Genomic DNA, 105,921 nt, shown 5'->3' on the forward strand with positions numbered 1-105,921 from the left:
AGAATGGGGATGGGGTATGCAGCTGTCTAAACAGAGGCTCAGAAAGTTCTCCCTGAAAGCTGTGTGTGTGTGTCCCACTTGCCTACAGCCAACTGGAGGTGGGAGTGATACAGTCTTTACGTTTTGGGTGTGGGGGAAGGAGAGAAGGGGTGGGGGGAGGGACAGGGATGGGGAGAGAGGCAGAGCCCAACTCAGGGCTTGATCTCACAACCCTGAGATCATGACCTGAACCAAAATCAAGAGCCAGACATCAAACCAACTGAGCCACCAGTCACCTCCAAAGGTTAATAGATCAGGCCAGAGTTTTCCAAAATGAAGACAGGACCAACTGCTTCAAAACCTTCCAAAGGGGGGCGCCTGGGTGGCTCAGTGGGTTAAGCCTCTGCTTTCGGCTCAGGTCATGATCCCAGGGTCCTGGGATCGAGTCCCGCATCAGCCTCTCTGCTCACAGGGAGCCTGCTTTCCCCCTTCTCTCTCTGCCTGCCTCTCTGTCTACTTGTGATCTCTGTCAACTAAATAAATAAAATCTTTAAACAAACAAACAAACAAACAAAACCTTCCAAAGGCACTTAATAAAAATTCCAACCCTGGGCCCTTCCCCTCCAGCCTGCTAAATTTTAACCTCTCCAGCAGGCCCAAGAAATCTGGATCTGGAACATGGAGTGGCAGCGAGTTTGGGGGCGGGGGGGAGCTCCGTTTTCTACCTGGAGATGGAAGTGCCCATGGGGTTTCCAGGCAGTGAGTGGATGTGAGTTCAAGTTCACTGGTGGGTGTTTATCAGATTCATCATCAAGCTCCCATCGCAGAAGCACAGCAACTTGTGCACAGTAGGGACTAAATGTTTATTGAGGGAATTACAATTTCAGTTTAAAAGTCCCCTTGCCGAATCCCAAATTCTAACTCGTGACCATCTTCCTAACTCTCTTCTAGTTGCCCAGGGTGTGGACAACTTAAAAAAAAAAAAAAAAAAAAAAAAGATTTAAATTCTGGCTATCAGCCTAGAAATGTGAGAAAAGCTTAGGTTTCAGATTCAGACAGACTTGGATCCGGATCTAACCCTTCTTCTCCCCAGTTTGGTGGATGCAAGCAGCTCTCCTCTCAGAGCCCTGATTTTCTCACGCACAAATTATATATCCTCTCACGCATTCATTCATTCACTCACTCATAAGGGCTCTTCTGCCCTCCTGGAACTTACTTACATCCTACGTGCAAGTGGGTGTAAACAATTAGTATAGTAGATAGGTCAATTATACCATATGTGAGAAAGTAAGAAGTGCTATGGGGAAGAGAAGAGGAGCAGAGAAAGGGCTGGGACTGGCTTGTAGTGGTGGCGGTTGGGCAGGGGAAACATCACTACTAACTAGGGTTATCAGGCAGTAGAGGAGGGAGAATTGTGGGAAGGCTCCACGGATGTGGGGCAGGGGAGATGAGAGGATATCTGGGGAAGAGTGTTCCAGGAGGAAGGAAGAGAGAAATGCTTAAGGTAGAAGTGTCTGGGAAAGAGCACAGAGACCAAGTATGGTTGGAATTGACTAAGTATGGTCAAGTGAAGGGGAAATTGGAAAAAAGAGCTTTGCAGGGCAGTGATACTACAACAAAGGAGAGAAAGAAATGAACAGTTAATTGTGTGCTAACTATGTGCCAGGAATTGGGATTGACATACACCAGCCATTTGCTCCTTCAAATAACCTTACCAGGCAGGTGCAGGTTGACCTCATTTTGTGATGTTTTACAGATGTTGCATTTGTACAAATTGAAGGTTTGTGGCAGTCTGGCACTGAGCAAATTTACTGGCGCCATTTTCCCAATAGCATTTGCTCGCTTCTTGTCTCTGTGCCATATTTTTTTAAGGATTTTATTTATTTATTTGAAAGAGAGAGCGAGCATAAGCGGGGGTGAGGAGCAAGGGGAGAGGGAGAGGGAGAAGCAGACTCCCTGCTGAGCAGGGAGCCTGATGCAGGGCTCTATCATAAGACCCTGAGATCACGATCTGAGCTGAAGGCAGATGCTTAACCGACAGCCACCCAGACGCCCCTCTGTGCCACACTTTGGTAATTCTCACATTTCAAACTTTTCATTATTCTTGCATTTTTTGTCTTTTATTTTATTTATTATCTTTTATTAATAACAATTTTTTATTGGTGATTATTGATAATTATTGTAATTATTTAACCATCACATGATATTTATAATATATTATATGATATTTAATAATTTATTGTTAAAATTATTAATAATTCATCAATTTATTGCTATTTTATTATTTTATTTTATTTAACATTATTTTTTAAATTTTAAATTTTATTTATTTATTTGACAGAGAGAGACCCAGTGAGAGAAGAAACACAAGCGGGGGAGTGGGAGAAGGAGAAAAAGCAAGCTTCCCACTGAGCAGGATGACCGATGTGGGGCTTGATTGCCCGACCTTTGGTTCATGACCTCAGCCGAAGGCAGACACCCAACAACTGAGCCACCCAGGTGCCCCATTCTTGTATTTGTTACAGTGGTCTGTGATCAGTGATCTTTGATGTTACTATTGTAATTGTTTTGGGGTGACATGAACTGCACCCACATAAGACAACAAACTTAATCAGTGTATGAGTGTTCTGACTGGTCCACCGACCAGTTGTCCTCCCATCTCCCTCCCTCTCCTCAGACGCCCTAGTCCCTAAGATACAACAATATTGAAATCAGGCCAATTAATAACCCTACAATGTCCTCTAAGTGTTAAAATGAAAGGGAGTCGCACTTCTTTCACCTTAAATAAAAAGCTAGAAATGATTAAGCTTAATGAAGAAGTCACATCGAAAGCCAAGCTAGGCCTCTCGTGTCAGTTAGCCAGATTGTGAACACAAAGGAAAAGTTCTAGAAGGAAATTAAAAGTGTATTCCAGTGGGGATACCTGGGTGGCTCAGCTGCCTTCAGCTCAGGTCATGATCCCAGGGTCCTGGGATTGAGTCCCGCATGGGGCTCCCTGCTCATCAAGGAGCCTGCCTCTCCCTCTTCTTCTGCCTGCTGCTCCCCCTCCTCGTGTTCTCTCTCTCTCTCTCTCTCTGGCAAATAAATAAATAAAATCTTAAAAAAAAAAAGTGTATTCCTGTGAGCACACAAATGATAAGAAAGTGAAACAACCTTATTGCTGATGTAGAGAAAGTTTGAGTGATCTGGGTAAGCAATCAAACCAGCGGCAAATCTACTCCTGGTGAAGGCAAAACCTAATTCAGAGCAAGGCCCTCACTCTCTTCAATTCTGTGAAGGCTGAGAGAGGGGAGGAAGCTGCAGAAGGAAAGTCTGAAGCTAGCAGAGGCTGGTTCATGAGGTTTAAGGAAAGAAGCCATCTCCATAAAATAAAAATGTGAGGGGAAGCTGAAGCAGCAGGTGCTGATGTAGAAACTGCAGAAATTTCTCTAGAAGATCTGGCTCAGATCAGTGATCAGTGATCAGGTGACTACACTAAACAACAGATTTTCAACATAGATGAAATAGCTTTCTACTGGAAGAAGATGCCATCCAGGACTTCCATAGCTGGAGAGGAGAAGTCAATGCCTGGCTTCAAAACTTTAAAGGACAGACTGACTCTCTCATTAGGGGCTAGAGCAGCTGGTGATTTTAAGTTAAAACCAATGCTCATTTCCATTCCCAAACTCCTTTAAAACAATGCCAAATCTATTCTGCCTGTGCCCTATCAATGGAACCACAAAGCCTGGATGTCGGCACATCTCTTTACAACCTGGTTTACTGAATATTTTAAGTCCACTGTTGAGACCTACCGCTCAGAAAAAACATTCATTTCAAAAACATTACCACTCACTGACAATGCACTGGTCACCCGTAAGCCCTGATGGAGATGTATATCAGGATTAATGTTGTTCTCATGCCTGCTAATACAACATCCATTCTACAGCCAATGAATCTGGGGACGATTTGACTTTCAAGCCTTATTATTTAAGAAATACATTTAAAAATTAGATTTCATATGGCTATAGTTGCTTTAGATAGTAATTCCTCTGATGGACCAGGCAAAGTAAACCTCTAGAAAGTATTGAAAACCCTCTAGAAAGTATTCATCATTCTAAATGTCATTAAGAACATTCACGATCCATGGGAGGGGGTCCAAATATCAACATTAATGGGAATTTGGAAGAAGTTGATTCACACCCTCATGTATGACTGTGAGGCTTCAAGACTTTAGTGGGGGAAGTAGCTGCAGATGTGGTGTTAACAGCAAGAGAACTAGAAGTGGAGCCTGAAGACAGGATGGAATGCTGTGAGCTCATGAGAAAACTTTAATGGATGAGGAGCTGCTTCTTATGGATGAGTAAAAAAGTGGTTTCTTGGGATGGAATCTACTGGTGAAGATGCTGTGAAGACTGTCAAAATGACAACAAATGATGTAGAATACTACTTAAACTGAGTTGATGAAGCAGTGGCAGAGTTTGAAAAGACTGACTCCAAATTTAGAAGAAGTTCTACTGTGGGTAACATGCTATCAAACAGCCTTGTATGCTCCAGAGAAGTCATCATGAAAGGAAGAGTCAACCAATGCAGCAAACTTCATGGTTGTCTTATTTTGAGAAATTGCCCCAGCCACCGCAGCCTTCAGCACCCACCACTCGGATCAGTCAATAGCTATTAACATGGAAGCAAGACCCTCTACCAACAAAAAGAGTATAACTTGCTGAAAACTCAGAGCATGGTTAGCATAAAGGTTTTTTCCTGCGGGGGAGGGTGGAGTTGTCAAGTGATCCTCTTTAAAAAAATATATGTTATTAAACTTACTTAAAAAAAACAAACAAACCATGAAGTTTGCTGCATTAATTGATTCTTCCTTTCATGATGATTTCTCTGGAACCAACCTGGGGCTCAAACTCACAACCCTGAGATCAAGAGTCACATGTTCTACTGATTGAGCCAGCCAGGTGCCCCAAATGATCCTTTATTAAAATATTTTCCTCTGTAGTTCTTAACTAGCTGGGCATTCCACTGTACCTCTATTGATTTCATCTATGATGTCATGAGGGTGGTGGCCATGAACATTGCAACCCACAGACTGGGCTGTCCCAGGATCTCTTTAATGGTTCTGGAGAGCTCTGTGGCTAAAGATCCATGCAGCATCTGTTGAGCAATTTTGACAATCTCATCAAAAGTGATATTTCCAGGGGCGCCTGAGTGGCTCAGTGGGTTGAGTCTCTGCCTTCGGCTCGGGTCATGATCTCAGGGTCCTGGGTTCGAGCCCCACATTGGGCTCTCTGCTCATCGGGGAGCCTGCTTCCCTCTCTCTTTCTGCCTGCCTCTCTGCCTCTTGTGATCTCTCTCTGTCAAATAAATAAATAAAATCTTAAAAAAAAAAGTGATATTTCCATTGTGCTTAATGTTTTTCTTCTTTCTGTCTCTTGACAATTCCTTGAGGGCTTTGATAATTAGGGCCAAGGCTGAAGGTATCTTTTCAGTCTGGGTCTGTCTGTTTTGAGTGGTCAGTATCCCTGTAATTCTCAGACCTTTCCAGTCACAGGTTGCCTTAGTGATGTCATCAGCAACATTTTCTGGATATAGACCCGGGGAAGATGGATCAGGGCCAGGACAGATGTGGCATTGATTTCCCCAGCGGTGGACCTCAGGTATACAACTTTGATCTCGTTGGGGTCAAACTGACATGGCATTGGCAGGGGGTGGGTGGTTGGTGTCAGGTTCGGGACCGTGGAAGACAACTGCACCTTCACCTCCTCTAAGCTGAAAGCCAAAAAAGCCATAAAGTATTTTTTTTAATTAAGACATTTATTTATTTGAGAGAGAGCATATGCATGAGCAGAGGGAAGGGAAGAGGGAGGGGGAGAGGGACAGAAGCAGACTCCCTGTTCTGGGACCATGGAGCCCAACACGGGGCTCAATCTCAGAACCCTGAGATCATGACCTAAGAGAAATCAATCAGATGCTTAACTGACTGAGCCAACCAGGCATCCCCACAAAGTGTTTTTTAATAAAGGTATGCACAGGGGGGCCTGGCTGGTTCAGTTGGTAGAGCATGTGACTCTTGATCTCAGGGTTGTGAGTTCAAGCCCTACATTGGGCATAGAGCTTACTTAAAAAAAAAAAAAAAGGTATGGACAGTGTTTTGTTTTTATTGAACAATGTTTTTTTAGACATCATGCTATTGCACACTTAACAGACTACACTCTAGTATAAACATAAATTTTACATGCACTGGGAAATAAAAAAATTGATCTAATTTGGTTTATTGTGATATTCACTTCATTGCAGTGGTCTAGAACTGAATCCGCAATATTTCTCAGGCATGTCTATATTATGACCCTACTCACTTTCTCTTTTTTTTTTTTAATAAAATTTTTTGTTTATTTGACAGAACACAGCAAGAGAGGGAACACAAGCAGGGGGAGTGGGAAAGGGAGAAGCAGGCTCTCCACCGCTGAACGGGGGGCCTGATGTGGGGCTCGATCCCAGGACCCTGGGATCATGACCTGAGCCGAAGGCAGAAGCTTAATGACTGAGCCACCCAGACACCCCTCTTTTTTTTTTTTTTTTTTTAATGTAAACTCTATGCCCAGTGTGGGGCTTGAACTCACAAACAGAGTGACAAAAACAAAATGTGACTTGGTTATGACATACAACTAGTAAGTGGCCCAGCATATTCTTTCCTAGTACCATACATTATTTGCCACAGATATCTATTGATATCATAACTATAGCAATTTCATAAAATTCCCATTACTTTTAGTGAAAGGATTCAATGAGGGGACAGGGGAGCAGACATGGCCTACGCAGGGGGAGATGCCACCCAGGATCCAAGCATCCCGAGACGGCCCTAGATCTGAGGGGGAAGGGTCTGCCTAAACATGGCTTCTCTGAGTCAAGAAATAAAGGCCTGGAATGGTTAAAAAATGAGGACTTGCTAAAATAGGCTGACGAATATTGCAGTATGTTTTTACTGATTCCTTTTCATAAGATCATACTTTTAACATGAACAATACACAGTGATAGAGTTTACCTGAAATTATTAAATTCATAGCATACTCTAGGTGGTGTGGTCTCACGATGGAACCAATTTCACAGATGTGAGGGCATCCTTCTAGTCTGTCAGTGGGCCCCTGTGACTGAATGTGTAACTTCATGTAGTTCTAACACTAAAAGTCTACATTTGAGGCCCTTAAGACATATAAATGATGATAATAATATATATCATGGTGTTTTCTGAGTGCTGCTCCAAGCTTCCCAATGATTCCTGTTTGAATCTTCCAATTCCGACAAACATGATAATTCAAATCTCAGTTCCACCTCTGCTGTGGGTTAAATTGTACCTTCCCAAAAGATGTTGCAGTTCTAACTCCCAGGACTGTGAATGCAGCCTTATTTGGAAATTGGGTTATTGAAGGTAATCAAGTTAAGGTAAGATCATGAAGGTAGGCCCCCACCCATCTGACTGGTGATCTTGTAAAAAGGGGAAATTTTGACCCAGAGACAGAGACCCAGGGAGATCACCAGGTGAAGACTGGTTATATTGCCATGATCAAGCAACACCAAACATTGTAGGCAAACCACCAGAAACTAGGAGAGAAGCATGGAAGGGATTCTCTCTCACAGCCCTCAGAAGGACCCAGTTCTGCTCACACCTTGATTTTGGACCTCTAACCTCGAGTGTGAGACAAAAACGTCTTGGTCTTTTTTTTTTTTTTTTTAAGATTTTATTTATTTATTTGACAGACAGAGATCACAAGTTAGGCAGAGAGGCAGTCGGGGGCGGGGGCGGGGAGCAGGCTCCCTGCTGAGCAGAGAACCCGATGCGGGGCTTGATTCCAGGACCCTGGGATCATGACCCGAGCCGAAGGCAGAGGCTTTAACTCACTGAGCCACCCAGGTGCCCCTGTCTTGTTCTTTAAACCACCCAGTTCGTGGTATTTTGTTATGGCAGCTCTAGCAAACTAATATAACTATACACTAGTTAAGAAATTCTCCTATTTTCTTATCTGCAAAACTGGAACCATAATAATGGTTTTATTGGCCAGGCTCTATTCTAAACCCTTTAGGTAGATTATCTCATTTGGTCATCATAGCATCGCTCCGAAATAGGTACAGCTACTATGTCCCCTGTTCAGATAAGAAAACTAGGGAACAGAGAAGTTAAGTAACTCGCTCAAGGTCATATAGTAACTAAATACATAAGATAAAATACATCCTTCACAAGACAGTTGAGAGCTCTTCATGAGACTGCTGGTGTCTAGTGGAAGCGCTTTGTAAATAGTAAAGCATTCCATCCCTGTTAGTTCGAATCTCTGGGGATTCAATCCTCCTCCCCGCCCCCCGCCCCGCCTTTTTTTTTTTTTTTTTTTTTTTTTGGGTCAACTTCTGACTCGTCCTCTTCCTACCCGTAGTTCCTTCCCTTGGAGACAGTGGTCGCTGCGGTGCGCGGGCGCTGAGAGGTCCCTCTAGCCCGCTGCGCTGGCTGCTCGCTGGTGTCTATAAATAGCAGTGCCGGGCTCAAGCCAGGCATCAGTCCGCCGCCGCTGCCGGTTTAGGGCTTAGGGCTGGGGCTGCAGTTGTCGCTGGAGCTGGACGCGGCGGAGCTGAAGCTGGGCCGGGGCGGAGCGCAGCGCCGCGCCGGGGCCGCAAGGAGGGGTGTGTTGCTGCCGGCCCACCGCGAGCCGCCCCTAGCCCGCGCCGAGGCACCCTCCCGCCAGGCCGCCTACCTCCGCCTTCCGCCTCCCTCCATTTCCCCGGAATTTAAGCCCGGCGCGCCTGCACCCCGGCCCTTCTCTGGGTGGGGAAACTCCCGGCCCCTTTCCGGCTTCACTCCTTCCTCGCAGGCTGGGCTCCCAGCCCCCTCTCTTCTTTTCCTGGACTGGCTCCTACCCCCCACCCCTCCTTTGGTCCCCTTCCTTTAGGTCAGGCTCCCTGCCGCTTCCCTTAGCTGAGTCCTGGCTCCTCAGTTACTTTCCTCAGCCAAGGGTCCCAGCCTTCCCCTTCCCTTTTCTTTGCCTGGGGTCCAACCTCTTCTGTCCCTTCCTCTGTCCCTAGGGTGCAGTCCCTCTCTTCCCCCCTCACCCCCCACGCATACCCCCAGGCCTGGAGTTCCAGACCTATTGGACTCCTGTGGTCCTTTCTGGGTCCTTGGCCCCTTTCCCCAGTTTGGAGTTCTCCATTGCAAACCCAGCCTCCTTCTACCCCCCAGAGATCTGCTTCTACACAAACACCTCTCTAAAACATGAACTTTTTCTAGAGACGGCCCTAGTCTGTCTTCCACCTGCTGACCCCTTGCTACCTATGTCTCAGGTCTTACTCTCACTTTGCTAAGGGTCAAGGCCTGCTGAACCAGGGGATCAGCATGATGCTTCTGTGGTCTGGCATCTGCGGCCGCGCTCCCCCGCGAATCTTCCCTTCGTTGCTGGTTGTAGTAGCCTTGGTGGGGCTGCTGCCTGTTCTCAGGAGCCATGGCCTCCAGCCCAGCCCTACGGCCAGCACCATCCGAGGCTCAGAGCCCCCACGGGAACGCTCTATTGGGGATGTCACCACCGCCCCACCGGAGATCGCCCCCGAGAGCCGCCCTGTTAACCATTCCGTCACTGAACACGGCATGAAGACTCGAAAGGCCTTTCCGGTCCTGGGCATCGACTACACCCATGTGCGCACACCCTTTGAGATCTCCCTCTGGATCCTGCTGGCCTGCCTCATGAAGATAGGTAAGTCCAGTTACCTGGACACTTCTGCGGCCCAAACTGGTGAGCTTCTTGCCCCATCCTTACCACTTGAGACTACCCAGGAATAAAGGGCTGGACCACTCCAGTAAAGTAGGCAGCCTCTGTCCTGCCATCTTGGTCTTTCTCAAACTTGGGCTCTGTGGTCTGAGGGCTCCCAAGATTGGAGCCAGCTTATGTGCAAGGGGGAAAGCAAGATTAGAGCATGGGATGCTTCTTATACGAGGTACGTCCGGCAAGGGTTCCAGGCCTGCAGGTCTCCTCTGGCTGAGCCAGACCCCAAGGGGAGCCAGGCACCCAACTGTGTACGAGACAGACAAGTGTCTTCCAGCAAGTGGCACGGTCGACTCTGTGAGCAGCAGCCGGGGCAATTACATGCTTCATGGGAGGGCATTCCAGAATGGAGTGTTTATCTACTTGGCCTGTCTGAGGAGTTTAAGTATAGCAGGGGACCTGTGTGCTGGAACCTGCGGGATCCCCACAGTATCACCTTCCTTTATTCCCAGAATGTTATCTGTCAGCTTTGCCTGCCCAGGCTGGCCGGGAGCCCCTGAGTCAGTTTCCGGCCCGGGAATGCCGTCCTTTACACAGTGTATGGGACTGGGGCCCTGGAAGTTTCTGAAGTCTGTTTTGGAGGTTGGGGGGGGAGTGGAGGAGGTTGAAGCTTGGTCTGGCCCCCCCAACCACCTGCACATTGGCACCTTGCTGTGTCTCAAGGTGCTGCATGGGCTGTCCAGTCACGTTGGCTGGCCACTCAACCAAGTGGGAGAGGGACAGGTGGATGGGTTCAGGATATTCTGGTCCAAAGAGACTTTGAAATGTTTTTGGGGAGAAGGAACCAGAAAAGTTGTTCCCTCCCCTCCCTGGTCTTCCTCCATGCTAGGCATGGACACTCTGTCCTGCTGGGTGATTGATGGAGTTCCCCGGAGCCTGCATAGCCCAGAAGTCCCTGGAAGTGTGTCCGGGGGGGGGGGGGAGCTTTGAAAGCTGCCTTTGCTTTGTTAGCCTCACCTATCTGTGGAAGACATGAGGATCTGGGATTCTTCTGGTTTGGGTTTGGGGAGTTTGTGACTCTTGGTAGGAAGCCTTGCAGCTTTCCCAAGGACATGCAGGAGCTGAGTGGTGATGCTGGGCTGGTGTGAGGCAGGCTCTGGGACATGCCGCAGCAGGACACTCTGTTTTGACAGATCCAGTTGCTGGCGTGGAGCTTTGGTGCTGTGACAGTAGGAGGGCCTGTGCATGGAGCTGGACCACCAGCTCCACGTACCTGTACCCTGATGGCAGCCAGCTTCCTGGTAAAAATCAAGGACTGGGCGAGGGGAGCTCTGTGTACGGATTTGGACAGCAACATGACCTTGAACCAGCTGGGCCTTTTTCTGCAGGTCTTGCCCAGCTGTGAGACTGGCAAGAATCTCTAAATTGACCATTATCAATTGAATCATGAAAACTGTGTCTTGTTTTTGTTTTGTTTTTGTAAGAAACGAGTGACCGTGATGTGTCATTTGCCTGTATGAGACCTGGAAGAGACCTCACAATCACTGTCTAGAAATTGCCCTTCTCTCTGCAACTCCCTCACCTTCCAGCGATACCCGGCATTGTGTTAGGGCACTGGGGGCTAGTACACACACAGCATGCCTCAGTGTCTTCTCTTGGTGTGACCACAGAGATCCTACTCCAGGGAGAAAGGAGTTTGTCCCTGAAGGCCTGATATCTGTGTCTAATGGGGTCAGGCTTGGCCTGCTTTGTCCCCATCAGAACCCGTACCAGGGACCCTGAGCAGCTGGAGAACAGAGAGGGTGGCATGTCCAGGCCATCAGTCTAGAAGTTAGGAAACTTGGCTTCTCATCCCACCTCCCTCTGTGACCTTGGCCCAGTCACGCCTCCCCACCTGTCAGCTGATCTTCGGCCCCTTCCAGGTCTGACATTTCTGCCATTCGTTCCACTGACTCCGGTAACCCTGGCAAGTCACTCAGCCTTGGGCCTTAGTTTTCCCATTGTAAAATAAGGAGACTGGGTATGATGTCTGAGAACGTTTGCAGTTCCAAAAGCTGGTGTCTCTGGCTTGGAAGGGCATTCGGAAAACAGAGGAGCCCTAGCATCTGGCTCTTCTGGGGAAGAGAATTACGACCAAAAGATCCCAAGGTCCCTGTTCAGGTGGCAAAAGTGAATGACCATTTCTTCCTTTCCCTTTGCAGTGGAGAACTGAGGTTAGATGCAGGCACCTCTGCTCTGCCACTGAGCCTTTCTGAGCCTCTGCTTCATCAGGTATAAAATGGGGGGAATAATAGTACTTAGAGAGTGGTGACCCCAGTTAACACATATGAAGCTGCTTTTATACCTACAGGAAGTACTCAGTGAGTGACAGCTGCCTCTGTTGGGATTTATTTCATTTAATAGAGAGCGCCTGCACGCATGTAGGCTCCCCACTGAGCAGGGAGCCTGATGCGGGGGCTCATCCCAGCACCCTGTGATAATGACCTTAGCCGAAGGCTTAACCGACTGAGCCTCCCCGGCATCCGCACCTGTTGGGATTTGAAACACCAAAGGCAAATGCATATCCCGTCTTAGGTCTTAGCCTCCCACAGACAGTCTTCCTCTGAAGCTGGAAGATTACGAATCTCTCAACCCTAGGCTGCCACAGGGCGTCCTTCCTTAAGGTTTCGGTGTGTTGGGTGTGTCCTACCGATTTTGTTCTTTCACTTTAGCTGCCTCCAGGGCAGGTTCTGAAGTGGGGTGGGGAGAGAGCACCAACTGACTTTGGGGACAGGTGTTGGGGCTGAGGCCATGCTCCCTGTGCACGCTCAGATATCCAGGAATCTAGGAGTTCATTCTGGGGTCTTGCCTACTCCCTCAGCGCCTCAGTGTGGGTAGGAACCAAGTTGGAGCCCTCATTCTGTCACGTCTGGCAGCTGCTTCCCTTGCAAGGTGCCCCTCTGTTAAGAATAGAAAGTGCTGTGTGCAGTTTGCCTTCCTGTCCTGTCAGTGAGCGGAGCCTTAGGTTGGCCCCGTCAGAGATGGCTGTGGGAGGGTGGGGTTGGTTAGAGCTGAAGTTCTAGAGGAATGCTTCTGGGTTCTCTCCTGACTGGCTCCATGGGTGACATGAGGCCCTGCTGTGGGCCTTTTTGCTTGCTCTGATGGTCAGGGGTTCTTGCCTTATCTTTGATGGGGAGGGGCTGGTGGGAGGAGGGGGGTTTAGGCTGTTGGGAGACCTGTGAGCGTGACCCCAAGCCTTAGGTTAGGTTCGCTTCCCCGCCCCCCCACCTTGTGATTTGGGCCCTGTATGAATTCCGCTTTGTCCCCAGTTCACCCGACTGCCAGTCTAGTGCTTGTTCCAAGGGAGAGCCCAGCTGTAACCTGGCTTTCCACTGGCACCCCCTGTGTTTGTTTGCCCATATCCCTGATCTGGAACTCCTGGCAGAGGCTCTAGAGCCCATAAAGCAGGTATTCTTCTTGTCTCCTGACCAGAGACAAAAAAGCCTTCCTTTGTCTCTTCACGTCTTATAGCTTTTGTTTTGTTTTGTTTTGGTCTTTGCAAAGGCATATCCTGTCATTTCCTCCTTAAACAGGTCTGTGAGTAGGGGAGGTAGGGGTGGGGGTCACTGCTGCCCACTTCACATGCATGGCTATCAGCCCCAGCAACTGGCTTCCTGTAAAATAAGACAAGAACTCACCTCTTCCACTTCTGAGGAGAGAGGAACAACTTCAAAGGTCCTGTTGAAATTATCTCAAGAAGCCCAGATGGCCTTCTCTAAAAAGAAAGGAGTGCCTTTTTCCTCTTTGGGCAGATAGCTGACTGACTGCAGGACGGTGGGAAGAGAGGGTCAGCCAGGGGCTGGGAGGAGCCCTTTAGGTAGGACATGTGTCTCCAGAAGCATCCGGGCACTTGGAGGGCTCCTGACTGGTCACGTTGCTGGACTTCATTCCGCGGAGCTCCCACGAGGCATGCCTCTCTTCTCATTCCTACCCTGCTCCTCCAGCTCTGGGAAAGCAAAGACATGGTCAGAACTCCTGGGCTTCTGCCCCTGCCCTGCAGTACCAGTGTCTGTGCCAGGTGCCTTGTTTCTCTGGACCCGATTTGCCTCATTGGTAGTGATGATGCCATCTCTACCTTCCTTCTAAGACGGGTGTAGAGGACACACTTGGGAGTGCCCAGCACTGTGCCCCACTGTTCAGGCCGCTTCTAGGGCCTATTCAGACTCCACCCCTCTGGGCCGTCTTCCCAGCCCACTCCAGCCCACAGCAGTTGCTCTGGCTTCTCCCCCTGAACCCGTTTCCCTTATTGTTTATCCACAACTTTGGCACGAGGCCTAGCCTGCCCTGTGACATCTCTTCTGTTGGGTGTGTTTGTGTTTTAATCGGAATTACCATTTATTGAGTATCTACAGAGTAGTGTCAGGCACTTTATAAAAGTGATCTCATTTAATTCCTACTAAAATCATATGAAATAAAGGCTATCTCTGTTTTTCAGATGAGGAAACAGCTCATAGAAGTTATCCTCCATGATTCTGAATTGCTGTTTCTTTTCTGTTTGAGTCTTGGCATAACGTCCTAGAGGAGTGCGCCTGTCTCTCCTGCCCCTCACAGACCCAGGGGCAGAGGCACACATGGCCTTCCGCGGAGTTCAAGCCCAGCCTCCTGCACTTGGACTCCCTCTTGGGATGTGGCGGATGTCAATGGTGGGAGCCCTCTTTTTGTCCTGAGAAAGGGGTTCAGTGCCTAGCTTTGGGCCTATCCCCTGTCTCCATGAGTTGCATAGATACAAGGCTGGGCCTGTGCCTGGTCCTCTGGTAGTGACCTCCCTGTCCTCTCTTTGGAGGTGCCCTCTCTGTGGTCTGACTAGAGCTCCTTGGGCAGGGGAGTGCCAGTGAAAGGGGGGTTAGTCAGGAGGGGCTCTTCTGCCTCTTGGCAGAGAGGGTGCTCAGGGCTCAGCAGGATCCCCTGAGAGGCATCCTCTGTGTTGGGAGCAGATGGCACAAATTTCTTCAGCCCTCGAAGGCAGGCAGAATCTAGTAGTAACTATCATTACTACTGTAACTTGTTTCCAAAGCACTTCCGTATGTAGTAGTTAATTCTGATCGTCTCAGTGGGTTAGCAGGTGGTTGGTGTGCCCATTGTACATCTAAGGAACCCAAGGTCATGTAGCAAGTAAGTGCCAAAGGACGCATCTCTGGACTTCTAACCCAGGACCCCATCTTCTTTCCTTCCTGGCTGACATGCTATGTCCTTATAAAGATCAAGGGAGACCAGAGGTCCAAAGGGGTTTTGATGAGAATAAGTGACTAGGCACATCCACATTGGTAACTCGAGTGGGTGTCAGAAGGGACACCAGCTCCCCCAGTAGGAAGGGAGAGCTGAAGGAGCAGGGCAGTCTGGGGTGGTCTGGAGCCCAGGCCAGATCAGCTCCTAGAGCTAACTGAAGAGTGTGAGGGCTGAATTCAGCTGTGGGGCCTGTCATTCTCAGGGCCTGTCATTCGCTTAATGGAACAGCAAACCTTTGCAATAGAGGGCTTTTCCTTTTCCTTAAAGTGTTGTAGGCCCTCCCGGAGGAGAAAGGAGAGGCAGAGAAGTGAACTACAACCAAAAACATGCTGAATGGGCAGGAATGAGGAAGTCAAGCAACTTGAGATCTGGTCTTAGTTCTTTGCTGAGCTGTGTGCCCTTAGGAAAGGCACAACCTCTCTGAGCTCCTGTTAGGAATTACCTGTAGTAGTTTTGTCCAATTTTGCGAATTACCTTAGCTGCTACTTATTGAGCTCCTATTTCAGAAGCTTTGTCAGGTACTTGCACAGCTAGATTGGGATTTAAGCCCAGATCTTTCTGACTCCAGAGCCTCTGTTCCTCATTATGCCCCAGCTCCCTTTCAATTCAGAAGTTTTATTTTTCCCATAATCATTTTGAATAAGAAAGTTTTACGGTTTTAGTATTTCAAGTCTTAATGGCTCTGTATGGATCATTTCTTGGGTTTAGGAAAAAACTGTGACCTCCCCCCCGCCCCGCCAAGTCCCACTGTGAATTAAATCATCCTTCTCTGAGGTGTTGGCATTGAGAAACACAGGAGAGGCCGGGAACTGGAGTGGAGGGACCCCGGACTCCCTTTGGGAATGCCAGCCTGGACGGAGCTGGCTGGCCTGCCTCCTTCCGTCCTCTCCTCCCCTGCCCCCTTTCTTTCTTTCAGTGGTGGAGAGAGAAGGCTCACTCAGCAAACCCAGGACCTGGATTATTCCTGAGTCATTCATCGCCTGTGTGGGCCTCATTTTGCAGCATTCACACCCCCTGCAAACATCTGAGTCAGACATGTCTCCCCAAGGTTGTCTGCACACACCGCCCTGGGCCAGGCCATGTCTTTAGATGTCGATAAACATCAACTCATACTTTTAGGCAGCCGGTGATTATGTGTGGTTGTTTTTAATCTTATAGGCTAATCTAATTTTAACTGAACTAAGTTTTGAGTCGGGCCCGGAGCAGTGGGCTCTCTCCCTTCTTTGGGATTCTGCTGACTTCATTTTCTTCCCCCAAAGCTCGTCATACTTATGGGGCCAGTTTGGGGCTCTGTTAGGGCCGACCTGACACCTGACTTCTAATACTGATTTGCTGAGAATTTGGAGTTCCCCACATCACCCCCAGCAAGTTATTTTCTGAAAAGATATGTCCTTAAGCAGCTTGGAGCGAGGTTCAGGATGAGAAATTCTGTTCCTCCCCAGGCCCCCTTTCCAGTCCCTTGGGGGGACACTTAACTCAGTCTGGCCCTTCCTCAGTACTCAGACTGTTGGTGACCAGGCCACTGCAGGCAGAGAGGTGACATCACAGCTGTGTGTCCACAATCTCACCAAAATAAATAGCTAACAACACTTAACACACTCGCCGTGTGGCAGGCAAAGCTTACAAGCGCTGTCTCTGTATTGGTCAGCCAGGACTGAGAGCAGCTAATTAATTTGTCTCATCAACTGGGATCCAAGAGGCAAGTCAGTCGAAATCAGCCACCAGGCATTTAGCTTGTGGCCCATCAGGGAACCAAGAAGAGTGAAACCCCTAGCCCTGCTGGTTAGGAGCTTGGAGTGTGCTTTGGAGAAAATGGTGTGTTCGCACGGAAGGGATGGGCAGACTCCCGGCAGGCAGAGTTCAGGGAACGGCAGTCCCTGAGGGCAGGGGTGAGTAGGGGAGGCTTCTCAGGGGAAGTGGAACTTGAGCCAGTCTTGAAGGATGGAGAGGAATGAGATAAGCATGCAGGACCGAGAGAGTTATTCTTAGCACACAATTCCCACAAGCATGTCAGCCCTTGAGGACAGGGCCTTTGTTTGCTTCCTTCTGTGTGCCTGGTGCAGAGTAAGGTCTCCTGAGTATCCAGGGACTGAAGGAGTGCGGGACTGCCTTCCATGTGGAGATGGGGTCCATGTGAAGGTCCTGGGGGCAGATAGGAAATGAGTTTGACGGCTCTGAGAGGGAGGAGAGCAAGCGTTGGAGAGGCTAGTCACCAGACCGAAGGCCCGGCCAGGAGTTTAGGTGAGCTCCAAAAGTCAACACTCAGAGCGCTGGGATCAGCCGGTATATGAGCCGTGCTCCCCAGGCCACCTCCCTCTCTGGCCACCTCCCTGGGCGTGGCTCTAAAGGGCATCCTCTCTGGGCTGGGTGGGATCTCCCTGGGAAAGTCTGGGTCTGTTTGGTCTGCCCTCAATTTGTGTAAGTAAAAGCAAGATACCAGCGCTTCCTCTGGGAGCTGCCAAGAGCCCTAATTGAATTAAACTTTCCCCGGGAAGATTCTTCAAGCCATCACTGCACCGTGACTGTGAATGAATGAGACTAGTGGCCATAAACCACACCAAGAAGGCAGCCTCACTAATTTATGGTTGTGCCCGGACAGGTTGACGTGTGGCTTCTCTTTGTTTTTATGTGTGTTGGGAGTGGGCCGGGGCCAGAATCTCCTTTCTGTGGCAGATTTATTTGAAAATATGGATAAATAAAACGTGTTTCTGGTCCAAACAAAACAAAAAGAAATAAAACAGTACGGAAGGGTATTAAGGTAAACAGTAAAAGTTCCCCTTCTCACTTCTCTGATAACCCAGCTGGTCATACTCCCCAGAGTTAACGCTCTCAGTGCTGCTTTTCATAAATTCTCTCTGTGTATATGAGCGTGGGAGTAGGAGGAAAGATTTGGTTTTCATAAAACCATTTGTGTAAAGGAAAAGAGATCTAGGCTGGGACCTGGGTTCTAATCCAAGCTCTGCCTCTTTCTTGCATATCGACCTAGAGTAAGTCATTTTGCCTCTCTGGGCCTTAATTTTCCTATCGGTCGATTTCAGTTGGTGAAGGGCCTCTCTGGGACTTTCCAGCAGGAAAGGCAGTCATCCCAGAGGAGCCCCTACTCTGCTGAGGCCCAGGGCTGACTGAGGCCCTTTGGTAGATGGGCCACTCCTGTCGTTAGCCCTGGCTTCAGAGCACAGAATTTTCAAACACAGGATCATGGTCCACTCCAGCTCCAGCTCAGGGTTATGGGATTAAACGAACAGGTTCGCAGAGGGCCAGCTCTGTCAAAGGGGAAGTAAGACAACGGACAGAAAGGAGGAAGCACAGGTGGGAAAGTGTGTGGCTCGGGCTGGGATGATGGGCGTTGGATTGGAGCAGGAGAGATGAGGGAAGGTTTCCTAAAGGAGTAGTCCTGAGGAGTGGGCCAGGTGGAGAAGAGGAAGATTGTCTGATAAGACTTTTTTTTTTTTTTAAAGAGTTTATTTATTTGTCAGAGAGAGAAAGGGAGAGAGGGAGAGAACACACAAGCAGGGAGAGGCAGGCAGAGGGAGAAGCAGCCTCCTAGCTGAGGAAGGATATGGATGTGGGATTCAATCCCAGGACCTTGGGATTCATGACCTGGGCCAAAGGCAGATGCTTAATGGACTGAGCCGCCCACCAGTAAGGCTTGCTTTTGGAAGGGAATCTGGCTTGGGTGGGAGACGGGACTGGATGACCTGCTTTTCTTCTAGGATCTAGAGTCTTTTTATTTTTTTTTTTATTTTATTTTTTTAAAGTGAGCTCTACACCCAGTGTGGGGCTCGAACTCACAACAAGAGTCGCAGGCTTCACCAGCTGAGCCAGCTAGGTGCCCCTCAGGGTCTTTCTGAGTCCATGATGGAGTTCAGGGGGCTTGCGGACCCCCCAAAATAGTCTGCAGACGTTGTATGTGTGTGTTTTTATCAGAGAGAGCAATGTTAGCCACAGATTTTCTGAGGGGTCTGTGGCCCCAAAGAGTTGAAGAGCTTTGGCACTTTGTGCTATGAAAATCTGAAGGAAGGTAAAGGACTCGAAGTGGTGAAGTATAATACTGAAGCCTGGGATGAGTGGGTTTTGCCTATGGGACTGCAGAACTCATTCTGGGTGAGGAAAACGAACCCAGTCAGAATGAGTAAGCTGTGTCCTGGGAAAAGGAAAAGGAGATTGACCCTGTAGAGTAGAGAAAAGCTTTTCTGGATTGGGAATCAAAGTAGACGCAGCCGACTCCTCCTGCCGTGCCCTCCTTTCAGGCAGGGAAGGTGCTGGGCTCTTTCTGCCCCCAGGGTCTGCTGGGTTTCTGTGGTGAGTCCACACCCCAGAAGGTAATTCAGGCCTCTCCCCCTTTTTCCTAAAGTGGATAGGGCCCGGACACACCTCTGAGTCTCTGCTATGGGAGGCAGCTATCTTTGAGGCAGCAGAAACAAGGGATTGCCTCTGGAGGGGACAGGCTTTGAGGGCACAGTGCTGGGCAGCCCTGATTGGCCTCTGCTGTTCTCTGGACTGAGGATGCTTTGCTCTCACCCTGTTTTGGGGTGTGAGAGTAAAGAATATTTTTCTACCTGCAGAATACTAGTGGTAGAAAGAACCTTATGGTAACTTGGGGCCCCAGGGCCCAGAGGGGAGATGGAGATGTTTTGATCCCATCCCCTCATTTCCCATCTGAGGCCCGGAGCAGATGTCCCCAGAGCCACACAGGAGTTTAGTGGCAGAGGAAGGGGTTCCCTTGCTCTCGTAACTAATAACCCAGGGGTCTCTGGGCAGTAAGAGCTGGATCAATAGGAGGAGGGGTTGTGGCCTTTGTCCTGGATGCTGGTTTCTAAGCATTGGTAACTCTGATGGGCCCTTGAAGCCTAAGAAGGGCAGCCTCCTGCTGGAGTATCTGTCTGAGAACTGTTCCTGGCAGGGAAGCCATTTGGCCTTTGGCTGTACAGCCCCTTGTGGAGGAACCAAGTGCAAGGCTTTGGACTCTGTCACAAGCCAGTGTTGAGCCTGGGTGCTGTGCTTTTTATAGCATCTTTGCCATCAAATTAGGCAGGGCATCGAGATCTTATCTGTTGGGTCCTGGGCCAGGGCCTGTGGGACTCTGGATGCTGTACCAAGCAGGCGGGATGCCTGCTTGAGGCGAAGCCAGATCACCTCACCGAGCACAGCCCCAAGACTCCTGTTACAACTCCTGGGAGGAGGGGGACCGGCGGTCCAGTGGGCGGACCAAGCAAAGGTGCACTGAGAACCACATCTTTTGAGGAACTCAGGGGCCGGGTCTGAGGAATGCCAGATGGACGAAGCCCCGTTAGGCTGTAGCAGGTGGGAGTGATTTGAGGTGCAGGTGGATTTCTACGAGGGTTTAGAAGAGGCAGAAAGACCTCACCACCTGTGATGGTCGGGGGAGGGGGTTTGTGGGAGTGACCATTGGACTAACCTACTTGAAGAATAAGTAGGAATTAGATGAGACGCTTGAGTGAAACGGGTCTCACTGGGCACAGTCAGAAGGTTCTACTTGGGGCAGGATCTTTGAATTACAGAGGAGTGTCCCAGAGCAGCTCCCTTTGGAAATGTGGTGGTTAGGAACACAGGCCGGGCCACAGACTTGGGTTCAAATCTCTGCTCTACCACCCTGTGGCACTGTGACTTTGGGCAAGTCACTTTCCCTCTTTTCGAGTCTCAGTTTGATCCCCTGCAACATGGAGTAACACCTGGCAGCGATGTCGGAAGGATTTGGGGAGAGTACCCTCCTAAGAGGTTTGTCACAGAATTTGACATGTTCCAGACGCATGATAAATGGAGGCACTCAGGAGTCCCTCTAGGATCGGGGGGAGAGAAATACTGGCTTGTTATCTCCGACTCCTGAATCTCCCAGCAACTGAATAATCACTTAGCAAGACTTACTGATGCCCTGCTGTGTGTCTAGCTCTGCGCTCAGCACAGGGGTGAGATGGCTCTGGGTAAATCATATTTATACTTTTTTAATGAGGACGCTCCTAAAGTGGCTAGAGCAAGCACTTTCCAGCATGCGTCAGGAAACCTTCTGGGGAGTTGCTGTTCTCCTTTTTACAGGTGCGGAAACTGAGGTCCCCAGAGGTCAGGCGACTCCACCTAGGAGCCTAAAGCCCGACTGTGACACAGCTGGAGCCCGACCCAGGGCTTCTCATTCCGAGTCCGTGTGGTTTCTCCTATATGACAGTCATTTCACCATCTAGCTGTAGTAGCAAGACTTATCACTTGAAACATTTAATGAGCAAAGCACGATTCTGTATGACAACTTGATGTGTAGCTCTAAAAGCACGAAATTTTGCAGAGCAGATGACGGTGTTTAAAATAGGCTCCGCTGTGATGCCAGGTGAACTGTGCCAGTATGAAGGACAGAAGGTTTTGCCGCTTTGTAACTCCACCACCCTGTCTGAGCCTCAGTTTCTCCACTGCAGCGGGGAACGTGTGTTAAGCTCCAGGCGCATCATAAGCACTCGGAAATGGGAGTTGCCGCTGTGCCTGTAGCCTCAAAGGAAGAGGAAACACAAATGACTGGAAGACGGTTTTAGGCATGAGAGCCAGAGGCCATTGGTGACTGTCACCAAGACTGGCATGGGCACGCAGACGAGGCCCTGCACTGAGTGTCTGAGTGTGGTCTCAGCTGGGACGGGGAGACACATCCAACAAATACCGATCTGTGCCTCGTGAGTGCTGTGCTGGAGATGGGAAGGCGGATGAAGATAATCCCTGCCTCCCAGGAGAGACTGACACGTAAAGAGGCACGTGTGACATGCTGTGAGAAACCGCCTCAGGGCCCTGCAGGCTATGGGTGCACAGGAGGGGATGGGTGTGGGTGGCTCAGATGGCTTCCCAGTGCTTGCTGCTGAGCCATAAAAGTTAAGCAGGAGTTGGCTGGCAGGGTGGGTGGGGCACAGACGGGATTAACGCAGAACCATAGGTAATGCAGAGCCATTGACCTTTGCTTGTAAAACCCACTGGGGCATTTTTCACCGCTTAACCCGCAGCCCCAGACATAGTCACCCACCTGTGTGGCGGGGCAGAGAAGCCAAGCCTCCCTGCAGGGCTGTGGGCACCAGGTGCTGGAGGTTGCAGGGGCTGGGTGTGGCTGGTGTGGCTGGGTGTGGTGGCAACGAGGGAGCTGTGTTGTCTGGGAACTCCCCAGTGCCTGGCCTTGTGCTCAGGGCTTTGCGGGGTACATTGCTGTCCGAGTGTCATGGCTGCCCTCAAGAGTACGAGTCCTGGGATGTGCCTTTAGCTGGCTTTAGAGCCACCTCAGGGAATAAAAGTGCCCAGCGATTGCTGTGCCACTGCCTCAAAGCCTGGAAGGACTTCAGGGAGAGGAGGGATGTGTCCGGAATGAGGACAGAGCAAAGGCCTTTGTCCAGGTGTCTTCACAAGACCTAGACAAGGGTTGGGCGGGGGAGGGTGAATCAGGTGACAGTCGCAACACCAGCTGAAGCTCTGAGCAGTGGGTGCAAGTGGGTGGGCGGCCAAAGGAGGCGGAGATGAGAGTCTAGCCAGTGTCTGAGCTGGGGGGTTAGTGAGAAAGAAGTCTGGGTAGGTGGGCTAGGACTCCAGCCAGAGAGCTCCTCAGGCTGCTGGAGAGCATGGCCGCTCAGATCCCAGCCTTGCCCTTCACTCCATTTCCCCGTCTGCTCCTCCTGTCCAAGCACTGAGGTCTCTAACCAGGTGACTCCAGTGGCCTCCTGGGTGGGCTTCTGGCTGCAACTCCCCCCTACCTGTATTAGGCTCTCCAGGAAACAGCCAGAAGGGTTGTTTAGAAGTGTAAACCGGAGCTCAGCCTTCCCCTGCTTCAAACCTTTCAAGTGCTTCCTGATGATTTGGGGATGAAATAAAATCCCAGAGAGGCGTGGCTACACCTGTCTCGACTTTACTGCCTGCTGTCCCTCCCCTTCCTCGATCACACCAGCCAGCCTGGGTTTCTCAGGTACACAGGGCTTGCTAGGCCTGTCCCCCACTCAGGACCCCTGCACTTGCTCTCCCCTTCCTGGAACACTGCTGCAGCCCTGCTCCCTGTCCAGGCCCTGGATCAGAGGTTATCTCTTGAGAGAGGCCTCCTGGGGCACGGAGTCTGATGTGTAGTGCCCCCCTCCTCCCACATCAGACACTCTTCTGGGTGCTGAGGACACAGCCGGGAGCAAGACAAGAAGGCTCCTGGAGTCAGGGGGCTCGCAGGCCAGTGTGAGGTGTTGGGCAGTGGACACAACAGTGTCAGGCAGTGATAAGTATCCTGAAGAAAATAAATATGAGAGAGATGTGCTCCTTTGGATAGTCAGCGTAGGCCTCTGTAAGGAGGAGTCTTCTGAGCTGAGCAAATGACAAGAAGGAGCTTGTCTTTTAAAGACTGGGGGCCCTGGGAAGGGCATGTTTGAGGAACCTGGAGTAGAGAGAGAGGGAGGGGGAGGAAGGGAGGTGTGGTGTGAGAGTGGAAAGGAGGGCAGGGGTCAGATATGCTTGGGTTGGCCTTGGGTTGGATTCTAGGTGCTATGTGGTGCCATTGAAGGCTTTTGATTAGGGTGATGTGGTCTGACCCGGGGAGGGATGTGCAGAGGAGCCTGGGAGTCAGAGATGGGGAGTTGGCTCTGGCTTGGCACTGGCTTCAGTGAGCTGAGCAGAGCTGGTCCCTGGCCCACAGCCACTCGGCCCAGGTCTGTGAGAGCAACAGGTGCAAAGCTTCCAAGCAGGCACCTGTGGCTGGGCCGGCAGTGGGACAGAAGCTCCAGCCTGGGAGAGCTGTTCCCACGGAGGGGTACCAGGGAGCAGGGCAGGAGGGGATGAGGGCATAGGTGGAAGGGAGGGGCTGAGTGGACGCCAGGCTCTGCTGGGACTCCTGCCTCCCCCTCCCCCGCCCCACCCTAGTGCCTGCGGCCGGCCGTCACCAGACCTGTCTTGTGCACGCCTTGCTGTGGCCAAGTACCAGGGCTCTGACATGCCTGTTCCCTGCTGAATCTTGGGCTCCCACGTGACCTGGGGGGCTGCCAGGCCTCGAATCAGAGAATCAGACTTTATTATTGGGAAGGATGCTAGGGACCAAGGAAGGGATCCAGGTGGTTAAGATGGAGAAGGGAGAAGGGTTTTGGGGATCAAGAGGCTTGGCTCTTACAGCAGTGGGGTCTGGCGTGCTGACCTGGGGAGGGTCACAGACAGTGCCATGGAGAGCACCCAGCAGTAAGGCTGGCCAGGGCTTGCTGAGCGGTGATAGAGCCGGCCCAACCCCCTCATCGCACAGAGGAGGAAGCAAAAGGCCAGAGAGGAAATGACTTGTCCACAGGCCACGTGGCGACAGAGCTGGGGTTGGTTCAGGGACCAGCCCCCCGTCATTCCCTCTGCAGGTGAGGGCTGCCCATGGGCACCCGACTTACCTTCAGCTAGTCTCTGAGCACCTGCTGTGTGCCAGCACAGCTGTGCTGGCAGGAGCTCCCCCACCCCTCCAGCCCCATGGTGCAGACAGTTGTGTGCCAGAGATAGACGTGTGAACAGCCACAGTGCAGGCTGAAGTGGCTCAGGGAGGCGGCACAGTGTGGCGTGGGCCCTGGTGGCAGACGGGTCTTGGTTCTGGCACTGCCACTTAAACTGTAGTGGTGACGAGCCCTGAACCTAAATTGGGAAAGATCAGGAAGGCCTGTGACTCAACGTAGAGTGTGGACTCTGTCTTGTAGTGACAGGAGCCGGAGAGGTTTTGTGGTGGGGCCTGGTCACAGCTGGCCTGTGTTGAGGGTGCAGGCTCTCCTAGCAGGTGGCAAATGGACTAGATGAAGTTTCTCCCAGTGTTCTTGGCTCTGGGAATTTTCCGCCTCCTCCCTCCATAGATAATTATCCTTCCTAAGAAACTGATCAGATGGGAAACTGCAGGAAATGGTTTGGGACAGGGATTGTGTAGGAGTCGGGGGTGGGGGAATGAAAAGGATGTAGCAGGAGGGGGAACTGAGCCTAGCAGCAGGAGATGGCTGCCTTGGGAGGAGGAGGGAGGGAGCCTGGGCAGACGAGGAATTTAAAGCAGAGTGGGTGGCTCCGGAGAAGCCAAGTTCCTCAAAGTTCCTCTGCTTGCCTGGTGAGGAAGAGCGGGGAGACTGACTGGCAGGCTCAGCTCTGCTGCTCAGCGGTCCTTCCACATTAGAAATTCATCGCCGCAGGCTGGGGCTGATGATGGCACGTGGGCACACACCGGGGTACCCCCTCTTGGCACAGAGCGCACCTCCTGTCTCTGTTCCAGGCAGGCCCAAAGCTTTAGTGGTGGGTCCGGCCTCTGCTCCCCATGGGCCTTACTGGTGAAACAGCAGCTCTCGATGTGCTGAGGCTTCCATGGAGCAAGGCTGCTGTCCATGTGAGCAGGTGACAGAACCACAGCCACCGTGATCGGCAGGAGGAGAAGCAGAGGCAGGGCTGCCTGGGCAGGGCCTAGATGGGATAGAGGGCATCCTTTCGTACAGTCCGTACAGGGTCAGGAGAGCCTGGGGGCTTAAGGTCGTCACGGTCCAGCAGACCTGGCTTTGAACTCCAGCTGCACCACCTTGCGAGCTCTCGGACGTAGGCTGAGACATGAACATCATTCGTCTGGACGTGATCCTCCCTTGCATGTTTTCTTTTTTACTTTTTTTTTTTTTTTAAGATTTTATTTGACAGAGAGAGATCACAAGTGGGCAGAGAGGCAAGCAGAGAGAGAGAGAGAGGAGGAAGCAGGCTCCCCGTGGAGCAGAGAGCCCAATGCGGGACTCGATCCCAGGACCCTGAGATCATGACCTGAGCCGAAGGCAGAGGCTTAACCCACTGAGCCACCCAGGTGCCCCCCTTGCATGTTTTCTTGAACCCTTACCCCCTCTAACTGAGGGATAACATGCGTAAGTACATACAATAGACCATGCTTATCTTAAAGTGAACAACTCAGTGATTATGTACAAATGTTTGCGACCATGTTAACAAATTGGTCAAGATAGAGGATATCTATGTACCCCCACCCCGGGATCCCTTCTTGCCCTTCCTGGTCTGTACCCCCGCATGCCTCTGAGGTAACCAGGATTCTGAGTTCTGTTGGCATCAGTTGGTTGAACCTGTTCTTAACCTTGGCACAACTGGAGTTCAGACCACGGGTACTCTGTTGCGTCTGGCGTCTTTGGCTTGGCTTATCCAGGAGGCTCCTCTCTGTCGTCAGATGCCCAAGAACATGTCCCTTCCATTGCTGTGCAGCATTGCCTGGTATGAAGAAGCCACAGCGGCTCCCTCCCCTGCCATTCGGCATCCGGGTTCGTTCCCATTGTTGACAGTTAATGAATGAAGCTGCTCTGGTCATTCTTAGACTCCACAGGGTTTTGTGAAAAATTGAATGAAATAATCTGTTACAGTAAAGTGTTTAATACTGAGTTTAGACTTAGAGCAGGTGCTCAAAAAATTTTTCTCCCAGGTTTTTGTTGTTGTTGATGTTCATAAAAAGGAAACAAAAATTCAAACACTACCTAAGTGTGTAAAGAAAACATACAAGCCCTATCCCTCATACTCACCAGCTTGTTAGAGCCTATCACCTCACAGTTCAGTGTGTTTGCCTGGACTTTGCTGTTGTGTGAAGTTCTTCTTTTTCTTTTCCTTTTTTTTTTTTTTCTTTAAAGATTTTATTTATTTATTTGACACAGAGAGAGAGAGAGATCACAAGTAGGCAGAGCAGCAGGCAGAGAGAGAGGGGTAAGCAGGCTCCCAGCTGAGCAGAGAGCCCAATGTGGGGCTCGATCCCAGGACCCTGAGATCATGACCTGAGCCGAAGGCAGAGGCTTAACCCACTGAGCCACTCAGGCTCCCCTTCTTTTTTTTTTTTTTTTTTTTAAGATTTATTCATTTATTTTTAGAGAGAGTGTGTGTTCATGGTGGGGGGCAGGGTGCGGAGGGAAAGAGAAACTTAAGCAGACTCAGAGCTGAGTGTGGAGCCTGATGTGGGGCTTGAGCTCACCACTGTAAATCATGACCTGAGCCAAAACCAAGAATCGGACGCTTGACCAGCTGAGCCACCCAGGCGCCCCTGAAGTTCTTTTTAATAAGAATAGTTTCATAGTAGTAATGATGCTGTTCCTACTCTTTTGCAACTTACTTTCTTTTATTAAGTCTGACTTTTTAAGCGTCTCTTTATCTGCACTGAAGGAGCAGCTTCAAAAGGAACAGGCTGGGATGAGCTCCCGAACCAGTCCATCGGGGGCCTTCCACTCTGGCCTGGCAGGGCTGCTTTCAGGCTTTCCTGCATGTGGAACCCTGGGTGCAAGTTCCTGGCTCTCTTGTGCCTGTTTGGGTGTGTTCTTGGGCTTCAGTGCGCTGAGCTTTGGTTTTCTCATCTTTAATGCAGGAGAACCCACACTTGGCCCGGTACGGATGCCGTGAAGTCCAAATCTAAATGCGATAACGTACAGGAAAGATCAATGTTAGGGTAGGAGATAATATATAGCAAAGTACAAAGTGGAAAGTTACAAGGTGGAAAGTGACGCATGTGTGCTGCTTAGTATGTAAAATCATGGGCTGTCAGACCTAGAGGTCTCTGAGAGGCGAGCCCAGCCTGCCCTCTTACCTGGGAGGGAACCACAGCCCAGGGAAGACTGCAAAGCCAGCAGACATCAGCCTCACAGCTTCCAAGCAGCACCCCCACCCTCCCAGTGGAGGAGGTGCCCACCATCCTCTGGTCCTAGAGGGTGGGGAAGCAGGAAGGTAGGGCAGAGGCACGGGAGCTTGGGTGGGGAAGGAGATGCTGCCCCCATCTGGGCTACAGCACCTTCTCCATCCTAACTGTGCCCCCAAACCCAGACTTCTGTCCATTCCTCGGCCCCACAGAGTTCACTTCCTCCCCCTAAGGAGCCAAACCAGCACCCCGGCTCCCTGCCCACCTCCTGCAGGTAACAGCCCGGAGTGCTGTAGTCTCTGAGGCTTTTTACAGCTCGGTGTTCGGATCTCCTGAGCCTTCACCCCCCACCCCCCAGCTTTTATAAGGATAGAGCGGGCTCCCCCAGGCCTGTGAGCTGATGGCCTAGACTGAGGTCAGGAATCCAGAAGCAAAACCCTGACCAGCCTGGGCTAGGGCCTGTGCCTCATTCACCCTACACCTCCCCAGGAAGAATAGGCACGATAAGATTTGCACAGAACCGGCCCAGGCGGGCTCCCCCTCCCCTGTATTTGGCCAGCGCACTCAGTACCAGGCGCACGGAGGCAGAAGCGGCTCCTTGTGCCTGGGCTCCCCCCTCCTTGGGAGCTGTCGCTCATTAGAAAAGCACCCGTGGTGGCGATATCAGGTTGCTGGGCAGGGCTGCCGGGAGTGTTCTGTTGGTCCAGGGTGGGGTGGGAGACCTCGGGTCCCCTTTCAGGGCGAGGCTATGCAGTGACGCCTGTTCTAGTGGCAGAGAATGGTGACGTCGCAGGAGTCCCACACAAAGACTAGAAGGTCCTGCCCCCTCATGCTGGAGCTCTCACCTTGTGTGGCCCTGCTTTGGGCTCTCTGCCTTCAGCATCTTGGTTGAGAGGTGCCCCGAGGATAAGCCCCGGCAGCTCAGGAGTCTGCTTCCTGGGCTTGAACCCTGCTTTGCCCTTCCCCCTGCCAGCAACACGGCCTTGGGCAGGTGGCCTAGCCCCTCTGAGCTGCGGGTTCCTCGTTGGTGATGTGAGTGTGCTAGTGCCCCCCTCACCGGATGGCTTAAGGGTTAAGGAGTCCTCAGTGAGTGCCGTGATCACCCACGTCCCCATCTCAGGGAGACAGAGCTCATCTCATGACTGAGCTGATCGGAACCAGGGCTCCAGCCTGAGTTCCGGGCCTTCTTGTTGCTTCCTGGTTCCTACCGCCACAGGCGTCCCCACCTCTGCACCGTGTGCACAATCGTCCAATGGGGCCTGCTCAGGTGGAAGCAGATGCTGCTGGTAGTTTTCTTCGCTTCTTCCCAGGCGTGGGACTGTGACTTCTGTGGGGCACACTAGCAGCAGGCAGGTAGGCAGGCCGGCAGCCTCTCTCCTTGCCTGGGACCTTGCCCCATGTGCTCGGCTCATCACAGATGGGCTCCCAGCCTCCAGCCGGGCCCTCACTGCACAGCCCTGTGTGGGCTGGACTCTAGAACCTGTGGCCTACAGAAGAGAGCAACGGCAGGAAGCAGTGACAGGTCATTTCCTATTGAGCAGCCTGGCATGAGGGCAGAGCTCAGCCTCTGGGGTCAGGCGGTCCTGGGATCAAGTATCCGCTTTGTTGCTTCCTGTCTGGGTGCCACGTGGGCAAGTTCTTTAAGCCGTAAGCCTCAGTTTCTCCTCTGGAAAACGGAAATAGCGCCTAGCTTATGGTGTTGCTGAGGCCAAACGAGTAAACAGAGGGCTTGGTGACAATTCTCCCTTCTCATGTTGCCAGCCAGGCTCGGCCTGGAACAAATGATAACAGGGACAGGATAGCAAGCCCTGTTTCGGAGAGGCCACGCTGTGTCCCCCAAGGCAGTGCCTGCAGGTGGTATGCAGGGGCCTTGCGGGCAGCCCTCCCGCAGGGGTACCGGATAGCTCGTGGTCTCCCCGGCAGATCACACACGGAACCAGGCCCTGTTGGTCCTGCTGGGGATCTTAGAGGGACACAGGAGTTTAGAGTGGGTGGGTGTCTCACTTGCAAGGTCACACGGCAAGCAAGTGACAGCCTGAAGTGAGCCGGGCCTCCTGTTCCCAGCCCAGCAGGATAGAAAGCCAGGGCTCAGGGCCGGAGGAAGCATGCTGGGCTGTGGCTCTGGAGTCAGAAAGACCCAACTGCACAGCCTTGGTTAAGTCTCTTCACTGCTTCCTGCCTCAGTTTCCCCAGCTGGAGAAAGATACTGAGGTTGGAGAACCTTTAGGGGTCTCACGCACTGAAGGTATACGGCACATCCAGCAACGTGCTCAGTAAAAGGTAGTTGTAAGAAGAAAAGGTGGGAGTAATGAGGGGTGCAGTGTCCATGTGAGGACTGGCTTTGGAGTATGAGGCCTCACCTTGCTGTGTGACCTTGGCTGAGGCCCTGCCCTCTCTGGGCTTTATTCTTGCATCTGTGGAATGGAGGGGTTTGACTGGAATGGCCTCAGGAGGCCCTGTCTCCTCGGACCTCCTATGGCTTCTTACTGAGGTTCTTTCTGAACCCTAGTAGAGGCCTGACCTCCCTTTGCTGTTCCCATAGCCCTGGGCCCTCCTGGCACCAGGACCAAGGCCTGCAGCCAGCCGTGTCCTCCTCTTTTCTCTGCAGTGTCCTCTGAAGGGCACCCTCCTCTGAGCATGCTCAGCTCCCCCATCTACTCAGTATGTCTCCTGGCTCGTAGAGGCCTGAGGTGACAGACTGTCCCAGTGGGCAGGGATAGCCCCTCCAAGCGTGCCCTCACTGTCTCCCTCCTCATGATGCTCAGCCAGCTGGGCTGTTGTCAAAGTGTGTAGGAGACTTTCAGGGCATCCCCAGGAGATGGTTGCCTTGGGCACCTGCTTGGGGGAAGCTCTGGCCTCCCACCCTGCCATAATGCCCTGGAATCTGGCACCAAAGTTTCAGGGACCCTGCCTCTGCCCAGCCCGGCTCCATCCACAGCTCCTGTGACCTGTCCTCGGGTACCCTAGAAGGCAGTTTCACAGATTTCAAAGGGGACAAGAAACAGATTCCATGGGGATCCAGAAGACTTCTGCCTCCTCTCAGCCTCCCTCCACCCTCCCTTTCTGTCTCTCCTCTGCCTGGACCCAACCTCCCCCTGGCCTCTGCTCAGCCTCACCCCAGCTTCCCCCTCCACCTCTCCTCCTGCCTCCCCCTCCACCTCTCCTCCTGCCTCCCCCTCCACCTCTCCTCCTGCCTCCCCTCTCCTCCTTTACCCTTCCCCTCAGCCTCCTTGAGCACCTTTGTCGGCTTCTGCCAGCCAGGCTCGGCCTGGAACGAATGATAACAGGGACAGGATAGCAAGCCCTGTTTCGGAGAGGCTGCCTTGGAGGGTGGGCCCATCTCCTGACTGTGGCTGCTTCCCGGGCATCTGTGCCCTGGTGCCAGCAGACCCTCTGTGGGCCTGGGGACGTGGGGTACAGAGGTGAGACTGTGCCCTTTGCTGAGCATTTGCTCTGGCGGTTCTTTGCTCCAGATACATAATCTCATTGGATCCTCGGAACAGCCCTTGAGATAGAAATTATTATGAGCCCGCTTTTCAGATGAAGAAACTGAGAGTCACCTGAGACTCAGAGCTCCTGCCAAGGAGGGACTCAGCTCCTAGGTCGCAGAACCAGGAGACCACCATCAGTTCTCAGGACCGTGCTTGCTCTTAACCACAGGGCTCCCTGATGGCTGAGTTTGGGTTGAAACCTTGGACAGATCCCCAAGGCAACTGGAGCCCTGCTTGCTTTTCCGGAGGTCGCCTTTCCCAGCGGTGTCACTGTGGATCTTCCAGCCTGCACGTGGGACGGCCTCCCCTGGCTCAGGCCCCATTGCTCTGCCTCAGACCTCCAGAGCTCTAGATGGGTCCTCCTCTTGCTACAACCTGGCTCCAGTGGAGGGCCCAGCCCCTCTGATGGTGTGATCTTCCCACTGCGCTCCTGCGGGACCCCCGTCAGGGGCAGCCATGCTGGGCTGCAGAGTAGGCCAATCCTGGAGAGCAGACACGCTCTGCTCCCCGGGAACAGGGGGGCCCCTTGCCGTCCTACCCCTCCATCTAAGACTAGCCTTACTCTTTGCCACGGCCACCTGGCATCATGAACTTTGCTTATCGCCATGCTGGAGGGGGAAGGAAATGGGGCTCAGGGCAGTCCTGTGATTTGCCAGAGATCCCAGCAAAGTTCAGGTTCAGAGCTGGGACAGCAGCCAGCTCCTGGGTTGGCAGACCAGAGCTCTTGACACCAGCCCGTGCTTCGGGCTATCTTACTCCGCATGAAGACTGTCCTGGGCCCCGATACTGTGCTTGTTGGCGTAGACGGGGTTGGTGAGTGTGGAGTACTTTGTACAGCAACAGAGCTCATTGGTTGGATGTCAGAGCTGGAAAGGCTCTCAACATGCCGCTGAGAATGGGGAAGGCCACGGAAAGGCATGGGCTGGTTCAAAGCACCTAGTAAGGTGGTAGCAAGGTCTCGATTGGAACCCAGGTCTACAGATCCCCAGTCTGGGCTTGGCTTGGCCTCTTCCTCTCCCCGGATATAGCTTCCTGGTCTCCCAAGGCATGTGGCGGTGGACCAGGGGTGGGCTTGCCCATCCTGCTGGAAGCTGCAGGAGGCAGTGCGGGCTGTCCCCAGAGCCTAGACTTAACAACTCTGTGGCTGGACCACTCTGCCCACTCCAGCCTTCACAGTCAGCTGTGCCCAGGAGAAACCCACTACCTACACCATGCTTATTCCGCACACCTCCTACCTTTTCACATGCTGCTGCTTTGCCCAGAAGCCCTCCCAGTGCCCTCCTAACCCCAGCTCTGCCTGCACGTTCGTGGCAGATCATCTAGTGCACTGAGCCTATTGCCACATGCTGGAGACGAGGTTCAATCAGACTGGAATTCTGCCTTTGGATAGTCATGCAGGCTCAACAAAGAAGTCTTGGTCTTTGCCACATCCCAGGCTCTGTGCCAAGTGCCCGAGCGTCAAAGAGGACTAGGACAGGGTCCCTGCCCTTGAGAGCCGTCTGGAAGGGGGAGACAGCCCGCCAGCCACACAGTGTGAGCAGACTCTCAGTGCAGGGCTGCAGGATTCCACACACAAGTGTGACAAGTTTCTGCTCTGGAGGCCATTGAGGGAAGGCTGCTGGAGTGACTAGAGTGCTTTGCTTCTCCAGTAACCCACCAAACAAAGCCTCTGGTTTGCTCAGTGCTCTCCTGTCTGTGGTCCCATGTGGTCCTCACAGCAGCCTTGCTAGGTCTTCAAGACAGAAGACGATCAGATGAGCAAGTAGTGGTAGTGAGCCTGCTGTGTGGGCACAGCTCTGGGTGCTGGGAGTACAGTGGCAGTGGCGACAGTCCGCCCTCAGGTGGAGGATGGGGGACCCGTCCACAAACACATACCTCAGGTAGTGCTGAGCGCTTCAGAGAAAGATAAAGCAGGGTGAGTGGATAGAGGCTGGGGGAAGACCTCCCTGAGGAGGTGGCATTTGAGCAGGGACCTGAAAGATGGAGGAAATCTGTCGTTCAGCTCTGTGGTACAGAGTGTTTCAGGTAGAAGGAAGAGTAAATGCAAAGGCCCTGGGGTGGAATTGTTCTGTTCAAGGAAAAGCAAGGAGGCCGTAGAGTCAGAGGGAAGTTTGCTATTCAGTTTGGGGACCGGGGAGGTATAAGAGAAAGGATGATTACAGGGCTTGGGATCTGAGCAACTGAATGATACTGGGGCAGCGGGGACCACTGTAGGAGGAACGGTCCAGTGGTGGGGAAATGAGAGTTTTCAGCTCCTGTGCCCTTGCACTGTGAGTTCACCCCATGCGCACTCAGACACACCAGCCTACGGGTCAGCCCTGCCCACCCCTCTGGGCAGCCTCATCTTCTCAGGCCTTATTCCAATCATCGATGTCTTTCTGGCCCTTCTGAGAGGTCACCAAAAAGCCCAAGTTGAGGTGTAGCTGACACCTCTTCTCTTTTGCTGCCCCCAGATGCTGTGAAGCGCTGATGGAGCTGGGAGGGGCAGAAGGGGCTCCCCCGATGCTTCCCTAGGCGCTATCCTCTCTCTCCCACCCAGCCAGCACCTCTGAAGTCTTACCTTGTTCTCCCTTCGAAGCGTGCCCCCTCCCTCCCCTGGAGCAGCTGAAAATGGGACGCTGGGCCTCGCTTTCCACAGGGCTGTTGTCCTGGAAATGGTAGAATTTCTCTTTGTGTTGCTTTGATGGTATTGTGAGCAAGTTCAAGTTATATATAATGGATCTAATTCATTGTTAAGCTTCAAAGCTAAGTGACTTTCCCCTGGAAGGGACACTAAGGACTACAGGTATTTGGTATACTGGATTTCAGTTTTCTCCCAAATTTGCATTTTGCAAACTCTACCCCACCCCCACTAAAGAAAAAGAAAAGAGAAATCCAGCTTTCCCAAGGTCTAAAGTTTCTGGAAATGGAACATCTTTTACGGAGCATCTGGTTTCTTCCCTTACCCTGGTGTGAGCAGCTGTGCTAGGAGCTCCTGCTGCAGCCTGCAGGTCCGGAGACCACTCTGGCAGGAGGAGGGCTCCGGACAGGGATGGAAGGGAGAGGGGAAAGCCTTGCACCTGGGGAGCGACCCACAGGGCACTTGGAGAGGAAGGGGGATGGCTTGAATCCAGACTAAGTCCAGGTTCTTTTCCACCTCAAGCCAGCTGCAGGGGCAGGGACTGCCTGGGGCTCTTCATGGAGGATCTCAGTATGAGAAACCAGCCTTCATCCTGATGCCGTCCTGGAGGGACTGTTAAGTATACTATGGCCTGGGCAAGGCAGGGATAGGGTGAGGGCGCTCCACGGGGCGCTGGGGAGGCTGTGGGAGGGGAGGTAATCTTGGGTCTGAAATGCTGCCCTGGACCTTGGGGCACGTAGGTGGTCATCCCTCCGATGCTCTCTTTCCTTATCTTAAAATGGGGGTTAATAATGATACCTGTTGCATTTGAGTTGTTGAGAAAATTAAATGAGATGCTTCAGTAAAGGGTTTGGGGCAACCTCTGCCCCAGAGAGCATAGCCCAGGATGTAGAATACGCCCCTTATCCCAAATTTTAAAACTATAGATACAGAAAAGTTTGGAATTTTCTATACCAGACTGGTCACGGTGTGGATTTGAGGGCCGGAGGGTGTCTTATGTAGCGGGTAACGGGAAAGGAGGAGAATCATGAGGAGAGCCCCCTCCTCCTCTGTCTGTACTTAGATCCTGTTGGGAAAAGTTTTAAAGGACCATGCATTCTGTTTACAGTCATCAAAGCACTGTGTTTCCATTTTGAAAACAATCAAAAGAAACCAGTATGTATATCAAGAAAACCTGCCAGGGACCCAAACCAGCCGTGATTGGAACCTGAGGTCCTCCCCGCCCCCCTGAGCTGCCATCCTTACTGGCTGCCTAGAAACCTCTGGCTTGCCAAGCCCTACTGTGGCCTCCTGGAGCTCTGTATCTTGTCAACACACGCGGGCTGTTTACTGCCAGTCCCTGGTCCCTGTCCCTACCCGCCCTCCCTCGTGTGACTCATCCTCCACCTCCCAACACAGGGAGCCTTTCCTGTGGGGGGTGGGGAGAATCTGCTAGAGTGAAGTTCTTCCAGCCAATGTTTGTGGGGCGCTTAGGTGATCAGGGGGCTGGGCTGGGTACCAAGAAGAGCCGCCCCAGTGGGGTGAGATGGGGTCGGGGCTGCTGAGATGCGTCCTTGAGACCCAGGGAAAAGACTAGTGAGAGTGGAAGGCAGGGTGGGAGTAGAGCCTGGCTCAAGGCCGGGTCAGGGGCTTTGGGGGTCAGATCTCAAGGTCAGGGGACCCTCCAAGGCCTGCAGCACCAGCTGGGGCCCTGACTCGGTTCCTTGCATGGCCTGCCAGCTCCAGCTGTGAGCCAGGCTCTCCCTCCCCGTACGGTCTCACTCCCACACTGGCTGGAGGTTTCAGGGTCCTCAGAAGACTACAGAGATCCCCTCTCGGCTCATTTGTTCACACTCTTCCCCTTCCAGTCTCCTGCTCATATGGCCCAGCTTCAACCCCACATCCTTAAAGAAGCTTCCATCATTCCCCAAACCTGCTTTTCCTGAGCATCACCCGTGGGCCCCAAGGCCGTGTGCTGGGATGCCAAGCGGACTAGAAGACCCAACTACAGAGCTCCTGGGTCCATGGTTAGGAGCAGCACCTGACTCAGCTTGGGGAGCTCGGGAAAGACTTCTCAGAGGAGGTGACACCGCCACCGTTAGAGCAATTAGGTTTCAAAAGGTGGGTGGAAGTTCAAGGTGAAAAATAGTTTTCCTCTGTGTGCACAGAGTTGGGATTTGAGGACTTCAGGCAAGTGGAATTCAGGGATTGGGGATGGTAGGTTAAGTGCTGAAGCTTAACCCTGAACTCAGCCAGCTCCCCAACCCTGGAAACCTGATCGCAGCACCCCCTCTGGTGCACCTCTCTTGTGAGGTCCCTGAGAGGGCGCAGCTGTCGCTGTGTCACTCTGCTGATTGCTTTCAAGTCTCCGCGGCTACCAGGTCCCTTCCAGCCCAGGTGGCATCTCTAGTCTTCCCTCTTCTTCATCTCTGATGTTAGGCTATTGCTTCACAAAGTATGTGTTGCTTTTGTGTCCAAGCCCTTGATTATCACTTGTCTACACACGAGGCATCCGAGGCTGGTCTGTGGGGCGATGAATTGCCCAGAGCATGGTGGTTACTAGAGGGCAGAGCTGGGCCTCGAATCCAGGTGTCGGCCTCCTGGCCCCGTCTTCTTTTCTCCACGCCTCAGGCAGCCTAATACATGCTGTTTGTGTTCTCAGAGAGCTTTTTTAGCTCATTTTCTACCCACACTTGATGTTCCCGGGGGGTGGGGGGGGCCCTGTCGCCCTGCGATATGGAGCAAAACAAGCAAGAAATAGAGGTGCCGTGTGGGAGACGAGAGGGGGAGGCACGGAGAGCCCGACCCCCCCGGCCTGGGGGGCGATTCCTGCCCAGGTACTTGGAACAGACTTCTTTATGGCTGCATCCACGGCGGAGGCATATTGCAAACCGGAATGCTCTCCCCCTCGATCCCAACAGGCTTTGCTTCCATCGACACAGCGCAGCGCAAAAGGCCGGCAATCCGGAGGCCCGGGTTCTGATTCTGGCTCTGCCACTTGCCGGCTAGGTAGCCTTGGGCAAGTCACTTCACCTCTCTGTGCCTCAGTCCCTTCATCTGTCAAACGAGGGTCTGGATACAAGAGAGGAAATGAGAGGAGCCGCATAGACGCCCCCGCACAGGACCTCATATCAGGCCCTCGGGAGTGTCTAGTATGTGCTTTCTTCTCCGTGCTGGACAGTGTATGTTCAAGTGTGTCATGATCAAATACAGTATCACTGAGTGGCCACTATCAGTTTACATGTTTAAAAATTGTCCTTCACTGGGTGACTCCCAGAGGCCAGGAGCTCTAAGTTATCTCCATGACATTTACACAGCTCCCCTGGGGGTGGCGGCGTCACCCCAGGTGCAGAGTAAGGACCAAGATTCAAAGACACATGCGACGTCTGTCATGTAACATCTCCCGTGCTCTTCACAACAGCACTCATATTTGGATATTGGCAAAGGATTGGTGAAGACCGCCTCCTTTCCTCTTTCTCTTTCTTTTTCCTTGTTTTTCACTTATTCATTACCCTTAACATCTTTCTCTATGTGCAAGATTTTTTTTTTCTTTTTTTTAATTTTTGACAGAGAGAGAGAGAGAGAGATCACAAGTAGGCAGAGAGGCAGGCAGAGAGAGGAGGAAGCAGGCTCCCTGCTGAGCAGAGAGCCCGATGCGGGGCTCGATCCCAGAACCCTGAGATCATGACCTGAGCCGAAGGCAGAGGCTTAACCCACTGAGCCACCCAGGTGCCCCTATGTGCAAGATTCTTGTCCTGGGCGGTTCAGAGTATACAGACCCTAGAATGGCTCTCCTTCTGCTTCTCTCTTTCTCTCTCTCTCTCTGGCAAACTTCTACTGATCCCTCAAAGCCCAGTCCAAATGGTCCCAGCCCTGGGAGCATCACCTGCTCTTGAAATTTAGCCATCCCCACCTCCTTCCTCTTTCCTACACTTGACATCTAAAAGGCAGCTTTATCTCAGTTCACAGAGAGTTAATAATGCCTACTCTGTGCTGGAAGCTGGAGACCCAGAAGACTCTGGAAAATTTCCACCCTTAGGGAGCTTAATGCCCAGTGATGGACACGTTTACACCAACAGGTCTTTATAATGTAGAGTGATTCGTGTTAAACTTCAGTTTTGGAGAAAATTATACTAATAGTGGTCACCACTTTTTGGTGACATTGAGCGCCAGCGTTGTTTGGCATGCTTTGCCCCGATTACTTCCTCTCGTGCTCCAGACACCCTCTGAAATGGGCTTCTACATAGATGGGGAGACTGAGAGTAGAAGAAAAAACTTAAATGCCCAAGGCGGCCCACCCCAGAACCCTGACTGGAACCCTGGGAGGTCTGGCTCTCCTGTCTTTTTCTCTGCTGGTCTGTTCGTCAACCTGCTGGGACCCTAGCTAAGTGTGTTGTGAGTGTGTCCTTTATCCTTGGTTCTCAGTAGCTCACGTTGATGGTGGAAAGACTCAGACTAAAGAAGAATCAGAGCTCCTCCTACTCCAGAGGAGCCTCCAGCCCCAGCGGAGATCAGAGCCGAATACAGATCCAGCAGAGGGGGGCTGAGCAGTCTGATTGTTTCCAACTGCTGCCTTAGAAATCTAGCTGATAAGACTGAGTACTTCTGGCTGAGTTAACTTGGGAGGGCTTCCTGGAGGGGGCAGACCTGAAAGATAGGAAGGATTTCCCAAGGTTTTTACTAGCCACTGGACTGGAAGGGGAATAGTGGTGAGACTTCCCTGGAGGAAAGCTCATGGGAAAGAATGCCATCTCTGGGGCTCCTGGGTGGCTCAGTGAGTTAAGCCTCTGCCTTCGTTCAGCTCAGGTCATGATCTTGGGGTCCTGGGATTGAGTCCCACATCAGGCTCTCTTGCTCAGCAGGGAGCCTGCTTCCTCCTCTCTCTCTGCCTGCCTCTCTACCTACTTGTGATCTCTGTCAAATAAATAAATACAATCTTTAAAAAAAAAAAGAAAAAGAATGCCATCTCTGGCCCTCTCAGAGCCTCTTCGGGCCTGAGCACTGATGCTCCCCATAGAAGCAAAATTAAAAGCAAGAGATAATGCTATGAGTGGCTAAGAACACGAACTCTGGAGTCAGACTGCCTGGGTTTGAGGCAGATATCAGCTACCTGACTTAGAGCAAGTTGCTTAACCTTTCTGTCCCTCAGTTTCCTCATCTGTGAAACGGGGGGACGGCCGTTGTGACCTCCCCGAGGTGTGGTGAGGTGCAAATGAGATAAAAAGCGTCTGAGCACACTGCTGTGAACTGTGGAGTGCCAGGCTCTCGTTGCGAGGTATTACCTTTCAGGCCTGTAGTTGAGACTGGTTGCTGGGGCAGTTGAAGAGGGAGTTAGAGAAATGGAATCGTGTGCAACCAGGAATCCCTTGGGACCCGGCCGAGTTGCAGCCCCAGAGCAGTCCTCAGACCTGGAACTACGGCGGCAGAGCCCCTCACACACCCTGGAGTCTCTGGTGACTGGCACAGGTGGGCCAAGGAGGCCCCCTCTTCCCGGCACTCCCCTCTGACTGCCCAGGCCAGGGGAGAGACAGCGGGAAGTGGGATCGGGGTGTCCGGTCACCCCGGCAACCGAGGGTGGTGTGGAAAAGCTTTGTCTGCCGCTCCGCTGCCTGAGCCTCAGCAGATGGGGACCATCCCAGGAGACGGAAGTAAAACATTCTCATGGTGGAGCGCCGAGAAGCTCCAGAGGCGCTGGGAGCCCCTTGCCAGTTTGATGTTAGCTCAAGGGTCTGTTCAGTGTGCCTGTATGTGTGTGTGAGAAAGTGTATGTGTAAGAAAGGGTGAGAATGAGTGTAAGAGTGTTATAAGCTAGAGTGTGGATGAGTGTAAGAGGGAGTGTGTGTGTGTAAGAGTGTGAGAAGTGTGTAAGAGATAATGAGGGTATGTGTATAAGGGAGTGTGTAAGTGGGAGCACACGTGAGAGTGGTGTGTGGGAGAGAATGTGTGTGGTGAGTGTGTAAGAGGGAGTTGGTGAGCATGTAAGACAGCGAGACTCTGGGTGAGCGTGTGTGTCCCTCCGTCCCTGCAGTTGCCCACCAGCCCCCATCCCGGACATGCAGAACTGCCTCTACCTTGCGGTGGTGGGGAATGTGGGGGGTGGGTCGCTGGGTGGCCCCGAGATGAGGAATTCCACACCTTCTCACGTCCCTGCACCAGGAGGACTGGACGCCCTCCCAGGAGGCCATGTGGTTTGAGTGATGGCTGAGCCTTGAGCTTCCTGCCTTCTCACGGCGGAAGGGTCAAGTGACGCTGGCAGGTCACTGGTTGTCTTTGAGTCTCAGTTTCCCTGTCCGAGGAGCAGAGGGCTTGGGTGATCTCCAGGCTCTGTTCCAGCTCTGGCTTTGACTCTTACTGCCTCTGCCTCACCCCAGATTCCATCCTGGTGACATCACTGTGGCCACAAAGCTTGGACCTTGGAAGTTTTGCCTTAGTTCTTGGCATCTTGGGATTTCGCCTTAAGGCTGGGCTTTTGTCAGAGGACTCGGGAACCCAACCGCTCCCCTTTCACCACACCTGGTGTCAGCAACCTTCCTGGATTTTAAGGAGACTCTTCAGGGCTGGGGGTTGGGAACAACTGGTGGAGTCAGGCCTTGGAAGAGGGACAAGCCAGAACAGTCCCATGGGGCCCCCCTTCCCTACACCGCTGTGCCCTCCCCACTGGAAGCTTGCTTTTCAGTAATGGCCCGCCTACCCGAGGTAAGGAGCCAAGAGTGGATCCCAGACCTTCCTCTTCTGCCTGGGCCCCTCCCTCCCTTGCCCTTACCTGTCAGGGCCTGCCCACCAAGAGGCAGGGCCAACACAGGAAGACCCCGGGGAACCAGCTCTGGGAACATGGCTCCAGCCCCAGGTTCTGTGGGAGCCAGCTTCTGTGGAAGGAGGTGCTCTGCACCCAGGTCAGGAGGCCTGGGACCTTGCCGTCCTGGGTGGCCTAGGCCTGTCCTGCCTCCTCTGAGCTCCAGGTTTTCCTCTGTCACACAGGAATGCCAGCTGTCTCTTAACCTAGTGAGGGAGGCCTGATGACCCAAAAGTCCTGAGACTGGGAAAAGCCATTCCTGTGAGTTCGTCATGGATGTTCTGATTCTGCATCACCTCCGTGTCCCCAGTGCACAGCACAGCCTGGCTTACAGAAAATGTCCACGTTGGAGTGTAGGATTGAGTCGCTCCCTCTGCTACAGATATGCTAAGCTAGGGTAGAAGGCCTCCCTTAGACTCTGGGGAAGCCACTGAATCTTGCCAAGCCCAAGCTTTCTCTGCTACAAAGTGGGGACAATACGAACCCCACAGGGCAATTGCGAGGGCCAAAGAGATGCTATGTTTCAGGCTCCCAGCACAGTGCCTGGCTCGCGTGCACCTTCAGGAATAATGAGCGTTCTTCATGTTACCACTCTTGGCTTGCGTCACTTGTTCTCTTACCCCATCCCTCCGTGTGGTCCCCGACTCTGGGTCTGCAGCACACGGTGTGGCACTTTCAGGGGCCAGGCAAGCTTTGTGGATTGGACTGATGGCAGAGAAGGGTGGGGAGGCATTTGTAAAGTTTAGTGTGCTGGTGGAGGTGGGGGCTGTCATCTGCCTGCCCTGGGCTGTCTCTTCAGCCTGCGCCTTCTCCTCTTAGTGCTCAATTCCAGGGGAGGGTGTCGAGGTCAGCTGGCTGGGCCTGGAGCTGGACTCCTGGCCTCAAGAAGCTGGTTCCTGATGGCTGTAGGAGCTCTACTCCCCGCCACCCCTTTGCCATCCTATCTTCCCTCCAGGGCAGTGCAGGTCTCTGGGTGTGCCACCATTGTCCTGTCTCCCCTGCTCCTGTCTGGGTTGTCTGACCTCACTGGGTGCCAGGGAGAGAGAGGAATTGGGGCAAGCGACTGTGGATTGAAGGTTCGAGAAGGAGAGGCACCAGAGGACTTCTGCCCTACCATGAGCAGACAGAGGTGGTCAGGGAATGCTTCCTGGAACAGGAGGCAAGTAGAAGCATGTGACATCAGCCACACGCAGTAGGGATAGAGGTACAGGAATAGTGTTCTGGAGAGACAGACTAGACCAGGCAGATATCTGCAGGCAAAAGAGGATGTGGCTCGTTTGGGGGAAAATGCCCCTTCCAGTTGACCAGCCTGTTGAACACTGGGGCTTACTGGTAGACACTCCAAAGACTGGGGAATTTCCAGCAAGAGTTGAGGTTGGTCAGGTCCATTTTGAAGCCAGGAGAATGCACGTGGTGGCTCTGGGGTTCTCTCTTGGCCTGGGATGGAGATGTGTTTTTTTCCACCACGTTTTGAGTGTCTCCTGGGAGCCTGGCACTGTGCCAGTGTTCTGGGCCTAGCTAGTGTTTCGAGTGTGAGTCTTTTTTTTTTTTTTTTTTTTTTTTTTTAAATTTATTTGACAGACAGAAATCACAAGTAGGCAGAGAGGCAGGCAGAGAGAGAGGAGGAAGCAGTCTCCCCACTGAGCAGAGAGTCCGATGCGGGGCTCGATCCCAGAACCCTGGGATCATGACCTGAGCCGAAGGCAGAGGCTTAACCCACTGAGCCACCCAGGTGCCCCTCGAGTGTGAGTCTTGACTTGTAGCTCTGCTGGCACTACCCAGATCAGTACTCGAGAGTGGGAGGGGCTTTGGGCCTGGGGAACGAAGTTTCTTCTCCTTCCCAAGGATCTCAGGGGTAATGAGAGCCAAAGCCTGGCCAGATGGGTTATCAGGAATTATGTGAGTAATGGCCTAGCCCTGTGCATTTCCAAATCAGTAGATACTTACTGGGTACCAACTGTGTCCCTAGCCCTGGGCATCTGATCATAAACAGGGAATCTGCCTGCACAGAGCGCATGGGCTAGGGAGGGAAGAAGAAAGCGAGAGCTTTTTCACTTGAATAAAGTATCATACTTTTTTTTTTTAAGATTTTATTTATTTATTTGAGGGAGAGAGAGAGAGTGAGAGAAAGCATGAGAGGGGAGAAGGTCAGAGGGAAAAGCAGACTCCCTGTGGAGCTGGGAGCCTGATGTGGGACTCAATCCGGGGACTCTAGGATCATGACCTGAGCCGAAGGCATCGCTTCACCAACTGAGCCACCCAGGCACCCAAGTATCATACTTTCTTAACCAATCTGACCCTGGGGTTTTTGGTGCCTAAAATGCAGATAGGTGCTGGGGTCTTCCTACCCCAAACAAAACCAAAACCCATTAGGGAGCTTGGGGCCAAACCTGGCATTGAGAGAATACCTCCCAGAAGGGAGTTTTTGCTACTTCCCAGCTCTGGATTTGGGGGCCCCAGGGTGGGCCAGTACTGCTGGCTCAGGGAGGGGGTTGGCAGGTCTCAGGCGGGGGTGAGGGGAGAACGTTCATGCCTTGATGAGGAGGGAGAGCAGGGGTCGACTTACAGAACTTCGGTTTGATGGGAGCTGGGGGGTCAGATCTGGGTCCCCTCCCGGTTCTGCTAATTTGCTATGTGTCCTTGGGCAAGTCCTTTCCCCTTTGGGAGCCTTATTTGCTCCATCTCTAAAGTGGAGGCAGGGGTTGAGCTAAAAACAGATGGCAGCTAGGTTTTGTCTCACATGCAAAACTGCTCGTTGTTTGGCTTCTGGAACAGCTCTGTGGGCTCGGCAGGAAAGTGCATAAGTCTGAGTGGAGATGTAGGTGATGCCTTTGGACACCTGGAGCCTCGGTAATCAGTGGCTCCTCTCTGCCTTCTGGAGGCACAGAGAGCTGCTTCTTTCTACTGCTCTACGACCGAGGCAGAGATAATCTCTACAGCCTTTGAAAAAACCCTTCAAAAACATTGTCACTTCGTGTATACAGCAAACCCTGGGAAGCTGGTATTATCATTTGCGTGTCACGGGTGAGGAAGCCGAGGCTCAGAGAGCTACCAGAGTGGCCCGCTGAGGCCGAGCCCCTGTCACCAGCTGCTTCTCTCTCCGGCCCCGTCCCCAGCCTGACATCCCGGCTCGCCGCAAGCCCACGGCATCCCGTTCTCTCGCCCTCCGCAGGCTTCCACGTGATCCCCACTATCTCGAGCATCGTCCCGGAGAGCTGTCTGCTGATCGTAGTGGGGCTGCTGGTCGGGGGCCTGATCAAGGGCGTGGGCGAGACGCCCCCCTTCCTGCAGTCCGACGTCTTCTTCCTCTTCCTGCTGCCACCCATCATCCTGGATGCCGGCTACTTCCTGCCACTGCGGCAGTTTACGGAGAACCTGGGCACCATTCTGATCTTCGCCGTGGTGGGCACGCTGTGGAACGCCTTCTTCCTGGGCGGTCTCATGTACGCCGTGTGCCTGGTGGGCGGCGAGCAGATCAACAACATCGGGCTCCTGGACAACCTGCTCTTCGGCAGCATCATCTCCGCCGTGGACCCCGTGGCTGTGCTGGCCGTCTTCGAGGAGATCCACATCAATGAGCTGCTGCACATCCTTGTCTTCGGGGAGTCCCTGCTCAACGACGCCGTCACTGTGGTGAGGGGCCCAGACCCGAATCCAGGTCCAGACTGGATCCCACCTCTACCCGCTCGTTGGAGTTGCGAAACTGCAAATCTCCCTTCCCGCTAGCTATGTGCCAGGCATCGTGCTCAGCACGCGGCATGCGCTACCTCTTCCAGTTCCCGGTGTGCCCTTGGGAGGTGTTTCCCACTCTCGCTCTACAGAGGAGGCAGCAGGGCCCCCGAAGTCAGACGACTTGCTACATGTGGTCCTACATGTGGTAGGACCAAGGTTAGAAGCCAGGTCTGTCAGATGTCAGGGCCTGAGCTCCTGGCCTTTACAGGCCAGACCCTCTCTGTCCCTGACTCGGACTGTGATGTGAACTTGGTGAAATTCTGTATCACCTTTAGACTTCAGTTTACCCTTCATAGGCCGTTGAGTCTTGGGGGGCCAGTTCAGCCGTCCTGTTGGCTGAGTCCTGAGTTACAGTTCGTTTGTGTAGAGTTCAGGGGCAGCCGTGGTAGAAAGGACCCTGCCCTTCAAACCTCTAGGAAGGGCGCCTGGCCAGCTCAGTCAGTAGAGCATGTGATTCTCGACCTCACGAATCACAAGTTCCAGCCCCATGTTCAGCATGGAGCCTACTTAAAAAAAAATAAAGTTTATTGTAAAAACAAAAAACAAACAAACAAAACCATCCAGAAAGTGGTTAATAAAATGGATTGGCCTGAGGTTGGCCACTATTATTATTATATTAATATATTAATTAATATATTTATTATTGTTGTTGTTACTGTTATTATGTGGTCTTAGGCAAGTGACTATACCGCTCTGGGCCTCAGCTTTGCTAGCTGCAAAGTGGCTGAGTGGGCCATGCTTTCCTCTCAGGGGCTAGGAAGGACAGATGCCCCCAGCGCAGTGCACACACGGCCACGCCGTATGTGCTAACACAAGCCCTTCCTCCCGGCTGGTTTCCTCAGGAAACGCCTACGTGTATGTGCACACTCATGTCGTGTTGTGAAAACACCCCCGTGCTCCTAGTCAGACCCCTCAGAGAGCAGCTGTTTACGTAAGGAAACACAAGGACATGTGTGCATGCCAGGGCACGCTTACACACACATTCCCTCTTCAGCCACCCCGAGTCCCTCAGGAAGCCACACTTCCAAGAGACACAGTGGTGGTTGGCTTGCCGCAGGCAGCCTCAGCTTCCTCCCCTCTCCTCTTCCTCTTCCTCCCCTGCTGCCTTTCTTGGGTCCTTATAGGGCTGAGAGAGCAGCAGCCTGATCTAAGCAAGCAGGCCCCAGTGCTGGTTCTTCTGGCACCAGCTCTTGCCTCAGTTTCTCCATCTGTAACAAGGATTGCAGTACCCAGCCCAACATCCTCCCAGGGTTCCTACTGGAGTCACACCAGTGGGTACCACAGACAAAGCCCTCCCCAGTTGGGTCTGGGTGTTGGGGTTCAGGTTGGCCCTCCTGGGGAGCAGTGGGATGTGGTTATGTCAAGGGGGTATCGCAGTCTTGGCCAACTTAGGTCTATGGCCACGCCTCCCTGGGTGGCGGCAGTGCTGGTAGTCCTTGCTCGTGCTCACTTCCTGTCTGAGCACTTCCTGTCTATGAGCACGTATTGCCTCATCTAATCCACGGAGAAACTCCACGAGGTTGGCACTGTGATTATCCTGTTTTTCCAAGCGAGGAAACTAAGCTACTGGTCTAGGTTAGGGAACTCGTCCAGGGTCACATTAGCTGGTAAGCGATTGCAAGTGACCTACACAGTGGGAGTCCACAGCCTGCACACTTACCACTCTGCTGCGCTGCCTCCCTGATCCCTTTGACAGTACACCCAGGTGGGAAAGGAGGACCTTGCCCCGTCCACCTGCCCCATTGGTCCATGTGGTGGACCCTGGGGACCCATGAATCTCCTCAGGCCAGGAGTAAGTGTAGGTAGCCCAGGGCTGAGAACGCACCTGTTACCCGCCACTAGAGCCCTGCCCTGTCTGCCAGACAGCTATGGCCCAGGCAGCATCAGGGACAGCCAGTGCTTGGCATCTCCCCTTCTTGCTTGGCCCATATCAGGCCCTCTCTAGAGCTCTGGGCATGAAGGCAAGTGCCCTGTTTCCTGACATTTAAAGCTGAAGGCAGCCCCTGAGCCTCCTGGTCTCAGGTGCCCTCCCCTCTCTCCCAGCACCCCAGCCTGGAAAGCCCTCAGCTGGCTTCCTGGCAAGCTGTGTGTGAGGAGGCCCAGTAGCCAGAGAACTGACACTGAAGCTGCCCCCGTCCAGGAGGGCCCATCCACTGCTCCAGGGAGCAAGTTCTGGGCCTGACGCTCCTGCCGGAGCCTGGGACCCTTTGTCAAGTCACTCCACCTCCCTGAGCTTATGTTTGGGAAAGCGGCGGGCATCTTTGGCTCCCTGCCTACCTCATGAGGCAACACACGTGATGTGTGCCAAGCAGGACAACCACTGTCCACAGGCTTTATCATGTGTGGCATGCCCCTGAAACATCTGACCATCTGGTGACAGCACTACACTGACAGTTCCCAGCCCAGGAGGTGGGGAAGCCTCAACGCCTTTGCTGGTTCCACTGCCTCTGAACTTGGCTGTTGGTGGTAACCACCTGGAGAGCTTGTTGATCAGAGATTTCTGGGCCCCACCTCCCGAGAAAGAACCCAAGTGAGGGTATGGCCCAGCTTTGTGTATTTTCAGAAATTTCCAGAAGCTAAGAAGTCTTGTTCTGGTTTGTTGTCTGAACTTTCTCTGCTTTGTGCTGAAGGAGAGACTGAAAGCCAGACAGGGACATGATGTGCCCAAGTCAAATGGTGAGAGGGGCCACTGGGTAGCGCCAGTGGTAGCTGACACTGTGATAGGCCTGGTTCTGAGCACTTGGCCTTGATGAACTAGTTTCATCCTCACAGTGGCCCTATAAGGTTGGTACCGTTATCCCATTTTATGGCGAGGAAAAGTGAAGCGCAGGGAGACGGAGTAATTTGTCCCGCATAGACAGCCAGGAGCAGCAGGGCCACAGTTCCGGCCCAACTCGTTTGGCTTCAGAGTATGTGCTCTTACCCAGCACAGCGCGCTGCAGCCCTGACACAGGACCCTCCAGGCCCTTGGCCACTGGTTTTGACCACCTCCTTGGCACTGCGGTTCTCTGCTATCATGTGGCCTTCTCCTGTGGCCGTGGTTCAGTGGAGGGCATGAGATAGCCCTAGTGGACTCCAGGGAGCTGGGGTGGGGGGCGGAGCCAGGGCCCTGCCCTCCTGCCGACCAGCCTACACCCCTCCCCAGGTCCTGTATCACCTCTTTGAGGAGTTTGCCAACTATGACCGAGTGGGCATTGTGGACATCGTCCTTGGCTTCCTGAGCTTCTTCGTGGTGTCCCTGGGCGGGGTGTTTGTGGGTGTGGTCTACGGGGTCATCGCAGCCTTCACCTCCAGATTCACGGCCCACATCCGCGTCATCGAGCCGCTGTTCGTCTTCCTCTACAGCTACATGGCCTACCTGTCAGCTGAGCTCTTCCACCTGTCAGGCATCATGGCGTGAGTCTGGGTGCAGCCTGGGGGGAGGGGTGCCAACCTGGATTCCCTGGGCTTGCGGGGGGTCACAAGGGAGTTCCCCAGGCCCAGCTTCCAGCCCTGAGATGAGACTCATGCACCAAGCAACTGCCCCTGGAACCACTGAGTTTAAAGTTCTGGAAAGGTTCAGCGCTGCTACGTTTTGCTTCGAAGGGAGTTCCTTGGTTGTAGCTAGACACAGGCTCTCACATTCACTGTGCCCTTCCGCAGCCCCAGCAAGGAGGCCTGGCATCTCCATTGCCATGAGGATTCCTGAAGGTCCTGGGGCCTCAGCCAGGTCTTGAAATCTAGGGACTGTGGAGAGGCAGTGAGATGCAAAGGTTTGCCCAGTAGGGGAACACATTGGAAATACAAGTCAGGCCAGATTGGGGGATATGGGGGTAATCTTTTAAAAAATTTTTAAATTTTTAAATTTTAATTTTTTTCATTCCAACTTTTCCTTTTCTTTTTATTTACTTCTTTTTATTAACATGTAGTGTATTATTGCCCCAGGGGTACAGGTCTGTGAACCATTAGATTTATTTACACATTTCACAGCACTCACCATAGCACATACCCTCCCCAATGTCCGTCACCCAGCCACCCTCCCTACTCCCCCACCCTCAGCAACCCTCAGTTTGTTTTGTGAGATTAAGAGTTTCTTATGGTCTGTCTCCCTCCCGATCCCATCGGATTCGGGGTAACCTTGAGGAGGCCGGGCCAGCAGGAGCAGAGCCAGGTATGGACGCCATGCAGGGAGGGCTGGGTTAGGTGCCTGGGACAGAGCTGCCTAGGGGGACCTCCATGCAGGAGAGACACTGTGCTCAGGGGGAATAAAGCAAGGCCATGGACATGTGTAACTGACTTCTGTTAGACGGCAGCATGGCTGGGGCGGGGCAGCAGTGGGGGAGGCACAGGCTTTAGAGTTGGGCAGACCTTAGTTTGCATCTTAGCTCACTGGCAGGGTGACAGTGGACGGGCAACAATCTCTCTGCCTCCCACATCCTTCATCTGCCCACGTCTGGAGGATTGAGTGTGAGGATGGAGATAAAAAAGTTATGTAGAACCCGCAGCAGGTTCTGACCTGTCAGGGGCACCTGTCCGCCTCCCCAGCCATGGAGGGGCTCTGGGAAGGTGCAGATCCACTGAGCCCTGAACTCTGCTCTTCCCTGACCTCAGGCTCATCGCCTCAGGAGTGGTGATGCGCCCCTACGTGGAGGCCAACATCTCCCACAAGTCCCACACGACCATCAAGTATTTCCTGAAGATGTGGAGCAGCGTCAGTGAGACCCTCATTTTCATCTTCCTTGGCGTCTCCACTGTGGCCGGGTCCCACCACTGGAACTGGACCTTTGTCATCAGCACCCTGCTCTTCTGCCTCATCGCCCGAGTGCTGGGTGAGGTCCCGGGCTGGAGCAGGGAGGAGGTGTGTGCGTGCGTGCGCGTCCGTGTGCGCATGCGTGTACCTGTGTGCGCGTGCTGTGGAGGCAGGAACTGGGCTGGGGCAGGAGACCTCCTATGAAGGGCCCAGCTGGGTCAGCTGCTGGCGGCTCCCCTCACAGCTGCACAGCTGGGGCTTCCCTGCCCCTCTCTGCCATGCTGAGGCTTTGGTGGGCCGCATGATGGCTCACGGGGAGTCTGTGATCTCTGGGAAGATGGTTGTGTGTGAGAACGGAGGGGCCTCAGGGACCCCAGGTCTGTGAATGTTCTCTGCATTGTCTCGGGGCGCAGGTGAGTTGAGCGCTTGCAGACCCGTCTATGCCGCCAGCCCCCGGCCACATACAGGGAACAGGCCTCTGGTCTTTGGGTTCTGCTTGTGCTTTCCAGACACACCTCCCCTCAGGGACTGTGTCACTTCCCCTTCCTGATCTCACTCTCCTCCTCTCTCAGTCCCTGCCCCTGACTGGCTATCGCATCTGCTTGGTAGACTGAAAACCCATTCAGTCCTCAGCCTCATCCTCCAGAGATTCTGGCTCCGTGGGTTGAGGTTGAATCCAGATCTCTGCATTTATTTATTTATTTGTTTGTTTTTAAAGATTTTTTATTTATTTGACAGAGATCACAAGCAGGCAGAGAGACAAGCAGGGGGCGGCGGGGGGGAGCAGGCTCCCTGCTGAGCAGAGAGCCCGATGTAGGGCTCGATCCCAGGACCCTGGGATCGTGACCTGAGCTGAAGGCAGAGGTTTTAACCCACTGAGCCACCCAGGCGCCCCAAGATCTCTGCATTTTTTTTTTTTTAAAAAAAAAGCTTTCTATTATGGAAAATTTGAGGCCTGTGGAAAAGTAGATCCCATGAACCCATCAAAATGACTAGATACCAACTTGGGGCCAGTCTTGTTTCAGCTCTTTTCCCAGCCCCCTGCTGACTTCCAGTCTCTGGAGGCGGCTATGACGCTCTCTAGAGCGCACCCACGTTGGGAGAGCCCCTTGAGAATCCAGCTCTTGGCTGAGGGACCAGGAAGGGAGTGCACTGAGTGGGCGTGCTTGTGGGGGCTTGTGGGGGCTGCTTCAGGCAGAGCAGCTCTGGGTGCAGCAGCCAGGAGGGCCTGGGGACAGGCTGACGCTCTCCTTCCCCTTCCTGCCAGGGGTGCTGGGCCTGACCTGGTTCATCAACAAGTTCCGAATCGTGAAGTTGACCCCCAAGGACCAGTTCATCATCGCGTATGGGGGCCTGCGTGGAGCCATTGCCTTCTCCCTGGGCTACCTCCTGGACAAGAAGCACTTCCCCATGTGTGACCTGTTCCTCACTGCCATCATCACGGTCATCTTCTTCACCGTCTTTGTGCAGGTGCTGGACAAGGCAGAGCAGCCCCGCCTGGGGACCCTGACTCTGCCAGTGGAAGGAAGAGGCGCCCAACCTGACAGGGGACCACGGGTTCTAGTCCGCCGAGAACTTGCTACGCAGTTTTGGGCAAGGCACTCCCCCTTCAGGTCCTCACTTCCCTTAATTGTGAAGGGGGAGTTGGGATAATGAGCAACCAGTCAGAACACTGTCTAACTTAGAAATCCAGACAGTGCTGAGAGAAGTAGGCAGAGTCAGCAGGCCCATAGTGCCCAGTGCAGGGCTTTAGGGAAGTGATTTACTATTTTAGGATCTCAGTTTCTGTGCCTGTAAAATGGAAATAATAGCACAAAATGTGGGGGTGGAGCGAGATAGGTTGCTGAGCTGGGCAGTAGGTCTGGAGTCAGTCCAGGTTCTGCTGGGAAAGACCTTCCTCCCATTTCTGGGTCTTGGTTCCCCACCTGCGAAGTGAGAGGGTTGGCCTAGATGATCCTGGAGTCCTTCCAGCCTCTGGCCGGTGATCTCCATGCATTTAAATGACCCTGGCTTAGCAGAGAGTCCCCTACCCCCTTCAGAATCCCCAGGGATACCCAGCCTGGATGGCGTCAGTGCTCCATCTTACCTGACCTGTGACTTTGGGCAAATGAGAAACAAGTCTGTCCAGGCCTCTGTTTCTCTACCCCTTCTGTCTTTCCTAGATGCAAATCTTGGCAAAGCTTTATTTATTTATTTTTTAAGATTTTATTTCTTTATTTGACAGAGAGAGATCACAAGTAGGCAGAGAGGCAAGCAGAGAGAGATAGGGGGGAAGCAGGCTCCCCGCTGAGCAGAGAGCTCAATGCGGGACTCGATCCCAGGACCCCGAGACCATGACCTGAGCTGAAAGCAGTGGCTTAACCCACTGAGCCACCCAGGTGCCCCTTGGCAAAGCTTTAGATGGGAAACAGCATTGCCCAGGCATCCTCCTGGGGCCAGACTCCCCTTCTGTTCCTTCTAAGGATAGGGGACTGCCTCTTTTGCCCTCTTGCACTGTTTCCATTGTCAAAAATATTTTATCACCTTGACTTGGCAGTTGTATACGCTGATGGCTTACCAAGTCCATTTTCAATGAAGTCTGCATTGAGAGAGGGGCCTCCCTGCCTGGGTGTGAATCCAGCTTTACTACTAGTTCTGTAAGCTCTGAGAAAGTTACTTAATCTCTCACCTGTAAGATAGAGACAGTGGAAGAACCTACTTCTCAGGGTCCATGTGGACATGCCAGAGCTTACTTAGTAAGTCACCCCTGGCTCTGGCAGAGGGCACACACACGATGAGATTAGCTGCTCCCGCTGCTGTTCTGGACTGGGCAGCTACAGTCCTGTGAAGTGGTTTTCCCTATCAGCCGGGCCCTGACTTCTCTGGGGTTGCAACGCATGTTTGTGGTGGAGCCCACATTTGAACCCACGCCCTCTGACCCCTCACCCGGGCTAGATGACCTGTGTGTGAGTCATTTAGCTGGAAGGGGCTGTGTCCTCGGGAGGAAGCAGATCTTAAGGACCTGCCTTTGTGCCATGGCTGACATGCAGGTTGGGAAAGTGGGGACCTCAGAGCAGAGGGCATCCCGGCTTCAGGGGCTCTAGGGGTGAGGGAGGGGGGATGCCCTGTGGTCTCCCTGCCAGGGTAGCAGACCAGGAGTGCCTAATGCCCACCTGCCCCCCAGGGCATGACCATTCGACCCCTGGTAGACCTGTTGGCTGTGAAGAAAAAGCAAGAGACAAAGCGCTCTATCAACGAGGAGATCCACACACAGGTACTGGAAACTGGGCCTTGGCCCTTGGTTGTAGGAGAAGGCTCAGGGAGCTGGGGGGCAGCTAGGCCTCACGTCAGTTTCCTCACTTGGCCCCCTCCTCCCTCATTCCAGTTCCAGGTGGTCCTTTAGCTGCTTGAGGTTGCTAGATCGAGCCATAGGCAGCTGCGGTGTGGGCAACCAGGAGCCCTAGGAGGGGGTGTCATGCCATCTCTACCTCTAGTAGGAACCTATCCCAAGCATTGGGCTCATGTGGATTCAGGGAAGGGGGCTCAGCTGGGGAATGGTAGGGAGGGGTTTGAGGTGCTGCGATTTCAGGATGAGTGAAGTGTTGGTGCCACCTCCTGGCTGCTCCTGGAACTGCAAGGCTGGGCTGAGCAGAGCTGCACTAGGGTGGAAAATGGGGGCCCATTCAGAAGCCTTGGTAGGGAAGCAGCCCAGTAGTGAGGCTTGACCTGGCCCTGGGCCCATTTCAGTTCCTGGACCACCTTCTGACAGGCATCGAGGACATCTGTGGCCATTACGGCCACCACCACTGGAAGGACAAGTAGGTGGTAGGCCTGGTGGGCAGGTGGGTGGGGAGGGGCAGGGGAGGGTCTCCCTGGGCCTGGGTGTCTCCCCACCCTGAGGAGCTGGCTCCACACCTCTCCTCCCTGCCCGCACCAGGCTCAACCGGTTTAACAAGAAGTACGTGAAGAAGTGTCTGATAGCCGGGGAGCGCTCCAAGGAGCCACAGCTCATTGCCTTCTACCACAAGATGGAGATGAAGCAGGCCATCGAGCTGGTGGAGAGTGGTGGCATGGGCAAGATCCCTTCTGCTGTCTCCACTGTCTCCATGCAGTGAGTGTCAAGGACGACGCTGGCAGCTTTTGCACCCACACACTGACCCCTGCCCAGAAACCTGGCAGGCCACCCACCAGGGGAGGGGGTCCTGGGAGGGGTGGTGGCAGGCCAGGTGTTGTCCAGGCAGAGTGGGTGAGAGAGCCACAGGACCACAAAGGACACCTTCCCCACCCCCACCCAGGCCAGCCTGACTTCCTGGCCCAGCCCAGCAGGCTCCAGGGTCACAGGAGTTTCTTGGGGACCTAACCTGTGCCTTGTCGTCCAGGAACATCCACCCCAAGTCCCTGCCTGCAGAGCGCATCCTGCCGGCACTGTCCAAGGACAAGGAGGAGGAGATCCGCAAAATCCTGAGGAACAACTTGCAGAAGACCAGGCAGCGGGTGAGGGGTTGCTCCCCGCCCGGCGCCCCTACAGCAGGGGAGGCCCTCTGCTCCAGCCCTGGCCCCCACCGGGCCCGGCTTCTGGGGCCTGAAAGCTGTCCCCCCCACAGCTGCGGTCCTACAACAGACACACATTGGTGGCAGATCCCTACGAGGAGGCCTGGAACCAGATGCTGCTCCGCAGACAGAAGGCCCGGCAGCTAGAGCAGAAGGTGGGTCAGGGCCTGGAGCTGGCTCCCGCCTTTCACGGGGAGTCTGGGTTCTTCCTCCCACATCCCTGCCTGTGTTTTCTGGCCTCCTCTGCTTGTCTGGAAGACGGAGCCCCAGGACAGGTTCCAGAAAGCTGCCTCCTCCTCTACCTCCCCACTCAGGGCAGCAAAGAGACCCACTCACTGCACCCGTGGGCCTCTGAGTCTATCCGTGTGCTCAAACCGCGCATTTCTTGGCAAAAAAAAAAACTAAGGCCCGGGTAAAGATCACAAAGCAAAGCATATGTGCGCTCGATCGTTTGCTCAGGAACAGGTTTTGAGTGGTTCCCAAGTGCTGTGCAGCAGAGCAGCCTCTGTGGGCACAGCGGTGCATCAGCCCAGACCGTGCCTTGCTAAGCTTCTCATGCAGTGGCCCAGGCAGGACAGGAAGTGCAAGGGGCCGTGAGCACTCCAGACAGGGGGTAGGCTGGGGAAGCTCAGGAACAGGGCCACGAGGAAGGCAGTGTGGGCAGAGGAAGGCCCAGGCTGTGTGTCTCAGTTCCCAGTCACAGAACATGGCCCACTGTAGCAACTGAGAGGGTTCCACTTTCTAGAAAGCTTGTTAACAGTGTCAGGCTTTGGGCTTTATGCCAAGGGCATGGAGAGCCGTGAAGGGGTCTGAGCAAAGGGCTAACTTGGGAAGGGGGGGTGGCCTGGATTAGTGAGGTGTCGGGGAATGGGGCTGGAAAGGAATGGGTACACCCAAGGGACATTGAGGAGGTGGACCTAGCGAGACTTGGTCACCCGTTTGAGGTGGGCTACGGGAAGAGGAAAGAGGAGTTCTCTCCAGCCTTCTGTCCTGGGGTGTTGGGAGCGGTGGGGTTTCAGTAGGGGGTGCCGAGAATGGCATCAACAAGGTCTTGAGGGAAGAGAAGAATCCGAGTTTAGTTCCAGCCTATTGCACTGAGATACCTGGCGGCCACTTGGGGTGGCCACAGGGGGCCGACTCCTGAGCTGACTTTACGGGTCTGGACCTCTGGGGCGAGTGTGGACAGGAATAGAGACGGGTGGGGATGCTGTGGGAGAGGCAGGGCTGTTTAAGGCTGCTCCGGAGATCATCAGCTTGACAGAGGCTGGGCCAAGCCTTCAGGAACCCCTGGAGGGCCAGCATGGCTTCTGTGCTGGCGGAGACAGACGTTGAGCCCGATGAGGAACCGCCAGAGAGGCCGCGGGCCCCAAACACGCCAAAGGAGGGGGTGACCATCAGCCTTGGGCGCCATCCCGAGGGGCTGCCTGTGCTTACCCCTGTCTTGCCCTTTCTCTGTCAGATCAACAACTACCTGACGGTGCCAGCCCACAAGCTGGACTCCCCCACCATGTCGAGGGCCCGCATTGGCTCAGGTGAGCTGGGACACAGGGAGCCTGGAGAGGGGTCTGGAGGGCACACACTCAGTGCCACTGTCCCCTGAGGGTGAGACTTCAGCAGGAATGAGCCTCAGAGAGCCACTGGGGAGGACAGGCTTCTCTCTCTGACCTCCTCCCACGCCATGAGCTTCTTCTACATCAGGTAGACCTGGGGGTTCCTCCAGCTGTCCTCCCCAGGGACAGAGGTGCTCCATGTGGGGCTTATGGGGAGAACTGTGAAGGGGTTTGATGGCTGGCAAGGAGGCAGGAGGAGTCTGCACCACTGGGATGTTCAGCACGTGGGCGAGACAGCGACAGGCCTTCTTCCAGGCCTGGGCCCTGGGGGCACATGGTGACTCAGGAGAGGGCTCTAATGGACTGGACGGGGTCACCTAGGGAGCCCCTGGTGTGTGGAGAGGGATGCAGTCCTACCTTCAGGGGCCTAGTGTAAGGGGAGGAGAAACTGCTCATCAGGCCTCATCCAGGTCCACGTGGAGTGATCCTGAAACATAGCAGCATGGCCGCCCTCACAGGAAGGTTCTGTGGGAGTTGCTGGCACATGCCAAGGAGGGGGCACATGCTGGGCAGGGCTTGGGGCAGAAGTCAGCTTGGGTCTTGCTCTTGGTCCCCAGATCCACTGGCTTACGAGCCGAAGGCCGACTTGCCAGTTATCACCATCGACCCAGCCTCCCCGCAGTCGCCCGAGTCCGTGGACCTGGTGAATGAGGAACTGAAGGGGAAGGTCTTGGGGCTGAACCGGGATCCAGCCAGGGTGGCGGAGGAGGATGAGGATGATGATGGGGGCATTGTGATGCGGACCAAGGAGCCCTCTTCCCCTGGCACGGATGATGTCTTCACCCCTGCGCCAAGCGACAGCCCCAGCTCCCAGAGGATACAGCGCTGCCTCAGTGACCCAGGTCCCCACCCTGAGCCTGGGGAGGGAGAGCCTTTCATCCCCAAGGGGCAGTAGCACTGGGGTCCGTGGGCAGTGCCCATCCCAACACAGACTCTCCCACCAGAGCAGGGGCTGCTGGGGGAGCTGGGGGCTCCCTTCATTCTTCCTGACTTGGATTGGCCCTGCCCCTCCCCCAACCGCATGGCAGCTGAGCCCACAGCCCCCACCGCAGCACGGCTTCCCCCTGCCTCCTGGGAAGCACCCTCCCTCCCACCAGAACTGCCTTCCCAATCCATTTGGCAGAACTGTCGGGCTGTGAGGCAGATCCTGCCCCTTCCCAATTCAGGCTCTCTCCCAGACCTGGCCTAGGGCCTCGAGAGTCCCAGCCCTCGGAGGCCTGCCGCCCACTCCATCCACTTCCTCATTCAGACCAATCTTAGTTCCTAACCAAAGAGCCTCTGGCTCAGCCTTGGTCCTACCTAGAAAGGGAAGGAGCCAAGACCTCTCCTGGCCTAGGCCAGGCCCTGCTTTAACAGCGGAAAGACTGGGGGACCAGGAATCCGACTGGCGTAGGGGTCGGTGACACCCGGCAGGCCTGCCCTCCTCCTGCCAGCTCTGTCACCCTGGCCAGCCCCCAACCCGTCCAACTCAGAGCTGCAGGCTAATGGCATCTCTGAGCTTCTCTGACTAGAGCTGGGGCGCTTTGGACAGTCTGGACTACCCCAGTGGGGACCACCGGACCCTCCAGGGGTGACTGTCAGGAGGACGACTGTTGGCTCCAGAAAGTGCTGCCTTTTTATCTGTTCTGTTTGTTCACACTCCATGTATGATTCAATTTGCACAGAGGGCATTCCTGTTTTTAAAACATTTTGAAAACCCCTGGCTTACCAGAGCTCTAGCTCTCCTACTCCAGAGAATTACCCCTCCTCGTCTGTGCCTATCCTGCCCAACACTCCCCCAAGTCGGTCCTCTGCCTCCTGGGCTCTTAACTGTGGCCCCAAGGCTATAATTTTAGAAGTGACCTCCTCCACTCCAGTTCCCGATTCTAACTCACTGATGCTGGGCCTTCTAGCACCTTCTGTGCTCTTGGGCCTGACCCTCAGTTCCTGCTGGCCTGTTCTTTTCTCTCATCCCTCTCCACACCCTGGGCCCCCGGACCTCTTCTGTGCACCGCACCCAGCCTGCTGTGGAGCCCAGTCCTTAGGGGAGAAGGCCTCCCCAAGCCTCTCCCACCCCACCAGGACTGGTGGGTGGGCAGAGTCCTGGGCCCCCAGAGGCCCTTGCTCACAGGCACACACTCCCACCCCCACAGCCACCATGGCCAGGCCTGGGCCTGGTGGTGTCTGTCCTTCCCCAGGATTGTGCAATAGTCAGAGTGTCCCTCTCCCGGACTGGGCAGTGGGTGCTCCTCTGTCCCCCCCCCCCTTCTCTCCATGCAAGTGCTGTTTGGGGCAGGAGTCCCCACACAAGGGTGACGTTGACAACCGTGTTCCAAGCCACCACAGCTGCTGCTGCTCTGCCTCCCGTAGGGAAGAAACCGGATCTTTTTCATATTCTAATAAATCGGTGTGAGTTTTTTACAGAGTTGAGGGCTGCTTCCTAGGGACGGGGACATTGGGACATCGGGACGGAGGATGGCCTGGGGGCTTGAAGGACTTAGCTCCTTGGGGCCCTGAAGGTCTTAGCTCAGTGTCTGGCATGGCAGCTGGTGGTGTGGTTATTACTGTGTGCCCAGAGAGAGAGAAAATATGAATAGAGCACAGCAGGGCGCTCCCTGCCCTCAGGCACCTTTAGCCTCTGCGGCATGGAAAACCCAGTGTGTTTGTGAATGACAGTGAATCGGGGGTGGGGGGCAAGGGGGACTGTCCTGAGTCAACTTAAGGAAGGACTAGAAAATGAGCTGAGGTTAATCAGGTGAAAAAGGTTTCAGAGAGTTCCTGAATATTCTAATTGGGAGCTGCACAAAGACCTAGGATCTGAGAAAAGGCTGGTGTGGCTGAGTCAGAGGGTGACAGGAAGGGAGGCAAAGATAGGACCCAGTGGTCCTCTGTTACAGATTTTGATTTATACGAAGGGCAACGGGAAGGTTCTGTCACCTGTGAAGTGGGGACAATATGCAAAGTGCTCGGGTGGGTAAGGGTCAGCACAGTGCGGGGTCCTGGGGTCTCAGTTCGGTGGAGGTTGGATCCCCGAGGTGCATTTCCAGGAGCTGGCCGCCAGAGGGCAGTGGGGCCTTGGCACATACCCCAGGCACCCCTGGCAGCTGGGCTGCCCAGGGAAAGCGGCTCATTTGCTCAGACCGGAAGTCCAGAGTGGTCAGTAGCAAAAGGACTGTAGGGAAGGACCAAAGCACCCATTCCTGTATCAGCCGCTGCCCCGAAAAGAAAAACAGATGGTACATTCCAAGGGGTAGCAGAGAGCCTTCAATTAAAAGTTTCTTGACAGAGGTGTGGGTAGGGTGAAGGGAACCTTGCAGACATGGGGCCCCGGGGGCTCACACTACAGCGAAGCTGTTATAACCCCTTGACCCAAAGAGCGAGAGGAGGGAGTAACATAGCTGTTACTATAGGAGGGGGCTTCCTTGCCCATCTGAAAGCCAGAAGGGAAGGCCCCCGAGTGACTTCACTGGGTTCAGCCCACAGAGGTCAGCCTTGCAATAAATGGAGCAAGGGGAGAGTGGGTTTGGGGGACAGGATTCCTGAGCAGAGCCATTCCCCTTGCCCCTCCACCACTCACCTACCCTTCAGATGAAAAACTCATGTCCCTATTGCTTAGTGATTACTCTGTTTGGGGTTATGAAAAGTTTGGGAAGTAGCTTGTGGTGATGGCTGCACAGCATTGTGAAGGTATGAAATGCCCAGGATCGTTCACTTTAAAGTGGCTCATATCTTAAGTTATGTGCATTTCAGTTCCATTTAAAGCTCATCATCCCCAACAGGAGAACCAGTCTCGTCAGCCCCTACCTCCCTGTCAAACACCATATTCTTGTCCTTCAGTCATACCCTTTGACTTAGAATGTCAGTCATCACTGGGCTCTTTCAGTAAGATGGGGGGGTGGTTTTGCAGAAAACAACAGAAACCCACCACAGCACCCCGTTCTGCAGCTGCTCCCAAGGCTTAGTTTAGCTCTCGATAGCATCCGCCTACTCCCTTCTATACCCCTTTTACCAGCTGCCAGCTCTCTGGCCACTTGGGCTCTTTACCTGGTGGGGTGGCCTAAATAAGCCTTTATTCCTATGCAGCTCAGGTTCTTCTTGGTCTTAGGTTTGTTGGGTTGCCAAGTTTCCCGTTGACGGCCATTATGGGACACAGGAGATCCAAGAGGGACCCAGCAGATCCTCTGGATTCCAGATGTAGCTTTCCTGCCCATCCCCCATTTTCCTTCCGGGAATCTAGATTAATCACACTATCTGGTACAGTTGCCCCCCGTGCCTTTAGATTAAGTAACATACAGAGCTCAAAATGACCCAAGGGAAGACTACTTCCAGTTTAAAGGAAGGACATATGTGTTCCCTGGGGGATGCGTTCCTCCTTTGGGCACTAAGGTCTCCAGGCCCACTGAGCACAAAGTTGAGGGGATGGAAAGCAAAAACTCCCCCAGGAGTTTATTTGGAATAATATTGAGAGGAGTCACTCCTATTCCCTACCCCTCGGTCCTTGGGCCTCTGCATTCTGGCTACGAGCACTGCGGCCAGATACTGGGCACCAATTGAAAGCATGGACGTCCTACTGCCCACCCACCTGACCTTGCGCAGTGGTGTCTCCCAGCTGGGGCTGTAACGCTGTTCTATCCATTCGCCGGCTTCTGAGTGTCAGGCCACGTTGTAAGTCTGATGCATTAAGACCATTGCTGTATGCCCCTCACCACAGAATGAAGCTGGGCAATGTGTGGGATAGCATAGCTATGAATAAGGTGTTCTGGAAAGTCCAGAGATGACCGTGCTAGCTGAAGTCTTGCAGGCAGGGAAGGGAAGTTCATATCAGAAATACATATTTAGGGACGCCTGGGTGGCTCAGTTGGTTAAGCGGCTGCCTTCGGCTCAGGTCATGATCCCAGCGTCCTGGGATCGAGTCCCACATCGGGCTCCTTGCTCAGCGGGGAGCCTGCTTCTCCCTCTGCCTCTGCCTACCACTCTGTCTGCCTGTGCTCATGCTCTCTCTCTAACAAATAAAAATAAATAAAATCTTTAAAAAAAAAAAAAAAAAAAAAGAAATACATATTTACTGCCATGAGCTGATAAGCAATTGTTCCCTCTGTAAAAGAAGGGGTTAGTGCCAATAGGTAGCTGGATGGTCCCCCTAGAACAGTGGTTCTTAAGGTTTTGGTGTCAGAAATACTTTACATTCTTAAAAATTATTGAAATAGTATACTTTTAAAAATTATAAAGGGCTTTTGTAGGGGCTGTATTTATTTTGCTGGATGAGTTAAGCTTTAAAGATTTTATTTATTTGTCAGAGAGAGAGTGCAAGCTGAGGGAGCAGCAGGCAGAGGGGAAGCAGGCTCTCTGGCGATCGAGGAGCCTGATGCAGGAGTTGGCATCATGACCTGAGCCGAAGGCAGATGTTTAACTGACTGAGCCACCCAGGTATCCTCAAGAAATTAAGCTTGAAAATATTTATTTAGTTATTTTAAAGATTTTATTTCTTTATTTGACAGACAGTGAAAGAGGGAACACAAGCAGGGGGACAGGGAGAGGGAGAAGCAGGCTTCCTGCTGAGCAGGGAGTCCAACGTGGGGCTCAAACCCAGGACACTGGGATCATGACCTGAGCCAAAGGCTGAGGCTTAATGACTGAGCCACCCAGGTGCTCCTAAAATAGTTATTTAAAATGAATAAATCTAGGGGCGCCTGGGTGGCTCAGTGGGTTAAGCCGCTGCCTTCGGCTCAGGTCATGATCCCAGGTCCTGGGTTCGAGCCCCACATCGGGCTTTCTGCTCAGCAGGGAGCCTGCTTCCTCCTCTCTCTCTGCCTGCCTCTCTGCTTACTTGTGATTTCTCTCTGTCAAATAAATAAATAAAATCTTTAAAAAAAATAAAATAAAATGAATAAATCTATTATATGTTAATATAAATACGAAGTTTTGAATGAAGAACAAGTTTCAAAACAAAAACTGTAAGGAGAGCGGCATTACTCAACATTTTTGCAAATCTCTAAAGAGATTTAGCTTAATGCGAGACAGCTAGATCCTCAGATCTGCTTCAGCATTTAGTCTGTTGTACATATGTCAGCCCTCTGGAAAATTCCACTATACACTCACGAAAGAATGACAATGGAATAGGCAAAGAATGCCTTAGTATTAATATGAAGGTAGATGTGACCTCACAGAACTCCTGAAAGAATCTTGGGGACCCCTCAGGGGTTCCTCATTCACACTTTGAGAACCATTGCGCCAGGGACTGGTGCCACGTAGGAAGTTCAGCTTGGTCTTTGCTGCTGGCAATTGGGTCACTCAGCAGGGCCAGTTGCCCATCAGAATCAGTGAGGGAAATATGTGGAGCCTATATGTATTAGCTTTCTATGGCTGCTGTAATAAATTCCCACACATTTAGTGGTTTCAAACAATACAAATTTATTACCTTGCAGTTCTGGAGGTCAGAAGCTTGACATAGCCTTACTGGGCTGAAACTAAGGTGTGAGCAAGGCTACACCCCTTCCTAAGTCTCAAGAGGAGAATCTTTTTCTTGCTTCTAAAGGCTATCTGCATTCCTTAGCATGTTGCCCTCCTTCCATCTTCAGGACTGGTATGGCCAACCCCCTCCCACATCACACCGCTCTGACATGGACTACCTCCTGCTTCCACCTTTAAAGACCCTTGTGATCACATTGGGCCCATCCAGATAATGCAGGAGACTTGCCAAGTTTTACAGTCCGCTGTTTAGAACCTTATTTCCACCTGCTACCTTAATTCACCTTTGCCATATAAGATGTATTCACAGATCCATAGAATTGGAACATCTCTGGGACGTCATTTGTTCTGCTTCCTTTACTATGAACGGCCCCCATCCCTGCCACCATGGCTGCTTCGTATGTGGGCCCGTAGAGCAAGAACCAAGGTAGCCGGGGAGGTAGCGGGGAAAAGAAGCTCACGTCCACAGAATGGGCCTCATCCACCTGCTTACTGACAGCCTTCTTCATAACAGGTGCTCTCCCAGGGCATCTGTGTGGGTCAGAAATAGCTTCACCACCCGTGCCCATTTCGAGAAGCTCTTCCATATATTTCCGCCCTAGACCTCACCGCCAATCTCCCAGTCTTGTCATTTTCGGGTTTCTGACCAGCCAGCGAACTTGCTTGCCACTGCTCATGTATCGGTGTCGATCTGTACCTCTCCTTCCGTGCAGAATGGACAGCCGACATACCCAGAAGATCTACCCTGATGCTCTGAGAGGTTACGCCTTCATCGCTTTTAGAGACACCCCGAGTGTGGCTGTAACGCAGTGCTTGTCCATTTGTGGCTGGTGCTTCCCTACCGCGCAGACTCACTTGGAAGTCATGTCTGTGTTTTCTCCCCCAGGCTAACTGCTCATGGCAGCTTCCCCAACTTGAGGGAGAAGCAGTGAAGCAGTAAGAGAGAAGGTACCATGGGAATTTGAACCACCTGCTCGTGCAATTTCCCTGTGCCTTCTGGGCTTGCTCAGACCCGATATCATATATACTATTTAATAATAGAATGCTACCATGCACGTCCAATTTCATGATTAGTGGGATCAGATAATATCCAGTTCTGGAGGCACGGGTCATTCAGTGTCCACGGTCCAGTCGTGAGCCAGGAGCTGTTTTCAAATGGAGAATAGTTACTGGCAGAAGAGAGCATGAATTAACCTAAAACCCTAAGGGTCTGTAACTGTCCTGCGCCTTTTCTGTTGGAGCTTGTCTGCACAGCAGCTTTTCTGCTATCGTCACTTCCAAATCATAAAGCTCGCAGGACAGGGAAGCTTGCTCTGCAGTCTGGACCGGCTGCGGTCTTATGTTGCTATAGGCTTCCCTCGATATGTGCAGTCCTCCAGGTGTCTTGGTAAACACATAGAACAGCACAGCCCAGTGGAATATATGTTGCTCTGAAAACCCAGAACCCCATCAAACACTTTGCCTCTTTCTTTGCAGGGGGCAGTAAAATGTTCAGCAACTTGTCTTTCATTTTACAGGCGATATCTTGACATGCCCCAGACCACCAGATACACTAGAAAATTCACAGACATGACGTGCCTCTGAAATTTTTGTGCAATTTATCACCCTTTGGCATACACATGTTCTACCAAGAATCTCAGGTGCTCCCGATTTCCCACTCAGTAGGCGCAAATACCACAATCTCATCAATATGATGAACCAGCATAGTGTTCTGAACTATATATCAAGGTGATGATTACCACTTTGGACTGTATTATGACAGAAACCCGCAGAACAGACAAAACCCTGAGGTAGTAGAGGGAAGGTGTAGTGCTGTCTTTATGAGACAAAGGCAGGTGATTTTGGATTATCTTTACTGAGTGGAATAGAAAAGAAAGCATCAGGGCGCCTGGGTAGCTCAGTCGGTTAAGTGTCTCAGGTCCTGATCCTGGGGTCCTGGGATCAAGCCCCACATTGGGCTCCCTGCTTAGAGGGATCCCTCTTTTCCTCTCCTACTCCCTCTGCTTATATTCCTGTTCTGTCTCTGTCAAATAAAATTTTAAAAATCTCTAAAAAAAGAGAAAAGAAAAAACATCTTGGGTCAAAGATATACATCAGACCAGGTGATGCACTGATTTGTTCCAGTAAAAATTTCACGTGTAGAACCACAGCCACAGTTGGTATGATAGCTCATTTAGAGTCCTTCCCCAAGACCCAGTGGGTTTTGGCACCAGCCAAAAAAAGTGCCATAAACTGAGTCTTGAGAGGAATGACAATCTGCGTAGTTCAGATCTTTGATGGCGGCACTAATTTCTGAAATTCCCTGAGGGATACAGTATTGCCTTTGGTGGGGTCCTTTGATGGTGGTGACATTGCCGAGGGCTTCCATTTGGCCCTTTTACCCCTGAGAGCCTCCTTGAGTCAGGAAGTTAGCGGGGCGGGGGGAGGGTGTAGGGATTCCTCCAGTCAATTTACAGACACTGGATCTGCAGTCCCTTGGATCCACCAGGGCTAAGAACAGATTGAAAGCCTTGAACTCATGACTCCATGCAAGAGAGGAAATTCAGAAAGGCCCCAGAGTGACTCTGAAGGAATCTTCACTCTCCGGTGGTGACAGCACAGATATGGCAGAGAACCAAGCCCAAGCCCTCTCTGTCAAAATCCCAGGGTTGCAGAGTCAATGAAATGTGCCACCCCCAGGTATCTTATGCTAAGGGAAGAGTACTAGTTCAGAAGGCCTGGGACACTTGGGCGTGGGATGGGGATATCTGGGTAGAACTTTGAGCCCTCAACACACCCTGAATCTTCCCTGTTGGTGAGGGCAGAAGGCCCCACCCTCAGTCTGAGGAAACCAGCCTTTCCTAGCATAAAAGCCATTCATGACTTCATGAGGGGAAGTTGTTGCCTCACAAGCGATGCTGATTTTCCTCAGAAGGCAACTATCACCTCTCATCGGCCTCAAGGCAAATACTGAGAACTTTTCCCCCCAGTGTAGCCCAGTTTAAGGCTTTCAGTCTGGTTTTTTTCCTTTGTGGACGTCTCCTAGGGCAATCAGATGGAAAGTCAGAAGGCCACTCCAGTCTGTAATCACGACTGTCACCATGGTGACTAAGTGCCAGAGATACTTGATCTCTCAGTCTTCCCCGTCCACCTCTTGCCACCACCGGCCCTGACGTCAGTGGCTGTGATGCCGCCGAGTGCTGCAGATGGCCAACGTCCGTCACCGCCTGTGGAGGAGGCTGCTCAAGGCTAATCAAGATGTGTGAGCAGCCCAATTGCGGATGTCAGCTTCGCATCCGAGGATCTGTTTCCCGGGGCTATTCTGGTGTCAGTTCTTGGAGCCATCAGGGCCCCGGATGGAAACAGATGGCACATTTAAAGAGGGTCAGGGAAAAGGGTTTGAGGAAGGGACTTTTACAAAGTGGTGGGCAGAGATGAAGAAGCCAAGAAAGGCTGGTTCACTCAGGGCTAGCAGCAGCAAGAAGCCTTTACCACCTGGGGAAAAAGGGAAGGTTCCAGAACCTGATGAGAGCTGCGGCCTTGGGAAAGATCGGCCTCCACTGACCAGAGCAGAATGGAGAAAGATGAAGAGTGAGCCTGCAGAGTGAGCAGCTGACATGATGCCCCGTTTTACAGACAAAGATACCAAGACTTGGCTGTCCCCATGCAATTCACAGATAGGCCCGAAATGTGCAGGCGTGTGTGTGCGCGTGTGCGCCTGTGTATAAAGGGAGGGAAGCACCCCTGTCCTGGGGCAGACACCCACCCTCAGCTTCATTTCCTCATCTGTGACAGTCTTCTTAATTTCTACCCACATTGTAAGCTCAATAAAAGGATCAGGTGAGAACCAGGAAAGCAATTTTCCATTAAGGAATATTTTTTGAGGACCCACTACAGTCTACACTATGTGCTCAGGGGAAGGATGGAGGGTAGAGGGGGGCACTTGTGGAAAGTTGAGATACCCCCTGTTCTTAGTTCCCAGGATGTCCCAGAGGGGGGACTTCAGGAAGGGGAACCACAAGAATTGAACCCAGGAGCAGGAATTACTGTATTCCTGGAAGGTGGAAAGTCTGGGGACCGCAGAGAGAGAGAAACGGGTAGCCTTGGTCATGCATCAGTGGGGCTGTTTCTCCTTTCGCATCCCAGAGAAGCCCCTGCTTTGACCCTGCGTCGGGAAATGGGAAAGGTCAGGTCGGAGGGGGCTCTAAAGTGAGGTAGGTGGCAGGTGGTCAGAGAAGATTTTGCACAAATGTGGTCTATGTCTGCTGGACTGGCCATGTGGCCCACAGGACGGCAGCCAGACTCTCCGCTTCTGCAGACCACCCGTCCGGGGGCCACTGGCTGGCCTCCCAGGTCCACAAGCCACCATACCAAGATCCCTGGTGCCTCGCCTGTTCCACTGGTCCTACTCTGCTGGAGCATCTGAATTTGAGCACAAACCATATGATGTTAGATGTGTCTTAGTTTAAGCTCAACTGCAGGAGAGACAGTTGCTCTGACGGAATCCACACTGAGGGGTGAGGGTGGAGGTTTCCGGCCCCATTGCTCATCAGGGTAGTTCTCTGACCCCGGCCACGACAAGAACCGAGCTTCTTTCATTTCCCATCAACCCCAGCGGCTGTGCCAGTTAGCACACTGGTATTAGAAATGGGCTTCACTGCTGTAAATAATGGTGTCAAGACATGGGGACTGGCAGGGATGTTATAAAAACACTCCACCAACTTTGCCCGGACAGCGTATAAAAATCCAGCCACCAGGGGGCGCCTGGCTGGCTCAGTGGGTGGAGCGTGAGACTCTCTATCTCAAAGTTGTGAGTTCAAGTCCCACAATGGATGTAGAGATTACTAAAAAATATATATTTTTTTAATTAAAAAAGAAAATCCAGCTACCAACAGTAGTTTCTGTGAGTTCAGGGATTGACTGAAAGGGGACCAGAGGAAATTTCTGGGGTGAGAGAAATATTCTTTATCTTCACCAGAGTGTTGTCACTTGGGATCTGTGCTTATTACTACCTATACACACTATGTTCATGTTTTAGAAATGATACTAGGGGTGCCTGGGTGGCTCAGTGGGTTGAGCCTCTGTCTACGGCTCAGGTCATGATCTCAGGGTCCTGGGATCGAGCCCCACATTGGGCTCTCTGCTCAGCAGGGAGTCTGCTTCCCCCTCTCTCTCTACCTGCCTCTCTGCCTACTTGTGATCTCTGTCTGTCAAACAAATAAATAAAATCTTTAAAAAAAGATTAAAAAATAAAAGTGATATTAAAAAATCTAGCCACCAGCCCTGGAGTTGACATTCGGCACAATTTCTGCAGCACCCAGCGTTCTGCTGCTGCCGGGGAAGGTTCTAGGAGCCTGGCTGGGTAGCTGTCAGCCCAGTCATAAACGTACAGCTGGAGCAGGGGATCCATTCTCTACAGGCTCACCACTCTTGCAGAGGTGAGACAGACCGTGGTCTGGTGGAGCAGATGGACACTGGACACAGGCACACATCAATGTCTGTGTGCTCAGTGCGCTGAAAGAGACAGAATAATAGGAGGGAGCCCTTCGGATCCAGGGGGATCTGCGTAAGCTGCAGCTGAAAGGAAAGAAGGCACCAGCTGTGCTGAGTCGTACAGAGAATGTTCGTCTGGAGAGATGGGCAGGACTCTGACATTTCTCAGGACCCAAGAGAAGACCTTTTGCAGCTGGAGAGCAGGGGGAGAAGCACAGAAGCATAGGAGAGTGGGGAGTGATTCTATTTCAAATGCCCTGGAGACACAGTCCCATGATTTAGGCAGGGCAGTTACATTACCTGGTGTGTGCTTTGAAAGGATGACTTTGAGCCATTTGGAGAATTGATTGAAGCCGATCTGGAATGGAAGCAGAAAGTAAGGAGACTGGGCCAGTGTCCCAGGTCAAGGTGACAGTAGCCAGGACTAAGGTGCAGACAGTGTTGATGTGAACGTGTGTCATTTAGAGACTAATGACAGACCCTGATGGGCTGCAGAGAAGACGTGAGAGAAAGGCAGGAATCAAGGAAAACTCCAGCATCCAGGCTCCAGTGGCTGGGTGGGGGCTGCTGCTGTTCACTCGGAGGGAGAGCCAGTCTGGAAAGCCAGAAATTCAGAGTTGCCTTTAGCATGGTTTGAGTTTGAGATGCTGGTGGGAGAGCTGAGTGGACCAATCAAGTAAGTCTTCATAGAAATGATCTGGAACGCAGAAGAGAGTTGGGCTAGAGGAGAAAGGGTGTGAGTTTTACTGTATCTACATGGCGTTAAAAGCCGCAGAACCAGATGAACTAACCTAGGGACAGCGGGTGGGTAGAGAGGGACGGAGGGCCCAGCCAGGGCCCCAAGGAACCACTAGTGTTTCCAGTTTGGGTGGAAGAGGATCAAACTGCAAGACTGAAGAGGACTGGCCAGAGACCCGGAAGGAAGGTCAAGAGCATGTGGTATTCTCAAAAGGAGACTATCTCAAGGAGGAGAAAATGGGCAGCAGCACTGAAGGTGGCTGGGACGGGGAGTCTGATGATAACAGAAAAGGGCCTGTTGGGCAGAGGAACCTGTGATAACAACATAGGGGTTCAAGCAGCCAAAGCCAGAAGGTGGGGAATTCTGAAACAATGGCCACATGTCTTCAAAAAATAAGTGGCAAGACCAAAAACTCAAAAGTAAAGAAGAGGATTATTGTAGATTAAGTGAACTATAAGGACTCTATCAACCAAATACAATGAATGGCTCTTGTTTTGATCTTGATTCAAACCAACCTGCTGCAAAAAACATTTATGGAGCAGTCAGGGAAATGTGATGATGTATTAGGTAACACTGAGAAACTACTGTTATTTTCGTATTGACAATGCTACTGTGCTCATATTTTAAATCTTTTTTTTTTAAGATTTTATTTATTCACTTGACAGAGATCACAAGTAGGCAGAGAGGCAGGCAGAGAGAGAGAGAGGTGGAAGCAGGCTCCCCGCGGAGCAGAGAGCCAGATGCAGGGCTCGATCCCAGGACCCTGAGACCATGACCTGAGCCGAAGGCAGAGGCTTAACCCACTGAGACACCCAGGTACCCCAATGTGCTCATATTTTAAAAGTCATTGTTGGGTCACCTGGGTGGCTCAGTTGGTTAAGTCTCTGACTCTTGATTTTGGCTCAGATCATGATCTCAGGGTCATGCGATTGAGCCCTGCATTGGGTTCTGTGCTGGGCTTGGAGCCTGCTTGGGATCCTCTCTCTCCCTCTCCCTCTGCCCCTCCACTGGGTCTCTCTCTCTTTATCTAAATAAATAAATAAATGAATAAATAAATAAATTAATTAATTAAATTAAAGTCATTCTCTTAGGAGCATTTGGCTGGCTCAGTCAGCGGAGCATGCAAGCCTTGATCTCAGGATTGTGAGTTCAAGCCCCAGGCTGGGTTTAGAAATTACTTAAAAATCAAATATTTTTTTAAAAAAGTCATTGTCTTAGAAATCCATACTGAAGTCCTGATTTATTTACTAATGGTATAAATAACTTAGATTTTCTTTAAAATGGCTAGAAGATTAGAGGAAAGAGAAGTGCTTGGGCAGAGATAGAATATTAACCACACATTGATGTCTGTTGGAGCCAAGTGTTTGAGTTCATGGACATTCATTGTATTATTCTATTTTACTTATGTTTGAAATTTTCCATAATAAAAAAAGTAAAAGAAAAAAAATTCAAAAAGGAAAATGCCTGTTGGATTTGGCAAGATGGATACCAGTAACTTGATGAGGGAAATCTCAACAAATGGAAACCAGATTGGAGAGGGTTGAGGAGTGGATGGGACTTGTTGAGTCTAGACTGCACTTATAAGTTTGCTGTGTTAGGGAGGGGGTAACTGCAGGAGGTAAGAGTCAAGGGCTGCTGTGATAGGCAGAATTCTAAGATGGCCCCTGAGATTCCTGCTTCCTGGTGTTCATGCCTTGTATAATCCCTGCCCCCCCCAAGTGTGGGCAGAAATTATCATGGGACATCACACCTGTGATTAGGTTACATTATACAGCAAAGGTGAAGGATCTTCTAAATATAATTAAAGTCCCTAATTGGTTGACTTGAAGTTAATCATAAGGTAGAGTATCCTGGTGGGCCTGACCTAATCAGGTGAGCCAGTAAAAGAAAGAGATTCTACTCCTGGCCTTGAAAAAGCAAACTGCCATGCTGTGAAGAGGGCCACATGGCCACATGGCAGAGAACAACCGGTGGCCTCTAGGAGCTGAGAATGGCTCCCAGGTGACAGAAGAAAGTGGGCACCCCACAACTGCAAGGAGCTAAATTTGGCCACCAGCTAGTGAGCCTGGAAGAGGAGCCTGACCATCAGAAGAGACCCACAACCTTGCCCAACAGCTTGTTTTCAGCCTGGTGAGACCCTAGGCAGAGAGCCCAGCGAAACTGTGCTGGACTTATGACCCACAGAACCTGTGGTGCGATCTGGGTTGTTCTAAGCCACTGAGTCTGGGGATGTGGGTGAGATAGAACAGGAAACCAGTACAGACGTTTGTTTTGCTTTATTGGGGAAGATGGGAGGTGTTAGAGACGGTCATACACTGTTGGGAAATGACCCAGTAGGGAAGGAAACACTTTGAGAAAGTCAAAGGTGTAAAGATTCAGAGTCACATGCCCCGGGGAAAAGCAGGGACAGCTTGTCCAGAGTCGGTACAAGCAGATGGGTTTGCAGACTTGGTTGGCAGAAGCTGAAACTGTGTCGGTGTGAGAGGGCTAAAGTTGTCTGAGTAAAGAGAGAGGCAAAGTCACCCAATGAGAATCTATCTAGGAAAGGAGGTAGGGAATCTGAGGAACAAGGAAAAGGAATACAATAATCATCTCAAGAGAGTGGAGAAGAAGGAATTCGTTCTTATTAAAAAGAAAGGGCTTCCTGGGTGGCTCAGTGGGTTAAGCCTCTACCTTCAGCTCAGGTCATGATCTCAGGGTCCTGGGATCAAGCCCTGCATCTGGCTCTCTGCTCCGCGGGGAGCCTGCTTCCACCTCTCTCTGCCTGACTCTCTGCCTACTTGTGATCTCTGTCTGTCAAATAAATAAATAAAATCTTTAAAAAAAAAAAAAAAGAAAAGACAGTAAAATTTCCCATGTTGGGTCTGTTGGATGTTTGAGAATAAGAAACGGGTCAGCCTTGGTGCACCTGGGTGGCTCAGTGGGTTAAAGCCTCTGCCTTCGGCTCAGGTCATGGTCCTGGGATCGAGCCCGGCATCGGGCTCTCTGCTCTGCGGGGAGCCTGCTTCCTCCTCTCTCTCTGCCTTCTTCTCTGCCTACTTGTGATCTCTGTCTGTCAAATAAATAAATAAAATCTTAAAAAAAAAAAAAGAAAAGAAAAAAAGGAAACCGGTCAGCCTCATTGTATGATGTTCTCAGTGATCTTCAGAGACTTGAGCGCAGGTACCAAAATGGCTTTTACCAAGTAAGCAAGACGAAACGAAGGCAAGGCTGAGGAGTTCATATTTACAGGGACACAATTATAATAATAAACCATAGAATCTAGAAGAGATCCAAAGAGAAGCAAATTTTGAAGGAAGCTGATGGGAACTGAGGTGCAGGGCCTGGACATCTCCGTGTGATGCAAACATTATTAAGCGGGCATGTATGGTTAAGGAGAAGGCTAACGTGCTGTAACAAAGATTTCCCCAGGTACATGGACTTAACGGGATTTTTTTTTCCACGTAACAATCCTGAGATAAGTGGTCCAGATTGTCGGGCCACTGTGCTCCCTGCAGACATTCAGCAACCAGGTCCCTTCTGTCTTTTTTTTTTTTTTTTTAAGATTTTTAAAATTTATTTGACAGACAGAGATCACAAGTAGGCAGAGAGGCAGGCAGAGAGAGAGGAAGGGAAGCAGGCTCCCTGCTGAGCAGAGAGCCCTATTCGGGGCTCAATCCCAGGACACTGGGATCATGACCTGAGCCGAAGGCAGAGGCTCAACCCACTGAGCCACCCAGGTGCCCCCATCCCTTCTGTCTTATTGCTCTGACATCCCCCAAGGTGTTGTCTTCATGTTCATTGTCAAAACAGGGTCCATGCTCAGCCTCTCCGGAGGGAAATGGACATGAAAGAGAATGCGGATAAAATTTCAAGGTGTGTGTTAGGAGGTGCCCACATCACTTCTGTTCACGTATATTGACAGTAGCCCATGATAAATCCTTACCCAGGCACAAGGGAGTCTGGGAAATACAGCTGCTACCTGGGCAGCTACATAGCTGTTCTCAATGCCAAAGGAGAGAAGAGGTTTTGGTAGCCATCCAGCAGTCTTTGCCAGATATTATGACAAGCGGGTATTTGAGAAAACAAGCATGGTAATTGCCATAGGGGAGATCATAATTTATTATTATTTTTTAAAAGATTTTATTTATTTATTTGACAGACAGAGATCACAAGTAGGCGGAGAGGCAGGCAGAGAGAGAGAGGAGGAGGCAGGCTCCCTGCCGAGCAGAGAGCCCGACGCGGGGCTCGATCCCAGGACACTGGGACCATGACCTGAGCCGAAGGCAGAGGCTTTAACCCACTGAGCCACCCAGGCGCCCCGGGAGATCATAATTTAATAATTCCCCTTACTTGAATTCCCCTTACCTGTTCTACCCAATTTTTACGTACTATAATTAGTTTACCAATTTAACATCTCAGTACGTAAGTCTTTGGGAGTGAAGTTTCTGGTAAGCACCTTCTTCAAAACACCTTCCTGAGAAGAGCTGACAAGCTAATAATGAATAACCAGGAAAAATCCAAGTGGAGTGAGAGATGGAAACCAAGCTCTGGAGGTCACGTGCCCACTAGATACACAGGGACTTCAGATTTGTTTGGTCTCACAAAAACAAGGACCTAACCAAGAACGAGAATCTTATAAGAGACCCCAAAGGACTGCGCTCTCAGTGCAAGGGTGAACCAGAAGAAAGCGTTTCTGTACCCCCAGGGGACAGCAGGGAAACCGCCACTGTCACAAAGAGCAGGAGAGGAACATACTATCCCGGAAGAGCTGCATCCTGGAGCTGCCTTATGCAAAACTGCGTGCCGAATTCACATCTACCGCAGTCTGCAAATTTTTAGATCATAAATTTACTTTAAAATGATCCTGGGCTTCTAAAGCCCCTAACACCTGCTAGAAGCAAATGCAAATGCTACCTGAAGGAATGTGCCATCACCCTAAGCCTCAAGAATCTCAACAAATTATGTTTTTAAAACATGAACTGTTGGGGTGCTTAGATGGCTTAGTTAAGCGTCTGACTTCCGCTCAGATGATGATCTCAGGGTCCTGGGATTGAGCCTTGCATGTTGCCCAGAGTCATGGTCAGGTTCCGTATTCAGTGAGGAGTCTGCTTGTCCCTCTCTCTGCCCCTCCCCCTACTCATTCTCCACCCCCATAAATAAACAAACAAACAAACAAATAAATAAACTTTTTAAAAATTGTGCACTGTTAACCATGAAAGCAAGGGAACAAGCTACTGTGAGTGACCGTAAAGGGAAAGATAGATACATTTAATTATGTAAAAATTCAGAAATTCCATAAAGAGAATAAAAAGACAAGCCATGCAATGGAGTAATACTGGAAACTATAGAACAGCTAATGGAGTCCTATCCGGAATATGTAAAGAACTCCAGAAATCAACAAGAAGACGAACCCACCCTATAGAAACATGGACAGAGAAATTCCATACACACTTCAGCAAAAAAAGGAAATCCAAATGTCCAATAAACATACAGAAAAGTCCTTAACTGTACAAAAAATCAGGAAAGTGCAAAAATTGTAATGAGATGTCATTCCATGCAAGTCTGTGGGGTAAAATTAAAAAATCTGACAAGACCGAGAGTGACAAGGATATGGCGCAACAGGAGCTCTCACAGACAGCTCAGTGAATATCAGCCTCACGGTTTTGGGGAAAGTGTGGCATTTTTCAGTGAGAGTGGTATAAACGTACCCTGTGACTTCCGGAAAAATGCCCTAAAGAGTGCACGTGCTATATTCCAGGACACGTGCACAAAAATGTTCGGGGAAGAATGATGTATGTAGTCCCAAACTGAAAACAATCAAAATGCCTGTCACTAGTAAAGTGGATGAACAAATGTTGTTACAATCCCAGCATGGAATACTAAACAGCAATGAAAATAAACCAGAATCTCACAACAGCACACACTAATGTTATCAACTAATGCTGAGCAAAGGAGCAAAACAGAAAAGATACATGGGGAATTATGCCATCTTTTGATCTTTTGGAAAATCAAAAAAAGAAAAAAGTCCAGGGGCGCCTGGGTGGCTCAGTGGGTTAAGCCTCTGCCTTCGGCTCAGGTCATGATCTCAGGTCATTGCTGCTCAGCGGGGAGCCTGCTTCCCCCTCTCTCTCTGCCTGCCTCTCCGCTTGCTTGTGATCTCTCTCTATCTCTGTCAAAAAATTAAATAAAATCTTTTTTTTAAAAAAGAAAGAAAAAAGTCCAAACTGTATCCCATATGGATGGACAAACTATAAAGAATGATAAAACTATAACACTGGCCAGAGATTACCATAAAGATGCAAAAACGATTACCCCAAAGAGGAAGGGAGAGGATGTGATTGAAAATGGGTGCATGTGGATTCTAGTGGGGCTGGCAATACTTGATTTCTTAGCTTGGGTGGTGATTACATGGGTGTTTGCTTTATAACTATATGTTATATCATGCATTTATATTTTATGCACCTTTCTGTATGTTAGGTGTTATATTTCACAATCAAGTTTTTTTTTTAAACAGAAAGCAGATATTATGACAAACTTTAAGACAACATATTTGAAAATTTAGTCAATATGGACAAATTTCTAGAAAACTTTCCAAAACTGAATCCCCCCCAAAAAAAGATATCTGAATAGTTCCATAACTAGTACTTTATTGCTATGTGACAATTACGACCAACTTAGCCACTTAAGTTTATACAAGTCATACCAGACCCAAACTCCGACATACCGCTATGGACTCTATGAACCACTTCTGAAAGGTGTTGTAGGGGAGGGAGAAACCCAGACCAAACTGTTCTCGAGGGCCAGTGTCCTCTGTCCTTCCCCACAGAAGAGAGCTGGCACCAGGGGCTGAGGAAAGGCTGGAAGGACTCGGGGTCAGGGGTTGCTCTAACTGTCCCAGTCTAGCCGCTACCACCCTCCAGAGGACCCACCAGCAGGCTTCTGATTCTATTGGTCCTCTAAGGGCCGTGTTTCTCTCTGGCTCTACCTCCTTCACGTTCCTTTCGCCCACAGCCAGCACAGCAGTGGTGGATCCATTCATAACTCACCCAAGTAGGGTGATAATCCTCCACTCACTTTACCGCTGGGTCTGGAGGAAGGCGGTGCCCCAGATGGCCCCACCCCACCTCCCCGTTCTCTCCAGATTCTTCCCTATCTGTTTAATAGCCGCCTCTGTCTCTTTCATAGCCAAGGTCAACCCCCTAGCCAACACCAAAACCCACTTTATGATCTTTTTCTCAGTGGCCAGTGACAGTCTCAGCTTCCACTTCAAAGGAATCAATTTTGCATCTCTCTCTTTCTTTTTTTTAAAGATTTTATTTATTTATATGACAGAGATTACAAGTTGGCAGAGAGGCAGGCAGAGAGAGCAGAGGAAGCAGGCTCCCTGCTGAGCAGAGAGCCCGATGCGGGGCTTGATCCCAGGATCCTGAGATCATGACCTGAGTCGAAGGCAGAGGCTTAACCCACTGAGCCACCCAGGCACCCGTTTTTTTGTTTTGTTTGTTTGTTTTTAAGATTTATTTATTTAGGAACACCTGGATAGCTCAGTCGGTTAAGCACCTGCCTTCGGCTCAGGTCATGATCCCAGAGTCTTGGGATCGAGCTCTGTATGGGGCTCCCTGCTCAGTGGGGAGCCTGTTCTCCCTCTCCCTCTGCCTCTTCCCCCGGCTTGTGCTCTCTCTCTCAAATAAATAAATAAAATCTTAAGATTTTATCTTTATAAGATTCATTTATTTATTTGAGAGAGCGTGCACGTGTACACTCCTGAGCAGAGGGAGGGGCAGAGGGAGAGAGAGAGAGAAATCCCCAAGCAGATTCCCCCCTGAGCGCAGAGACCCAGGCCCTACATAGGGCTGATCCCAGGACCCTGAGATCATGACCTGAGCCGAAACCAAGAGCCTGCTGCTTAACAGACTGAGCCACAAGGCGTCCCCACTTGAGCATCTCTTGATAGACCAGGTTCATCCCCTGGGTGCTAGGTACCGAGCACTCCCACAGGAGACCCAGCATCACCCCGAGTTGTTACCAGCTCAGCACACACTCCACAACCTGCAGACCAGTGGGCCCCACGAGGTGCTGGCTCTCAGCGCACTCCACAGCTGAGCCCACTGTAGGCCCTTCCGCCATGCTTTAAGGCCACCTCGTCCCAGGTGAGGGGCACAAGGACAGACCCCACTGCCTCCCCTGGGCACTGGCCTATTGGTGCACGTCTTTGATCTTCATGGAAACATGAACTTCTTGGTGAGACACATGCTGTGTTAGATAGTCCCACGAGGGCCATTCAGGACATTTATGAATGGAGGTGCAGAGAGAGCAGAGGGTGGGACAGCAAAGGCAGTCCTACAGTGAGACCTGCTGCCAGTGGGCAAACTGTGGGGCTTCCATCAACTAGGGTCTTGACCAGCTGTGGCTTATGGCAGACACAGAACTCACGCCATCGCCATGGAACAGTTTGTCCGCCTCTTGGGAAGCAGATGGAATTAACAAACTGTGACTTTAAGCAAGTTATAGCAGAAGATAAATTATACATATTGCATCAAGGGGAAAGAGAACATGTGATGTTTGCAAAATTCTTACGGGAATTTGTCCTTGTCCTGGGGAAAAAAAAAAAATGCTGGCTTGCTGTTTAACATTTCTATTAGAAAGCTGAAGCTCTTTGTGCCTCAAATAAGGCAAGAAAGTCATGCTGGGATGTCACCTCTGAAGCTGCCTCAAATGAGGAGGAGTCACGACCCAGCTCTGCCCAGCTCTGTCCCCAGGGGTAATGGGCAAACGTGGCTCGGCGTTATCTTAGATCAGAGTAATGGGACAGGAGAAAGCCCATGAATGGTCTGTATCTCTTGTCCTAAAATGTAAGTCTCATTGCAATTAGCGGTATCAGAGGGAAGGCCTAGCTGAGGTTGAAAGATCTTGAATTTCATCCAAGTCCCAAAAACAGAGAAGGGAAGGTAGGATTAAGAGCTTCCTTTCAAGGGTGTTCTTTGGAGGACAGTCACTCTGGACAAGCGCTCTCTTGCCACCTGGGCCCATTCGGACCTTCTAATCCCAGGGGACCTCCTCGTCACCCATCCTCCAATGTCTCTCCTTCCAAGGCCCTGTCCCCTGGGCACGACCACAGGCCACCACCCAGAGCTGATATAGAGCCTGACATCAGGCCACTTCTCCGTCCATGCCAAATGGACAATAAACTAGTACTGGGAGTTCTGGAAGGGCTTCCTGTCACTGGCGCTGCCGGAAATGGGCCACAGCAATCGATTTCTGGCTGGGGCTGGTTGCTTGTGGAACCATCTGTTAACAGGCTGTGGAGAGAGCTCAGAATTGTCTGAGAAATGACCTCGAAGGCTCATCCTGGGTTGCCTGGCAACTAGCAAGCCAGGACCGCTGGCTCCCTGTCCCTGAAGGAGGGGCTGGGCCCGAGCTCATTCTCATGGGGGATGAGGGTGAGGCAGGGCCCAGGGACCCCACTGAACTCCCCAACCCCATCCCCCGGCTTTCAGGCCATCGTTTTCCCAAATAACTGACCCTTAAGAGCCCACTGCTTAGCGTTCATTCCCCTCACTCCAACGGCCCCAAGGTCATTCTCATACTTGCCTTTGGAAATGGACAACATGGCAGGGGAGAAGGTTCCCTCTGTCCCACGGTGCCTTCAGCCTCAGACAGGGACCCGTGCCTGCTGGCACTCTGCCTGTGAGCCCGGCCTTCACTGACTGTTGCTGCCCGTGTCCCCTGAGCTCTCTGCTTGGCCAGGGCTCGAGTGAGCGTTCAGTCTTTGGGCAACTGGTCATGGGACCTGCGGCTGAGGTGTGAGGGAAGGGAGGGGTGGCTGGGAGCCCGGGAAGGGACTCTGGGGAGTGAGATGGCTGCTCGGCGGCTTGCCCAGACTTTAGGACGTGCCTGGGCCCAGCCCTTCTCCCATGTATGCCTCCTCCCCTTGATGACAGATGCCACTGGGCTCACCTGACTTTGTGGCAAGGTCAGACAGCATTCAGCTGTCATCACCGGGTCCCCAGGTGCCTCGTGTCAGGCTTTCAGTCTCCCCAGGGCCCAACAGCTTATGAAAGGCCTGAGCTGTGTCTCAAAAGGAGAATAGCGGCTTGCAGAAGAGGGCACGGCTTTGCATTAAAATCCTGGCTCCTGAGCTGAGATTGGGCTCCTGGGGCTGGTCCCGGACTCCATGAGAGCATCTCGATATGCCATAGACGCTCGGGCTTCAGAGCACTTGGGCTTGGGAGCAACTGCCACGTGAAAACACAGGGCTGAGGAAGCAGCTGGTCCCTCCACCATCCAAGACCCTAGGGGACACAGCTGCCTCCAGAGAGATGCCTGCCCAGCATCTGCCACGGGGAGGGGGTGGGTGCAGATTCCTTGAAGGCTGGACTCTTGACCCCTCCCCTTAAGCCCCCTCCTCCCCAGAAGCCCCTTGTGTCAGGCCCCTGAGTTCTACCTGTCTTTACTTCCACCCAAAGGATCTGAATGGTCTCCTGCTTTTTCTTAAGACTTGCAAGAAGAAGGAGAATGACAGGCTGTGTTCCCACTTGAGTGTACATCAGAACCCTCTGGGGGAGCAGCTTGCTTAAAATAGGATTTGCCCAAGCCCCAACTGTAGAGAGTCTAAATCAGCAGAGCGGAAGTGGGACACGGAACCTTGCATTTGACCCAAGCTCCCCACCCTGTGATTCTGGTTCAGGTAGTCTGCCACCTCTGTACTGGTGGAGTGTCTCAGGGTCAGGCAAGCCTGGGTCCAAACCCCAGTTCTGGTCCTGTATGAGTCTGGAATCATTTCACTTAGGAGTGGTGGATATCCAAATAACAGGGGTCTTGAGGAACTTGGCTGGTGTGACCCTTGATTTCAGGGTCATAAGTTCAAGCCCCACAATGGGTATAGATTTTACTTAAAAAAATAAATTAAATTTTTAAAAAAAAATTTTAAAAGCACGTCTAAACAAGACAGAAGTTTACTTCTGTCATGTAATGTCTGGAAATATAAGTCCAGGCTGGTATGGTAGTACCACAATCATTAAGGACCTAGATTTTTTTCTCCCAAATCCTCCACATGTGGCTTTTGCCTGATGGTCCAAAATGGCTGCTCCAGCTCCGGCCATCACAGCTATTTTCATCTAGCTGAAAAGAAAAAGGAGGAGAAAGTCACAATCCCTCCACCTGAGGGCGGTTCCTGAAAGTTGTGCGTACCACTTCTACTTACATTCCATTGGTCACAGGGCAAGATGTGTTAGAAGGGAGGGGAGAAAATGTAGATATTTATTTGAGTCTTGGAAAATGGTGATTTAAAACACAGACTGTCCAAAGGAGCTGAAACAGAGGAAGAAGGTGGTGGAAGGGAAAAATAAAATTAGCTAACATCAATTGTATACTTACTGAATGCCTGTCAGTGTTCTAAGCACTTTACACGTAACCTTGAATTGAATTCTTCCAACAATCCTGTGAGGTAGGTTCTACTATTATTCCTTGTTTGTCACACATGCACCCCCAAACCACATGGATTGAGAGATTAGCCTTGCCTGCTTACTCCTTGAGTGACTCTGAGCAAGTTCAAGGTTGGCCAAAGGGAACAGAACCATACATACTTAGCTGAGACCAGACACAATTTACACACCTCCCTCACTCCCCAGACTGGGGTACATTGCCCCCAAAACCTTGAAAAGTCAGACCTCTGCCAGCCAGGAAGAAATTTTACTTGCCATTCTGACGTCTCTAAACCACGTGTCGGCCGGGGTGCCATATAAGACTAAGGTTTTACTCAAGCCCCACCTTATGCTTTGTGGACATGCTAGGGGGTTTCTAGCTCTGGCTTCTTCTTTCTGCTGAAGTGTTTTGTCTGTGGGTATTTGGAACCTGGAGTATTTGCTGGGCTCCAGCACCTCTAGGGAAAATTGTTGTGGACACAATCCTGGGCACGAAGTAGATGCTCAGTAAATCCTTGTTGAAAAATAATAACCATCATTTGAGTAAGTGTTCGCCATGTGCCAGGTGCTGGGCTAAGAACTTTACTAATATCAGGCCTTTTGTGGCAAACAACGGCCAAGATGTTCCTTTTACCAAAGAAAGAACTGAGCTTCACAAAGGTAAGGTACTGGCCAAGGTCTCACACCTGGTATGGATGTGGCTGGCAGAGCTGGGATTTGAAGTCACAAATTTTTCATGATAATGCTCACATGTCTACAACCTCAAAGAGCCACCCCTGCACTAACCACACTTATCATGGATGTCCCAGGAGCCTGGGGTCAAGGCTGTTGGTTCTGTGAACAGACTCCTGCAAGAAGAATGAGTTCTGTGTGTGTTTCTGAGGATTCGAACCACTGCCAGATACTCCTGACCATCTTTTCTATCTCCTCCCCCAGCTCCCCAGGCCCCCCACCCGAGGGAACCTGCACAGCACAAAATGGAAGGCATTTGCACTGTGGAGTGAGGGAGGGAGGGAGGGAGGCCTTTCATCCACAGGGCACTTGGCAACAATTTCTAGAAAAGCAACATAGTACAGAGTTGAGAGGCTGGACTCCAGCCTGACACTCCTCTGCTTCGTGACCTTGGCCAGGCTAGTGAGGATTAAGTGAGTTGATACATGTCACATAAAACTCCGAGAAAGGTTGCCAGCATGCAACCAACAGTCTCCCAGTGTCCACCCATCATTATGACTATTTCGGCTAATATCGGTACCAGCCGAAGCCAGCCAGCCAGAGAGGACTGAGTTCTGGCCCCTCTTCCTTCTTTTTATACATAATAAAATTGTCTTTTATTTATTTTTTTTTAAAGATTTTATTTATTTATTTGACAGAGAGAAATCACAAGTAGGCAGAGAGGCAGGCAGAGAGAGAGGAGGAAGCAGGCTCCCTGCTGAGCAGAAAGCCCGATGTGGGGCTCGAACCCAGGACCTGGGATCGTGACCTGAGCTGAAGGCAGCGGCCTAACCCACTGAGCCACCCAGGCGCCCCAATAAAATTGTCTTTTAAATAAGAAGTGATATATTATCAACGGTAGAAAGTGTAAAACTTCAGATTATAAAAAAAAAACACCCATAATCCCACTCTCCAAAGATCATCTTTCCATTCTTCTATTTAACGAGTATCACGGTGCTGACCTGGTTCTGTTTGTTTTCTTCCCCAGAGGGTGACTGGGATCTGTGGTCCTCCCCGCCCCATTAGCCTCCGAGTCACTCTGGTCCCAAACAGTCACTCCAGCCTCCGGCTTTCCTCATGGCAGGGGGCGATGTCGCAGAGACAAGAGAAAGAGGCCGAGGGGGCAGGCGGACAAGTGCCTCCAGCTCGTTCCTCAGCCACCTGGAGCATTTTATGAACAAAGTGTTTCTGTGTTTGTTTGTTTTCTTTCCATGATTTTTAAATGGCCCATCAGAGCTATCACTCCTGCTTACAATCTTTCAAAACTTTCTGTTGCACTTACCCAAAGGCCAAGATCTCCAGTGCCAGGACCCAATGGCCTGAGTCTGAATCCTGAATCCAAGTTACTTAAAGCTCTCTGTGCCTCTGTTTCCTCATCTATAAAATGGGCACAATGGAACCTATGCCCTAGAACTGTTACGAGGTGAAACGTGCTTCGTGCTTAGGGCAGCACCTGGGCTGTGGAAAGCTCTTGGGTAACTAGCAGCAACTATTACTTGTATAATTCCCTCCTTTCTTCCCTTTGCCATCTACCCAAGGACACACACATCGACAGCCTGACTGCACAGCCCCCACTTTTAAGCCCTCTGCTGCATGGCCTCGGGCAGCATCCAAAAGCAAAAGGATAGGGACGCCTGGGTGGTTCAGTCAGTTAAGCGTCGGCCTTCAGCTCAGGTCTTGATTCCAGTGTCCTGGGATGGAGCCCTGCGGTCTGTGGGGAGCCTGCTTCTCCCTCTACTTGAAGATTCCCCCTGCTTGTGCTCTTTCCCTCACTCTGTGAGAAGTAAGTAAAATAGTAAAAAAAAAAAAAAAAAAAAAGTCCTGAGCAAGCTTTCTCCTCAGGTGTCTTTCTTGTTTTATGAATGATGGGGATTTTTCCGGAACCCTCTTCTGTCTCTTTGAGCAAAACAGGGTCCCACACCTGTCCCTCAAAGACTAACAACATCCTAGTTACAGAACACCTGCGCGAAATCAGGCTGCCATTAGCTTTGACCGTGCTTCTCAAACTCCAGGTGCATCAGAATCCTCCAGAGGGTTAGGAAAAAACTCAGATTTCTAGGCCCCGCCCCCCTAGGTTAGATGAAGTGGGCCTGAGGTGGGGTCAGGAATTTGCACCCTCAGGAGTTTCCAGATGCTGCTGGTTCTGGGACCAGATTTTGAGAATTTTGAGAATCTTGAGACCAAGATTTTGAGAATCTTGACACAGAGAAGGATCAGGGTCTGCCCCCAGGATGTAACCCAGTGTCCAGCTGTGGTCTTGGCCCCTGGAGACTGAGACAGGTGTGTGCAAACTCTGTGATCATGGCTGTGGCCATGCAAAGACCTCCCGGAGATCTCTGCTGGTCATCAGGGCTGATGGTCTCATGGCCACTGTCCTGCTTCTGCTGATTTCTTGCAGCCGTTGCCTTTATTTGTACCCTGGAATTGACCCAAATGAGGGACAAGGGATGAGAATACTTTTCCTGTCTCCCGGAGCAGTCCTCGGGACAGGCTGTTGTGTGACTTACTGAAGACAAGCACACCATACAAAGAGGCTCAAGAGACATTGTGTTCCTAAAAGCCCTGCGGCCACCTGACCCTGGGGTTCCTAGTTCTCACAGGTCCTTCACTCCAGGCAGGGCCAGCCAGCTCTGGTCCCTTGCTCCTATCCTACTTTCCCCTCCCACCTAGTTGCCCTTGGGGCAATCAGAACCGGGCTGCTCCCTCCAACCCCCTTCTGCTCAGTCAGGCCTGTGGCCAACCCCCAAACCCCACCCCTGCACCGAGGGCCCAGGGCAGAAGAGTGGAGTAAGCGCCTGTGGGATACTGTGAGTTGTGAGTGACGACAATGAGGCTGAGCCCCAGCCCCTGGGAAGGGGGTGCTTCTTACCTGAGGGTGGACAGCGGATAGACAAGGCTTGAGTCTGGGTCCATCCCTGGGAGTTTGGGTGAGGGTGCATGGGGACGAGTGTGGGACTCTGCCCACCTCCTCGTGAGCTGGAGTAGGGACTGGGCTTCCCTTCTGACCTATCCTGGTCCCGAGATGATTTTAGGAACCTTGGTGGGGATGCTGGGACTTCTCCAAAAGTGTGGCAGGGGATCTCCCCCCTTCTCCTTCAGCTCTCAAAACCACTCATGACAGGCTCCCAAAAGGCATCTCTGAAGCTTTTGAACCTCAGAGGCAGAAAACTTGCAAGCCAGGCAGAGGAACCCATGGAAGCATCCAGAAGCATCAGTTTGAAGGACAGTGTTTGAGAAAACTCAAGAAGGACAGTGTCTTTTTAATGCGGCTTGATTTTACCCTCCCCAGGTACTGGGAAAGTGGCTGTGTCCTTCACAGTGAACTTTGAGGGTGTTTAGGCAGGTCCTGACACTGGGAGGACTCTCTCCACTATCAGCTTATTCTGAAATTTGAATTTCCGATGCACCTGGAGGAGTCCAGAAGAGGGCCATTGTTATTTATAACCACAGCTTCCTTCTCAAGAGAGTAAATCCTGCTTTATTAAATGAAAGGCCCCTTTATTCTGAGGCCTCTTATTGGGTCTGGTCCAGCAGAGACAGCCTGGTCACCAGTGGGGAGGAAAAGGCAGGGCTGGGAGGCTCAACCGCCACCCTGCTTGGTGTCACGTGTCATGGGAGGATTGGGAGCCCCTGGGGCCTTGTGTTGGTGGGAGCTGTGCAGGAGGCCAGGTGGAAGATGAGGGGCTGGCAGCAGGGAGGGGCGGGGATTGGGGGGAGGAAGGGAGGGTACGGGGCCTGGTGGCCACAGTTTTTTAAGAACAGGAATGTCGGAGCACCTGGGTGGCTCAGTCGTTAAGCATCTGCCTTTAGCTCAGGTCAAGATCCCAGAGTCCTGGGATGGAGCCCCGTGTCGGGCTTCCTGCTCCGAGGAGAACTGGCTTCTCTTCTCCCTCTCCCAGCCGCTCTGCTGCTTGTGCTCTCTCTCTGTCAAATAAATAAATAAAATCTTAAAAAAAAAAAAAAAAAAGAACAGGAATGTCCCAGTGCCACTTTCAGTCGTGTGCTGAGCAGCGCTAAACTTCCTCAAAGTGACACATCCTCCGTGAAATTCAGCTCACAGAGCAGCCTGGTATTCACGGTTTCTTGGGAGAAGAAATGGGCTGCATCCTGTGTTTGAGTCAATTCCAGGGCAGAAATAAAGGGAACAGCTGCTAGAATTCAGCAGAAGCCGGAAACCAGAGCCACACAACTGAAGCCTGAGACTTCGCAGAAGTCGTGTGGAGGGTGAGGGATGCAGGGCGAGGGATGGCGTCCGAGCCAGCCTCATTTCAAGCTGGGAGCCTCCAGATAAGTCTGGCTTCTGCCCTGGGGCAGACGTTTGTCCCCTGCTTCCTCCCTAAAAGAAGCCCCTTTTGTTCAGGTGTGAGGGCAGTGTGCCCACCTCCAGGGGAGGAGGACTGGTCCCTCTGTGTCCCCACTCCCCTCTGAGGTGACTGGGTCCATACGTGACCCTGTTCTGTCAATGAGACAGAAGGGGAGGTGGGTTGGCGGCTTCTGGGAAGGATTTCCCTCTCTAATAAAAGCAGAGCTCGTCCTTTGAAGGCAAGCCAGGCCCCAGCTTTCCTTTTCTGGGCTGCTGTCTGCGGCAGAGTGGCCCTGGCGATCAAAGAGGGGGCTCCAAGTTCAGGGTAGAAGCATGACTCTGCCTCTAATGAGCCGTGCGGTCCTGAACAAGTTCCTCCATCTTCTGCCTCGTGTTCCTCGTCTGCAGACTGACAGTCATAATGGCACCTTCCTCACAGGATGGTCTTGAAGATCCAGAGAGCGCGCACACCTCAAATGTCTGCAGAGTTCAGACACGTGATGAGCACTCCACACATGAGGGCCACGATTACTATTTTTGTCATCTGTGGATATGCTTAGAGCTGCAGTGCCGTCTTTCAGCCATGAAGGAGGGAGCCTGACGCGGAAGACAGGAGGGCAGAAAGAAGGAAGGGCATTAATTCAAAACAGCTTACCTCAAGACCTCTTAAGATAACAAAACCCCCAACTCTTCAGGCAACTTTTAGTTGAATGTTATTACTTGCAGCCTAAAGCATCCTAGCCAAGTCATATGTAAAAGCTGGATGCCCATTATTGATTTAGAATGAGAAATAAGAGCGCTTGGTCTGAGAGACACTCACATTTATTGATGAGAATATTCACCTTGGAGGCAGACCATGGCATTGACTGCCAGTTATTCTCAAATATTTTGTTTCTCCTTCTTTCTTCAGTAAGAACTGCCATATTTTAACTGGGTACATGCTACTTGGCTAGAAACTACATTTTCCAGGCTCCTTTGCAACTAGGGAGGCCATGGACCCAAGTTCTGGCCAAAAGAATATGAATAGAAGTGATGAGCACGGCTTCTAGGTTTTGCCCTTAAAAGGACTGGGCATGCGCACCCTCATTCTTATCTCTTCTAGCTGGTGGAAAGATAACAAGAGCTGGAGCAATCACCTTGGGCCTAGAAATGGAAGAATCCAGAGTTGTCCCACCAGCCTGAAACTACCTACCTCTGACCTCTTATATACAAGAAAAATAAACAATCTTGTTTAAGCCACTGTATTCTTGGATTGCTTCCCTATAGTAGATCTGCATGGGGTTCCAGAATACCAAGGGGAAACAGTAGCACAGAAACATTGTTCTGTGACTCTATGACTCTAGGTGTCAGTTTGCTGTTGCTGCGTAACAAACCACCGAATATTTAGGACTTAAAACGATTTATTTCTTATGATTAAGATTATGACTATTCTTATATGATTATGATTAAGATTATTCTTATGTGATTATGATTAAGATTATTCTTATGATTAAGATATCTTTTTTTTTAAAGATTTTATTTATTTATTTGACAGATAGAGACCACAAGTAGGCAGAGAGGCAGGCAGAGAGAAGAGAGAGGAGGAGGAAGCCGGCTCCCTGCTGAGCAGAGAGCCTGATGTGGGGCTCAATCCCAGGACCCTGGGATCATGACCTGAGCTGAAGGCAGAGGCTTTAAACACTGAGCCACCCAGGCGCCCGTTATGATTAAGACTTATGATTATTTCTTATGATTCTGTAGGCTGGCTGCGTTCTTCTGCTGATCTTCCCAGGGCTTCCTCGTGCAGCTGCATTCAGCTGGAGAAATGGACCGGGCTGGATTCAGCTGGGACATTGGGGATGGTTAGACTCTGTCTCCATGTGGTCTTTTGTCCCCGAGGAAGATAGCCCAGGCTAGGTTTCCTTGCATGGTGTTTCCATGAGCATTGTAAGAGGAAGCCGCAAAGCACAAACACTCATCTGGCCCCTGTTTGTGTCTTGGTTCCTGATACTTCACTGGCTAAAGCAAGTCACATGGCCAAGCTCAGCCTCCCTGTAGGAGGGGCCTACACAAGGGTACAGCTACTAGGAGGCTTGATTCATTGGGCCATTTGGGTAACAATCAACCTCACCCTATTGTGCCCCATGAATTTTGGAAGCTCATTATGAGTAATTAGAAATCCTAGTACAGTGCTCATTAGGCCCATCTGCACAGGGACTAATAACCCCCTAGGAACTGGGACAATTAAAATTCATTCCTTTATTTGGTTATTCATCACCAACCTCCAAAAAGGGGCTTCAGGTTGTTTATGTAAACACAAAAGATTTTTAAATGACAAAATAAAATTTTAAAAGAGTGTTGGAAAGAATCCGAACAGAAGGAAAATGAGGGTAGGAAAAAAAATGCAAAAGATGGTGTCAGGAGTGTGTGTGTGTGTGTGTGTCCAGCGGGCCGTGCTGCTGCGAGGGACAGAAGGGTCACTGGTGAGTGCCTGATAAGATCAAGGAGATGGCCAGGGAATGGGGCTTGGGGGAGCTGGGATGAGGTTGATTGCCAAGCACTCAAATGCATCACTTCTCACCCTTTGCTGTGTGTGGGGCTCACCTGCAGAGTGGGTTTAAATACAGATTCTGAGGCCCAATCCCTAGAACCTGGTTTTGTTTTGTTTTTAAGATTTTATTTATTTGACAGAGAAACAGTGAGAAAGGGAACACAAGCAGGGGGAGAGGGAGAAGCAGGCTCTGCAGTGAGCAGGGAGTCCCATGCAGAATCAATCGTTCCCTGGACCCTGGGATCATGACCCGAGCTGGAGGCAGACGCCCAATGGCTGAGTCATGCAGGCACCCCTAGAATCTGGATTTTTAACAAGCTTCCCAGGTGATTCTGAAGTAGGTGGTCTTTGAACCACATTTTGAAGTGACTTTAAAGCCCATAAGCTGGTGCCAGCTTGTAGGCAGGATACTGAGAGGGGAAAGCTTGAATAAGTGAATGGCTGTCAGAGTCCCAGGAAGATTCCAGAAAGGGGAAAGGGATACTATGTGATTTTTGAGCTTTCTAATATTTCAGATACTTTATTTCTTCATAGAACAAACCTGAATGGGTATCTCCTAGTGGGTCTCGGCCCTCAGCAGCATTAACCCCCCAGGACCTGTCCTCATCAAAACCCGTCATGGCAGGGAGTCCACCCGTTCCGGGGCCACTGCTGATTGGACTGGGGTGGGCACCTGACTCAAGCTGGATTAATCAATTTTCTCTGCCAGGAAATTGGAGAGAGGTGAGGGTCTTTGATACCGTGTCCGCTGATGGCTGTGTTCCGCAGCGACAGCCCACAAAACTCTATTGTTAAAAGATGGAATTGCCGGGTCCCTGCCTTTCCTGGATCCTGGCTCTGCAGCTTCCCTCCATCTTGTGACACACTCTGGCATCCTTCTACAAAATTCCACTTTTGCCTGAGTCAGCTTCTGTTCCTGGCCTCCGAAAGCTCCTTAACTACTACAGGCTGGCAGAGTGAGATGGGATCAGGGCTACTGTGTCTAATGTGGTCCCCATGATTCCAAACTGGGCTGTCCCTAAGCAACGGGCTCATCTGGTCAGTTCCCTGAAGAAACCACAAAATGCCAAAGACATGGTGTTGAAAGAGCTGTGGAAGCCTGGGAAAGATGCTTGGTGCCGCAGCGAGAACTTGCTGCTGAGATGCAGACAGAAGATCAGTGAGGGGAATAGGAAGAAGCCAATGGGAGGTTGGCGGGGCCCACCCTGGGTATCACCCACCTCCCTCTTCCGACAGAGCCCACCAGGGGACAAAAGAGATGCTTAAGATCACTTAACTAGTTGTGGGAGACAGGGAAACTTCAGTGAATATGGTTCCTATTTCTGAAAATGTATCTGAAATCTGGAGTGGTACCCAGGATAGCACCCAGTGCTCCCGCCCTGGTGGTCAGATCCTTGGGTAATCTCCTCCCATGTTACATAAGCCTGACCTGGGGGACCAGTAGGCTATGGCAGGAGAGACACCATGTGATTCTTGCGGCCTGTCATAAATGACATCACAGCTCCAGCCTTCTCTCCTCTGGGGAGGCCAGCCACCATGTTGTGAGGACATACAAGCAGCCCTACAGAAATGCCCGTGAAATGAGAAACTGAGGTCACCTGCCAACCATCAGCATGAGAGAGCCACCTCCTAGTCAGTCCGTCAGGTGACTGCAATCCCAACGGACTTCTTGACCACAACCTAATGGGAGAGCCTGAGGCAGAAGCCCAGCACAGCTGCTCTGGGATTTCTGACCTACAGGTGCTGTGGGAGAAGAAATGTCTATTGTTTTCAGCTGCTAAGTTTGGGGTCTTCTGTGAATCTAGCAATGGATAACTAAAAACTGAGGAGGAGAATATTCTGGCACGGAACCTCTCCAGAAAGCAGTCACAGAGGGGACTACAGAGTAAGACCGTGTGGTCCAAACTTGCTTCAGTGGGACCTCAGGCACCAAAGGCAGCCATGTGCATTCCCCTAACTTCCATATCGGGGAGAAGAAGAAGGGACACTCTTTCAACAATTGAGGCCAAACCCCTGGAAACAGATGCTAATGCCTATGTCCTTTTTGGGTATGTCCTACTTCATCATCATGATAGACACATTAAGTTTACAATTCCTCTAACATAGAAAATACCAGGACTGCTGAGTGTCCTTCCTAAGTCTAGTGTGAGATCCACTATTTCTTCTCCAGAGGTGAGTCCAATGATCCCAGAATGTCTACCAGCCCAAGGAAGGCCATCCTGGTTAATTTTTCTTGGTATCAGAAGAAACCAGAAAATCAGGTATTAGACCACTGAGGGCACCCATTTTCACCTGCACAGCTTTCCCCAAACCAGAAGTCCCGACAGTTTCTCAGAGCATGTCTGAGAAAATGAAATATTGCCTTCACAAAACACCCAGGGATCTATCTAAAGGAACAACTCGGGGATGTCCTGATTCGTCAGAGCAAAGAAGCCCAGACCATTGACCCAAGCTGCCCTTCTGGAATGCTGAGTCAGGCTGCATGCTTCTCCAGAAAGAAGGGGAGACTCAAGGTTGGGTTCATGAGCTTTTCTCCCTTTCCTGCGTTCTCATTCTCCTCCTGCCCCAACCCCCGCCCTCATCTCTACTTCACACCTACCACATCTCACTGCCTGCAGGCCCAGGGTGCTCACATACCAGGGCTTCCCCCCACCCCACACCCCGAGGATCCACTTCCAAATAGTCCCACTCTTTTGTCTCAAAGATTTTCTTTCAGGAAATTCCTGAGGGACCTGACAATGGCATTTGGTGACTTCAGTCCTGCTGGTGTCAAGGTCATGGTGCGGGGGGGCCTACCCTAACTCACTCCCCACGCATGGTGGGAGGAAGGTTTTCTTCCACAATCCAGGACCCAGCATACACGGAAGGGCCAAGGAGCTAGAGTAGGACCCTTCTGGGAACTGCTGGTAAGTCCCCAGGGGGACAGGTGCGCCCTCTGGTGGCCTCACGCTGCACCCCATCCCCCCCCACCCACCCCCCATCCCGAATCCGGCCCTGCTCTTGTGCCCCAGCACAGACCTCATTCACCACCCACGGCCTTCAGGACCCTGCCTGCCTATCTCCAGCCTGATAGAGAGCTGGCAGCCTCTCTAGCAAAGCAGGGGCCTCAGCTGAGAAGGGAAGTGGCGTCACTCCAGAGTTCCTTGTCTGCTGAGCTGGGTGACACTGAGTTGATAGTTATTCACACTATATTCTGCAGAAATTTTGAGACCCGGGGGAAGGGCAGGGAGGTGCTTTTATGCTGCAGGCATCTGTGAGTGTCAGCATAGGAAGGTCAGGGAAGTGAGGTCTAGGGCGGCATCTCAGCCATTCTCGGGGCCTTGAGGGATGGAGGCACGGCCTTCCCACACAGCCAGAACAGCACCGGGAGAGGAGGAGTCTGCTCTCTCATTGGAAAATGGGAATAATAAGATCTTAAAAGGAGATTATAGAAGTAAAGCCTTTTATTCAACCTCTGATGAGGTGAAGTTTCCGGAGGGGGCGTTGGGGACAAGCGCACTGGTAGGCAGGGCAGGAGTGGGGTGGAGCGAGATTTCAGAATTTCAGGCGGCTCCAAATTCCGGCAGGAAAGTCAGGCAAGCAAAGACAAGGACCGATCCTTTGATACATGTGAGTTTCAGTCTGGAGAACCTCGAGAACATGACTTGTGGGCCCAGGCACATGTGTTGAATGAAAAAAATTACTCAATCAGTGAATGACTAAACCAACACCTCTAGGTGGAAAACAGCCCTCCGACATTCTGCAATCGTGAAATCTGACTGCTGGAGACCAGCAAGGGTCAAAAATTGGGAGCTGCCACTGAGTTCCCAGCCCCACAGCTCCCTACGGCGCACCTGAGAATGTGGCTCAGCGCCACCTGCTGGTGAGCACTGATGGTGGCCGGCTCCTGCCCGCCGGGAAAATCTGTGCCCTTGGTGCCAGGCATGGAGGAAGGCTGAGACCAAGTCTCTCTCCAGGTGACCCACTCCCTCAGGAACGGCTGCTCCCTAATTTATCCTGATCCTCCCAAGGGTCCGTCAAGAAAGCATATCAAAGCCTTGGAAAAGGCATGAGGGAGTCATGGTGTCCAGCATGGACCTCGAGGGCAAGCTGTCCTTGTATGCTTCTGTGCCAGCGTCTCCCTCCAGACTGCCAGCTCCCGAGGGCAGGGGCCAGGTCTGATTCTTGCTGGATCTGCAGAGCTCAGTCAATGCTGTTGAGTGAATTTACAAATACACTCAGTTTGGACCACACCTCGCTGCTGGCAAGGGAGGCCGGTGCATGGGAAAGGGCAATGCATTCATGTGGCCTAGCAGTTCTGAGCCTCAGCTCTTGCGTGTGTGAAACGAGGCTATTTCCTACGTGCTGATGGGAAGGGAGTGCTGCATGTTTTCCATTTCCCTCTTTTGCTTTCTCCTGCCACCTCCCCTGCCCCTCCAGGATACTATGAACAGAAACAGGGTCATTTCTTCTGGCTCTCTACCCAGCAAGGCCCCCAAGAAGTGTTCAGTTAAGCACCCCTGCCTGGTTCATGAATGAGAAGGGGAAAGGGTTGATAACTGGAGGGGCCAAGGTGTTCATATGGGGCAGACAAGGAGCAGGACCTACCCAGCAGAAGCCTTGGACTTCAGTGCTGGGGGTTGAGGGGAAAGGGAGGGTTGGATCTCTGAACATGGACAGGAACCCCAGGAGGAAAACTGAAGGAAGAGAATGGCTGGAAGAGGCTGGACTTCAAGTAGCCGAAAGTCCCAGCCCTGGCCCCGGCCCCAGCCCCAGCCCCAGCGGATCTCACAACACAGAACTCACTTGCTTCTCCGGTCCCTACTTCCCTAAGGGGCTTCATCTGCTGAGAAAGCAGACTCCGGAATAACTGGAGTTCTGGCGCCATCTCGTGGCTATTCCTGGAACTGTCCATCCAAGCTGAGCAGAGCCCGGAGGTGCAGGAGGGAGGGGAGCAGGGCCCACACTCCCCTAACTTTCCCGGCCTCCATCCTCTTCGTCCTCGTCTTCTCCCCGATAATATTCCTGGCTCAGTGTTCAGTCCCTTTCAGGCCTGTAGTACATTTAATTCTTAGAACAATCTTAAAAGGCAGGTAATACTTAGCACCGTTTTACAAATGAAGAAACCGAGGCACAGAGAGGTGAAGGAGTTTTCCCAAGGCCGCGCAGGTAAGGAGGTGGAGCGAAGAGCTCCCCTCTACACAGGAGAGGGGCTGTGAGGCACTCGGTCCTGCTGCTTAACAGACAGTTGGCTTTGGGGCCATTTAGTTCTTTTTTTTTTTTTTAAGATTTAATTTATTTATTTGACAGACAGAGATCACAAGTAGGCAGAGAGGCAGGCAGAGAGAGAGGGGGAAGCAGGCTCCCTGCTGAGCAGAGAGCCCGATGTGGGGCTCGATCCCAGGACTCTGGGATCACGATCTGAGCCGAAGGCAGAGGCTTTAACCCACTGAGCCACCCAGGCGCCCCGGGGCCATTTAGTTCTAATTCGAATATGTTTTTGGTGCCGACTCTGCCAGACCCTACACGGGGCGCTGGGACCTCCAGTCTTCCTCTCAGTCCCTGTTAGTCCCTTCCATGGCACTCATCACCGTTTGTCCGGCCTGAGTTCCTAGTTAAAGGTCGGTCTCCCACCAAGACTGTTTCCTGAGAGCAGGGAACTGTGTAGACTGTTAGCTGCTGTGACTCTAGAGCTCAGAATTGATCTCAGAACACAGGATAGGTGCTCCATAAATGCTTGTGAATGAATACAGGATTTCTTAAAAAACAAAAACAAAAACAAACCTAAAAAAAAAAAAAAAACTAAAGCAAAATAAAACCCACAAACTAGTCCCCATCCTCAAGGCACTGACAGTCTAGTAAGGAAGGTTGATTGGTAAAGGGCAGATGTGTTCCTAACCCTCTCCTCCACACCCCTTCCCCCGCCCCCACACACCCCTCGTTCCCTCAGGGCTTTCTCAGAAGGAAGCACAGAGCGACCAGAGCCCAGAGGAGGCTCCTAACTTCCCCCTGCCCTGAGGCCCCAAGGCCAATGTGGCAGAGCTGAGGCCTATAAAGGAAGGAAGGGGAAAGGCATGGCAGGTGGAGGCCACCGCCCGAGGGCCTGGACTGGAGAACCTGCGTGGTGACACGTGGTGACACTGAGAGCTCTCAGCCTCAAGGAGGAACGTGGAGGAAGGAGGGGACTCTGCAGGGAAGTCATCCAGCCAGCCACTAGAAGCAAATCCCTCCTTTGACTCTGCCTCAAGAGTCCTCCTCCACAAAATGGGAATGAGATGAGGATAAAAGGAGACACAGGGCCCAGCACACCGAAGGGAAACTCAGGTCTCCCTAGCTGGTTGCCTCACCACCCCAGATGCCCTCAGGGGCCAGTAGCTGGCAGTCTTCCCTGCCCCACCCTCCCGCCCCCCACCAGCTCCACCCCCAGGCCACCGGGAATCAGCCTGAGACTCGAACTGGAGGGGACTACAGCGCCATCCGGTTTAAATCAGCGCTCGGAAAGGAGGTCCCTAGGTCCAAAAGTACCCAACCCCACAAGACAGCAGATCCTCTCTGTAATGAAGGCAAAGGCATGGGGTTGGGGAACTGGGGTGAGCCTCGCAGAAAGGGTACTGGATAGAGACCACCCAATAATTCATTCTTATTTCCTAAGTACCTTCTGTGTTCCCCAGGTAGAAGCCCTGGTGAAGCAGCAGACAGTAAGCCAGTGTAGTGTGTGTAGCGTGGAAAATGTCTTTTAGGGAGAAAAACAAAAATAGGAAGGGAACAGGAGGGGGACTAGGGACTGATGGTTTGCAATTTTAGATAAGATGGTACAGGAGAGTCTCTGGAGAAGAGACCTTCAAACAGAGACCAGAGGTGTGGTGTGGGAGAAAGCAGGGAGGATCTCTGAGGGAGGAGGGTCCCTGGCAGAGAAGAAAGGAGGTGCAAATGCCCTGGGGCAGCATTGTGCCTGCTGCCATTCAAGGAGCAGTAAAGAAGCCAGAGGGGTGGCTGAGTGGGGAGCAGTGGGGGCCAAATGGATTAGGGCCTTATAAGCTTCTGGGAAGCCCAAATGAGAGTATAACGTGCAGTGACAGAGGTACAGGGTGCGAGAGAAGCCCAGAGCCACTCATCAGGCAACTAAACTTGTGTCTCATTCCCCAGCCACACCTCCCGCAGTGCACTATGAATTAATATTTTCCATAAATCCTGTAATTATTTTGTGAATAGCACAATTATATTGCATTGTATTTGGTGTGTTAAAAGCATTCATTTGTTAAATGTAAACATTTAAAGTGTACCATGTATTATGTGGCTCTTTTTACTTTTTTATTTAATCAACTGGAAGCCTTCAGTTGGAAGCGGTGGGAGGGGGGTGAGGGGGGCTTTTCTTACCCTCCAAGAGTCCCCTGGAGGCAAGTCTAGTGTCACACTCACCCACACCCTCCGCTACACACAATACTCACTCACCCGCCGTGCCCTGCCAGAACACAGGGCTAGAAGACAGACACCTGCTCATCTGCCCCCTCGGGGGGCCACGGACAGGTGGACAGGTCCCTGCCACATCTTCCACTACCTCTGCCCCAACTCGCCCAGCCCTTGACATTTGACAGAAAGCATCCCCATTCTCACAGACCTTCACTACAAAATGGTCAGGGATTATTGTGTCCATTTTACAGGAGGATAAACAGAGGCTCTGAGAGGTGCCTGCTCAAAGTGGCTGAGGACAGAGCAGGGTCTGGAGGAAGCAAGATGGGGATGGGGAAGGCTTCAAAGTTTAAAGGTGAGGAGAGGAGCAGGAGGGCGCCATGGCTAACCCTGGACAGACCTGGGTTTGAATCCCAGCCCCACCATTTATTTACCTTGGGTAAATTCCTAAAACTCCCTGAGCCTCAGTTTTCAAATCTTTACAATGGGACTAATGATAGTACTCACCTCGTGGTTTTGTTGTGTGGATTCGGTGAGATAACACATATGAAAAGGCTGTTATTATTGTTATTTCCAGTCCCACCAAGTGCTGGGGTTTAGAGGCAGTGTGGATGGGAGGGAAGCTGCTCTGGTGACACCCCACCCAGCCACAGCCTCGCGCTAGTATCTTCCTCCTGAATTGCTTCCTCTGCCCATGGAGATGGCAGTTACTGTCACTGTGGACTGTCACAGCCCAACCTTTCCCACCACTCCTGCTTTGTAGTTTTCAAAGCACTTTTGTCCATTCATTCAGCATTTCCCAAGTGCCTCCTGTATAGACTTGCCCAGGGTGGGGTCCTGGGTATCTCCTGGTGAGTGAGGCGGGCACCATCTGGGCACCCAGGGAGCTGACATCAGTACCTCATCCCACAAATGAACAGATGGGTAGAAACTGGGTTAAGAGCTGGGGGAGAACCGTACACAGTCAGGAGAGAGAATCACAGGTGGCCTGATTCAATCTTGACCAAACCGCACAGTAGTGGCCGAGGATAACTTACTCTGTTGCCTTGGTGGAGACCCCGAATCTCAGACCAGGGCAGGGACCTGCCCAAGGACAACAACCAGGGAGGTGGGGGAAGGAACCAGGGGCCAGCACACCCAGCTGACTCCTTCTCCCACGCAAGCTGGCCCCAGGGGAAGGAGAGCTCCGCCAAAGGCTCCTCTTTGGAGCGAGGCATGGCGGGGGGGGGCGGGGGGGGACGCTGCCGGGAAATTGAGCAAGCTTGTGTGGACGTCTGCATTTTCTTCACCTCTGCTTCACCTCCCCTGAGGGGTGGGGGACCAGCTCAGGCCCCTGGAGTCTGACAGGCAGAGGATGCTGGTCCCTCCCATGGACATCAGCCTGGATACCTGTGCCCACCCTTTGGGCAGAGCTGTTCTGAGCATGGGCTCGGGGGTTGGGGGCTCTGAGGAGGGGCAGGGCTGCTCCCCAGGGGACGCTGTGCCAGGCCAGCTCAGCAGCACGCCTGCCTTGTGGGCAGAACAGGCTGGAGGCTGTGCTGGGCTCCGAGTTGAGTCTGTTGAGCTACTGTTTGGTAATGACCCCAGACCCCCCAGCTTGTGGGCTATTTTGCCATCTGAAAAGCCCTGGCACAACTCTTATCTCTTTGATCCTCACCAAAAACCTGGTGGGAGAGAAAAGGCACTGGGTCTGGAGCCGAAAGACTGGGGTTCAAGTCCTAGCAAATGCTGGATGTCTGTCATTCAGTCATTCAACAAACATTCACGAAGCATCTACGGTATACTGGGTTCTAGGCTGAGTGCAGTGAGCAAAACAGACCGGACAAGGTCCCTGTTCTCCTGGACAAAAAAGAGAAAGTAATCAAATAGTAACATCAGGGCATCTGTCCAGACTGTGTGCACCCTCTTCTCGCCCAGCCCACAGCAGTACCATCTCTCCTCAGGATGGTGGCCTTCTCCTGAGCACAAGGCCTCCCACTTCCCCACTGCTCGGTTCTCCACTCACCAGACAGCACTGAGAGCCTCCTAAACACTTTCTCTCTGCCTCCCATCAGCTTCCCACTTGGAACAAAATCCAAACTCTTTCCTGTGCCTTCCAAGGCCCTGAGTGCCCGGCGTCCTTTTACCTCTGCCGCTTCATTTCCTGTCGCTCTGGCCCTTGTTCTTTCCCTTCTGGACATACTGGCCTCCCTGTTTCTCACATTCATGGTCCTGGGGCCCCTGACCCTTGCTGTTCTCTCTTTCTGGAATGTTCCAACCCAGACTTTTCTGCGGTTTCCTCTCACATCAGCCAGCTCTCAGAACAGATAGCGTGTCCTCTCCTTCTATCCTTTTTCCTTTCTGTTCTCCTGGAGCACAGATCACCACTTCACGGTGTGTGTGTTATGTCGCCGGTGTCCTCTTCTAGAGCAGACCCGGGACGTAGGAGGTACTGAACCAAAGAGGAAGACAATTATGGAGTGGAGTAAGGGCTTCCAATGAAAAGCACAGGAGGCCTAACAGATGAGGGAACAGGAGGCCTCCCCTAATCGGTGGCAGGGTGTCAGAAACGGTTCCCCGGGGAGCTGGGACAGGACTTCAGAGTTCATCCAAACTGAGGCAAGGGGGCCAAGCCTTTAAGCCTCCCTGTTGACCAGTCACGGGCCACCCCTAGAGAATGGGGCCTTGTCCTGGGAAAGGGACATCTGAGTGGAAACCCACTGTGTGGAACAGAGCGCCCGGGGCAGACAGAGGAGTCTGTGTGAAAGCCGGGAGGCCGCAGCGGCCCAGCCATGGGGGCAGCTGACAGGAGAGTGAGGGGAGCCCGTGGGAGTGGAGTGGGGCTGCTGGTGTCAGGAGCTCCCTTGTCCTAGAAACGACAACGGGCAGCCTGGGGTAGCTAGACACCAGAGTGGCAGGTTTAGCTTTGAAGTCCCTTGAGACCCTCAGGCTGCCTTGCGGAGGAAAAGCCAGAGAGGAGGGGAAACCAACCCGGAATCTTCGGTGATTCCCACATGAGATGACTCTAGGCCTCAGGTGGTGGCTCTGGAGATGGAGAGAGGAGGCAGGGAGTCTGAGCTGTGGGGAATCTCAGGTGGGTGCCACACGGAGCCTCATCCACGGCTGGATGGCTGTCAGGCACTGTCACATCTGGCCTCAGGTTCCTTGAGGCAGACACGGAGGTGAGATTTTTGTGCAGCAGGCTTACTGGGGGCTGCTTGCAGGCACGACTCATGTAAGGGAGTGAGGAAAGTAGCAGCCACGACAGAGGCCCCAGCCTGTCCCCCTGAGGAGCTCGTCCAAACTGAGGCAAAGAAGCCAGACCTTGAGCGTCCCCAGTGACCGGTCATCGAATGCAGGCTGTCCCCAGGGAAGGGACATAGTCTTGTCCCAGGTAGCTTCTGGGGAATGAGTATCCCAGTCCTGAAGAGTGTCTGGGTGGTGCCCCAGCATCCAAAGCAGTTCCTTCCTATGACCCCCCAGAGGGGCTCTTCTGATCCCAGCTTAACTATGGAAAATTGAGACCTTTCACAAAGCTCTTCCCCATTCCCCACATTTGTGGGAACTTGGTGGTTAATAAGTCCAGGAACCCACCTTGCTCAGCCCCAGCTGTGGGTGCTACTCAGCCTCGTATGCAGTAAGCACTCACTAACTGCTGCACGACCAGACCAGAATGTGGAGAAAGGAGAAAAGGACAAGCGGAGGGGGACTCCCAGCTTTCTTCCCAGTTTGGGCCCCTGGCTCAGATGGAGGCTAAACTGGGGAGAGGGGTTGGTGTGGGGCTGGGACATGCCAAGTTCACGGTGTGACTGAGACACCTGAGGCCGGAGTCCGATGCCAGCTCCCAAGGAGCCTCACCAAATGGGATAAGAGGGAGAAGAAACAAGGAGATGGCAGCAGAGAGGGGAACCAGAACAGAACGGAGTCTCAGAGTCCAGGGATTGGGTAATGCTCTCAACACCAAGAAGACGGAGAAGGGGGCCCCCCTCGGGAACAGAGCAGGCCTGAAGGAGGTGTGTGGAAGCTTGGGAGGGGGGCTTGGTGAGGGGCTTGGGGCTCAGTGAAGTCATGAGAGGTCCCTGGTGCAGTCTTAGAGGAAGAGGCAGGGAAAACAAGGCCCTCTGGAGAGCAGCTAACAAGGAGGCCTGCCTCAGGTTCTGTCCTTTCTCAGGAACCCAGAAGCCCCCAATTCCACTCCCTCAGAGCCCAGGTCAATACCCCTCCCTCCTCTACCATCTCTCCTGAGGTCCCCCTGACAAGTCTCCCAGCTAAGGAGGTTCCTCCTTGAGAACTGTTGCCTCAACCCAAATTCAGGTCAGACAACAGGAAGGACTTCCTGGCTGGGAGGGATGGGAGATCCTGCACAAGGTGAAAGGGGGCATTTCTATCCCAGGACGAGGCATCAGATGCAGTGACTTCTGGAGGCCCCCTTTCTATTCAGTGGGCAAAAAGAGCAGAGTATTCTCCAATCTGGACTGGAGGGGGGAGGAAAGGGAACTTCTGAGAAAGGGGGAAGCACTTGCTGATGAAAAGCATCAGCATCCAGAGCTCAGACTTGAGCAGGACTCCCTGGGTTAAAATCCCAGCTCTGTCACTAACCAGCTGTGGAAACTTGGGTAAGCTTCTTAACCTCTCTGTGCCTTGGTTTCATCTGTGAAATGGGAGCAAAGTAGTACCTATATCTTAGGGCTCTTATGAAGTTTGAATTAATAAGCTGAAGGGGCATGTGGCTGGCTCAGTCAGTAGATCATGTGACTCTTGACCTCAGAGTTGTGAGTTCAAGCCCCACGTTGGGCATGAAGCCTACTTTCATATAAATAAATAAAACAAATAAATAAATAAACTGAAACTTGTAGGGTGCTCAGAACAGTACCTGGCACAAAGTGAGCACTATATAAATATTTTAAAAATGAAAGATACTGGCGACTTCCATCCGGGAGGCTCCTGGGCGCTGGGTGCTGGGCACTGGGCCGGGTTCTTTATATCACCTCTACTCCCCACGTTTCCCTATAAGATAGGTCTCATTATTCCAATTTCACAGACGAAGAAACTGAGCCCTAGAAAAATGAAATCACTTGCCTAGGTTGACCTAGGCTGACTCTATCAGCATTCTTTTTTTTTTTTTTTAAGATATTTTAGTAACCTCTACACCCAACATGGGGCTCAAACCCCTAACCCCAAGATCAAGAGCCACATGCTCCACCGACTGAGCCAGTGGGAACCCCTCTATCAGCACCCTTAATGACGACTATAACCCTCTGTCGATTTTCTCCATCACAAAGGCAGGGGACGCCTGGCCACACCCATAGCCGCAGACCCCTCCAGTCTATGAACTCACTTCAGCCTCGTCAGAGCCCAGGAAGATTTCCTAGTAACTAATGACTCCAAGCTGCAACCATCTCATTAGGCAATTACCTCCATGAGCGCCAAGGCCAGGAAGTGACCTCACTGGCCACTCAACACCGCCCTGCCGCTGGGGACAGAGGTAATGAGGGTAATCATGGCGGTGGTGACAGTGACATGGTGACGTTGTCAAGTGACGGAGAAGCGGATGGCCCTGTCAGATCTTGGCTCGGTGGAGGGGGTGACGGGGCTGGTAATTAACTTGACGGTGGTTAAGGGGGTGGCTAGTCGGGGTGGCAGAGCCTAGCGTTGATGGAGAGGTGACGGCGGCCTTGACGATCTGTCAGGTGGACCTGGAGGCAGGGGTTCTCCCAGCCTCCATTCCACCCTCCAGACGGCGAGGCTGGAAAGCAAACAACTACGTTTTCCTCCCATGCCGCGTTTCCATGTGGAACGAGCTCCATCCGTTTGATTCCACGGGGCTGGATCTGGAACACTAAGGAGAGGCACAATCCTGCGTTTTCTCATTTACAAAAGAGGAACAATAAAAGAACAGTGCCTGGCACGTGACAAGCACTCACTGTGTACGTGTTAGCTGTTCATGCTGTTGTTCAGGGCGGGGGGGGGGGGATGTTTGTATGTGGTTTTTATTTCTTGCCACCTCTGGGCTGCTCCTGCTGGACAGCAACGTCACAGAAACACGAGGTTTTTCTACAGCAGCATTCTGGTGCTGGGTCTCCAGCATTCCAGAAAGGACACAAAGCCCGAGATCCAGGTCAGATGAAGGGCAGGGACCAAGGAAGTGACAGCATTGGACAGACCAGGCCCCACTGCAAGACACCTGGATAGGACTGTCACCATCAGACACTACACTGACCACTGCCACCATGTTCCGAGCAAATTCTAAGCCCTCCTGTCCTTGGATGATTCACTTGAGATTTACAGTCCTGGGCTACACCATCCACTCGGCCGGGCCCAGGTTTTGGGCCCCTGTCTGACCTGGAAGGGCCGCCGGGAGGGGTCTGCGGTCCCCTTCAGCTTCAGGAGTGGGTGATGGGGCCTCCCATGGTGGGGCCTTCCCCCTAATGGAAAGGGGGTTTGGAGGAAGGGCAGCCAAAACATGATGGATGTCCCCTCGGTATGGAAGCCTGGTGGTTATGAAGGAATAAAGAAGCTGCTGCCTTCTTTATTAAAACCAAACCAGGGGCGCCTGAGTGGCTCAGCGGGTTGGGCCTCTGCCTTCCGCTCAGGTCATGATCTCAGGGTCCTGGGATCGAGCCCCGTATCGGGCTCTCCGCTCAGCGGAGAGGCTGCTTCCCCTCTCTCTATGCCTGTATCTCTGCCTACTTGTGATCTCTCTCGGCCAAATAAATGAATAAAATCTTTAAAAAAAAAAATAAAATTAAAAAAAAAAAAACCAAACCAAAGAGGAAGGTGACTGCACCTTTCAACCCTGGCCAGACCCAAAGCCCCTTGAGATCAGACCCTCCACCTTCTACTGCCACCACCTCAGGGGCCGCTGTGGGACACTGGTCCGTCTTTTACACTCTGCTCAAGTGCACATGGGACACTTTGCCCCTTCCCTTTACAGCCCAGAAACCAGGTGTAGACGTTCAAACCAGATGTCATCAATGGCCCAGGGAGAACAAAGAAGAAAGAAACATGGACATCTAGGGGCGCCTGGGTGGCTCAGTCAGTTAAGCGTCTGTCTTCAGCTCAGGTCATGATCCCGGGGTCCTGGGATGGAGCCCTGCTTTGGGCTCCCAGGCGGGAGCGTGCTTCTCCCTCTCCCTCTGCTGCTCCCCTGCTTGTACTCTCTCACTCTCTGTCAAATAAATAAATAAAATCTTTTTTAAATAAATAAAATTTAAGAAAGAAAGAAACACGGACATCTATTGACTGACTCCACACCCACTTATTTGGCACCAGCTGGGTACCAATACGGTGGAGCGTGCAGTCCCTACCCCATGGGGCTCACTGTCTCGTGAGAAGACAGTTAAACTGGTGACACATAAGTAGATGAGGCCACTGTGGGACCTGAAGCACAAGCAGGACAGAACTGAGGGGAAGTGGGGAGCCCTTCAGAGGAAGAGGCCAGGGGAGGCCTCTTGCAGCTGCGGCTGGGAGGACGGGCAGCCAAATGTGCAGAGACTGGCGTCAGTTGTGGGCTCCAAGTCCCTGAGGCAGGACCAAGCTTCCAGAACAGAATCCGGGCCAGTGTAGCTGGAGTATATAAGAAGTCCAGTGGGAGGAGAGGTGGAGGTAAAAACCAACTGGATTAAGAACGGGCATCTTGGACCTCTGGGTGGCTCAGTGGGTTAAAGCTTTTGCCTTTGGCTCAGGTCATGGTCCCAGGGTCCTGGGATCGAGGCCCGCGTCGGGCTCTCTGCTCGCCGGGGAGCCTGCTTCCTCCCTTCTCTCTGACTGTCTCTCTGCCTACTTGTGATCTCTCTCTCTGTCAAATAAATAAATAAAATCTTTAAAAAAAAAAAAAAAAAAGAACGGGCATCTTATTCCGGGCAATGGGACACCACCACCGAGGGCTGGATTTTTTTGTTTTGCTTTGTTTTTTCAAGATGTATTTATTTAGTTGAGAGAGAAACTGCGGGCGGTGGGCGGAGGGAAAGGATCTCAAATGGACGCCCCACAGAGTGTGGAGCTGGACGTGGAGGAGCTAGATCACAAGACCAAAGAGATATGACCTGAGCTGAAACCAAGAATCAGACACTTAACTGACTGAGCCACCCAGGCGCCCCAGGGCTATTTTCTCTCTCTTTCTCTCTTTTTTTTTTTTTTTTTAAATAAGAGGAGGGACTTGTCCTCAAGCAGAAATCCGGAAGAAAAGGGAGATGCACACAGTCCAGGGAGAGGCACGGGTCCAGCGGTGGTAAGGTGAGGGCTTCCCCTACGCTTGGCTCCCTTTTCCTCAGTGACATGAGGCTAGGTCATCACTGGGCAGGGGGAGGGGCTAGGAGCAGGACACGTGTCCATTAGGCCCCTTCAGGTTTCCAGTGTCCCCATGGAGTCATGATCCAGCCCCAAAGTGGCCGGGGCCTAATTCGCCCTGCCCTTGAGCTCCTGGGCACCTCCTAGCGGCTTCTCAGGGCGATGGAGGAACGTCCTTGACCCGCCCCTCCCCTGTCACTAAAAAGAGGCCAGCCGCAGCGACGAAAGCCTCAGTCATCACAAGCACAATGTCAGCTACAGCCACCATCATACTCACCATCAGCTTCACGAGGACAGGCTGTCCTGTCCCTGACCTGTGAGTTAACAGGACCCTGTAAGCTAGCTTGCTGGGCCCTGCAGAAGGCGCAGTCCTGGGACAGAGAGGGCAGTGCCCTGGAGTTGGAGCCTTCTGGCTTGCGAGTGCCGGTATTGGAAATGTCTTCCCAGCTCTGTATCATCACCCGGGTAGCCTGAGATCAAGCAGAGTGGAGGATTTTTAGTAACGCGTTCGCCATTGTACCTCTGGACGGAGCCCTGAGGTTAGTGAGAGACGCCAGCCCGCCACTGGCCCATGTAATCTCCAAAGCCTGGAGCAGGATCTGTGGGAGGAGGCAGCCAACCCCATCCATAGGGCCTGGAGGGGTGTGGATGGAGACAGGAGGTCACCTGCCCCCAGTACATACCTGAGAGGGGACCAGAGACCCTGGACCTTAGCTCTGGGACCTCGCCTTCACCAGAGCCTCTGCCCCAGCCCAGGACCCTAAAGGCCTGTGGGCTCCCAGCCAGGCTGCCTGACTCACTGTCCCAGAGTAAGAATCGTGGGCTAGCTCCGTCCTTGAAGGGCTGCTTCTCCCTGTTCCCTGATCTCAGGATAAGCCCTGACCCTGGTCACAAACTGGGCCTGAGCCTGGTGACAAAGATCTCCACCCAGGCCTAGACAGAGCCCCACCCTGGTTCTGGGTTGGGCTCTATCGGCTGCAGAAAACACTCTCTCCTCCGTCTGCACTCAGGCTCTGGCTCAGCCCTGGAATCGGGGCCCCTGAGCCCAAAGGGGAGCAGGCCTGGAAAGGGGTTGGCTCAGCACCGGTCACCTCTGCTGTCCTCCTGCTTGGGGAAGCAAACTGTGAAAAACAAAGCAAAATGAAAACTCACCACTAGCTCCTCCTGGCTTTGGTGACACATCTTTGTCTTAGGAAATAAAGCCTGAAGGCAAAGCACATTTTCTAAGGCCTAACCCCTTCCCACCCCTGCCAGGCTCCCTCTTTGATTCAGAGGATTCTTGCCATAACCATCCCTCCCCACTGTCCAGGGAACACAGGGCTCCCTGTTGCCAGGAGGAGAGGGAGCCGTGAGAGTCCCAGGAACTTCATTTGAGAGCCTCAGGGGTGGAGGCCAGGATCCAATCTGGCTTAAAGACTTGGGCAAGATTCTTCCCCTCTCCAGATCTCAGTTTTTCCCATCAGCACCGTGAGAGATTTAGCCCTCTGACCCTGATATCCAAAGTTAGGGAACCTGACAAAAATTTAGGGCCCCATGTTCAAACATTGGAAGGGTCGTATTTTCTGGATAACTCAGACCCAGGGGATCCATGAGACCCAGGAAATTTTCCCTAAAACATGTACAGGATACCAGGTCCAAGTCTAGGCATATCCTTTTAGCTCAAGTACCTTGGGCCAGTGACTTGACGTCTCTGGGCCTCAGTTTTCTCATCTGTCAAATGGCAATAATACCAAGTTTGTGAGGGTTAAATGAGATGGTGTAAGCTGTAGGGTGCAGTCCTTCTGGGAGAGAGGGGCACTTATTATTGCCGTCGTTTTGGGTTAATGCTCCAGCAGAGCCCAGAAAGTGGATTAGTCTGCCTAAGCTCTCAAGTGGGAGACCTCCTCGAAGTCTCCCCAGGATCCACTACCTCAGCCCTGCCCAGAACCAGGTTGAGCCCAGCATAAGCCTTCCACCCGGATTCCCCACCTCAGAATTAGATAAATCTTCCTCACTGGCCCCTGTGGATCACAGACTTTGGAGCTGGCCCAGCCCTGGGGATCCTCAGATCCCAACACTTTTGTTATTTATTTTTAAGATTGTATTTATTTATTCGTCAGAGAGAGAGAGAGGGAGAGCACAAACAGGGGAAACGGCAGGCAGGGGGAGAAGCAGGCTCCCCACTGAGCGGGGAGCCTCGTGTGGAACTTGATCCCAGGACCCTGGGATCATGACCTGAGCTGAAGGCAGATGCTTAACCTACTGAGCCACCCAGGTGCCCCCCATCACTTTATAGTAGCCCAGATAGGAAAGGGGCTTCCCAGGAGGCCCACAGCATGTTTATGGCAAAGTGAGGCTGAAAGCCAGGCCTCTCCGTCCTATAATACTCTTTCATCTAATCTCGGACCCCAAAACAATGTCCCCAAGTCAGCAGACCCTGGACAGGCTGGGGTCTCTGGGAGAGACGGGCTGTCCAGGACACCCCTCCACAGCCTTCATGCTCTGCTGGGGTCCTGCCTCCTCCAGAAAGCCTCCCCTGATTGGCACCCATAAAGCTGAAAGTGAGTTTCCTCCCACCTCCCTCCTTTGACATGAACGGTGAGATGAACGGTGTCTGCCTGCCTGTCTGCTAGCCCGTACACGGAGTTTCTCAGGGTAGACAAGAGCTGGATTCATCTGGGCTCCCCACCACAGGAGCCTACCCCAAAAGGAGGGCAAAGGGAACAAGAGAAGAGGAGACAGCAAGTGCTCAGTGCCCAGGGATTGAGGGATCCCAGCGGCCGCAGGGAAGAGGGTGGGGCTGGCGAGGCGGGGGACACGGAAGCCCCGCCCCCTTGGACGTCAATTCCCGGGGACTCCCTCCCTCCCCCGCGGCCCATTCCCCAGGGCGGGCTCCTCCCGTGGGAACTGCTGTCTCTGCAGCGGCAGCGAGCTCCCGGCCACCTGGCTGCCAGGAATGAGGCTGGGCAGCGGGAGGGCCGGGCCTGGACAGGGCTGCCCCTTGCTCGAGCTGGAGAGGGGGCGGCTCTGGGCGGAGGCCGGCAGGGAGGGCGGCTGCGTGGGCCCAGGAAGCTGGAAGCATCCTTCTCCTGCCAAGAAGCAGCAGCCGGACAGCACCTGGGAGCTGGTTAGAGATGCAGACTCTCAGGTCCTTCTCCAGACCTGCTGATTCAGAATCTGCATTTTAACAAGATCCCTAGGTGATTCCTATGCACATTCCAATTTGAGAAGTCCTGTTCTAACAAGAGTCTGCCTGTATACTTACAGGTTAAAGAAAAGACACCTACACACTTCCGGTTATAAAATAAGTAAGTCACATAAGGGATGTAATGTACGGCATAGTGAGTAGAATTAAGACTACTGTACTATAATTTAAGAATTGCTAAGAGCAGATCTTGAAAGTTCTCACCACAAGAGAAAAAAATTGTAACTGGCGATAGATGTTAACTAAACTTGTTGTGGCGATCGTTTTGCAGTATACATAAATATCACGTTGTACCTGAAACTTATATAATGATATAGGTGAATTATATCTCAAATTTTTAAAAAGATTTTGTCAGAGAGAGAGAGAGAGAGAGCGCACAAGACCGAATGAGCCACCCAGTTGTCCCTATATCTCCATTTAAAAAATTA

General features: G+C 52.0%; 1 protein-coding gene and 1 pseudogene across 1 annotated transcript; one reads left to right on the forward strand and one right to left on the reverse strand.

The window, feature by feature from the left end:
* Nucleotides 1-4,963: 4,963 nt before the first annotated feature.
* On the reverse strand, nucleotides 4,964-5,660 carry LOC125098887 (60S ribosomal protein L12-like; annotated as a pseudogene).
* A 2,853-nt stretch (nucleotides 5,661-8,513) lies between these two features.
* On the forward strand, nucleotides 8,514-57,449 carry SLC9A1 (solute carrier family 9 member A1). Its single transcript, XM_047726785.1, has 12 exons — nucleotides 8,514-9,689; nucleotides 43,617-44,077; nucleotides 47,322-47,572; nucleotides 48,767-48,984; nucleotides 50,173-50,375; nucleotides 52,069-52,158; nucleotides 52,632-52,702; nucleotides 52,822-52,995; nucleotides 53,264-53,378; nucleotides 53,489-53,590; nucleotides 54,895-54,967; nucleotides 55,603-57,449. Exons 1-12 carry the CDS (start codon nucleotides 9,335-9,337, stop codon nucleotides 55,938-55,940), a joined length of 2,451 nt encoding a protein of 816 aa, XP_047582741.1. The 5' UTR covers nucleotides 8,514-9,334; the 3' UTR covers nucleotides 55,941-57,449.
* The last annotated feature ends 48,472 nt before the right edge of the window (nucleotides 57,450-105,921 follow it).

The sequence above is a fragment of the Lutra lutra genome, chromosome 4, assembly GCF_902655055.1.
Source record: "Lutra lutra chromosome 4, mLutLut1.2, whole genome shotgun sequence".
In the NCBI taxonomy this organism is placed as follows: Eukaryota; Metazoa; Chordata; class Mammalia; order Carnivora; family Mustelidae; genus Lutra; species Lutra lutra.

Excerpts from the sequence above, each read along its gene's own strand:
- SLC9A1 (XM_047726785.1), top strand. The coding sequence starts at position 9,335 with ATGATGCTTCTGTGGTCTGGCATCTGCGGCCGCGCTCCCCCGCGAATC. Across the intron at positions 47,573-48,766 it reads CACCTGTCAGGCATCATGGC|GCTCATCGCCTCAGGAGTGG; the intron begins GTGAGTCTGGGT and ends CCCTGACCTCAG. Across the intron at positions 52,996-53,263 it reads GTCTCCACTGTCTCCATGCA|GAACATCCACCCCAAGTCCC; the intron begins GTGAGTGTCAAG and ends CTTGTCGTCCAG.